General features: G+C 43.6%; 1 protein-coding gene and 1 long non-coding RNA gene across 3 annotated transcripts in view; both read right to left on the bottom strand.

Moving 5' to 3' along the window:
- Positions 1-29,144: 29,144 nt before the first annotated feature.
- SMARCAD1 (SWI/SNF-related, matrix-associated actin-dependent regulator of chromatin, subfamily a, containing DEAD/H box 1) lies at positions 29,145-129,983 on the bottom strand. Of its 2 annotated transcripts, none has more exons than XM_040418162.1 (24): positions 129,876-129,983; positions 107,058-107,223; positions 106,464-106,626; positions 104,957-105,122; positions 99,446-99,512; positions 87,391-87,491; positions 85,109-85,207; positions 79,489-79,573; positions 72,131-72,438; positions 61,890-62,092; positions 61,388-61,478; positions 60,102-60,201; positions 59,529-59,588; positions 59,366-59,441; positions 57,089-57,224; positions 54,317-54,454; positions 42,711-42,806; positions 41,739-41,856; positions 41,533-41,654; positions 40,667-40,855; positions 34,432-34,550; positions 33,290-33,472; positions 32,404-32,513; positions 29,145-29,642 (listed from the first exon to the last, which is right to left on the bottom strand). In XM_040418162.1, the coding sequence occupies exons 2-24, from the start codon at positions 107,179-107,181 to the stop codon at positions 29,581-29,583; spliced, it is 2,916 nt and encodes a 971-aa protein (XP_040274096.1). In that variant the 5' UTR covers positions 107,182-107,223; positions 129,876-129,983; the 3' UTR covers positions 29,145-29,580. The 2 variants fall into 2 exon arrangements, with proteins under 2 accessions (XP_040274096.1, XP_040274097.1); XM_040418163.1 differs by having other exon boundaries at positions 29,146-29,642; positions 106,464-106,536.
- A 12,696-nt stretch (positions 129,984-142,679) lies between these two features.
- Positions 142,680-144,179, bottom strand: part of LOC120991687 — a 3,649-nt gene continuing 2,149 nt past the window's right edge. The window contains exons 2-4 of the long non-coding RNA XR_005776762.1: positions 143,781-143,867; positions 143,182-143,247; positions 142,680-142,875 (exon numbers count right to left, since the gene is read on the bottom strand). This is a non-coding gene — a long non-coding RNA (uncharacterized LOC120991687). The remainder of the gene's footprint in view (positions 142,876-143,181; positions 143,248-143,780; positions 143,868-144,179) is intronic.

The raw sequence follows: 144,179 nt of genomic DNA, 5'->3' as shown, positions 1-144,179 counted from the left end.
CCTTTTTATTTGGTCTGTGGTTTGTACTATGAAAGTCCCTTAAAGTGGCTTCAGAACTGAATTGGTCCTTCAAAATAACGGTTTTGAAAATTTTCTTAAAAAATGTTTAAAAGCATTGCTTCCAAAATTCTTAGCTGCCTTGAAACGTCCTAAAAAAATAAAATTACATTTAAAAGGTGATGTCAACATGAAGTAGACATATGGTGAATGTTAACTATGTTGCAAGGAATCACTGTCTTAAAAACAGAGAAACTCAAATTTGCAAATTTTTTAAAATTTTCTGTAAATTTTGCATTTTTTTTATATATAAAGGTAAAACTTATCGACTCAAATTCACCACTAACATGAAGTATGAAATGTCATGAGAAAGCAATCTCAGAATCGCTTAGATAAGTAAAATCGTTTCAATGTTATTACCATAGCAACTTCCGGCACTCCAGCTGTTGTGAAACTACAATTCCAGCAAGCTCAATTTGTTTCTATGTGAGTTCTTAGAAGAGCAGAGCAAGTATGCATGCTGGGGTTGTTGCTTCACAACAGCTGGAGTGTCATATAAAGTGACACGTCAGATTTGATTTGAAAAATGGGGCTTGAGCATTTGGTTCAAACTAGCTTTTGATGGAAGGGGTTTAAACATGCCTGGGAATAAACATATCTATCCTAAGATAACTAAGAAATAATATAAGAGCAGACTAGATGGACCATGTGGTCTATTTGTGCCACCCATCTTTTCTAGTATGGTTCTAAGACTAATTAGCTTTTTCTGCTTCAGCCTCCATGGCAGCACCTGGCCATGTGATCTAATCAGCGGCGGACTGACCGGTCGGACACTTTGGACATGGTCCGAGGGCCCGGCCGGGATGGGGGCCAGCCGCAGAATAACAATGTGTTATGCTGGCCTGGTTAATGGTGGTAAATGGCAGCGGGGCCCGGTGCACTCACTGTATTCTATCGAAAATTAGTATTACAGTGAGCGGGGCCCGGTGCGATAGAATACAGTGAGTGCACCGGCCCCGCTCACTGTAATACTAATTTTCATATGTGAACAAGAAGAGAAATCCTCTGCGATCTCTCCCTCTCTGTACTCACAAACTCAGTAGCAGGCAGGCCGGGCCGGCAGAGTAACTCACTGACGTCACGCGCCTGCTTCATTCATATCTTATGGGGGATATCTGTGGAGGGCACTTATGGGGGATATCTGTGGAGGGCACTTATGGGGGATATCTGTGGAGGACACTTATGGGGGATATCTGTGGAGGGCACTTATGAGGGATATCTGTGGAGGGCACTTATGAGGGATATCTGTGGAGGGCACTTATGAGGGATATCTGTAGAGGGCACTTATGGGGGATATCTGTGGAGGGCACTTATGGGGGATATCTGTGGAGGGCCACTTATGGGGGATATCTGTGGAGGGAACTTATGGGGGATATCTGTGGAGGGAACTTATGGGGGATATCTGTGGAGGGAACTTATGGGGGATATCTGTGGAGGGCACATATATAGCATCTTATGCTATATACAGTGGGATGCGAAAGTTGGGCAACCTTGTTAAAGGTTTCTATCACTTCATATCACATATTTAGGTGTCAGACACTAGCGATCCGCTAGTGTCTGCTCTAACAAACCATCCTAATATAATAGGTTTTGGGGCAGCCGTTTTGCTAAAATAACAACTTATATCTATATGCTAATGAGCCTCTAGGTGCTATGGGGGCGTCATTAGCACCTAGAGGCTCCGTCTACCTTCCTAAACTGTCGCACCCAGCGCGTCCCTCCAGCCCGCCCATCTCCTGCTGAATGCGATCCTCTCCCGTGCGCGTCTCTGTTCTGCGCATGCGCAGTGAATGTCTGACCGCTTCCCTGCTCAGAACATCTCCACTGCGCCTGCGCGATGACATCATAGTGCTCCGAGGAACAGGCGCAGTGGAGATGTCTGAGCAGGAAAGCGGTCAGACATTCACTGCGCATGCGCAGAACAGAGACGCGCACGGAGAGGATCGCATTCAGCAGGAGATGGGCGGGCTGGAGGGATGCGCTGGGCGGCGACAGTTTAGGAAGGTAGACGGAGCCTCTAGGTGCTAATGACGCCCCCATAGCACCTAGAGGCTCATTAGCATATAGATATAAGTTGTTATTTTAGCAAAACGGCTGCCCCAAAACCTATTATATTAGGATGGTTTGTTAGAGCAGACACTAGCGGATCGCTAGTGTCTGACACCTAAATATGTGATATGAAGTGATAGAACCCCTTTAATCGTCGTGATTTTCCTGTATAAATCGTTGGTTGTTACGATAAAAAATGTCAGTTAAATATATCATATAGGAGACACACACAGTGATATCTGAGAAGTGAAATGAAGTTTATTGGATTTAACAGAAAGTGTGCTATAATTGTTTAAACAAAATTAGGCAGGTGCATAAATTTGGCACTGTTGTCATTTTATTGATTCCAAAACCTTTAGAACTAATTATTGGAACGCAGATTGGCTTGGTAAGCTCAGTGACCCCTGACCTACATACACAGGTGAATCCAAATATGAGAAAGAGTATTTAAGGGGGACAATTGTAAGTTTCCCTCCTCTTTTAATTTTCTCTGAAGAGTAGCAAACATGGGGGTCTCAAAACAACACTCAAATGACCTGAAGACAAAGATTGTTCACCGTCATGGTTTAGGGGAAGGATACAGAAAGCTGTCTCAGAGATTTCAGCTGTCTGTTTCCACAGTTAGGAACATATTGAGGAAATGGAAGACCACAGGCTTAGTTCAAGTTAAGGCTCCAAGTGGCAGACCAAGAAAAATCTCAGATAGACAGAAGCGACGAATGGTGAGAACAGTCAGAGTCAACCCACAGACCAGCACCAAGACCTACAACATCATCTTGCTGCAGATGGAGTCACTGTGCATCATTCAACCATTCAGCGCACTTTACACAAGGAGATGCTGTATGCGAGAGTGATGCAGAGGAAGCCTTTTCTCCACCATCAGCACAAAAAGTGCCGCTTGAAGTGGGCTAAAGCACATTTGGACAAGCCAGCTTCATTTTGGAATAAGGTGCTGTGGACTGATAAAACTAAAATGAAGTTATTTGGCCATAACAAGGGGCGTTATGCATGGAGGAAAAAGAACACAGCATTCCAAGAAAAACACCTGCTGCCTACAGTAAAATATGGTGGTGGTTCCATCATGCTGTGGGCTGTGTGGCCAGTGCAGGGACTGGGAATCTTGTCAAAGTTGAGGGACGCATAGATTCCATTCAGTATCAGCAGATTCTGGAGACCAATGTCCAGGAATCAGTGACAAAGCTGAAGCTGCGCCGGGGCTGGATCTTTCAACAAGACAAACGACCCTAAACACAGCTCAAAATCCACTAAGGCATTTATGCAGAGGAACAAGCACAAAGTTCTGGAATGGCCATCTAGGTCCCCAGACCTGAATATAATTGAAAATCTGTGGTGTGATTTAAAGAGAGCTGTCATGCTCGGAAGCCATTAAACCTGAATGAACTAAAGATGTTTTGTTAAAGAGAAATGGTCCTAAATACCTTCAACCAGAATCCAGACTCTCATTGGAAGCCTACAGGAAGCGTTTTAGAGGCTGGAATTTCTGCAAAAGGAGGATCTACTAAATATTGATTTCATTTCTTTTTTGTGGTGCCCAAATTTATGCACCTGCCTAATTTTGTTTAAACAATTATAGCACACTTTCTGTAAATCCAATAAACTTAATTTCACTTCTCAAATATCACTGTGTGTGTCTCCTATATGATATATTTAACTGACATTTTTTATCGTAACAACCAACGATTTATACAGGAAAATCATGACGATTAACAAGGTTGCCCAAACTTTCGCATCCCACTGTATGTGTCATCCACAAAATCCCCCATAAGTGCATCATCCACAGATATCCCCCATAAGTGCGTCATCCACAGATATCCCCCATAAGTGCGTCATCCACAGATATCCCCCAAAAGTGCGTCATCCACAGATATCCCCCATTAGTGCGTCATCCACAGAAAAATGAATTCCCAAGTTTATTAAGACATTTTGCAGGAGAACTTAAGGCCATCTGTCCACCAGCTGAAGCTCAACAGAAGATGAGTGTTGCAACAGGACAACGATCCAAAGCATAGAAGTAAATCAACAACAGAATGGCTTAAACAGAAGAAAATACGCCTTCTGGAGAGGCCCAGTCAGAGTCCTGACCTCAACCCGATTGAGATGTGTGGCATGACCTCAAGAAAGCGATTCACACCAGACATCCCAAGAATATTGCTGACTGAAACAGTTCTGTAAAGAGGAAGGGTCAAGAATTACTCCTGAACGTTGTGCACGTCTGATCTGCAAAGACAGGAAACGTTTGGTTGAAGTTATTGCTGCCAAAATAGGTTCAACCAGTTATTAAATCCAAGGGTTCACATACTTTTTCCATCTGCACTGTGAATATTTACTTCTGTATTCAATAAAAACATGGTAACATTTAATTCTTTGTGTGTTATTAGTTTAAGCAGACTGTGATTGTCTATTGTTGTGACTTAGATGAAGATCAGATCACATTTTATGACCAATTTGTGCAGAAATCCATATCATTCCAAAGGGTTCACATACTTTTTCTTGCAACTGTATCCCCCATAAGTGCGTCATCAGCATTAGATCCACATCTGCAGACAAGTTTAATAAAAGTTAAAAATGATAAAGATAAAATGAAATAATAATCAAGATCAAAATAAAAGAAAGTACATATAAAAGTATTCAAAAACACACTCTGGGCTCATGCCCACGAATGTAAGGGCACCGTGCCTGTGCTGCGGACCGCAAATAGCGGTCCGCAATGCACGGACACAGACCATGGGGCAGCTGCATGAGGATCGCGGACCCATTCACTTGAATGGGGTTCGCGATCCGCAACCGACTGCCCGCACCGCAAAAAAGTTGCGCATGCTGAAGTGAATGGGTCCATGATGCGGGCTGCACACGGCCGTGTGCAGCCCGCATCATGGACCCATTCACTTCAATGGGTCCAGGATCCGGGATATGAGTGCTACAGTGTGCTTTCATGGTGCTTCTGGCTGTGCCTCCGCACCGCAAAAAAGTAGTGCATGTGCTACCTTTTTGCGGTGCGGAGGCACAGCCAGAAGCACCACGGAAGCACTCTGTAGCACTCATATCCCGGATCCTGGACCCATTGAAGTGAATGGGTCCTTGATGAGGGCTGCACACGGCCAGTGCCCGTGTATTGCTGACCCGCCGTATGCGGCCTGCAATATGGCAAAGCGGGCACGCGGTCGTGTGCATGAGACTAATAGTCCTCCACTGGTACTGTTGACGCAATATTTTAGGTTTTAAAAATGTGGCTCTCAAAAGAAATTTCAATTGTGGTTTTGGCGATATTTGACTCAGTTGACAAAAAAGTTTGCCCACCACTGGTCTAGGGTAGGACTACTAATAGATGATAGTCTAGGGTAGGACTACTGCTTGGAGGGCTGTCCTACCAAAAACTAAATCTTGTTTTGAATTAACATCCACTCTGCGATGTTTCACAAAAGTGTGAGGGCTAACCCAAGCTGCTGGGCTACAAATTTGTTCAATAGAGGTTAATTCCTTTTGTCCCCCAAGAAGTGAACAAAGCGCTAGTTGAGTGGGATTTTAGTTTCTAAGGTGGCTCATTGCCCAGAGCTTTGTAGGATTCACAAAGGCCATTCAAATCTAGCTGGCGATTGAATCCTTGGAAGCTTTCATCCCCTTCCTATTCCCTTGAAAAGACAATTAGACATCCAGGATTTTGTAGCCGTCAGGTACTTAAAGCGGTTGTCACACAAAAAATATTCTATATTTTTCAAATCAGAACCTGTATCTGAATACTTTTTTAACCTCGTGTAATTAAAAATTGGTATAGCCACTGAGTTATTGAATAAAATGTATCTGTACTGTGCCACCTGCTGCTGTTTTATCTATCTTGCAAGTGAGGAAAATGTCACACCAACTTCCCTATATTATTGCCAAAGGTGTATATTTACAGTGACAGATTCACAATTCTTGAATTTGCTGCATATCAATGGCAAACCCATATTTTATTTATCTATTAGGCTACTTTCACACATGCGGCAGAGAGATCCGGCAAGCAGTTCAGTCGCTGGAACTGCCTGCGGATCAGGCAAAATGTAATGCTAACTGATGGCATTAATAAGACTGATCAGGATCCTGATCAGTCTTAAAAATGCCTGATCAGTCTAAAAATGCATTGAAATGCAAAACGGATCCGGCATTTATTTTTTTCTCTTTTTTTTCAGTCTGCGCATGCGCATACCGGAAGGACGGATCCGGTATTCCGGTATTCTGATGCCGGATCTGGCACTAATGCATTCCTATGGCATTCAGGCAAGTCTTCAGTTTTTTTAGCCGGAGATAAAACCGTAGCATGCTACGGTTTTCTCTTTTGCCTGATCAGTCAAAACGACTGAACTGAAGACATCCTGATGCAAACTGAACGGATTACTCTCCATTCAGAATGCATGGGGACATACCTGATCAGCTTCTTTTCCGGTATAGAGCCCCTGTGACGGAACTCTATGCCAGAAAAGAAAACGCAAGTGTGAAAGTACCCATATACAGGCCTTTATATCAAATCCAACATTCAAACCCATCAGGGTACAAAGTCCCAATTTATAGATCCATTCTACTTCTTTTCTATTTATTCTATTCAATGGATCACCCCCTCTCCAGTTATTATGGACCTGTTCAAGTCTAATAAACCTCAAACCTTCTGGGTTTTTGTTATGTATTTTTTTAAAATATGCAGAGACACTGTGTTATCTAATCCCTTTTTTTATATTTGTATATGTCTTGAATTCTGACTTTTTAGTTTCCTAGTAGTCCGTCCTACATAGTGGAGGCCACATGGACACTCCAGCATATAGACAACACCCATATGTTCACACAAAATGTCTCCCATTATTTTATGAGTGGTTCCGTTGCTCCTAGAAACCAATGTCTCTTTTTTGCACTATTTATTTTCTTTCAGAGGATTCTTACATGGTAAGCAAAAACCGTACCATGTGAAACAATGTTTATTAGTTTTACCAGATTGTATGATATAAAACTATGTACACGTTTATTCTTTAGATTAGGTGCTTTTTTTTAAAAAATAACTGTAGGATTTTTGGGGATAATATCTCCTAATATGGGGTACTTTTTAAGGACAGCCCAATTCTTTCTCACAGCTTCCTTTACTTGCCATGCATTACTGTTGAATTGTGTAATAAAACTCAAGCGAAAGTCTTTTTCTTTCTTCTATTCATTTGCTGCATCTTACCCTGTTCCAAATTAACACTTTCCTCAACCACCTTCTGTGAAACTCTCTCTAGTTCTTCCTTCTTATAGCCTTCTTCCAAAAACCTATTTTTTTATCATGCTACTGCTCCTCATAGTCATGAAAATTAATGCAGTTTCTATATACTCTCTTAAACTGTCCCTTAGGGATATTCTTAATCAGGGTTTGTAATGACAACTGGTCGTAGGAAATATATGCATTTGTATCTGTTTAAAATATTTTTTTGTTTTTAATCTCCCTCATCATTCAAAAATGCATAAACATTTTTATGAACTTTGGGCAGATAGTAGATACTGGCATAACGGGGTATTTAGTCTGAGAAATTCAAACTCTTTTACATTTAAAATACCCATTTCCTTACCCTTCATCAATAATATATCCATTTGTTTTTTTATAATTCCAAGGTAGGGACACTTCCTTAATCTCTTATACATGGTTTCATCCTGCAGTAGTTTATACATGACATCCTCGTATCTTGTTTTATTGAGGATCACTATCCCCCCCCTCCCTTATCAGCCGGCTTGATCACGATATGTTCATTTTTCTCTAGTGATTTTTAACGCCTTCCTTTCTTCATGGGTTAGATTATAATGAACAGGTTGAGAATCTATTTTCCTAGTTCTTTCAAAGGCCCCTTTTTAAAGGCTTCAATACACTCATTATTTTTGGGCTGAGGGAAAAAAAATTAGATTTATCTCGCAAGTGGTATATATAATATCTCCAATACGTGCATCGATACTTATTGTTGACATTTAAATGCGGATGCCCTGTACAATATTGGTTCCATCTGGCATAGATGACACAGTGTTGTTATTTATCTGATATGACTTATACTGTGTTGGTTTATCTGGATATTTGTCTTTCACTTTTCATGTATATTGTAACCCATGTGTTTAAAATAGAGTTGCATGTGTATATACATGATACATTTTTGATCCATCTGACATGCATCATTTTGGCATGCTGATATGTCATCAGTCCTTTGACTGGTAATAGAGAATCCCTGCGATTGCTGTTACGTATATTTATCTGTCCAATTCCCCTGCTGATACCTTGGTTTTTGTTAGGGATTCCCTGCCTATTTGATTCCTTATTTACTCATCTTTGGTTTTGGAAGGTGGGCGACTTACCATGTGGGGCTGTTGGTATACTGGCAACTGAACGAGCGGATAGTCCCGCCTCGCCAGGCTTCCATTGGCCGCACTTCTGCCCAGCCTCCCGGGTGTGTGAGTATACCGGCACTTCATGCGGCCACCTTACGGCCTTCATAGCAACGGTTACGCTGTCACACACCATCAGTGTAGCAGCGTTCGCTACAATTCACCATGTGCACTGTAATGTCGCTCCTGATGATTCTTATTGATGAAATGCGTCAAGCCTTTGTTTAAATGCTATATGTGGGAGTTTTAGCCTAGCGTGGGCAGGTAGTTAGGTTTTGGGGTGTTGGTTTCCCGGGTTGGTTACTAGTAACATGTGACTGTTAACCCTGGTGAGACTGGTCTACATTGAACATCAGTTCCCTTATAGCTGGATATACCCCAGCCAGGGCTGTATACTGACCACCTCCTTTTTCCCATACCTTTAGTATACTATACTACCTACACAGCTGTTTGTTGTGTCCGCACAGGGCAACCAATTTATTGTGACAATCAACCAGTCACAATCTGTTTATCAGGCAATACTGAATTAATGTGCAGTGTTTTTGACACTTGTTTTGGGCTCTATATTTATAGAGTGAATTTTTTAGGAAAGATTTGACCTATATGTTACAGTCCTCTGTCTTTCCTTTACACTCTTCAGCCAACAAGTGTCATTTTGTTTATTATAAATTACTTGTTACATTTTGTGGATTGTGATAATTACAAATGGGGGGAAAAGTAATATTTAATAAAGTACACTGAGCAAAAATATAAATGCAACACTTTCGGTTTTGCTCCCATTTTGCATGAGCTGAACTTAAAGATCTGAAACATTTTCTACATACACAAAAGACCCATTACTCTCAAATATTGTTCACAAATCTGTCTAAATCTGTGTTAGTGAGCACTTCTCCTTTGCCGAGATAATCCATCCCACCTCACAGGTGTGGCATATCAAAGTACTGATTAGACAGCATGAATCTTGCACAGGTGTGCCTTAGACTGCCCACAATAAAAGGCCACTCTGAAATGTGCAGTTTAATCACAGAGCACAATGCCACAGATGTCGCAACATTTGAAGAAGCATGCAATTGGCATGCTGACTGCAGGAATGTCTACCAGAGTTGTTGCCCATGCAATGAATATTCATTTCAATACCATAAGCCATCTCTAAAGGCATTTCAGAGAATTTGGCAGTACATCCAACCGGCCTCACAACCGCAGACCACGTGTAACCACACTAGCACAGGACCTCCACATCCAGCATGTTCACCTCCATAACCGTCTGAGACCAGAACGTTGACGTCAGCAAACCGCTCACCCACACAACGCCACACACGCTGTCTGCCATCTGCCCTGAACAGTGAAAACCGGGACTCATCCTTGAACAGAACGCTTTTCCAACGTGCCAGACATCATAGAATGTGAGCATTTGCCCACTCAAGTCGGTTACGATGATAAACTGCAGTCAGGTCCTGACCTCAATGAGGACGATGAGCATGTAGATGAGCTTCCCTGAGACGGGTTCTGACTGTGCAGAAAATCTTTGGTTATGCAAACCGATTATTGCTGCAGCTGTCTGGGTGGCTGGTCTCAGACAATCATGGTGGTGAACATGTGGAGGTCCTGGGCTGGTGTGGTTACACGTGGTCTGCAGTTCTGAGGCCGGTTGGATGTACTGCCAAATTCTCTGAAACGCCTTTGGAGATGGTTTATGGTAGAGAAATGAACATTCATTGCACGGGCAACAGCTCTGGTAGACATTCCTGCAGTCAGCATGCCAATTGCACGCTCCCTCAAACGTTGCTACATCTGTGGCATTGTGCTGTGTGATAAAACTGCACATTTCAGAATGCACTTTTATTGTGGGCAGTCTAAGGCACACCTGTGCAATATTCATGCTGTCTAATCAGTACCTTGATATGCCACATCTGTGAGGTGGGATGGATTATCTCGGCAAAGGAGAAGTGCTCACTAACACAGATTTAGACAGATTTGTGAACAATATTTGAGAGTAATGGGTCTTTTGTGTATGTAGGAAATGTTTCAGATCTTTAAGTTCAGCTCATGCAAAATGGGAGCAAAACTGAAAGTGTTGCGTTTATATTTTTGTTCAGTGTAAATAATTTTTAGCGCCTCTTTTCAAACCGTGGGAATATTAGTTAATTGAAACATATACCTTTTCATATCGTTCTACTAGCAGTGAAATAGAAACATAGCCTGGATCCAGAAGACTTCTAAGGATGTGATACCCAAGGATCAGAACCCCAGGGGGAAAAAAAAAAAAACTAGAGTCATCAACAGTCACAACATGGCCTGAGAAGAAGAAAAAAAAAAAAAGGGGGGGGGGGGATTATACGAAATCTGGTAATAGGCAGCGTGTGAAGCAGCAGTGCAAAAAGAAACCACTCTGTGGAATACTGATTGGAAGACGACGAACTGAAAATGGTATCTGGATATCAAGGGCCAGAAAACTGCAGATATGACAAAGCTTGCCCCCTATGGGGAAGAAGTGGGGGTGCCAGAAGGCAAAATCCCAAAACTCCATACCAGGCCGCCAGAAGTGAAAAACATTCCAACAGGATCATCACAAACAAGTCTGGGCTAGAGAATCTGGATGTCAGGCATGACAATGGCCCACAAGAAAAAAATCTTGAGAAAGTGAAGAAACCTAATGGAAACAAGGCAGTGGAACCGACCCAAAACCCACAAAAAATTGGGGAGTAACCTGGTAGGAAAAGAGTGTCCTCCGGGATCAAAAAACATCCCCTTCAGACCTATGGCCAAGAGGTTTGCTTCAAAAGAGTGTTCCCCAAGGAGAATGACAATGTGGTAAGCAGATGCATGTAGAGGAGGACCTTAAATTCCATAACAAGAAGGGAGAGAAGCCGTCTGATACTTCATGGAAGGCTGCCTGAACTGGCAGACCTAACCGGAAGCTGAAGAAAAAAAACACATCAGACACTATCGTCCACCACTGCGGAACAACCCTGCCTAAAGAAGAAGAGAATGGGGTTATCAGAGGAATGCACAAAACGGCCAGACAGGACCCACAGATGGTATAAATACTGCGCCAGGAAGGGAGTGTGGATGCCGAATGCCACAAAGTCCCAGAAAAAAACTGGTAACAGAACAAATACCACCCGCGCAGGCACTCCACAGCAGAAAGGGGGCATACAAGAACCCAATGGCTATGGAAACTGGCCGAGTAGGCAGAAAGTGCAACTACTCGTCCTGCGGAAGGGGAGAAGTAGAAAGGGCTCATGGGCTCAGTAGAGAACCAGGGGTGACAACAAGGACAGTACGACTACTCTGCCTGGTGAGGGGAGCAATGCAGACAACTCACATATGCAAACTGAATATGTGCATACCCAAACTCCACAAGGAGGTAACGCTGATGCTGTCACCATAGCAGATTTTAGAGGCAATGCACTACATGCGAAGGGAACAATGCGCTAAGCCAGCGCCATAGAAATCGGTAGGTTACACCAGGTACAGATAACCGTACTAATGCCCACTAGAAGTGAGCAAACCCATCAGCTGCAGCATGCCATGGTATGAGCAGTTGACCAGCGCCATAAGGAATAAGTGTATCTGTCAGTCAGCGCATCAAGTACCCCCATACCTACAATGAATGGTGGATCTACCGCACCCAGTGATGGCAGAAGATGAGCACAGTGCCACCTGTGGGAGAAGGAAATGTAGGCACAATCAGAACTACAACTAGCGAGAAGGTTCCACCCCTAGAAGGAGAAATGCTTTGTAGATATCGCACAAAATGCCAGGGCTGATACTCCACATGGAGGAAGGGGATGCAGTAAAAACCATCGATGCAGTGCTCCCCGCGAATGCGTCATGTAATCCATAAACGCAGTGAATGTCGCCATTTGAAGGATGAACGCAAATACTCCCCTGGGAAGGGGTCACACAGTAGTAGGCACGGAACAGGAGTAGCCATAATATCTATGGCCAGCGCAAAGACTGCCTCATAGGGGGAAACCATAACGGCAACAATTACCTCTAGGGCCAGAGAGACTCCACCTGAAAATGAGGTCAAACAGCAGTAGCCACTATGAACTGGTGCTAGTACAATACTCCTTCTGGGAAGGAAGAAAACTGGCAATCAGTGCAGACGTTCCACCTACTGAAGGAGTGTGGATGCTGAGCGTGCCAATGACAAGCAACAAAATTAGAATGCTCCTCACAGGGACTTAAGGCACGAGGAAAGGTATGTGGAGTGCCAACACCCTGTTATTTCTTGTCCATTAGTCGGTATTGACCCCTAGGATACTGCATGAGAGTCAGACACCCCATCAGTTAGCTAAAGGCCTACCTGGAAGACCGAGGCTGCCACGTAGGTGCCCGACACCAATCCATACAATGACTACCTGAGGAAGGGTATAGTGTCAAGTAGTCACAGTATCTAGTATTAGTGCCAAAATACCACCTATGACGGGGGATAAGGAGATTGTAGGTACCGTGTCTAGCAAATAGGCCACCCATGGAACGGGATGCAATGCGACAAGGAAGAAATGGGAGTAGTCGTGTTAGTCAATGTTCAAGCAATTACTCCAACTTAGAAAAAACAGATAATGCAATAGAATGGAGAGTTGCCAGTGGTAGTGGAACTACTCCGCCTACGAAAAGAGGGGAACCTGACAAGATGTACAGGGTCCACAGGTAGTTCAAGTACTACTGGTTGTGCAACTACTCCGCCAATAGAAGGAGGGTAATGCTACAGGATCTACAGTATGCAATTGTGGTGCAACTAATCCACCTATGGAAGGGGGAAATTCTGACAGGACAGATGATATCCAGTATTAGTGCAATTACTCCACCTGTGGAGGGGGTAATGCGATAGGACATATGGTATCCGGTGGAAATGCAATTACTCCGCCTAAGGAAGGAGGGTAATGTGATAGTCTGTACAGGATCCAGTGGTAGTGCACTTACTCTATGGAAGGAGAATAATGCTACAGAATGTACAGTACCCGGAAGGAGGGCTATGCTATCGGAAGTATGGGATCCAGTGGTAGTGCAACTACCACTCGCCTATGGAAGGAGGGTAACTGCTACAGGATGTACAGTATCCAGTGGTGTAAAAATTTCGCCTATGGAAAGAGGGCAATGCTACCGGATATATAGGATCTGAAAGGGTTCTGCTTCTATATGCACCCTGATTCCTCCTTTATCCCCAATGACACACACACACACACAGTATGGTCTCTGAAACAGCTCTGATTTTATCTTGAGAATACGCTTCTTATACACACATCCATATAGGAAACAGATGTGGTTCACATACACAATGGTGCTGAGTAGAAACATTCCTTATATGGAAAAAAGCCTAATGTAAATACATTCACCTTCTAGTATGATGTCACCCAACATCCTGTCATCATTCAGCTTATTCGATGTAAACCTTCAATCCCCTCTTAAGTCATGAATAGGACCTTATCTTCTTTCTCTAATAGAAAGGTAAGTAGCATATGATTGTCCAGGATCTGTGGGTTTTGGACACATTACACAAAAAATATGTATCAGGGAAGGGATACATTGTATACAACAACATATGATAAACAAGGAAGGAATTATAATTATAATACTGATAAATAAAATTCTTAACAACTCAAATCCGGCAGCCAGCTCAATAACCAGTCCCACAAGAGGATGAATCAACATCCTTCTTGATATTACAGGGGAGTGCAGAATTATTAGGCAAATGAGTATTTTGACCACATCATCCTCTTTATGCATGTTGTCTTACTCCAAGCTGTATAGGCTCGAAAAGCCTACTACCAATTAAGCATATTAGGTGATGTGCATCTCTGTAATGAGAAGGGGTGTGGTCTAATGACATCAACACCCTATATTAGGTGTGCATATTATTAGGCAACTTCCTTTCCTTTGGCAAAATGGGTCAAAAGAAGGACTTGACAGGTTTAGAAAAGTCAAAAATAGTGAGATATCTTGCAGAGGGATGCAGCACTCTTAAAAATTGCAAGCTTCTGAAGCGTGATCATCGAACAATCAAGCGTTTCATTCAAAATAGTCAACAGGGTCGCAAGAAGCGTGTGGAAAACACCAAGGCGCAAAATAACTGCCCATGAACTGTGAAAAGTCAAGCGTGCAGGCTGCCAAGATGCCACTTGCCACCAGTTTGGCCATATTTCAGAGCTGCAACATCACTGGAGTGCCCAAAAGCACAAGGTGTACAATACTCAGAGACATGGCCAAGGTAAGAAAGGCTGAAAGATGACCACCACTGAACAAGACACACAAGCTGAAATGTCAAGACTGGGCCAAGAAATATCTCAAGACTGATTTTTCTAAGGTGTTATGGACTGATGAAATGAGGAGTGAGTCTTGATGGGCAGATGATGGGCCGTGGCTGGATTGGTAAAAGGGCAGAGAGCTCCAGTCCGACTCAGACGCCAGCAAGGTGGAGGTGGAGTACTGGTTTGGTCGGTATCATCAAAGATGAGCTTGTGGGGCCTTTTCGGGTTGAGGATGGAGTCAAGCTCAACTCCCAGTCCTAACTGCCAGTTTTCTGGAAGACACCTTCTTCAAGCAGTGGTACAGGAAAAGTCTGCATCCTTCAAGAAAAACATGATTTTCATGCAGGACAATGCTCCATCACACGCGTCCAAGTACTCCACAGCGTGGCTGGCAAGAAAGGGTATAAAAGAAGAAAATCTAATGACATGGCCTCCTTGTTCACCTGATCTGAACCCCATTGAGAACCCTGTGGTCCATCATCAAATGTTGATTTACAAGGAAGGAAAACAGTACACCTCTCTGAACAGTGTCTGGGAGGCTGTGGTTTTGCTGCTGCACGCAATGTTGATGGTGAACAGATCAAAACACTGACAGAATCCATGGATGGCAGGCTTTTGAGTGTCTTGCAAAGAAAGGTGGCTATATTGGTCACTGATTTGTTTTTTTGTTTTTGAATGTCAGAAATGTATATTTGTGAATGTTGAGATGTTATATTGGTTCACTGGTAAAAATAAATAATTAAAATGGGTATATATTTGTTTTTTGTTAAGTTGCCTAATAATTATGCACAGTAATAGTCACCTGCACACACAGATATCCCCCTAAAATAGCTAAAACTAAAAACAAACTAAAAAACTACTTCCAAAAATATTCAGCTTTGATATTAATGAGTTTTTTGGGTTCATTGAGAACATGGTTGTTGTTCAATAATAAAATTAATCCTCAAAAATACAACTTGCCTAATAATTCTGCACTCCCTGTATTGGCAATTTCATGTAATGCTTGAATATGGGACTGAATTGATCTGGAATGGTCAGATAAATTAAAGCAACACATTCCTTTAAAATCTTGACATCCTATATTATGTTTAAGTAACAGATAATCCACAGCCAAATCTAGTTTCTAGCACTGCTCCTCTTACGCCTTGTAGATCTAAAACCATGTCTGATAAGGCGATAGAGGTATGATTCAGAGATTTTGCCAAGTCACATGCAATAGAATTTATAGTACGAGTATTATATATAGCCAGTCCAGGCACTCCTAATATAGAGGCACCCAAACTTGTATATTCTGCACGACTGAGAAGGGGGTAAAGTAGAGTCACAATTTTCTGATAAAGTCTTGGTAACCGATCTGTAAGCTCTCCTGATAGGGGGTTGACTGGGAAGGGACAAAGTCAGCCTGGATAACGCACAGGGACCTCCAATAACATTAGCAGGAATGTAATTGTAAGTGCTGTTACCACAAGACAAAAACCATTCCTTAGGGAGCATTATATTATATATAAAACTGGGAGTCACAATGGTCTTATTACAGCTCATGGAATTATTCAGGGAGCTAGCAAGCCTACTATTCTTTTTACAGGTGTCGTCAATATAATCATATACACTATTCTTAGGTAATCCACTTTTTCTGTCTCTACTATCACAATATAAAGTCATATCCTGGGAAAAGGTAAAACAAGTCTCTGCTGGAGTCACATTAATAGTAATTATTCTAATATTATCCCTGTTATTTCCTAATTTCTGACACTCCCCACAGAAGTCATACAAGGGAATAAAAGATTGTGTATTATTAGCCATCGACCAGACTTCAAGGAGGGATTCATCGGGTGTAGGCACAGAAATAACACATGTTTGTATAAGATCCTGTGGAGTCTGTAAGTCTTTAAGGCACAATGAACTAACAATTAGGGCATTTGCCATCCTGACTATACTATTCTGTTCAGAATAAAAGGGGACGGGAGCAAAGGGATTTTGCTCCTGAGCACTTTTATATACTGACTGAATATTTGGTGCACCGCAGAAGAAACTCATCTCCTCTGGGTGATAAATACATGTAGTAATAAGCCAGACTGGCAAGAAAACACAAAGATTAATAATTATCAGCAGACAAACAAATCTCCCAGAATATTGTGGGGGTCATCTTCAGGCACTTTTCAGGGAACTTCTTCTGAGCTCCCCTCTTTGTTCAGGGATTTCACACCTGCTTCACCCTCTTGGTCTTTCTGTACTTGTGGATTAAGAATTTATTTTTTTCCGGGGGGGGGGGGGGGGGGGGGGGGCTCATACTAGTGCTATTAACATGACCTTTACTTCTTCCCAAAAGAAGGAAATGTACACGTTTGCTGGAATTTCCATTGTAATGTCAGCATATCTATCCCTGAACTCATGTTGACTCTAAAGTGTACAGAAAAGTATCTTTGAAGCTTCAAATTCTTTTGAGACGCAAGTAGGTCTATTTATGAAGATTATTTTGTTCCCTGACAGATAAGAGAAAATCTTATCCTTCAGAGAAAGTAATTTGCTCCTAATGATTTATGTACAATACCATAATGTGTGAGCATATCTGAACATTTTGCCGATAAAATTTGGAGTAAATTATTTCAAAGCCTCCTACTGTAGATAGCTCTCAGCTCTCCTTCTGTCAGATGACATTCTGCTTGGACTCTGACTCAAGGCCCCTTGGGAAGACTGACAGAAGTGTGCTCCCCATTCCCAAAAACTCAGTACTCTCCATTCACTTCTGATTAAAGAATGTAAGTTTTTATGTATTGGAAACACTTTTTTCTTTTCCTAACTAAGACCACCCAAAAATTTCATCATGTACAGTGTTTTGGACCTTTACATTCTGAATGTCCACATTTGCTCGTACACAGCCTTTAACATCTCATTAATATCTTCAGACAAAAATATTTCTTATATTCCGAGTTGTCATCCAATGAGTTCTATAAAGATACCGTTAATGTATTTTTAGTTTTTTTGGTTAATTAAATACCTTTGCTTGTGGGATTTGCTCCACTGATGCTGCCATCATTGTTCTTTTTTCAAATACCCCTCGCTTGCCCCGCTGCTTCCCCCTGCAGTTTTCGCACCCAGTATGTTAATCAGTCAACCGCAGCGGAGAGCATTAGATCCAGGGAGAAAATAAAAAAGCTCAAATTCTCCTTGGCTGTGACCTAGTCCACAGGCAGGGAGAAGCCCACTGAGAAACCCTGGTGTCTCCTCCTCCCTGTACCGATGCTCAGTATTAACATACTGGGCGTGAAAACTGCAGGGGGGGGGCACAGCGGGGCAAGCGAGGGATATTTGAAAAAATATGATTTTTTTGTTCTTACCTGTAAAATCCTTTTCTCGCTGAGTTCATTGGGGGACACAGAAGACCATGGGTATAGCTGCTGCCACTAGGAGGCGAAACTAAGCAAAAAAGTGTTAGCTCCTCCTCTCATCCTTACCCCTCCTGCAGACACTGAAAGAATCAGTTTGTATGAAAGCAGTAGGAGCAGCCAGGAGAAGCCAACAGAAAACAATAAAAAAGGAAGTAAGACAGAGATGGGTCAGAATCAAGAACCGGAGGGACCCATCAAGGAGAGCCAGCAATGTAATTACGGGGTGGGAACTGTGCCCCCCAATGAACTCCTATTTTCTCGCTCGTATCATTGGGGGACACAGAAGACCATAGGACGTTAAAGAGCAGTACCATGGTGAGGTAACAAGAACAAAACGAATCCAGGGCCGGTCATAAGGCCTGCACAGAAATGCGGGGGAAAAAGTATCATGAATCCACAAAATGTAATAAGTAATTTATAATTGAAAATAAGCGGGGAAAAAAACGTCAAAAATTCGATTTGGCCGGTTTGCCGAATTTTTTTATTTTAATACGAATTTATTCTCGGCGAAACGCATTAAAAAACAGAGAGTCTTTATAGTGGTGTAGAACACTGTGCATTGCAGGAACACGCATAGGGAGTCTGCTGTGGTAGTGAAATAATACTGTGAGTCAGTATGACATGCAGATGACAGGCGTCACTCTTAAAATCACTGCACACTTCACTTATTTGGGCAGTCACGGGGCCAAAACTGACCAAATAACTCAAGTATAAACTCAGCCTTACAGGTCGATGTTAGCGTAAAAAAGAAGCACACTCCTTTTACACCGTCGCCAGCTGATTCCACATAGATGTCTACAGAACCTGTTCTATTAAACGCTTATACAAGTAGAGCCCCCCCCCCCCCCGACAGAGTGGAGAGGGTGTCAGCAGTAAGTTTGTGTTGACGTCACTGATTATTTTGCCCTTCCTCTGATCCGTCAGAATAATAACCCACAAAAAACTGATCCTGTTTAATCACGATTGGAGCCTCTTCTGTGAGAATCGCTGTTCTGGTGACTGCTACCACTAGGGTGGGTGGTCCAAACGGGAACTCAGTCTGTTTTCGTCCTTTTGCCAGGCGCTGGACTATCATCACGTCTCCTGATTGGAAAGGATGCGTAGGTTCCTGTGGAGAGAAAGGAGAGGCACGAGCAACATCTCGTTCAATTTGATCAAAAGTTTCTACAAGTTTCCTCACATATTCTGCCTGTACTACTTCTAGATCCCCTTTTCCTATCACGGGGGTGGGAAATGGTCTTCCCATTAGGACCTCAAATGGTGAGTAACCAGTATTCTTATTAGGCTGCATCCTAATTTCTGCTAGGGCTATAGGCAAGAACTTTTTCCAATTAGTGAACGTTCCTCCAGTAATTTTCCTTATTTTTTTTCTTTAATTGTCCTATTCATCCTTTCTACTACCCCGGAACTCTGTGGGTGATAAGGGAGGTGGAACTTCCAGTCAATCCTAAGGGCTTTGGAATGCTCCTTACATACCCTGGACGCAAAAGCTGGGCCATTATCGGAGTTAATTTGAACAGGACACCCCGATCTGGGGATGATCTCTTGTAACAAAATTTTTAACACAATTTGTGTGGTTTCATTGGTAGTAGGAAAAACCTCCGGCCATCTAGAGAACATATTCACAATTACAAGGGCATACTCCTGCTTTCTTCCTGTCTTTGGGATATGGATGAAGTCAATTTGTAAGTGAGTGAATGGTGAAGTCGGGTAATTCAGATACTGGTGTTGGGCCTTCTTTGAATTATTTGGGTTGTTTCTGAGACATATAAGACACCGTGAAACATAAGATTGTACCTTTGATCTAAGACTTGGTGTAAAAAAATCTCTCCGAATGAGGTCAGTTGTTTCCTGTGCTCCCCTATGGCCAAGACCATGATATTGTGCAATTCAAATCGGGGTGCTTGCAACTGGAATACATGGTTGCCCCTCCTTGCAGATAAGACCCGTATCAGGGTCTTGTACTGCACCTACCGACTGCCATTCTATTTTGTTACTACTGGTAGCCAAATCCTGGAGGCTGAGCAATAGATTGTCAGTAAGGGTAATGTCTGGAACTAGGGAGGGCATTTGAACTTTTGCTGCCGTTCTAATAGCAGCCTCTTTTGCTGCCTGATCAGCTAGGGCATTCCCTTTAGCTATGTGCATTTGGAGACCAGTATGTGCCTTGCAATGGATAATAGCAACTTTGCTTGGTAATTGGATGGCGGCCAGGAGATCATGTACTAGGGTGGAATGTGAGATTTGCCTCCCATCTGCAGCTATGAAGCCTCGCCTCTCCTCTGCCAGATTACCCCATGATCATGTACAACCCCAAAGGCATATTTGGAATCAGTGTATACATTTACATCTCTCCCCTCAAAAAGACAACAAGCTCTAGTGAGGGCAATTAGTTCAGCTGCTTGGGCTGACTGAAAAGGTATAGGATTTGATTGCAGAATAACATCAGTGAGTTGAACCACAGCATATCCTGCATAATAAGTGTTGTCATTAGGGCGGGAACAGGATCCATCCACAAAAATATCAGGTGCTCCTTCAATGGGTGTGGACTGTAAATCAGCCTAGGTGAGGTATGTTCATGTATAGGTTCAGTACATGCATGGGGAGGAGGCAAATCATCCTGCTCTCCCTTGTAGACAAGTAGGGCATTCAGTATAGCCATTGGACCGAATGTGGGTGCTGAGTATTTGATATGAAGTTGAGGATTAGATAGCAACAAAACTTCATATCCACTCAGTCTTTGTGCTGACATATGTTGTGTATGTATGTTCTTCAATAGGGCCTGAACATTGTGTGAGGTATGCAGAGTGGTGGGATAACCTAGGGTGATAGGCATGGCCATCTCAGCGACCATAGCACAGGCTGCCAAACTCCTGAGACACACAGGCATGTCCTGAACCTGTACGGAAACCACTTTTGAGAAAAAAAAAAAAAAAGCAACAGGGCGGAATTTGCCTCCATGTTCTTGCGCCACATTTCCCGCCATGGTTTTACAATTGTCCCTGGCAAATAAGTGAAACATCACGCCATAGTCGGGTAGGCCCAAACCAGGACTTTAATATTTCCAAGTGATCCACTGGACCCAGGAGGTCAAGAAGTACGGTTTCAATAGTCTTAAGACTATAATTCCTGTTTCTGGCCGTTTCTCTATTTTTTTAAAATATAACTTTTATTTCTCTTTTAATAAACAATATAGCCACAAAAACATATAAATTTAAAACAGCATATGGAGGGCGAAATGCTGTTAGGGGACTATAGGTTTAGCAACCACTGCTTATCTATAGGTGGGCTGAGATTGTTATTTATCTCTTTCAATAGAGTGCGAAGTGTGTGTCTGTAATGTCAGCCGACATCAGACACCTTGCAACTGACGCTCTTAGGATTGTTACCCTACCTACAGTGCTATATTTGTCCGTGTCCGATATTTTATCAGGCACTTATAGCAGCTTCTACCGCCCGCACTTTTACCTATTATCTGCCCCTATAATATGCATATATATGCGGCGTCTGCAGATCGCCGTTCGATTAGTCATTCATTTGCCCTGCCATATTCATTAAAAACTACTGGTGCAGCTCCCCCGACATGTTTCACCGCGAGATGCGGCTTCTTCGGGGGGGGTAAGGAGCTACTGACAACACAAGTGTTTCGTTTGTGAGATCTTATATATCCATGGGGCGGGTTTCCACTCCATGATGTCCAGTAAGGTTATATCTCATGTTGATGAGCATACAAACGGGCCAATCCAGATGCGGTTTAATTAGTCACAATGGTCTGGTTATCAACTAATCACATTGTTTCTTATGCGCTTGCGTTCGGCACTTAGTATCTTTTTGTTGTAACTATTATGTGCGCTTGCGTCGGGACTTCAGGTTTCTACTCAGTTTCAGTGGCGTCAGTGCGCATGCATAACCACTTAGAATTTTTTCTATGTCGATGTTTTAATGCGCATGTATAAAGACTTTTTTTACCCCTTATTTTCCCCTCTACTTTAGGGATCTGCTTGCACTTAGGTGAGTAACATGGAGTTTTCTCCCGATCCACAAGGTATAAATCGCATATGTCAGGACTTAGATTTTTAGCCATTCTGTCTTAATAATATCATTCCTTGAATTTCCTACTAAGCTCTTAATCTGGTTAGTAGGTTCATCATGTCGATTACACTACTGTGAGTCATCATGACAATTACACTACCACTTAGAGTGTTTCTATTTATATTTATACTAAAGGAATATTCTTGGTATTATCAAGAAGGTTGCATGCATTACACACTTATATCATTGCAATCCAGGCTGTATAGATACAGAATGATTGAAGTGTCGTGCCCATGTCTCAAATATATTCTGTACTTCCTACCATACTCAATTACCTCAAATATGATTAAGACACATATACATACAGACTCTGACTCCCCTAACAGCATTTCGCCCTCCATATGCTGTTTTAAATTTATATGTCTATTAAAAGAGAAATAAAAGTAACGGACAGAAACAGGAGTTATAGTCTTAAGACTATTGAAACCGTACAAACCAGGACTTGAAACCATTGCACATTTCAAATGACTAAAAGCTTGTAACATTTCATCAGACCATTTAATGAAGTCAGGCATATCAGTATTAGTGGCTTGTCTCAGAATATTATCATAGTAGGAACAATCACCAATCCATTGGCGGCAGTAACCAATCATGCCAAGAAAGGTCAACATGTCTTTCTTGGTTTGTGGGCGGGGCAGACCCAGTACGGTGGTAATTCTGGCATGGCTGATTTTCCGCTCACCTTTACCGAGAACAAAGTCCAAATACTCAACACTTTCCATACACCATTGTAATTTCTTCCTAGAAACTTTGTGACCACATTCACATATCCACAGTAATAAACTAACAGTCTGCCTGGCAGGCCTCCCAAGTAGAACTACATATGAGGAGATCGTCCACATATTGTAGAAGGACAGAACCATGAGGGGCAGTCCAAGGGCGCAGTGTAACTTGGAGGACAATGGGGTCGACTACTGGGGAGTCTACATAACCCTGAGGCATTCTACACCAAGTATACTAACAAAATTTTAATGTGAAGGCAAAGAGTGGCCGTGTCTCCTTGTCCACTGGGACAGAAAAAAATGCATTCTTTTAATAAATAACAGAGAAAAACTCTGCATGGGCAGGAATAGCCGATAGCAGAGATGGTACATCTGGAACCACAGGGGCTATAGGTATGATCTGTGCATTTACTGCTCTAAGATCCTGGATAAACCTAAAGGTATTATCTGCCTTTCTCACTAGGTTGATAGGTGTATTATAGGGGGAAATAATTTCCTCAATAACCCCTGCCTCTAGGAATTCAATCAACATAGACTCAATCCCAGTTTTTTTTTCTGGGGAAAGGGGGTATTGTTTAATATAAACAGGTGCAGTGGCCGGCTTGAGCATTGCCTTATATGTATTATGTGTACAAGAGATAAGGCCAACATCTTGGTCAGTATTTGCCCAAACCTCAGGAGGAACCGGATCAAGTAGCAGATCCTGAAATTGGCATTCCAAATATAAAAAAAACAATTACCCTTTGGTACATGAATGGGCATAACTGAGGATATGACATGTAGGTGTCCCGTCTTGCTAACGCCCAACTGCAACCTTAACAGAACAAACAAATCTCTTCCTAATAAATTCACAGGACAATTTGGAATGATCCTAAAACTGTGTGTGAACATTGACTTGTGCTTGTATAGATGTTGGATCGAGAGGGGAGGAGTTTTATAAGATCTGGTCAGTATCCCATTAATTCCCACAGAGGGCTCAGCATTCTCTCTTGAACCACTATAATAATCCTCACATATAGTACTACTAGTAGCACCAGAATCCACAAGAAAAGGGAGAGGACGTCACTCTATGGTTAACACAATCAGTGGTGATTCCTTATAGTGGTTTGTGATGAGAGTGAATGCTGGGATACTGTCTCCGGGCATCCTCATTATGATGTCTGCTGCCCCCAGGCTACGGGAAAACGAGGGGTATTATTCTGGGGCTGTGGCAGTGGTGGGGGGAAGATCTCGGATCTGAGCTTTTGGATATGGTTGGGTGCCTTGAGCTTGGGTATCATTTAGAGCATGTTGCCTGAGTGGGTAAGGGCATCGAATGATCCAGTGGTCAGTCTTACCACAATTAAAGCAACCTGCAGGACGATTTCTATTATCCCCCCCCTCCCAGAGCATGGCCCTCTACCCCTTCTTCTGCCACTTCCCCTATTGGGTTGATTCGAGGGACAATTCCTATCCTGAGTTTGGTAATGGGCCTCTTTAGGTCTTACTATTTCAAAACAACCCGCCGCATCTTTCTCCATTAACCTATTTTGGAATTAATCTTTATTAAGACTAGGCCATTCGGAGATCATTTGTTTAACAGTAAGCTGGAGATGTGGCTGAAGATTGGTAAGGAAAGTCTGAATGAGCATAGAATGCATATTATCCTGAATACTCATTCCTGCCTTCAGAGTCCAAACTTCATTAAACCTCTTCCAAAAGTCTATAATAGACTCTCTAGATTTTTAGACCTAGCCTGAAACCACCTCTCCATTTCACACTTAATTTCTTCCCACATTGTGTCTATGCCTGCCTTAGTATTTAATTTATAATTTCCAGCCGGCATATTCGGGGGCTCTACAGTGCTTATAGAGGGGACCTTACTCCATTCCCAGGGGGGAATTGTGCCCAACTATCCCACCTATTATAAGGCATATATCCTCCTGACTCAGACATCTCCCTTTACAAGCTCTCTTCAAATAATGAAATGTCCCAGATGAAGAGGGTTTAGGGCAGTGTTTAACAATCTTATTAATATCATCTACTTCAATAGGTTTCTTTAACAAGGTGTCCCCTACAGTCATAAAAGGGAACTGTTCCTCAAGGTCACTGTCCTCATCAGGATGAGGCACATGTTCAGGTTTTGAAAAAGACTTTTGTGATCTAAGGCGCCTGGGAGATATGACATCCCCATCACCAACAGCACCAGCCGCTGGATCCTGACCACTCTGCTTAGGAATAGGTTGGGGCAACTGCGGAGGTGACTGCGGGAGCTGTAGGTGGTTGGATGTTGGTAGCAGTATATCCAGCCAGTAAATCTAAGTAATCTTTTGAAAAGGATGGATATATCTGTGGGATATTTCCTAAATAGGGAGGAGGGGACTTCTGACGTGAACCCCTTGTTAATTCTTTTTATATCCCTCCTGGTTCTCTGCCTTCTGTTTCTTAACCTTTTTATTTGGTCTGTCATACCAATATGGTGCATAAGTAAGCCAATTTTCCCCTCCCATCTTCATATACTGCATGTCCCACTGGGGGTCTGGACCATAATATGAGTAAGCTTCAGTGTCACCCAAACATAACCCTTTTACCACGTCCATATGGAAGGTGTCATTAGCCCCTTCCCGAGGGAACGAATTTATACTCTTCATCCCCTCTGTCCATCCTGCCATATTATCCACCCAGGGAGTAACTAAATAATAATCATTACCACAGACCCGGGCTACATAATCCTTACATGTTTCTCCTACATACGGAGGGGTGGAGAGACCTTTCCTTGCTTTGCACCCATTTCTTATAACTTAATTGAGACGGAGGCAGAGCAGAACTCTCCCCAGGACTGGCTGTACTGAACCGTAAAGGATCCGGCAATTCCTGTCAACTGGGTAGAGAGGACTTATGTCTATGCTCAACCTCCTTCTCAACTGTCTGTTAGTATTATCCCTTAAAACCATCACTTGCATTCACCAGTTTCTGGGTTAGTGGGTTTCCCATCGCCAGAGTGGTGGGGCGTCTTACGGTTCTCCAGGACACACACAATAAAGTTAGTACAGTTTTCACAGTATCATTTGCTGCTTACCTTCAACATAAAATAAAATTACTTAATGCTTCATAACATCATAACATAAAAGAAAGCGACAGATAAGAAGCGATAGAAATTGGCTGACAAGAGAAACCAGGGTGCAGACAATATTTGAATTCTTCCCAAAATAATTCCTCTTTTAAATCCTTCCCTAAAATTTTTTATCTTTTAGACTTGGCCATTAGTCAATTTAAAGTCTATCTTGCCTAAAGATAGATACTGTTCCTTTCAGTGTGTCTGAAGTGGATTCAAGATAGAAACAACAGAGTTTTCGGGAAAGCATCGGAATCTCCCCAGTCCTAAAGGCAGGGAGTTTCCGTACTTACCAAATTCCTGTGTGTTCTATCCCGGACGAAGCCCCCAGCTGAAAGGGTTCTGCTTCTGTATGCACCCTGATTCCACCTTCATCCCCAATGACAGGCGCCTGCAGAGCTATGTCTCAATGACACACACACACACAGTATGGTCTCTGAAACAGCTCTGATTTTATCTTGAGAATACGCTTCTTATACATACATCCATATAGGAAACAGATGTGGTTCACATATACAATGGTCCTGAGTAGAAACAATTCCTTATATGGAAATAAGGCTAATGTAATGTAAATACATTCATCCTCTAGTATGATGTCACCCAACATCCTGTCATTCATACAGATCATATAGCTTATTCTATTTAACCCTTCAGGATCCAACAGAAAGTGCAAATACCCTGTTTATGAAGAGAGTAATGATACAGAATGAATAGGATTGACTGGTAAGTGCAAACATTCCGCCAATGGAAGGAGGGTAATGCTACAGGATGTACAGTACCCAGAGGATGTGCAATTACTCCTACAGAGGGAGGGCAATTCTACAGACTGTACAGTACCCAGTGGCAGTGCCATTACTCAGCCTATGGAAGGAGGATAATGCTACAGACTGTACAGTATAAAGTGGTAAAGTACTCTGCCTATGAAAGAAGGGTAATGCTACAGGCTGTACAGTATCCAGTGCAAGTACTCCACCTAAGGAAGGAGGGTAATGCTTCAGGATGTACAAGGTCCAGTGGTAAGCGCACATATATTCAGCCTAAGGAAGAGAATGTGACATGACTTACGGAATCCAGTGTAACTACTCTGCCTATGGAAGGAGGGTAAGGCTACAGGGAGTGTGGTATGCAGCAGTAGTTCAAGTATTACGCTTATGGAAGGAGAGTAATGCTATAGGACGTATATATCCAGAGGTAGTGCGGGAACTCTGCCTATGGAAGGAGGGTAGTGCTACAGGACGTATGTATCCAGCTGTAGTGGCAAAGAAACTGTGCCTACAGAATGGCGGTGGGAACTAGGCCCACAATAGGACCAGATAGCTCCGAGGGTTAATAATTAATTATATATATATATATATATATATATATATATATATAAATATAATTTTCTTTTTTTGAATTACATACAGCTCCAATCCTATCAAAACAGAACTAGGGGATCTGAACCCACAGCCATCTGCTCTAATGACAGTATTCTAACCACTCAGCATAGAGCCCAGAAATTTTCGTGCTCTGAAAGTACAGTTCCCGCCCCCCAAACACTCTGGAAGATGCAGCCTAGTAGGCCGTAGAGCTGGAGCCTCGTGTATAGGCGGGGCCGACCGGAAGAACTTCTGGTTGGGACGGCAATGCAGGGAGGGAGCGGGAGTGCCAACGGGGAACGGGCGTACCGATGCCCAGAGGAGAAAAGCAGCAACTGCCCAAGGAGACATGCGACCACCGGGAATGCACCGTAGGGCCTGGAGGAAGTGAGAAGGCTAGGGACCGGAAGTGGGACAAAAGGGCTGGAGAGTCACCGGTTACAGGGAAAAGGCCAGGGTTTTGGAGAAAAAAAAACGTATATTCCTGTGTTCACTTAGAGAACACAGAAGAATGGGGGGGGGGGGGGGATTAGGCACAGGGGGGCCAGGCAATGTACTTACCTAGACAGTTTCTGCCCAGCAGTGTCCCCTTCCTCAGTATGCTGGCACTGTAGCTGGCGGGTAACAGTGGATTTGAGATCCACTGTTCCTTCTGGTCTTCCAGTGGTGGGGAACGAGCAGCGGCCTTGAGGGCCCAGTGGTCTCCCCCCTCAAGTGTGGGAAAACAGGTGGTTAGAGCCCGCCTGTAGCCCAAACCTGAAAAATAAAAAAAAGGAAAGATCTTTGGCAGGCCTGCAGAAAAAAAAATGTCTGCCTCCTACGGACACTAAGCTAAAGCTGATTAGCTCAGTGTCTGCAAGGAGGGTATAGCTGAAAGGAGGAGCTAACACTTTTTTGCTTAGTGTCGCCTCCTAAAGGCAGCAGCTATACCCATGGTCTTCTGTGTCCCACAATGATACGAGCAAGAAAAGAACAATGATGGCAGTATTAAATGTAGTGTATCCCACAAGTAAAGGTACTTAATGAAACAAAACAAAAAAATACATGAAAGGTCCTCTTTAAAAATAATTTTCAGAAAGAGGAGGAGGAGGTAGGAGTCCATCTTCTTTCTCTGTGTTTAGAGGTGGATGGAGAAAATGCAGATTAGAACTCCACCATAACAGAGTGAATTTCCTGGCAAAAAGGTCTGTCATTTCCTCTTCTAAAGTCTGACAGTGTCCTCCATGCACTTTTCACAATTTTTTTTTGTAATTTAATGGATCAAAAAGCGCATCTATGAGTATGCAGCCTTTGCGCCCATTTAAATGTACTTGTTGCATTTTTATCACTCTAAACCAGGGATCAGCAACCTCTGACACACACCAGCTATTGTGAAACTACAACTCCTAGCATGCTTAATTCACATTTGGGGGCATTCCGAGAAAAGCTCAGCAAGCCTGAATGCTAGGAGTTGTAGTTCCACAACAGCTGGAGTGCCGGAGGTTGCTGACCCATTCTGTAATCAATTGCCAAGAGAGTGTCAGTAAGGGAACGTGTACAAAAAGAATTGTCCATTAATCGGGAACAAATATAAATATGTGGCTTTTTTTGGGGGTGTTTTTTCAGAAGTGGGTGTTGTAGCAAAAAAATAAATAATAAAAAATAACTTAAGGAATCCTAAATAAAGCCTATGAGTATTAAATTTGCAACAACATAACAAAAGCAAAAAAAGTTGCACATGCAACATAACGGGAATCTGCAAATATTTTATTTTCTGCAGTATAAAAAAAAAAAAATGTATTCAGTTAATGGCATAGAAATAAAACTGAAGATACATTTAACAATGAGACAAAATAACAAAAATATACACATACGTCAGTATACAGCATTAAGGAGGTAGGGAAATGATATTGTACAAAAATACTGACATCTAAAGAACTAATGAATATTCATCGTTACAAACATCAAATTCGCATATCAAGAATGTTTTTTTTTTTCCTTTCAAAAAGTTTATTCAGCTGCCACAGGTAGGAAATAGTACAGTTTGTCAACTTCAGTTCAAATGTACTAAAGTCATGTAAATTAATAGCAGTTATTCTTATAGCAAATTGGAGCAAAGCTGTACAGGGTCCAAAGTTCTTAAAACCAATGGCTTTATACTGCATTTCCAGAATCACGCGTGCAGTGAAAGTCTTGTTAAAGACCTAGTGATGTTTTTAGAAGTGTTGCCATGTCAAGGGGTATGTTACCTTCATCACCTAGACAAAGAAATGAATAGGTTATCATTCATTCACATTGAATACAAAAAGCAAAAACATAACAAAACTTCTGTTTCTCTGGTGCCTGGTAGTTCAGGAAACCAAATAATGATCCTTTTAACACCTTAGTGATCACCCATACGCCTTTTTACGGCGGTCACTAAGGGCCCTTAGGCTGGGCTGAAGCTTTTTTTTACGGCAGCCCAGTCTAAGCGCTGCATGGGTCCTCCTGCTCTGACAGCCCGGACCGGCAGGAGAGCTTATCTGGGCTGTTTAACGCTTTACATGCCGCAGGTGCGCCCCATGTAAAGTGCTGACAGAGGGAGCGAACTCCCTCTGTCTCCCATCGGCACTCCGCAAATGTGATCGCGGGATGCCAATGTGTGTAAAGGATGGCAGGAGTCCGATATAGGTCCCAAACCAGCCTTCAGTAGTTTCCAGAAAGCTGTGCCTCTCTGGCGCAGCCTGCCGGTCAATGTTAGTAAAGCACGGACATTAAAATGCAATGCACTATAGGGATAGTGCATTGCATTTTAAAATCAATCAAAATGTTGTCTGCTATAGTCCCCTTGTGGGACTATTAAATGGTGAAAATAAAATAAAAATTAAAAATTTATTAGGGTGGGTTCACATTACATTTAAAAAAAACGTATACGGTAAACGGATGCCTCAGACTGCGTTTTTGTCAGGGCTGTGGAGTCGGTAGATAAATGTTCCGACTCCGACTCCTCAGTTTTATGTACTTCCGACTCCGACTCCTCTGTATTAATATGCAAATGTATTTTATACATTCCATGAGGGAAAGAAACGCAACCTACCATTTATTCTAAAACATGATTTTCCTAGGAGAATCCCATAGTCATGTTTAAAGTTTAAGCTAACAATCGGAGTTTACAAGTTTTTATAGCCTTAGCTAAATGACAGCAGTTTTTCCAATGGTTTACAGCTTCAGTCTTGAACTATTGGCCCTCCATTCCCTTCACTTATACAAGTGTCTCACTCTCTAGTCCTGCAAAAAACATATTTATTTAATCCCTTATCAGTGAGAGGCTAGGTTACACATGGACGCTGCGTTCCCTGTAAAAGCAGAATACAACACTATGGAAAGTATAAGTATTGCAGCTCCTAATTGTGCGTTGCGTGCCATATAGTGAAGCACATGAAAAGCATGTTTCTTCACGGTCACTTAACGTGTTCGTTTTGCGGTTACGTGAGGCACTGCATGCATTGGTCTTTATTCTTACAGTAGAGAAGTCATTAATTATAACTTTGTGAATTGGGACATTTAAACTTGCTTTTTTTTTTATTCCAATCTAAATTTAGTAGGAGTCGGAGTCGGAGCATTGTTTGCCGACTCAGACTCCAGGTACCCAAAATTTCCCCCGACTCCGAAGCCCTGGTTTTTGTGCATCCTTTTCATCAAACGGAGGCATAAAAGGTGATGTGAACCAACCCTTAAATAAAAAAACTAATTCCAGTAAAAACAAAAAAAAACTTTTTTTCATTAAAAATACGATTGAAAAAAAATTGCAAAACAAATTAATAAAATCTCCCCCATATGTTTGGTATTGCTACACCCGTAACGAACCGCACTACATAAATATGTTAATTATCCCCTACAGTGAACGCTGTAAAAAAATAAAATAAAAAAATTCAAAAAAAAATAAATGACAGAATTGCTCATTGTTACCACTGAAAAAACATAACGCATGATCAAAAAACTTAATTTACTCCAAAATGATACCAATGAAAACTACAAGTCATCCTGCAAAACAAATCAATCCCACACACATCTCCACAGAAAGAAAAATCGAAAAGTTGGGGAGCGGCAATGCCTAATTTTTTTTTCCTTTATAAAAAAAAAAAGCGTTAAGGTTTTTTTTATTGAACAAAAGTAGTAAAATATGTATTTGGTATCGCTGTAATCGTACTAACCCAGAGAATAAAGATATTATGTTATTTATACCGAAAAATGAACATCGTAGAGTTTAGAACGTAAAAACTCCATGGCAGTATTGCTGTTTTTCCATCTCCCTCCCAGAAAGAGTAAATAAGAGTCAATTAGAAAGTTATGTTTAGCGCAAAATGGCGCCATTAAAACTACAACTTGTCCCGCAAAAAACAAGCCTTCATACAGCTATATAGACGGAAAAATAAATAAGTTATAGCTCTTGGAAGGCGACGATGAAAAAATTAAGAAAAACTCTTAGTCAGTAAGGCCCAAAACAGGCTGGTCACTAAGGGGTTAAACAAAACTAGCCCTGTGTCAGATTAGTGGGTAAGTCACCCGATACCCTACAATGGTCAGGTATCTTCCAGGGTACAAAGTCTCAACATACTGTATGTATGCATCCATAACCTGACGTGGAGTCTACAGACACACACAATAATATGCAGCACTGGAAGACGGAGGACTTACCAGTAAGAACACATAACTGTGTGTCTATGTACCTTCGTGATTCTGAAGACACAAAATTATTAGAACCTTGCTGTAGAAAATGCAGAAAAAAGCCCTAGCAGATGGCGATTCATGTTTGGTCTGGCCACCTCTCTATATATTTGTAGTGCTGCAGCCAGATCTCTGCCGGTCCCCATTATAGTGAATGGGGCCCGGCGGACCTCAGGCAGCGCAGGCTGTACACGGTAGTTACGGATCCGGAGGCTGTCCCCCTGCCGAAACAGCCTGCTGGAACGAGTGACTCCAGTGTGAAACACGCCCAAGATGGGGCATTGCAGCATTAAACGGAAATCTGATGCATACCTGTATCTGTTGTAGTCATATCTTGTTCCAGTCTTAACTTCTGTTGACTAATTTTTAACATGGACTCCTCAATTGTTCCTTTGCCGATCAATCGGGTAACAGTAACTTCCCTTGGGGGAGGGGAGGGGGAAAATAAAATAGGTAAATTACTGCTAACAATACTTTTTGTACAAACTAAGAGGGAGTTTATCACTTCCTGCAAACGAGGTTCAGAGTGTGAAAAAAGGCACACATTTTGGCAAATCCAATTATCGCACAAAAATTTGAGATTTTGAAACGACATCACTCACACAGCAGTGGAAGTGGATGCAGTTTATCAGTTTTATCATAATTTACGCCAGTAAAGTGTTGTCAATTATGGGTGAAATCTACACCATCTAATGGCTGTTGTGCTGTAGATCTCAGTTTGCTGCTTCAGTGCCTCTGAATAAACTCTGAACATCTTATTCCAATGAACTATGACTGGCATATTAAACGTAACTGTTCTGTTCTATAGTATCACATGAACTAACCGCCCGCCAATATGTTCAGTCTGCTCCCCAGACAATCACCAAACCAGCAGAAATGAGCATGTATATTTCATTAGAAGTGGGCCCTACTGACAGCTACTTTTATTCCTGAGGGAACACAGAATCCAACATGTCTGATCCTTCTTTTCTCCCACATCTGTTGTCAGCGGACAGTCTAAATGCCCCATTTTCGAAAGTATGTACATGGGGGAAAGTATACCAAGAGAAGACTGAAACATTTGTATTACTGTACTACCTTCCGCTCACTGCTTTGTTTCTTTTACTAACCAAAGGGTTAATTTACTGGTGATAATGATACAATAATGCATGAAATTGCTAATGATAGAAGTAACGATACCAAAAGAGTAAGTCCTTACTTTGTCTGCCCAACTCTGTGGCAACGATCTTCTGCCTGCTTGTCATTGTAAGGATTACAGTCGATGTCATGAAGGATTACAACGTTTGCTGAAGTAAGATTGATCCCAAGTCCACCCGCTTTAGTAGACAGAAGGAATATGAATATATCCATGTCGGTATTGAACTGATCTATAAGATGTATCCTGTGATAAAAGAAAATCTTTGTTAAAAATCTTGGTAACACGAGATTTGACAAAACACTCCAACGATGATTTAAAGGGGTTGTCCACCTTTGAGGTCGTATCTCAGGCTGTAGAGCAGCTAGCACTGTGATCTCGGTCTTGTTTTAAAGGGACTAAGCTCATACCTCTAACTGCTATACAGCAGCATATGGAGACTGAAGTACTCCCTCCCTCCTTTCAGACTGCTCTAACCTGAGCCAGTATGGAGGAAAAGGAACACTGATTGCCACCATAACCCAGGCGTTAAAAAAAAATGACACTATAAAAAAAGCAGTCTTTTGGTGCTTTCAGATGGGTATAAAACATTTGGACGCTCCCACAGTACATAAGAATCAGTTATGTGCAGTCACTCCAGTACTGATGAACTGCAGGAGGTTCAGGTTCTCCTAATATGGGAGCAATAGAACATTACGCCCATCTAAAAGCAGCGTTAGTACATTATGTTAGGTTTCTGGATTTACAATTATTAATGAGGGCTACAGTTTGAATAGGAGAATGGAAAATGATATACCTATAATTATATACCTAATATTTGCATGCAAGAATTGGTAAACGTGTTCCTGCAATTCTGGCATTTCTTTAACGTGTAGACGTGTGGTATGTAAGAACGCCTCAAATCTTCTCACATCAGTTTTTTGAAGAATGCATTTTCTTTGCACTTTAGGGCAATGTTTGGTTAGAATGACTGCAAAGTTGCATGAAGGTGGTTGCATGCATTAAGTTGTCTTCTGAATACATGGCATGCTGTGCGCTCTTACAAAATGTAGCACCTGTCTGCAATGTACACTATATATTTTTAACACATTTGTAAATGACCACCAAATACTGCATGACCCTTGGCAGTGAAAGTGTTAATTCACTGCTGTACACAGTAAGGATAAACGGTAAAAATCAATGCATAATACACAATTTCTATGTACCTTTCAGAGATTTGAGTTTTCCCATCCAGCCGAATATATCTATGCTGGTGATGTTTCAGGAAAACTTCTAGAATATCCAACATCATGGTGAACTGGCTGAACAGTACCACTCTGTTGCCCTGCAACAACAAAAAAAAATAATTAGCAAATCCCATTAAAAGCGCAATATTCCTTTTAATATCTTAGCTGCACGTGTGTAGGCAAGTAAGGGCTTGTTCACACGAACGTGTGCTGCCCGTTGCCGTATTGCGGACCCGCAATACACGGGCACCGTTCCATGGCCATTCCGCATCACAGATGCGGACCCATTCATTTCAATGGGTCTGCAAATCTGGAGATGCGGAACGGAAGAACGGAACACTACAGAGTGCTTTCTGGGGTTCCGTTCTGTGCTTCCGCACCGCAAAAAGATAGAACTTGCTCTATCTTTTTGCGAAACGGAAGGATCGCAGACCGATTGCGCCTGCAATTTGTGGTCCACAGCACAGGCTTCACACGTTCATGTGAACGAGCCCTAAGGCCTCATGCACACGACCGTTGTTTTGGTCCGCATCTGAGGCGCAGTTTTTGCGGCTCGGATGCGGACCCATTCACTTCAATGGGTCCGCAAAAGATGCGGATAGCACTCCGTGTGCTGTCCGCATCCGTTGCTCCGTTCTCCGCAAAAAAAATATAACCTGTCCTATTCTTGTCCGCAAAACGGACAAGAATAGGCAGTTATATCAATGGCTGTCCGTGCCGTTCCGCAAAACACACAACGGTCATGTGCATGTAGCCTAAATCTGAGAAAATTCTCAAGGTTTGCTGGCCTCTCTTGGTCTGGTTAATACAACTGCAACAACTGTAGAGAAAAAGACCATGGATCACACATCCATATGCCATGCATTGATCTATTCATGCTAAGCACAATTTATAAGGTTCTTTGTATAAGTCTTCTCCCCTTTCTTGGGGGTTCCTACACTAATTCAGCATACCACCACATGGCGACCGATGCTGCCAGAATGCACGGTACTGCAGGTGGCAAAGTCTGACAGCACCACTGCTGCTATGTGGTTTTAAATGGCAAAAACTATGTTTGATGACACATTCCATTTATCTGGGGTTTTTATTCCGATATCATATTCTCAGGATAGGTCATCAATATGAGATCAATGGGGTCTGACTCCCGGGACCCCCCACTGATCAGCAGTTTAAAGCCATAGTGCTCACTAGTGCTACCGTGAGCAAGGCGGTGTTCTCACAGTTTACCAAGTACAGCGCCGTCCATCTGTGTTTCAACTTTATATCAGCCTGTAATTCTGCAATGCCTTTTGGTAGCCTCCCAGACCAGTTTTCTTCTCGTCTTTTCATCAATTTTGGAGGGACGTCCAGTTCTTGGTAATGTCACTGTTGTGCCATATCTTCTCCACTTGATGATGACTGTCTTCACTGTGTTCCATGGTATATCTAATGCCTTGGAAATTCTTTTGTACCCTTCTCCTGACTGATACCTTTTAACAATGAGATCCCTCTGATGCTTTGGAAGCTCTCTGTGGACCATGGCTTTTGCTGTGGGATGCAACTAAGAACATTTCAGGAAAGACCAACTAGAGCAGCTGAACTTTATTTGGGGTTAATCAGAGGCACATTAAATGATGGCAGGTGTATGCTGACTCCTATTTAACATGATTCTGAACACCGCTACATCCCCAGTTATAAGAGGGTGTGCACACTTATGCAACCACATTATTTTAGTTTTTTGTTTTCTTCGTTCCATCTAAAAGATTTCAGTTTGTTTTTCAATTGAGTGGTACAGTTTATAGGTCACATTAAAGGTGGAAAAAGTTCTGAAATGATTTATCTTTGTCTCATTTTTTCACAGCACAGAAACCTGACATTTTAACAGGGGTGTGTAGACTTTTTATATCCACTGTATGTGCCAAATTTCAAGAAGATTGGATAATATTTAGAGGTTGCACACTTTGATCAGTTTTGTAAAAGTAGGCAAAAAATTTAATTTTTCAATGTTGATTACTTTTATTGGGAAAACTAGAAATCACAAACTTAAAATATTAAAATTAGACACTAAGATTAATAGGTAGTATAATTGGAAAAACAGGTGTTATATTAATCAACTTTGAACGATGCAATCCCTTCTTTTGTTAGCTTGGTGACGGCTTTTCTGTGATGCTCGACTGCCCTCAACAAGAATTGTTTTTGTTCGTCCCTGACCGATTCGTTAAACATTTTTAATCAGAGCAATTCCTCTTTCTGCGGCATCATTGACCATCTTAAGAGCGTTCAGATGGCTTCTAAGAGAATCACTGCAGTATTCTGTCACGTTGTGGATCCCAAACTATTCAAAGAACATCTTTGTTTTATTAGTAACGAAATGGCTCAGGTCTTTTCCTTCAAAAACTAGGTTATTACCCTCTAATCTTTTCATTTCCTTTCTATATTTTTAGCCATATTTTCCTTAACAGCCCGAGTAATACGTTCGTCCAAAAAAGCCAATCCTACGTTTGTTTCTGACAGATACCAAAAGGTGTATCTTAGCAACTGTGAGAGCACTTTTTCTGACGTCTGCATCTGGGTAAGTGCTCAGAAGCTGTAGCATATCCAAATCATTCTTTGGAGCACATCGACTTATAATTGCCTCGTGCAAAAAGCAAACATATATGAGGCTGACAAAATCTGCAACCAATTTCATTCCTCATTGAGGAATATTCAACTGTTTAGTGAAGGACAATTTTAAGTGCATATATTTACATACATACATTACATACATAGAATTCAATTTTAGTTAGGTAGTGTTAGAGTAGATTTTTGCATGCACGCAACATTTGTGCGTGCATCCTGCAAATTATATATTTTTTTTAAACTTTTTTTCTCTACTCCTTTTCTCTATATTTCAAATTTATTACAAGTGCCTTTACGTGTGAAAACACAACATACACACCCCTAACACTAAATAAAAGTTTACACATTTCACACATCACACCCCAATAAAATAAAAATGTCCCATCCATCCCAACAAGTATACTCAGCTGAAGAGGCATACGCCATGCTTTCCTCCGATACGGAGTATGCCAGTGAGGGAGAAGAGGATGCCACTTTCCTTTACCCCCTCATCATAATCATCATCTGCTGAGGAGGGACCCTCTAGAAGGCACCCTAGAACAACAGCTGAGGCAGCCCCTCAGAGTGAGCCCATATGGACCCCACCCCCTGAAGATTATCAGCCCCAAATTCCGGATCTTGAGGGCAGGTCCGGAATACAGATAGATTATGCGGGCTTCACTGAACTAGATTTTTTTCTAAATTGAAGATTTTGTAAATTTAATGGTGTCCCAAACAAATTAATACATCCAACAATTCATTTATCAGAACCCTACATTGGGATACGCTAGACCCCTAGGTTGGACCCCAGTAAGTGCTGCACAGATAATGAAGTTTTGGGGACTTGTGCTGCATATGGGCGTTATAAAGAAGCCAAACGTTAAGCAATATTGGAGTTCGGACATTTTATACCAGACTCCAATTACAAGCAAGACCCTTAAACGATTTGAGTCAATTCAGAAATTCCTACACTATGACGACAATACACAGTGCCCACCCCAAAACGACTCGACATTTGACCGTCTGTTCAAGGTTAGGCCTGTCATTGACCACTTTAACACCAAGTTTGCTGAGGTTTACAACCCTGATAAAAATGTCAGTGTAGATGAATCCCTATTACTTTTCAAAGGGAGGATTAGATTACGCGGGTACCTGCCTAGCAAAATCGGCAAGGTATGGCATATAAAAAAATACAAACTGTGAGAGTACGGTAGCTCCGAGTACACCCACAAGTTCTGCATTTACAAAGGGAAAGATTCCCAAATAGAACCCCCAGAATGCCCCCCCAATCCTAGGAGTTAGTGGTAAGATCGTGTGGGACTTACTGTACCCACTCCTGGATAAGGGTTACCACATCTATGTGGATAAATATTATACCAGCATACCCCTATTCATGTCCCTAACTTCCAGAGGTACTGTGGCACAGTGGGCAAAAATCAGAGAGGCTTCCCTAGATCCCTGAGAATAAGTGAAAGTATGGGCTCTCCTCCATGAAAACTTGCTGGTGGTCAAGTACAAGGACAAGAGGGACGTCCTTGTACTGACCATCATTCACACTAAAACCAGCTCCCCTGCTCCTGTACGAGGACCCACTTTTCACCAACTACTACATATACTACATATTCATTTCTGTGAAACACCTGTTAGGTTAAATGTGCCCTTTTCACCCCTTAAAATGCTCGTACGGGGGTGCTCTTTCCATAGTGGGGGTCATTTCTTGTTTTTTTTATTTATTTCTGAGGACCTCACTACCCCCAAACCAGTTTGTATCCTGGTCTACAACAGGCACATGGGAGGGGTGGATCTTTCAGATCAACTTCTGAAGCCCTACAGATGGCAATGTGCAATGCGTACGTGCTATTTCAATCTGCAGGACACACAGGAACTTTCCTTCAGTTCCACGATCTGATTGGTTAGTCTGCCACGATCCGATTGGTTAGTCTGTGCAGACTAACCAATCGGATCGATTGCCTTCAAGGGACCACTCTGATTGGTCCCTTGCCGGCATTACTGCACTGTATGCTGTCCGTGACATAAGCAGTGCAGGGGCAGAAGCTTTAATCCAAGCGTTTTGCAGCGCTTGGATTAAAGAGCTGGCTTGACGTTTATACACGTGCTAGCTGCATGGGGCATGTGCAAATAGCATGTATATAAACGGATTGCAGTCGTGAAGGGGCTAAGGTGAAAAATGGCAGGGTCCTGAAGGGGTTAACTTTTTCTACATGATACATGCAACTTGCTGAAGTGAGACAACCCCTTTAAGATTCACAGCTACACTGCTGCATAATACAGACTCCATGCTGACTCTTCTGAAGGCGAGCTACAGAAAGCAGATCTCCTCTTCTCTGCATAGCTTGGGAGACATAATAGCAGCTAATATCTACCCATTAGGTCAGGAAAAACTGACAATTACAGATAGAGATTGCAGAGGGGAACACTGGAGAAAATTGCAGAATACAAGGTCCATAACCGGCAGATATATTTGCTATTCCTCGCGTACACAGTCACCGGAAATTTGTTTCATTCACTTGTTCTAGCACCCTCTCTTACATATATGTATTGCTGATCTTTATACAGAACACACTCTCTTATTACATGGTTTAATGCATACAAAGTACCACCATACCATATCTGTGCGATGCATGTGACAGAAACACTGTAAATAGGGAGGAGCGCCGCTCGCGCGGGGAGGGTGGAGCGGACTGTCTGGCCCCGCGCTTGCGCGGTTCGCACAGGTGAACACCGGCTACATGCGGATACACTGAACCACTGATGGTATGCTGGTTTTAATATATGTAATTGTGAAATATAGGTCAGCTGTGTATTAACTAGCTAGACTAGATTTTTTAACCCTTCACTAGCAAAATGCACTTACACTTTATTATTATGATAGCTATTCACATCACAATTTTTTGGAGTATGTGTCCTTTTTAGATCTTTATGTTCAAAGTTTCATTTGTCCTTTTAGTAATTATTGATAATCATGCACTTATTTTGTATTTTTTGATTCTGTGTATCGATCATGTGACCAATTGTTTTGATGTATCATGTACTCATTCACTTATGTATCATGTGATCAATTTTGGGTATATATACTCATTTGTGACACTATTGCCTTGCTTGACAAATGCCTCATTGAGTGGGCTGAAATGTTGCCTGGAAATAAATTGGGTCATCACCTTTCACTTTTATCTGGAGTGCTGCCTCATTTTTTGGAAATATTGTACAGTGGAACGGTCGCCTACCTTCCCTGAGGATTTGCACCCCGTTTACTTTTTTATTTGTAACTGTGCTGCTGTTGTATTTTTGTTAAAATTATAATAGAGATATATAGATATATAGATAGAGAGATAGAGATATATATATATATATATATATATATATATATATATATATATATATATATATATATCTCTATCTCTCTATCTCCACGGCACCTCTATATGGTGAAAGAAATGTGTCCTTTATTCACCCATGCAATGTTTCAGTCCACTTGCTATTGCTTGAAAAATACGTCCACTAGACGTATTGCTTGAAAAAAGTCCCAGCAAGTGGACTGAAACGTTGCATGGGTAGCTATATAATATATATATAGCAACTACAATGATTTACAACAAACCAGTACAAATGAAATTACCTTTTTCTTCACATCAGACAATAGTTGGTCAAGAACCTCAAATTTTCCAGAATCTAATATCAGCTCCTTTTCAAGCTTATACTGAGAGAGGCTGCAAAATTCGGAGCACAGTCTGTGGAGCTCAAAGTCTGTCATGACTTCCATGTCCTCGAAGATTAGATCAGGATTAGCTTCACAATGGGTTGGTTCCTGAATAAATAAATGAAACATTTGATATACAGTGTGTACCAGGAGAGTCCGAAATATTCTTTCTGCTATAGGGCACAGTGTTCTATAATCTCCATATATAATGCACTGAATGGGGCTGCTTAAAAGTTTGTCTAACTTCAAATAGCATTTATCATGTACATTTATCTGCCTGCTTCGCCCAGCTAAGAGAACTGCATGTCAGATGTCTTAGCTGAGCAGGCAGAAGCAGTAGCCCGCTCCGCTCAGCTAATCCTGGCATAGTACATGGGTACAGGGTACCCATGTGCTATGCCAGCAGTTAGTAATAGTCCAGGGAGCACAGGCAAGAGCAGCAATGAGAGCTTCTGCCCGTACTCCCTGCGCTGCTGCGGCCCCATTCATAAAATGAGTACTCTGTACACTCAGCGGTGTAGCAAGAGTTTTAGCACCCCAGTGAATGGTGCACTTTAGGGGTGAAAAAGTAAGGTAAAAATAGAAAACTTATAAATAAAGTATATTAGAAAAATATTTTTTAGGGGGTTAGGGACAACATATTAAAAGTTAGTATAAAAGTTTAGTTACTCTTAAAATGTATGGAAAAAAACGTGATGTGAGCAGCAATTATACCATTATAAGAATATTACTAATATCTGTGGATCATAGTCTCATATGTTATAGCTGGGTGAGGATATATTTACCTTCAGCATTAGCTTGGACATGGAGCGTAATTTTTCTGCTGTATAATATTGACGGTGTAGCAAGGGGTGATTGGCCATTTTTCTTAAGTGCATCATTACATTACAAAGCTCAGAAGATTTTTCTAAAAGAAAACATAATTACTTGAATCTACAGTTGTTAAGAAAAACTAACAAACCACTGCAGAAGAGTTGGTAAATGGGTTTACCTTGTCCCTCAATGGACCTCTTCAGTTTAGCCATTAAACTGTCATACAGATGCTGCTGCTTTTTGGACATTTGGCAAAACTTAATGTGATCTTGCTTAGGAGGCAATTGCTTGAGAACCTAATGAAACAGAAACAAGGAGATTACTTGGAACTGAACCCGCATTCGGTAATAGGTTTTTTACAGTAGAAATAAAAATTTTGAAGTTATTACCCAAAGTCTCACGAGACTTAGTGAAGTAATAACTTCGGCTCATCTGAGCCCATACATTCTAATACTGTACGGAGCTCCCGCACCGTACAGTGTTCTAACAAAGTTTTATGCAAGTCGACTTTGGATGCTTCATCCGAAGTCGATTCGCTAATCCCTAAAAATGAACACAACAAAATTTATAAGGTAAAAGGTCATCGGCAGTATTGCTGTATTTTCTCAGCCACCCAATAAAGAGTTAATAAAAGTTAATCAGTAAGTTATGTGTACCCCTAAATAATCTAATTAAAAACTAGTTTGTCCTACAAAAAAAATGCCCTCATATAGCTACAGCTACTAAGGAAATATAAAGTTATAGCTCTTGGAAGGGGACAATGATAAAAATGTCTTGGTCGCTAAGGTCCAAAATGCATACAAGAGGAAGGGTTTAACACAGGATGAAGGCAGATTTGCACACGAAAGACCAAGTGATGGCACCAACTACCCCAAGCTTTGATGCTCCTTCCTCACAGGGTCTCTGTGTTACTTCATTTTCATGTATTCTCAGGGGCAGATAGTCTCCACGACATGCATAAATGCAAATCTGAGGCAGAACTCGAGGATCAGCTTTGGATGTCTGCCCAGGATTCCACAGAGGATCTGCCGTGTGAACACAGCCCAACAATCAGAAGTAGCGTTTCATTTCTTTTTATCACCGATTTCCTCTTGAGAACTTTCCAACAAGACACCATGGCCATCTTTAGATCCTGCCGTGCATCTCTTACCTCAGTTTTTACTCTTTTGAGTATAAATGGCTTCATGATCAGTTTTGCATGGGCGATTCTGTCCTTTTCAAAAGTGCTTTGCTCGTCAGTAGATTTCTAAAAGAACAGATCATTAGACATTACTGGAAAGGTTACTGGTACCCACAGCGCCATCTGCTGTCCTGAAAACAAATATACAATTGGTGAAAGAAAACCTGCTTGTTTTCTAGAAAAGAAAAAAACTGTTAGTAATTATTTGGGTCCATAGAAGGTGAAAGGGCATGTTCAGTGTACAAGCTGGAAGCACACATGCCGGGCCCAACAGAAAGACATGTAGCCTTAAACTGGTCAGACACACGTCAAAGAGAACTGTTGGCATGTATCTGGTTCACAGAAGCCTATGGAGACATTTGAGAATACACCTGGATACCTGTGAGACATAAACATACTGTCGAAGGTGACATGAACAAAGCCTATGGGAACCTGCACACGGGTGCGGTAGAATGCGCAGAAGATCCGGAACCCATATCCTCCAAAAAACGCAATTTCTAACTGTTTTTTCGTGCAAATTTGAAGTAGTTTTGCCACAGATCTCACCCTTTATTTGAAAAGGGTGAAATCTGCAAGTAAAACCACAAATAAACTGCAATGGTCATACTGCGGATTTGAAAATCCACATGGCGGGCTAAGTGTACATGAGGTTCGCAGTATAATAGCCGTTGCAGACAACCGTTTAAAAAGGTGCTTCATAGCAGTCAGGCTTTTAAAGGGATTCTGCAGCCTCTGAATTATAAGGAACCAGGTCTGTGATCTGTACACATGCGCTGCACATCTGGATTTATGATTATGCTCACGGTACTCCTTGGAGACTATTCTAATATACAGTAGAGTAGGTTTATAGTGGGGTGGCAATAAGCAACAGTCCGCAGACCCCGATTTTACCTAACAGGGAAGTAACAAGGCATTTGTGTGATTCTGGAGAACATAGCCCCAACTGAAAAGTGATAGACCTGACCATAAAATCATACAATCACTTTATTCTAATCAGCTCATAACTACCACTAGATGGCAATCATGCCCCTTTAATTATCCAGTGGGAACTGATCTAGGCCAGACAGGCAATCCATTAAACATTAGCAGGTGCATGAATGATACTGTCCCAGTATAACATCACATTATAACAAAGCTACCGCTGGAATAAAGTGAACCACAACTATGTTTATGGAATTATTCTAGCAGTGCAGTATTCATTGCTAGTTGGATAGCTTAGGACAAGTATAAAACAAATTGATGCTAATTTTCAGGATACGTGACAGCAAACTATCCTTTCCAGAATATGTTTTGTTGTTTTCTACTTTACCATTACATGCTGAATGTAAAAGGGGTTGTCCGGGTTCAGAGCTGAACCCGGACATACCCCTATTTTCACCCAGGCAGCCCCCCTGATCAGGGGATCGGAGCATCTCATGATCGCGCAGGGCAGTTTTTTTTGTTTACAATAACACACCGTCGGGCGTAAGCTTCCGCCTGGCAGTGTGTTCGGTGACATCACCGGCTCTGATGGGCAGGCTGGCAGCCCCATGGAGAGCCCGGTATGTCACTGGAACTCTTAAAAACAAGATTTTTGTGAAACTCACCTGTAAAATCTCTTTCTCGCGTAGTTCATTGGGGGACACAGGACCGTGGGTATAGCTTGCTGCTGCCACTAGGAGGCGACACTAGGCGGAAAAAAGACTTAGCTCCTCCCCTGCAGGCTATACCCCCTCCAGCCTGGAGAGAGCATGTCAGTTTGTGCTCAAGCAGTAGGAGCAGTAGAAACATGTGCCAAGTAAGGAGAATACAACAAACACCGGTGGAAGCGAACCCGCTAAACACCCGACCGGCAACCAGACATCCCTATCAACACTAATAAATACTGGGTGGGTGCTGTGTCCCCCAATGAACTACACGAGAAAGAGATTTTACAGGTGAGTTTCACAAAAATCTTGTTTTCTCGCTGGTATCATTGGTGGACACAGGACCGTGGGACGTCCTAAAGCAGTCCACGGGGAGGGAAAAAAGTCCACGCCCATGGAGTAACACCCTCGAGAATGCTTAATGCACTACTGCCTGCGAGACCCGGCGGGCCGGAGAAGGGAAAACAATGTCCTGTCGACATGGAAGGCAGCGACTACAGTCAGCAAAAAAGAAGGTAATGGGCGGAGCACTGTCTCATGCAAGTACCTGATAAGAAAAAAAATGTACGTACAAGAATAGGCACTCCCAACTTCCCAAATTCTTTGGATGGAAAAACCTGCCCCTAGGAATGCCACCTTCCCAGAAATAAAAGAGAGGGGAAGAAGATTTACAGAGAGGTGTCATGTTTCTCACTGAAGGCCACCAAACGACCCATCGGTCGCCTGGATGAAACCAGTTAGCTGGCCCTAACTCCAGATGCAGAACCAAAAACCCAGCCCCCGGGATACACCCCTGCTAAAGAGAGACGCTCCACAGAAGTGGTCGATTGGCAGACCGATGCCCCAGAGCCGAAGAGGGTTGCGGGGAGACTGAAAAGTTGGTTGATAACCCACAGAGAAAAAACACCTGAATCAGACACGGCCCACCGCAGGCCAAGGAACCAATACATGTGAGATAGGTAGAGTAAATCTGGTGCGAGAACCACCGACGGCGAGGATCTCCGTCAGTGACCATATATTGACAGCGAATATTTTGACTAGACCAAGATAAGAGAAATACCCCTGCTGGATAGAGTGCGATGACACCGCCCCACCCGTACCAGGGAACACTGGTCTGATAGGAAAAAAAATTATGGCTACTGGTCAGGGAGATAAAGGGAAGATACAAGCAACCAGCGGTTCGAGGAGGAAGAAGAAATAGAAGGCTCCCAGAACGAAAAGTCCATCAGCGGTGGTAATGCATGACAGGAGCCCCTGCTCCGCCTGGTGTGGCGAGTCTCAGTCTACCCACGGAATGGGCAGAAAAAAGGTATGATCACCATCGGACTGATCTGACAGACATTACTCATATCGTAAAAGAGATAATTGTAGATACAGGTAGCACACCCAGGATCAATAGGAAGAATTCACCTGTAGAAGGAGGATGTGAAGGCGTCACAGTCCACCAGCCGGGACCGGAAACAATACCCCATGCAAATGCAGATGAGGGAAAAGTAGGGACGTAGGAGCCACCAAGGCTTGCAGGGTGGCCGTGAACCCGGAGCCAGAGAAGGAAAAAGATGGAAGGAGAGAAGCTCATTCCACATCTGGGACTGGCATTATACAGAAGAAGCCACGGGATGATAGTGGCGGTGCCATACTCCGCCTAAGAAGGAACCCATACAAGGGGAACCACAAGACTATGGCTAGCATCATATTCCAGCTGAGGAGGGGGCCACACAGCAGAGGCCACCGAATGCGGCGCTAGAAAAAACCGCCACCAAATGAAGGAGCTGTAGATGAAGAACCCTAGTATGTCGAGACAACGCAAAGACCCCTTCGTATCATTGTAGTCACAGTATATTCTGTCAATGCTGAGGGGAAGGTCTGAGGACTTGCAGTATAAGTTATGGAACCCTACTGCCCCAGGTAAGAAGAGCTAGCCTAAAGCACCCCACCAGACAAGGGCGCCGAACAGGAGCAATTGCCAAGCTAGCGTCAGGGAAGAACCCCTACTTGAGGGGGGACGCCCACTGCAATGGCTACGACCCTTAGCACTAGCGTAAAAGGTGCACATGCGGAGGAGAACATGTAAAACTTAAACCAGAGTGTCAGCATAACCACTTTCCCCGATAAGGAGGAGTGGGGCTAGAAAATACAGAGTCAGTACGACCCTCGACTCGTCGGAGCGCTTTACATTGTAGAGGACAAATACCATGACCAAATGAGATGTGGTCTCTAGGATACTGACGAGTTGCCGGGTAACACCCTGAGAGGACAGAGGGTGATATATTCAAGCCCAAATCAGTATCTGCAAGAAAAAAGTTGGAGCCCGGCATGTGCCAAAGAAAAAGTGGGGTGAAGAGGGAGCCCGGTACTTGTCCAGAGAGGGAGGGAGGCAGGGAGAGGGTTAACCTACTTACCTAGTCCCGTGTACTCACCCCATCTTCCTCCTCTTCTCTTCACCCTCCCTAGTGGACCGGCAGGTCAGCTTTTCCAGCAGGGTCACCTCCTCAGCTGCTGGCACCGGAGTGGCAGGAGTCTGGCATGGCGGGAGGGTCTTCTTTGGTGGACCTAGGTGACCTCTTGGCTGGCGGGAAGCAGGGGAGCGAGGCTGCCCTGGTCCTCCTTTTTCTTCTGTGGGGAGGTAAGCGGTGGATTTTCTCACCGGTCTTGCTCCCTGGGATAACGGAGAGGCTGAGCAACGCTGTTTCCCGACCTAAAAGGAAAAATATAAAATAAAAAAAAGAATCAAATAAGAAAGCAACCCTGCATAAAGCAGGGAGGTCTGCCTCCTACGACACTAAGCTAAAAACTGACATGCTCTTTCCAGGCTGGAGGGGGTATAGCCTGCAGGGGAGGAGCCAAGTCTTTTTTCAGTCTAGTGTCACCTCCTAGTGGCAGAAGCAAGCTATATCCACGGTCCTGTGTCCCCCAATGATACCAGCGAGAAAATGCCTTTTCCCTGCGCGATTCAGTGCAGGGCAAAGGAGAGCATCGGAGCATGAACTGCTCCGATGCTCAAGTCAGGGGGGCTGCCTGGGTGAAAATGGGGGTATGTCCGGGTTCAGCTCTGAACCCAGACAACCCCTTTAACCACCTCCGGACCGCCTAACGCAGATTCGCGTTCCGGAGGTGGCAGCGCTGCGCACAATCACGCATATACGCGTCATCTCGCGAGACGCGAGATTTCGCTCTAAGCCGGCCCGCGCATGCGCATCGCGGGCCGGCAAAATTAAAAGAACAAGTTCGTCACCAGCCTGCCAGCAACGATCATTGGTTGGCAGGCTGGCGATTTTCAAAAAATCCAATCAAAAGTCATATAACAGATCATATTAGTAAATATGATCTGTTATATGGCTTCTCTGCTCCGCTGCTGGTCCTTTTCGTCGGTTGGATCCAGCAGAGGAGCAGACTGAACTGTGAGAGTACACCAAACACTACACCTCAGCCCCAGATCACCCCCATGCACCCCAATTAACCCTTTGATCACCCCTTTGATCGCCCCTGTCAATCACTATTGAAAGGAAAAAAAGTGATCAGTGTAAACTGTCACTTTTTTTTTTTTCACTAGTATTGGCTGTTAGGGATAGTTTAGGCCCCTTGGTTAGGTAGTTTAGCGTGAGTTAGCGCCCAGCCCACCGCACCGCAGTCACTTATTCGCTGTTTAGCGTATCGCTAATCAGCATTTGTACTTTTATAGTATCTGTAAGTGATCAAAACTGATCACGGTCAGATCTATAATAGTATTAGTGTCACCTTAGCTCGCCCTCCACCCAAAACGCAGTGTTTGCCCGATCAGGCCTGATCGGTTGCCCACACGTGCGTTCACACACGCCCGCCCCACCGCAGTGCCAAAAAATATATATTTTTTGATCACTGCACATTCATTTTACACGCACTGCGGCGATAAAAAAAATCAGTTTTGATATTTTTTATCAACCGCAGCGGCCTCCGGTACTTTGCTAGCCTCCCCTTTGTAAGACAGGCTTGCTTTTTTTCTTGGGTAGTCTCAGGGAATACCCCTAAATTTAGTAGTCCAAAATGTCAAACAGGGGGTATTCTTCTGAACAGGCCTACAGGATTCTGACCCAGTCGGATGAGGAGTGGGAACCCTCATCTGACGAATCTAGCGGGTCAGAATATGAACCTGTAGAAAGCAGTGGCTCTCTGACCCAAAGTTCGGACGAGGAGGTTGAGGTCCCTGGCAGCACCAGGCGTACCCGGCCCCGTGTCGCTAGACCACAGGTTATGCAGGATCCGCTTCAAGAGCAGCAGAGTGGGGCTGTCGCTGCCGGATCACGTGGCGAGGCATACACCAGCAGCGCAGCCCTCCCTGGACCTAGTACCAGCACTGCCGTACAACATGGTGACGTGGCGAGCACCAGAAGGGCAGTTGAAGCTGGTACGGTGGCGCGTGCAGTAGTTACCCCGTCTCAGCCACCGCACAGACAGGCCCGTAGAGTCCCTAGAATCCCTGAGGTGCTGGCAAACCCTGATTGGCAGTCACCAACTTCAGCCGCACCATTAGTTCCCCCTTTCACCGCCCAGTCTGGAGTTCGGGTTGAGACGGCTCAAATCGGTTCGGCCCTGGGATTTTTTGAGCTGTTCTTGACTGCGGAGCTCTTGGACTTAGTCGTGGCAGAGACAAACCGGTATGCCACACAATTTATATCCGCCAACCCGGGAAGCTTTTTTGCCCAGCCTTTCCGGTGGAAACCAGTCCAAGTTTCCGAACTTAAAATTTTTTTGGGCCTTCTCCTCAACATGGGCCTGACAAAAAAGCATGAATTGCGATCATATTGGTCCACCGAACTCGATTCATCACATGCCCATGTTCTCTGCTGCTATGTCCAGGGCACGATTTGAGGCCACCCTCCGTTTCCTGCATTTTAGCGACACCACCTCCCGTCCCAGAGGCCACCCAGCTTTTGACCGGCTCCACAAAATTCGGCCCCTCAGACCATTTCAACCAGAAATTTGCAGATTTGTATACCCCTGAGCAAAACTTCTGCGTAGACGAGTCCCTAATACATTTTACCGGGCGCCTTGGCTTCAAACAATACATCCCAAGCAAGCGTGCCCGGTATGGGGTCAAATTGTATAAGCTCTGTGAAAGGGCCACAGGCTATACCCACAAATTTCGGATCTATGAGGGAAAAGATCAGACCCTGGAGCCGGTCGGTTGCCCTGACTACCTGGGGAGCAGTGGGAAGACAGTCTGGGACTTGGTGTCACCCTTATTCGGCAAGGGGTACCATCTTTATGTGGACAATTTTTACACAAGTGTGGCCCTCTTTAGGCATTTGTTTCTAGAACGGATTTGCGCCTGTGGCACCGCGCGAACTAGTCGCGTGGGCTTCCCCCAACGGCTTGTAACCACCCGTCTTGCAAGGGGGGAGAGGGCTGCCTTGTGTAACGAAGAACTGCTCGCGGTGAAATGGAGAGACAAGCGTGACGTTTACATGCTCTCCTCCATTCACGCAGACACAACAATCCAAATTGAGCGAGCAACCCGTGTCATTGAAAAGCCCCTCTGTGTCCACGACTATAATGCGCTCATGGGAGTGGTGGACTTCAATGACCAGATGTTGTCTCCGTATTTAGTTTCCCGCAGAAACAGACGCTGGTATAAGAAGGTGTCTGTATATTTAATTCAATTGGCGCTGTATAATAGTTTTGTTCTCTACAGTAAGGCTGGGAGAACAGGATCCTTCCTCAAATTCCAGGAAGAGATCATCGAGAACCTCCTTTACCCAGGAGGTTCCGTGGCCCCATCCACCAGTGTAGTTAGCCGTCTACACGAGCGACATTTCCCCAGTGTCGTTCCTGGTACCTCAACCCAACCGTCACCCCGAAAAAGATGTCGTGTCTGTAGCAGGAGTGGAATAAGGCGTGACACCCGCTATTTCTGTCCTGACTGTCCTGACCACCCTGCCCTATGCTTTGGTGAGTGTTTCCGGAAGTACCACACACAGGTACACCTAGCATAGGGATTGCATCTCACAGGACAGGCACACAGGGCTATTAGGGCCCTTTTACTCACAGCTGCTGCAAACCTCTCCTTTCACCTGGGATAAAGTGCATAACGTACTTTGCCACATCTTTGGGCGATTTGCGCTTTGCACATTGTCCCATGGGGAAGGAGAGGTTTGTTCTATAAAGGTAAAAAAACTAAACAAAAAAAAAATTACCAGTAAGTAAAAAAGTAAAAAAAAAGTTAATATGTTCTGTTCTAAAGTTAATAAAGTTATTGCGTTGCGGCCTGGTTTTTTCTTTTTTTTTTTTTTTACCTTTCAGGTGGACCAACCGATCGACTAGCTGCAGCACTGATGTGCATTCGGACAGAAGCATTGCGCTGCTGTCAGATTACACGCAAGTCGGTGTATGCGGCGCTGCAAGACGAGATTTCTCCTCTGCAGTAAAAGATACGTTTGCCGAGGCATATGAGCTGAGGAGGTGGCGGTGTTCATATACTTTGGCAAACACTTTGTATATATATAAAAAAAAAATCCCGGCAATGATTTTTTCATCCACATCGATTGATGTGAATGGAGAAATCGGGTTTGCCAGGGCATACGAGCTAAGTGGGTATGGATGTTGGGCGGAGCTCCTATGTCCTGGCAGACGCCTTTCCCCTCCTTTTTCTTTTTTTGGCAGAGATTTTTTCATCCACATTGATCGATGCGAATGAAGAAATCTGTGCCGTTCATTTTTTTCTTTCAGCCCAGAGGCTGAACGGAAAAAAAAAATCTCATTACCTGTATGCTCAATATAAGGAGAATAGCAGAAACTCCTAATGCTGGGCATACATGTAATGATTGCGGAGACCCTCAAATGCCAGGGCAGTACAAACACCCCACAAATAACACCATTTTGGAAAGAAGACACCCCAAGGTATTCGCTGAGGGGCATATTGAGTCCATGAAAGATTGAAATTTTTGTCCCAAGTTAGCGGAAAGGGAGACTTTGTGAGAACAAAATCAAAAAAATCTATTTCCGCTAACTTGTGCCAAAAAATTTTTTTTTCTATGAACTCGCCATGCCCCTCATTGAATACCTTGGGGTGTCTTCTTTCCAAAATGGGGTCACATGTGGGGTATTTATACTGTCCTGGCATTTTAGGGGCCCCAAAGCGAGAAGAAGTCTGGTATCCAAATGTCTAAAAATGCCCTCCTAAAAGGAATTTGGGCACCTTTGCCCACCTAGGCTGCAAAAAAGTGTCACACATGTGGTATCTCCGTATTCAGGAGAAGTTGGGGAATATGTTTTGTGGTGTCATTTTACATATACCCATGCTGGGTGTGATAAATATCTTGGTCAAATGCCAACTTTGTATAAAAAAATGGGAAAAGTTGTCTTTTGCCAAGATATTTCTCTCACCCAGCATGGGTATATGTAAAATGACACCACAAAACACATTTCCCAACTGCTCCTGAATACGGCGATACCACATGTGTGACACTTTTTTGCAGCCTAGGTGGGCAAAGGGGCCCACATTCCAAAGAGCACCTTTCGGATTTCACAGGTCATTTACCTACTTACCACACATTAGGGCCCCTGGAAAATGCCAGGGCAGTATAACTACCCCACAAGTGACCCCATTTTGGAAAGAAGACACCCCAAGGTATTCCGTGAGGGGCATGGCAAGTTCCTAGAATTTTTTATTTTTTGTCACAAGTTAGTGGAAAATGATGATTTTTTTTTTTTCATACAAAGTCTCATATTCCACTAACTTGTGACAAAAAATAAAAACTATCATGAACTCACTATGCCCATCAGCGAATACCTTGGGGTCTCTTCTTTCCAAAATGGGGTCACTTGTGGGGTAGTTATACTGCCCTGGCATTCTAGGGGCCCAAATGTGTGGTAAGGAGTTTGAAATCAAATTCTGTAAAAAATGGCCTGTGAAATCCGAAAGGTGCTCTTTGGAATATGGGCCCCTTTGCCCACCTAGGCTGCAAAAAAGTGTCACACATCTGGTATCTCTGTATTCAGGAGAAGTTGAGGAATGTGTTTTGGGGTGTCTTTTTACATATACCCATGCTGGGTGAGATAAATATCTTGGTCAAATGCCAACTTTGTATAAAAAAAATGGGAAAAGTTGTCTTTTGCCAAGATATTTCTCTCACCCAGCATGGGTATATGTAAAATGACACCCCAAAACACATTCCCCAACTTCTCCTGAGTACGGAGATACCAGATGTGTGACACTTTATTGCAGCCTAGGTGGGCAAAGGGGCCCATATTACAAAGAGCACCTTTCGGATTTCACTGGTCAGTTTTTACAGAATTTGATTTCAAACTCCTTACCACACATTTGGGCCCCTAGAATGCCAGGGCAGTATAACTACCCCACAAGTGACCCCATTTTGGAAAGAAGAGACCCCAAGGTATTTCGTGATGGGCATAGTGAGTTCATAGAACTTTTTATTTTTTGTCACAAGTTAGTGGAATATGAGACTTTGTAAGAAAAAAAAAAAATAAAAAATAAAAAAAAAAAATCAGCATTTTCCGCTAACTTGTGACAAAAAATAAAAAGTTCTATGAACTCACTATGCCCATCAGCGAATACCTTAGGGTGTGTACTTTCCGAAATGGGGTCATTTGTGGGGTGTTTGTACTGTCTGGGTATTGTAGAACCTCAGGAAACATGACAGGTGCTCAGAAAGTCAGAGCTGCTTCAAAAAGCGGAAATTCACATTTTTGTACCATAGTTTGTAAACGCTATAACTTTTACCCAAACCATTTTTTTTTTACCCAAACATTTTTTTTTTATCAAAGACATGTAGAACAATAAATTTAGAGCAAAATTTATATATGGATCTCGTTTTTTTTGCAAAATTTTACAACTGAAAGTGAAAAATGTCATTTTTTTGCAAAAAAATCGTTAAATTTCGATTAATAACAAAAAAAGTAAAAATGTCAGCAGCAATGAAATACCACCAAATGAAAGCTTTATTAGTGAGAAGAAAAGAAGGCAAAATTCATTTGGGTGGTAAGTTGCATGACCGAGCAATAAACGGTGAAAGTAGTGTAGGTCAGAAGTGTAAAAAGTGGCCTGGTCTTTCAGGGTGTTTAAGCACTGGGGGCTGAGGTGGTTAATGTGGTACTGAAACATTTCCATTTTTTTTTTAGTTTTATACAGGAAAGAATAGCAAGTGGTAAAATATGCAAACTTTCTTTTAGGTTTAATATTTAATGACCTAACATAATCCCCTTGCGTGTTATCAACACTAATTATGTGCATTTTGGCCAACATACATAGTTGCTATAAACTACTTATTGTAGCCTGTGCCCCACCACTAGCTGATATTTAGTTATGTGAATTTGGAGTAACATTTTGCATGATACGGACACATTATCACAAGTGTAATGTGCCCATGTCACAGGATTCTCCTGATGATAAAGGTGGGTTAGGGTGATAGATTTTAACGTTAAGGGTTGATTATTCATTGTCCTAATTTATTGTTTACTTTTTTTTATTAATTTTTTTTTTTGCACATTGCCCTAGGGCTTGAGAAAGCTGGGAGGATAAGGGTGATGGCACACAGTGCAGTTCTGACAAGCGGAAATTACTTAAATCATTCCCACAATGTAGAACACCAGGGTTTAATGAGGTTAGTAAACTGGCTAAATTGAAAAATGCATCCTGAATGCATGTCAGAACTGCACTGTGTGCCAGCACCCCAAGACTGGCTTCCTTCCAGCATTCCTATGTATGGAGATCACTGATCCGCTGGGCTTTACATCCCTATTAGCACTGATCTGAAAAGTGGAGAAATTTTTTTTGGGGGGATAAAGTGAGAAATTAGCAAATAACGGACACATAACTTCAGGAAGGAGAATAAACAGCATAAACCGGCAAGGATTGCATTGAGGGATAGGGATGTGTGTGCCTGTACCAGTATCACATACAGCTTGCCGCTACCGATGAGCGATCAGCTTTTTACACTATTATTTTGCAATTACCGCTTTGGAAGAGAACATCCTCTTGAGCTCACTGGTACTGCTGCTGAACATGTGTGGCATCACAAAATTCAGGAGAGACATGAGTTCCAGCAGGTTATTTTGGACTGGAGTTCCAGTTAGCAGCAGACGATTCCTGGCCTGTTTGGACAAAAGATGTTGAAAGCTGTAAGTGGCTTTATTTGTGGAAAGAGGCAACTATGCCCGAAACACACAGTCACAGAGTAAGGCCTCATGCACATGGCCGTGGTCCGTGGTCTGTCCGCACCGGAAAAAAAATATCACGTCATATTTATTTGCGGTGCGGAACAACAGAAAGAAACACCATGGAAGTACTCCGTAGTGCTTCCGGTGTTCCGTATCTCCGGAATTGCGGACTTATTCAAGTGAATGGGTCCACATCCGTGATGCGGGGTGCACATGGCCGGGGGCCATGGATTGCCGACCCGCCGTTTGCGTTGCAACGGCCGTGTGCATGAGGCCTAATTGGTCTATTGCTGTAGAAACTATTGGGGTCATTTATCAAACTGGAGTAAAGTAGAACTGGCTTAGTTGCCCATAGCAACTAGTCAGATTGCACCTTTCGTGTTGAATAGCTCCTTTGCAAAATAAAATGTGGAATCTGATTGGTTGCTATGGGCAACTAAGCCAGTTCTACTTTACATCAGTTTGATAAATGACCCCCTATATGAATCCATTAACTCCATTTCCATACATCAGCCTCAGCTTGATCAGAGTGCAAACAACTGGTAGGCTGGCTCCACACGTTACTGATTAGCTGTCGAAGAAGGGCTCCTAATGATCCTTTAAACTCCCATTCAAGAAGATCAATGGGCACCCGCTGAGCAAAGTTTCAGGAGGCATTTCGGTACCCTGGTGTCTAGGCTGTTGCCCCAGCTTCCGCATGGCTTCAAATCTGCAAGGCTGGGGGCTGTAGATAAGTGTTCAGCTAATGGCCTCGCAGATCATCAAGATTGAGACGCCCCAAAAACAAAATGGGAAACCGTGCGCACAGAGTCAATAAAAAGTAAACTGGTGCAGTGCTAGGATAGCCCAGCTCTTTTCCTGCACTGTTGGTTTTACCATTTTTGTTCTTTTTGTGTGCAAGTCATTTGCTGTTTTTTCTATGGAGCCACTTCAGACTACGGAGAGGCTGACTGTAAGATTGTTAATGTAGCTTTCCACACAGTCCAGTAATAGTTCTGCCCTCATGATCACTACTCTGAAATTACCACTACATGAGCTTTGTAACTTATTAATCATATCATTATGAACATTTCTAGACAGTGGCACAAAAGTACCGAAATAAAAAAGTAATAAAATGTCTGGGCAGATCACCAGCGTGTGTGTGCATTTGTTTGGTTGGAGCACAGAGGGCTTCATTCCCAATTCAAGCATTGAAAGGTAAATCAGATATCTGCACACACTGAGTGGCTCTCAAGTGCCCCAAAAAGTGGCCAAAATAATTGAAAACAGTACAATATTTATTGCTAAAAATAAATAAAAAAAATCATTGTAATATAAAAAAAAAAAAACTGAAATAAAATACAGGTGCAGTGGTTAGAAGTACAGTATGGGCTACTAGTTGGCAGCATCAATACTGGTTCAGTGGTTAGCACTGGTGCTATGCAGCGTTTGGTTCTTGGGTTCGAATCCGACCAGGGATAGCATGGAGTTTGTTCTCCCTGTGTTTGTGTGGGTTTCCTCCAGGTACTCAAAAAAATAAAAAATTATGCAAAATTGGCTTCCTTTGAAATTGAACCTAGTGTGCATTGGGGTCGAGCGCTTATATGGTGTGTGCTTCTCACCCGCTCTGGCCACCTTTGCATTTCTCGGTCTTGCAGATTGTGATAAACAAAGTTCTAGTCTGTGATGGTATTCTCCTCTGTGATACAGGAGGAAATAAGCGATAGCTTGCTTCAAGCCTACCCTCTGAACACTGAGGTTGAGCTGAAATGTGCATCTGCACCATTGTACTCTCCACTATGGTTGTCTATAGACTTTTACAACAATCTGACCCCCTAAAATACACCCTAGCCAGGTTATTAACTACTGAATGTTTAGTTGTCTTGAGCACAATGCCCTGTGGCAGAACACAGATTGTCTCATGGAGCAGGATTGTGCAGATGTATACTGTACACTTACTAATAGCCACTATTGGTGCTGCCAACTAGTAGCCTATACGTATTTAGTGATCTGTTTTACTTTGTTACCATAACCGATTTTATTCTACCCAAAAAAATATTGGTCCGTTTTCAATTTGAGAGCCAGTCAAAGTGTAAAAGTAAAACATAAAATAGCTGCGCTCTAAGCAGCATCAACAGGAACTGATACTTGAAGACGAGAGCCAAGAAACTTTAATAAGGAGCCTGCGACTGCTTTGAACAGAACTGGAGATCTCATATTTCAGAGTCTTTAGTAAAAGCCATTAGCAATCAAATAGATCAATGCTAAATCCCAGTGTAAATAGAATGCTGTACATGTGCTAATGTGTATAAAGCAGCTTGCAAGTGTTTCAAGTTAAGGCAGCATCTTTCTTTGACATTGATGTATTATAGAACAGAATCTGAACTTGGCAACTGAAAACCCTGCTTGTCGAAGAGGTGTAATTTATTGCAGACATGAACACTTACTGTGCGTTCAAGTTTGGATTTGCTCCTCTAAAGTGAAATAAATCAGCTGAATGGCCTTGCATGTTTAATGGTGGGACTCGGGAGGCTGCAAGGGCATTGCACAAGTTCTCCTGACAAATGATGCATGCCGAGTGACACTTACATTTAAGGTCATAAGGTGCTGATAGCGAATGGAACTCATGTTTTTCAGCATGTGTCCTTCATCGAACACTGCGTAATTCAGCTTCAAGCGGCGAAACAATCCGCGATCCTCAGTGCTGCTGATTGCACAATTGTATCTGCAAATAAACAAGCATTTTATAGCTAGAACAGCTCAGTATAAAGTGCTTTGAACAGCGGTTTATGCTGCTACTATATACAGTTAAGGCTACTTTCACACACGGTTTTGGCTTTCCGTTTGTGAGATCCATTCAGGGCTCCCACAGGCGGTCCAAAACGGATCAGTTTGCATTCTAATGCATTCTGAATTGAAAAGAATCCGCTCAGAATGCATCAGTTTACCTCTGATCTGTCACCATTCCGCTATGGAGGCGGACACCAAAATGTCGACGAAGCAGAGCTAAACGGATCCGTCCTGGCACACAATGTAAGTCAATGGGGACGGATCGGTTTTCTCTGACTGATCCGTCCCCTATTACTTTCAATGGTGTTCAAGACGGATCCGTCATGGCTATATAAGACATAATACAACTGGATCCGTTCATGACGGATGCATGCGGTTGTATTATTGTAACGAAAGCATTGCAGATCTATGACGGATCCGCACCAAACGCGAGTGTGAAAGTAGCTTAAGTATTTTATACTGCAATCTTTTACATTTATTAAAGCTAGGAGAAAGTCCCATTTATTACAAAGAACCGCTATGCACAAGAGGTCTATCTCTGTGTATCTATCTACACAGTGGTGCTTAAGAGTTACTAAACCCTTCAGAATGTTCTAGATTTCTGCAAAAATTTGACCTAAAACTACATCACATTTTCAGAAAAGTCCTAACAGTAGATAAAGAAAACCAAATCAAATATTAGACTTGATCACCTATTCGTTGATCCAATAACACGTCTGTCGGTGGCAAAAGTATGAGAACCTTTAGGCTAGACTTTTTGTAGCGCGACTGATTTTAACTATTGAACTACATTGCACTCCAATAAAAAAACATTGCTGCTTATCTGTCCAGAAAACTATAGGAAACAATGTTTCATGGATGGATGAGACCAGAACTTTTTTGTTTAAATGAAAAGTATTATGTTTGGAAAAAAGAAAAAGCATCATTCTAGCATAAAAATCTCTTCTCATCTATGAAACGCAGTGGTGGTAGTATCATGGTTTGGCCCAGCTTTGCTGCATCTGTGCCAAAATGTCTTGCCATCATTGAATGAACAATTCTGCCCCGACCTGAAGCGAGTGGTTCATGGGAGGAAACCCACCAACATAACAGAGTTAAAGCTTCTTTGTATAAAGGAATTGGCTAAAAATTCCTCCAACCCATAGTGCAGGAGTAATCAACAATTACTGGAAAAGTTTAGCTGCAGTTATTGCTGCATTAGGCTACTCTCACACTTACGTTAAACTTTTCCGGTATTGAGTTCCGTCCTAGGGGCTCAATACCGGGAAAAAACGCTTGAGTTTTGTCCTAATGCATTCTGAATGGAAAGCATTCAGTTCAGTATGCATCAGGATGTCTTCAGTCACTGTTACGGTATTTGGCCGGAGAAAATACCGCAGCATTTTCTCCGGCCAAAATTCCGGAACACTTTCCGGAATGCCGGATCCGGCATTAATTTCCATTGAAACGTATTAATGCCGGATCCGGTACAAAGTGTTCTGGAAAACTGATCCGGGTTCCCGCATTCGCACACCTTTAAAAATGTGAAAAAAAGATACTGGATCTGTTTTTCCGTATGACACCGGACAGAGGGATCCGGTATCGCAATGCATTTATCAGACGGATCCACATCCGGATCCGGAAACAAATGGTATCCGTTTGCACACAGATTTCTGGATCCGGCAGGCAGTTCCGGCAACGGAACTGCCTGCCGGATTCCTCTAACGCTAGTGTGAAAGTAACCTAAGGGGGTCACACCAGGTACTGAAAGCAAAAGTTCACATACTTTTCCCACTCACAGATGTAATTTTTGACTCATTTGTATGATTTGGTTACTTTTAGGACTGTGAAAACCTGAGCTACAGGTCAAATTTTAAAAAAAATTTAAAAAAATTTCTGAAGGCTCCACAAACTTTCACGCACGTCTGTGTAATATTACATAATAGATATATATATATCTCTCGATATTCTAAGGATGTTTTATTTTATATAAGAATAAGAGCCATATTGGTTTCAGAAGGCTGTACTGTAGCATATTCACCACAAGAGGTCACCCTATATCTATGTCAAATAAAATTAAAACTTAGTAAAACTTACGTTGTGACGATAACATTAAATTCTACAATCTTATTCAAGATGTCATATCGTAAATGTCTTCGTTCGTCCTGAGAGCCTAAGAGAAAAAGAATAACATCAGTGCTTAAAATGAAAACACAAATTTGTAAAGTAGTATGTCTAAAAAGAAAAAAACTATACATACCATAATATAGCAAAATATTCAGATCTGGACACCAGTGGTTGAACTCTCGGACCCAGTTATCTTTGGGGGAAAAAAAAAAACTTCAGCAATGTAAGAACTATAATATGAAATTCGTTCTCGCAAAATAGCTGAATAAATAGACCATTGAACACTTAGTTTTCCAGTGGATGTCACCATGTAAAATTAAAATCTGCAGCAAACATGCTGTGTATGACGACCTCTTGAAATTTCAAATGACAAAGTAGAGAGAATGCAGGAGTTCACAGGTTATTTTTCGTTTCGTTTTTATTTTGGGCTAAGAAATTCCAAAACATAACACTGGCAATGCAGGTGAATAGGTATTTTAGACCCACTTGCATCCAGGAAAAACTATGCACCAAGTAGTGACGAGCCTTGGAGCTGGAAATGGAGGGGAATGTGCCACTGATGCCTGATTAAGGGATTTTACATGAAAAGAACATAGGCGAGCTTTATATACAGTACTATCTTACCAGTACTGTATGTCAATTCTCAGGTTTTAGGAGGATAACCCTGCCACAATATATTTCAGAAACAATGATATACTCGACTTACCTAGTGTGGATGCTGGAACCACCACAAGATGTGGGCCGTTGTCTCCGTTCATGTAAAGATGTGCAAGGAATGCTATGGCTTGGACCGTTTTTCCCAAACCCTGAGAAGTAATAGACAAGCGGTCAGACCTTAACCACCATCTGAAGACATGATGTGCAGTCTACTGAAGGTAAGAACAACATTTAGGCCACCTGCACACATTTCGGATACGTGCAGTTTTTCAGCGTACACTTTGTGGTTGTTTTTGTGTGGATATTGGCCTGCTCTGCCGATTTCCAAATCCGCAGCATGTCAATTATGGTTTTAGCTGTTGATTTCACTCTCTTCCAATGAAGGGTGAAATCTGTGGCAAAACAGCATCAAAAACTGCTGTTAGAAATCGTGGTTTTTGGTGCGGATATGGTGCAGAAACACAAATCTGCATGGGAATCCATGTAGATCTTAGATGTGTTCACCTGAACTCGTGTGCTTTGAAATCATTTTGGGCAGCTTCACCCGCTCCTCAACGTGAAGGGAAGCACACTTATTCTGCCACCATCACTGGGAGACCAGAGTGTGGTGGGCCAAAGATGCCGAAGGTCTGCCCAAAGATTGTTTTAAAGCTGGAAACCCCCTTTAAAGAGGTAGTGGAGGTTTATACACATGTGGCTTTATTCCAGAAAAAGTGTGACATCTGTCCATGGGTTGTATCGGGTATTGCAGCTCAGCTACATTAAAGTGAGCTGTACTGTGGAGAGGCGTGGCACTGCTTTTGGAAGAAGGCAGCCATGTTTTATAGAAAATGGACAACCCCCTTTAAGATGCTATTCGCCTTCAATAGCTGTCAGATGACCGCTCAGTTGGATGATAATTATCTTGCCCGACTCCCCCATACATGAGAGTATGAGTTTTTAATGGGGAAAGAAGAGAGAAAAAAAGGATCAATGTTCAAATTTCACACACCAGATCCTTCTCTCCCCAGACATCATCTGTCGGTGGAGAGTTGGGGCTCCCCATACACATTTGATTGTATGCCAGTCCCAGGTTTGACAGACAATACTCTAATGTGTAATAGCGTTTGAGCCATATTACTCCACTGAACACAAGCCAGAAGTTTAAAATGTTCCTCTAATTTCCTCTCCTGCCTGAACTGAAATAATTCATGGAAAAACGCAAGAGGACATTTGCAGGACAGTCGCTGACGCATGCACAGATCCTATTCTAATAAATGGGAGCCATGCACGATAATCACTGGAAGGGAAACTGGGTGGACAATAATTACTTAGAAGGCGAGAAATAATACCAACCATCTCATCGGCCAAAATTCCGTTCACTTTGTGTTTGTGAAGGAGGGCTAGCCAATTTAAGCCAATCTTTTGGTAAGGCTTGAGCACCAGGCTGCAAAAAAAAAAAATGGTAAAAGGTCAACAAGTCATTTTTTGGCATCTTATGTGCAAGTAATCCCAGCAGGCGTATGTCATTCAACACAGTGTATTCTTTATTACAGCCAGTACATTTTCTAAGACGCGTTTCGGCCCGTCCAGCCTTTCTCAACTGATAACACAAACTGATACATAGTGACATTTTATAGGTGAAGGGGTTGGATCACGTGACAGTGACATCATGAATTCATTATCCAAACAGGAAGTGATGCATCAGGATTTAGCCATAGTGACACAACACACTAACATTTTATATCTCATTCACATGTTCATAGAAAACTAAAATATCTGTGCAGAATAATGAATGCGCTAGACTTCAAGGTAATCATCCTAATGATAGCATCCTAGACATAACCAGTGCGTATACCTCTTGCTGAGGATAGAAGGTTGCTGTATATTCCATCCACTTTCCCCGTCTTCGGTGATATGAGTGACCTGCGTCATTAATTTCCTTGAAATGTCCTCACATTTGTTCATAAGTTTCAAAACCACCTCTCTTTCTTTGATCAATATTTTGCAGTCCCAAACCAGGTCTATGGAAAGTGTATTCACCGTGTTCACTTTATTAAGCTGCAGAGAAAATAAAAACCATTCATTTAGCATTGATCTAATGTTTCATACCACTATTAGACTGCAGGGGGCGCTCTCGACAAGCCACAATTACCAAGAACTGGTTGAAGAAAAGGCATCGTGTCTGTGGGAATTTTCAGATTTCTGTGCTTTTATTCAGCGTACATAAGGGTTTGCAAAACGTAGATATCGTACTGGCCATATAGTCTGAGGGTAAATATACCTAGTTTATGCCCTACGTCAAAAACAGAAGTATTCTCTTTGCAGACTAGGTGCCTTGCTCTACAATGGATACCAGATAAAAGTTACCCTGAACAGACAAATTAACTAGCACAAATTAAAGGGTTTTCCAGGCTCTTGATATTGATGACCCATTATTAGGAGGTGAGAGTCGGACATTTGCACATCCATCGATCAGCAGCTCCCTGCCCCTTATAGCGCTTTGAACTCGCACTGTGAATAGTACAGGAAGCGTAGTGGCTGTGCCACTGTTCATCCTTGCCTGCCACCCGCAGCTCCAGTCCTGCACACTGACTCCCGTCTGTATCTTTTGGTCTGCGGCTTGTCCTCTCCGGCACGGGGATGATCATCTGCTCCATTGCAGCCAATGCCTGGATTCAAAGGTGACAGGTCCACAAGAGACACATCACCTCTGAACCTAGTGATTGGCTGCCGCGAAGCAGATGATCATGCCTGTGCAAAGGACAAACTTAAGCCACGGACTGGAAGATGGACACACAGGAGCCAGCATGACGGACAAGAGCGACAAGTATAATTCTTTCCTTAGCCGGGGCAGGCTGCGGGCTCCTGTGAAATGTTCCCTTTCATGCTAAGAGGAGTGCAGCCATGCCCAGTTGTGAGCTTCCTCCTCTGGTCTTCACTACAGCACAGTTACAGGCATGGTAACTTAGGACCTTGGAGTAGCATGAAGATACCTAGTATAAGACTGGAGGAGAGGTGAGAACTGATTATCTATCACCACTAGAACACCCTGCTCATCATTCTTCTGGATAAATAGAACATAAAATATATTTATGATTAACATTTCAAAAGTGATCAATTAGTAAGTTAATTATTAATATATAATATTTAAGCTGCAGTAGGTAAATTTTTACTGACTCCACCCAAAACGAGCTTCGAATCCGACTTCAAAGCCCTGCCGTCAATTCCTGTTAATATGTTACATTCATTTTCTGATGCAGTTTCGGTCATTAAAGGGGTTGTCCGCTTTTTTCTATATTGATGACCTTTCCTCAGGATCGGTCATCAGTATCAGATCTGCAGAGCAACGACTCCCGCCAATCAGCTTTTTGAAGAGAAGGCAGTCCCCTATACGAGCACAGCCTTCTCTTCAAACAGCTGATCGGGGTGAGAAGGTTTATTTACAACTATGTTGTCCCTATTCACTTCTAGGGGACAGCTCCGTTCTATTCACTTGAACAGATGGGAGCCGTCCCATTGAAGTGAATGGAGACGCCATAGTTGTAATTACACACGCTCACTGTTGTAGCTGTGACAGCAAGCGGGTAAACCGAGAAGAGAAGGTAGTGCTCGTACCAGCACTGATTTCTCTTCAAACAGCTGATCAGGGGCAGCTGGCAGTCGGCTCCCCGCTGATCTAATATTGATGTGAAATTGCGGCAATTATGGATAATTTATTGGTACAATGACGTACAAAGTTCAAGTTACATAATTGAAAATAATCAAAAATGGATAACCACTCTTGGTATTTACGATGACCAAACGTTTGGGTCCTCACGGACCTTCTTCAGAGGTCTATTTATCTATCTATGATAAAATAGCATAAGATCCATATTCTAATAATGGAGTAACCAGATAAGCATATCAAAAGAATGAGAAGAAAAATAATCAAGAAGGTAAATTGTAGATAGAAGGCAAATTAGTAGAGTCATGGCAATAGTAGTGATATACAGAAGTGGGAATATGAGGGGAGTATATAATCCCTAATGAAAAGAAGTCACAAGAGGGAAAATGATGTAAAAGGGTTGCCACAGGAAGGAAAAGACAAAGCAGAAAACATGAAGAGGGCACAAGTTCAATGAAGAGAAATGCAGGCAGTCTTGTTGTATATGTAAAGAGGTTACTGGTCTTTGGTGGTATGAGTTGGGAAAGCTGGATCACGAGGCACTAGCCTGAAAACGCTACTTTTTATATTGTGCGGGCTGCTATGAGCGCCGGTGACATGATCGGAGCGTCCCGTGACGTGGGTGGTGTTGAACGCATGCTCCACCATAGCGTCACGTGACCCCGGAAGCTGTAATATGCGTTTCAAGGGCTGTCTTAACGAAGGACAAAGGGGGGGAATTTTGTAACAACTGACAAAATTGTGGAAAGCCCACTGCATTTTTAGGATAATCAGCAAAAAAAAAAAAAAAAAAAGGAACATAATTGGTACATTTCAATGCAGCCTTACTCAACTGCCGCCTCATCCGCGTGAGAGATAAATGTGCACACATTACCGCTTCATTCAGCACTGCAGGCTGTGATTCAATGTATGCAGGCGCTAAACTTTATACTTCTGCAGTGTGACCAATTTTCTCTGCCATCACAGGCAAAAATTGCTAACATGCTGGGAAGCGCTAAGAAATGGCACCAGACTGATAAAGATCAATTTGTGGTTATGTCACATTGCTGTTTGCCACCCCAGTGATCTCCCACACCTGTGTGTGTCTTTATGTACATTGTTTTTATTGTATAGGTCCTTGCACAATGGACAAGCATAAATGGGGGTGCTTGTATGTGTGTTTGCACAAACGGTTCCACTTTTTCTCGCTCACTAGACCCATATGCACAGATTTACTAATCCTGTAGATGGTGTAAGCTTAGACAGGTTGTCTGGTCCTGCCCCAGATTTATCACAAGGAGTCAGGCTGGATGGTAATTGCGGTGCTTGATCAGACACTTTTCTCTGACTATACCAGATTTTGGTGGGATAACTTTGAGTCGGATTTTTACGCTAGAATTGTGGCGCAAAATGGTGCATCTTAGGCACTGCCCTCTTTGCCTGCAAATCTCCACCCCTGGGAGAGCATATAAAAAAAAAAAATAAAAAAAAATAGATGCGTCAATTTTTAGACACATTTTTGGAGCAGACACATTTGTAAACCTAGGCGCGGTGTTTTGCAAACTGTGTATTTCTGCGAGCATACGGTGAGGGGGTGAATTGCACTGTACATTTTGTGTCCGGTGTCGTAGGTTGGTGTATGTATGGTACCGCATGTAACGGCTGTAGAGAGATATGTGGGACATAGCCCTGACCATCCCAAAATATAGAGCCTAAAAAAATCCTAATGGTTGCCCTGGGTATGATATTCAAGACAGACTTCGGCACTGCACATATCGGAAGGCGAACATCTATCTTACAGCCTCATCTATTGACAAATGCTCAGAGATCTTCCACCTGCCCTTTAGACATAGCTGAGAGATCACATAAGGCAGAAGTATGGGCATAGCTGGTGCCATAGATGAACATGACGAGACTGACAGGATACTTGAGGACGTTGCCGTCTATGTAAGACATGCAGATGGAGAACAGGTTTGGAGTTTTTAGTTGGAAGCTGGAATTTTCATGTTTATTCCTCAGATATTCAGTAGTGGAGGCAGGTAGAAAAGTCATGCGGCTTAAGGATTTAACATAAATCCGAATGTTCAGAGAATAAGCTTCAGGTTGTTTCTGTTATTCCTAGGTAGTAGAAGATTTGTACAAGACCGAAAAATGCGATTACAGATAGCGAAGCACAAAACAAGCATGGTCCGAACACTGCAAATAGTTACTGTATCACTCTATAGGGACGGGTGTGAGGAAGAGCAGGTATGCTACAGATGCACTATATCGGTTACGGACGCAAGCACAGAAATAAACAAATCACAATAAATCTGTATTTTTAGGTTGTTTTCTATGATGCTTTCACTACAGGATGGGAAATTGTGCACACTGCCACCACTTGCATGCTGTCTCCAAGGTCAGATTTTAACCCTACTGGGTTGGTATTCAAACCCCCTTGTTACTATTTTTTTAAAGGCACTATTAAAGGGGTTGGCCGCTTTCTGGTTAGCGTTGACCAATGTGTTTGTAAGAGGACTATATGACACTTACTAATACAGCCTTTGTTGATATTGTGCGCCATTTTCTATATTTCTTGAGGTGTGGCCCCTTCTTGGCCAAGTCTTTTGTGCTGTCCACAAAAAGGCTGCTGATGGAGGGTATCAAAAAATATCCCCATGCAATGTCTCCTCCATTTAAATACACTGCCCGTGCACTTTTGGGAGATTAGTGCAGGTGCAGCGCATTTAAATGGAGACATCACATGGAGGAGATCTGCCTGGTCACATGACTCTTTCAGCAGCCATCTTACGGACAGGACATCTGTGTGGACAGCACAGAAGATTTGCCCAGCAAGGGGACATTGCTTATGAAACAAAAGCTATATTAGTAAGTGCCATACAGTCATCTTACACACTGGATGCAAGTAGCTAGAAAGTGGCCAACCCCTTTAATTTTATCATATCTTGTACTGAAAAACAGATTTATTTATTTTTTTTATTGCATTCACTGTGCATAAGACTAAATCTATATAGCTTTTATTATGTCTTATATTAAAAAAATATATAATCTCCTTGCATTGCCATATTCTGACACCCATAACATTTTTCCTGAAGGCTGGTTTCTTGCAGGGCACTATTTGGGGGTACATATAACTTTTTGATCACCTATGACATCCTGCACTAAGAACAACATAACCTTATTCTGCGGTTCAGTACAAATACAGAGGTACCAAATTTATATAGCTTTTATAATGTTTTACTGGTTTTAACTACTTGCCGACCATCTGCTGACTATATACATCCAATGGTCGGCCCTTAATTCTGCAAGGACGTATCTGAACATCACTGCAGAGTTATGTGGTCAGGTATAGGAGAGATCCTCATAGAGAAGGCAGGGGGCATTTCTTTACCATCCCTGCCTTCCCCATCGCTCAATGAGTGCTGTGAAGAGAGATCGGGGGCTTCCTGCTCCAATCCGGACAATTACGTGTTCGCCAGGGGTCGGGTGCCTGCATGAAATGCTGGGTCTTAGCCAAACCCAGAACAGCTCTGAAGTGATGTTGCACTGCCCTTTACAACCTCTAGAACTGGGGCTAACATGTCAGCCTAAATGACAAACGAAATAGTAAAAATTAAAGCCAAAACTACGAGTGAATAAAAAAAATAAAAGAGAACCTGTCATTAATACTTTATGCATCCAAAAAACTCGAACATGCGCCAACACACTAAGGCCTCTTGCACACGAACGTTGTGCATCCGTCCGTGCAGCGGCCGGGACAGATCGAGACCCATTCAACTTGAATGGGTCTGTGATCTGTCCACACCGCAAAAAAAAACAGAACAAGTTCTAATTTTTTGCGGTGCGGAGGCACGGACAGAAACACCATGGAAGCACTCTGTAGTGCTTTCGATCAGTGGTTAAGTTTCGCATCGCCGCGATTGCGGACCCATTCAAGTGAATAGGTCTGCATCCGTGATGTGGAGTGCACACAGGTCTGTGCCTGTGTATTGCGGACCCGAGGTATGCAGGTCACAATACGGCCACAGGCACATAGCGTTCGTGTGCAAGAGGCCTAAGGCTACCTGCACACGAGTGCGGGCTGTCTTGCAGAGATTTCGCATGCAAGGAAATGGTGCCTTAGGGCATTAGCCCAACTGCATCTATCTAGCCCACCTACAAAGCGCTGTTTGGGGCGATTAACCCTTCGCAACTACTTCTTCCTCAGGGCTCCAGCCCATTTTCTCTTCTCTACCCTGTGCGGCTCATCCAGTTCTCAGAAGAAGGCAACTAGCCGAAAACGTTCAGTAACCTTAAACTGGATATCCGCTTGTCTAATAAACCTAAAACTTGAAGCAATTCGGTGGAGTCCAGGAGTTTTATTTTAACCCTTGCTACTTGGCCTGGGAACCGTCTCCGACTACCCAAGGTACCCAATTGGAGTGTCTCCTAACCTTCTATAAAAAGACCACGGGGGTGGCACAGGCCAGGGTGTAGTGAGGAATGCCTAAGCACTTGCTAGGCTCAGGACTGCCCGCTGGGCACATGCAAATGTATTATATTGCATCAATTTTCTCAGCAATTAGACTATGTCCGGAAACAAAAAAGGTATGCAGATAGAACTTGAATTGGGCTCATGCGCAGCAGTTTTCGGCCGGTCAATTCTCGGCATGTTTGCTGGGTTGCGGTCGGATCCCCACAGCTCCCCATTACTGTATAGTTTAATGGGGCCAGATGGGAACACAGTGGCTTCTGGTAATGCCAGATCCAGAGAGATCTGCCAAGCCTGCCGGATCTCACAACGTTAGTGTGAAACAGGGTGAAGGGAACTGGCAGCCTCCCTTTAAAAGCTAAATACAAAGTCTCAGAACAAGAAAGAAAGAAAGAAAGAAAGAAAGAAAGAAAGAAAGAAAGAAAGAAAGAAAGAAAGAAAGAAAGAAAGAAAGAAAGAAAGAAAGAAAGAAAGAAAGAAAGAAAGGAGGGAGAAAAAAAACTAAAAAAAAAAAACTGGACGTTTAGTTTCTCCTCAAGAATAATTATTTTGGGCATGTTCTAAACTTGCAAACGTATGTTATTCACAGATAAGCAGATGGCAAACATTCTTAACTGTAATGACTTGCAGAAATCAAAACCAATTTAAAGGGTCATTGAGCTTTCCAAAATCTTAACATGACCGCGCCAAATCAAAGGTCTTGAACAGCGGAGGTCTGAGTGTTGAGACCTCCACCGATCGCTCACATAGTGCTCTCTCTCCTTGCTGCAAGAGAGGGAACTGAGATGGGCTCCTAGGCTTCTAAACAGCTCAACTCCTGGGGCCACAGCACTCAGACCCCCGCTGATCAAAACCTTTGATATGTCGCTATGACATAAAAAGTTTTTGGAAAGCACAGTGACCCTTTAACTTGGATAGAAAATGATCTCTTTCATGAAACAAACAATGCCTAGACACTGTAAGCCATGTCTAATATGCACAGACATAAGGTGTATACTACGAGGTACAGGACTAACTTACTGATGACCTCTACCTATATCAGACTAGCGGGAGTTTGACTACCGGTACCCCCGCTGATCAGCTATTTTGGCACCAGAATTACACAGCTCTGTGTATTGAGGGGCCCGATTATAGCAGCACTGCTCCCATTCGAGTGAGTGTATGGAGCTGTAGTTCCATTGCCTGGTTCCAGCACCAAAACAGCCGATCGGCGAGAGTGCTGGGAGTCAAATACTGAGGACCTGTCCTACAATATACATACCTAGAGGTCAGCAATGAGGTAGGTTTCCCCTCTCCCGATACATTTTTAAAACAATGACAGGAAACATCATTGTCTCCATGAACACATCTCTTAGGAGAAGTAAATGGCTTTGTTTAGAGGGCCTAAAATGTTGAGTTATAAAGGGAGCTCCTAGTCCAAAACCGTGGATCCTGGAACAGAAAAATCACCTTGACTAATAAACGCAGAATAAAAGGGTAAAGCCAGGATAACATCATAGTGCTGAAGATGGTGTACAGGCGGACAGGGTGTAACAGGATCACATAAGAGACATACTGGGAGACATCTATCAAAACTGGTGCCAAGGAAAACTGTCTTAGCTGCCCAAAGCAACCAATTGGATTCCACCTTTCATTTTTCAGGGCTCCTTTGGAAAATGAAATTTTCAATCCGACTGGTTGCTATGGGCAACTACGCTAGTTTTCTTTTGCACCAGTTTTGATAAATCTCCACCACTATGTAACGGTTAGCACTGGTGCCTTGCAGCGCTGGGGTCCCAGGTTCAAACCCTACCCAGGACAAGATCTGCATGTTCTCCCTGTGTTTGTGTGGGTTTCCTCCCATATATGTATATATTTCAAAGAAAAAGAAAACATGTACATGTATTAACAGATATCTATACTAGAAACCACATGGATGGAAAAAAAGAGCCATGTATGAAAACTAGATAACTTTCCAAAAGATGACAAGAAGCATTAGTCTAAACCTCATGTAAAAATAAGCCCAGTGATACTTTATCCATGAGCTTAAGCATTGATACATGACCCGACAGTGCAGGTAATGAGATGGATGACGTCCTAGCACCTAATGCATTATGTGGGACACCTGGCGATATCCGTAAAAGCTGCGCCGAGCTCCTAGATGACAATGGGATAAGTGCATGGATTTGAAGGCATCACCATATTGCCTGGTTGCACGATATCCCAGAAAATCTTGCACACCTGGCACAACGTACGGCTGAATGGACAGGGGGCCACAAATATAGAATGAGGTATATCATAGAGGATTTTACGGGTCCACACAATCACTGCAGACTGAGGGGGAGGAAATGTTTATCTACTTACGCCTCATCCGTCCAAGAGGGATACCTAGGAATCCCTATGGAAGGATGAGCCCTGTGTATGGCAGTGACAAATACAAAGAAATCAAAGTGTCTCTTGTCCTCCTTTTTCAGCTTTATTTATGGACTGCAACGTATGTAATCTTTACTATCCTGACACAATATAGATACAGAAAGAACTTGGTAAAAATGTATTTCCAGAGGTACACACTAGTCCCCAGTACATTCATTCCTTGGCAGCCTCACATCTGCTGGAAGCCTGCTTTCTCCAACATGATTTTGGGCATGTAGTTACAGCAACCACTGAATATTTGGGCGTAGATGCTAATAAACAAGTTTAATCAAATAAAAGAAAAAAAAAAAAATCTTTCAATTCACTGCAGGTCAACACAGCATTTACAATATTATCTTTTCGCCAAAGGGGAGAGAGAAAAAAAAAAAAGAAGACAGACATCTGTGGGAATGGCAGCCCTTTAGCAAATACTTTAAGGAAGAATTAGCCGAGGCGAAGCCCAACAAGTCGGGCTGGGAGCTGTCTAGGAGACAGATGTTGTCAGCCCGGCCAAGAGCTGGAGGCTAAACGACGGTGTGTGCAGAGAGCAGCTCGTGGCCCCGCGCTGCAGCTCCAGCAATTACAGCTCTGTGTACCCTTTCTGTCCCTATTTCTAAAGCAGAAAAAAAAATGCTCCAATCCTTCTGTGACAGCAGTCAAATCCGTCTGGTTACCCAGAATACCTAGGAAAGCGTGTCCACTTGACAACTCCTTCCACCTCGATCTCTCCGTATAATCTAATAATGCCTCCAAACCACAATGTGCTCATTTCTAAAGAAATTCGACGTATACAGCACAAGGCGTACACCACAAGGCCTCCGACACTTCATGTTAAGCCATACGCGAACGTCCACACACAGAAAAAGCAACCACCACAGTCACACACAGGTTTAGATTTTGAAAAAAATATATAAAAAATAAAAAATTGAACAACATCAAAGTACTTACCACATGCAGGTAAATCCACCCTTTAACAAAGTTTATTTTTTTTTCCCTGTGCTCTCTGGTTCAAGATAAAGTCTGACAATGTCCCATAAAATGGCAGCAAAGTGTAGCCGGAGGAAACATGTAGAAAAATTCACTTATACAGCCCATAGTAAAAAGAAATGGGGGGGAAGAAAAAGCAGTTTTAGTAAAAAAGGACCACGGTGCTCGCTGGCATCTGGAGGCATGGAGCTGCCCTTGCAGCTGTTTCTTCAAGCAGTCACAGTGGAAGGAGAAATCCTGCTGCCACATTCTTTCCTCCTGCTTGACTTTTCTGCAAAAATCCCTCAGAAGAGACTGGCAAAGTGCTCCTTCTCCCAGGAAAGCTCTAATGTCTGCTCAGCAGAGCTCTGAACCAAGTTTCTAGGCTGCTGAATGAGTGACAGCCTTGCCAGCCAATCAGCTTGGATGTTGCAGGAAAATCACCCCTTAATTTATTCAAAATTAGGTCATATGACACTATATCATCTGCTATTGGCTAAGGATGAATCTAGTGTTAGCCTGCTGAGGAAAAGGCCACCCATTTATGCCTCCTTAGATTGTAGACACCTCTTGCCTATAAGCATAAAAGGAGTATAAAAAAAAATACTGTACACTGAAAACTTACCAGAGAATCCCAAGAATGGAAGGGCCGGAGCTCAGTGATCCTCTGAGCTTTCTTTAGAGAGCACTGGGGGATGAGAGAGAGCTCATCCAGGGAGGCATCTTGCAAGAAGCTGACTATTCTAGCTTTGTATTTCTCCTCCATTGTTTCATCCCCACTGCTGTAGTCTTCATCCAGAACGCTGCCTTCATCCGAAGCTGAATCCTCACTTTCTTCTAAGTCGCTTTGGACGCTGCTATCGTTATTTTTGCCTTTTGATTTTTTCTTTAGGCCATTAGACACTTCATTTGTGGAAGCATTCCTCAAGTCATCTGTTCATGTAACACAAATACAGTTTTAATACAACGTATGCAGTCTAAACCTTCCTGTGATGCTGCGACTAATACCGCGCTCAAGAAACAATACATTCATATTCATAGAGTGATATTTGCACTGTACATTTATTTCTCTTGGCCTTTACACTAGTAGCAAAAGGCCCCCCGAGACAGTCGCTATGAGAGGGTGCTACAGCTTCAAGTACATTGCGGTCGGTCACATGAGGCTGTCCCTAAAACGACAAGCTAATACATTGTTCCCTCCTTTGGGTGGATCTATTAAGGATGCTCCAACCTTAGCCAATCACTGCAGGAGATTACTCCTGTCCCATTGGTCTGTACAGCTGAAGGAAGTCTCCACCTGAACACAAGCCACCGTCTCTTCTGCTTACAAATGCCCATTTGCCGGGAAAGGGTTAAAATTAAGCATGGAAGGAAGGAGAGAGGATTTTTATTGCATAAGAAAATGACCAATGACTTTTGATTTGCTGGTGGACATGTGAATACTAACATACAAAAAAGATACATATATCTTTAACCATTAATGAGCATAAAACTTCCAGGAAGGTTCTACTTTCGCAAGGCTGAATCGGATTCAGTTTTTTACATAAAATCTGCATTTTGCACTGAGCCGTATTACCGAGGGGTAAAAAACAAAACCTGTGTAATCTATTATTGAGGGGTGTTCTACATGTGCAGAAATAAAGAGTGATCATCCTATAGATATGCTTCTAAATATGACGTATGGCTGTTCTAAGGTGCCTTTAAATGGGCGTATTATACCCGTGTACACCCGACCAAGAATACAAAACGCCAAATCTAGGATGTCTTTATGGGCTGAAAGCTTGCCGTTCTACTTAGTCTAGCTGGACAAAGTTACCCGGCTCACACTACATATCATTGTAGGAATTTAACAACATATCATTGTAGAAGGAACATTTTGGCAACCAATACAAAGTGTGTGCAGCTAACAAAATATATCTTTCAGTAACTCAACATTGTCAGGATCTCTTCTCGTCATCAGCAAACAAAACGTTTTCTCCCAAATCCAAAGGCTGAAACCCTAATACATAAGATTTTTCCTAGCTGAGGGTTTGTTACAGTTGGCTGCAGTCTAGGCAATCCTCTGTGAGCCTAACAGAAGTCTGGTTGGTACACTGTAGCAAGCTGCCAGGACTTTAAACCAGCACAATCCCAATCACTGAACATGGTGGATAACTGAAAGTGTATTAGAAAGGTTAATAACGGTTCATTAGGCATAGATCAATGTTTGACATAGAATTTGGAATAGCCCTTAAAGCAGAATTCCCTCTGGTATAGCCACATCGGCACTCATCAAACTACAGCATTAATATTCGTAAAATATCAGGGTATGTATTTTTGTAATTCCTGGTAAAAAACCCTGATTGTGCTTCAGGCTCTGTATTATCATCATGACGGATCCGTCTTGGCTATGTTAAAGATAATACAACCGGATCCGTTCAGAACGGATGCAGACGGTTGTATTATCAGGAACGGAAGCGTTTTTGCTGAGCCATGCCGGATCCAGCAAGAATTCACTGCTATAATTGTTTGTTTCCTTCTCCACTCATATTGATCTGCTTTACATCATTTCTCATCTACCTCATTCTTAAGTAGATCTTTCAATACGGTCTTAAAAGATGCCTGAAGAGGAGGCCTAAGTAGCCTCGAAAGCTTGAAATTGTGCCATCATCTTTTCAGTCAACCACCTAGGAATCTCAATCTGTACAAATATATTTTTTATTTTAAGATATTAATCCATAAAACTTGGATCACGTTGTGGTGAACCAGCCTTAGGGTTGTTGTCCGGCGAGTATTTCTTTTTAAAGTCTCAGAATAATTTTAAAGAAATAAAAGTAGTAATATTCACCTCGCCAATCCGCTCCCGATGGTATCTGTCGACACGTGACCACAGTCGTCACCAGCAACATCCAGTGATTAAGTATCCCTATTTCTATCAGAACAGGTCATGAGGGGTATCATTTAGGTTAATAAATTCCACCCGATTCTCACTACGCCATTCTACATGGGCGAGTTGGCAAGACTGCACAAAGTGCCTGGCGAGCCCACTCACATGATGGTCAGAATGCAGGCTTGTGAACAGAAGTGACAGGGGATTTACTACAGATAGCATGTGTAAAGACAATCGTAGGCCCTGTTTTCATGCTGAGGATTTACACACCCCATTTACATGCTCTGGAGATATCTGCTGTCCTAGTGTCTCCACCAGCACAGCCCCTGCAGAGATCATTGTATCAGATGGGGATCTTCTTGAAAATACAGAGTCAAATCTTGAACACATTTAAAACACAGACTAAAATGAAAAACTACATTGTATGATTGTCAAGCTGCAGTTCCCTCATCTCTGCAGGTAGCATGGAGCTAATGCAACTACAAGTGTCAGGAGCCTGGCAACTTAATACAAACACCTAAACTTCCCTACCTGTGCTCCCTCCGATCCAGCGCACCCATTTTGTCCTCTATCCCTACCTGCACCCAATCAATGGCCTCACCCTTATACAGACGTCACCGCTGCAGCCACAATAATACATCACTGGCTGCAGGATAGGGAAAAGGATGGAGCAGCGATGATGGATTGGAGGGAACGCAGGAAGATAAGTGACTGCTTGAAGACATTGGCTGGAGTGGCGTACATGACCCCATCTGGCTGATGTTGACTAGGACGAGAAGTGTAGTGCAAGTAGACAACAAAGACAACCCCTAGAGGTTTTTTTTTTTGTTGTTTTTTTTAAACAGTGTAAACCAGGGGTGCACAACCTTTTCTGGTTGGGGCCACATTGTCAGACTGCAGGAATCCCATGGGAAAATAAAAGTTAAAAGGGGATTTCCAACTGAAATACTATATTTATGGTGTATTGTACATACAGTATATACTATAAATGTTTGGTTACACCTCCAGGATTACCTTATGGAAGAAAACATGAAAAATGTGTGTAAGCAGCCACAAGACATAGACATACATGTCTGTCACTAGATGGTTGGGGGCCACACAGAATTATATCAAGGGCCACATGCGGCCCCTGGTGTAAACTAAGAAATAATTACGACTGTTCACCCATATATATTGCTCTCACCCTTACACAATGACTTTGTCTGGTCGGTATCGTTAACGGGGTTCTCCAGGAATTAAAAAAATTAGAATACTTAAATATTTTTTTTATAATAAATATATTCACAAATACCTTCCATTACTTAGAATGGCTTGTTTAGTCTAGGGAGCAATGATTAGGAAAAATAAAATGGCCGCCGTCCTATCAGTACACACAAAACCTGTCCTAAATCACACAGGAGGACAAGTTACTTCACCACAATGAGGCATAGTGCTGCCTCATCCTCCTCTCTGCTCCGCTTGTCAGGAATCATGATCCTGAATACAGGTGAATCTCTGAGGGAATGGAGAAGATGAGGAGACATGAGAGGAGGGTGAGGTGTGCCTGATGAGCAGCAGCACTTGTTTACAGTCTCCATTACCACAGCCCCACATTACCACAGCCTGTCCTGTCCATCCTCTCTGTACTTCATGTCTCCTCATGAACTAAATTCCCCAGAGATTCAGCTAAAGTTCTTATCATCTGTATTCAGAATCATAATCCCTGACAAGTAGAGAGGAGGAGGAGGCAGCTCTTTACCTCAGTGTTGTAAAGTAACTTGTCCTCATGTGTGATCAGGACAGGTTGTGTGTGAACTAATGGGACAGCGGCCATTTTGTTTCCCCTGATTGCTCCCCAGACAAAACGAGCCATTATAAATAATGAAAAGGTATTTGAGAATATATTTATAATAAAGTAATATTTAAGTATTTTCATTTTCTTAATTCCCAGAGGACCCCTTTAATGCATATATGGAACTTGAATTTTATATATGTAGTTGACATTAAGGTTCCATCCACACGTCTGTATGTGTTTTACGGATTCGCAAATTGCGAATCCGCAAAACACAGACACCGGCAACGTGCGTTCCGCATTTTGCGGACCGTACATAGCCGGCACTCTCATAAAAAATGCCTTTTCTTGTCCGCAATTGCGGACAAGAATAGGACATGTTCTTTTTGTTGCGTAACGGAAGTGCGGATCCGCAAATGCGGACAGCACATTCTGGCCCCGCTGAAAATGAATGGGTCCGCACCTGTTCCACAAAATTGCGTAACAGATGCAGACCCATTTTGCGGACGTGTGAATGGACCCTAAAGGGGTTTTCCGAGATTTCATTACTGATCACCTATTCTCAGGGTAGGTCATCAGTGTCTGTTCGGTGGGGGTCCGACAGTCGGGACCCCCGCCGATCAGCTGTTTGAGAAGGCACCAGCACTCCTGTGAGTGCAGCGGCCTTCTCACAACTTTTCCTAGGCCAGTGACGACACGTTCAAACACATGGCCTAAGTGCAGGTCAGGACCATTGAAGTGAATGGGACTGAGCTGCAAGACCAAACACAGCCACTATACAAAGTACGGAGCTGTGCTTGGTAAGCCGAGAGAAGGCCGGTGCCTTTTAAAAATCTGTCTATCTATTCAACATTAGTTTTAACACTGCATTTTGTATATAATATTGTACTATTATTAAAATATGATTGTGTTGTATATAGCACTTGCACTTTATTATTTACGGTAATTATATACAGTATATAAAGATCTGTGTTATATATCATATATAGCATTTTATAATTGGTTCCGCCATTATGCTTTATCATTGATTTTAATAGTTTTGGGCAATTGCGTCTGTAATCATCAATAAAGACATTAAAAGAAAATAGTATGTGTGTATGTTATTGTCGCCATGGTAAAGAGATACTAAGAATTATATAGGTGTCTGCGCAAAAAAAGTGTAGTCAACTATGCTTTTTGCTACATATATTGCCATGTACCAGTCTGACAAAGGACTGACTGTTTTCACATCCGTTGTGTGAATTGAGTACTATGGATTTGGTTGACATACACTGGTACATGGCAAACATAAGATGTAACGTGATATGAACAGGGTCTAAAAATTTGATATTTTGTATGTTCTATCTATTAAAACTGATTTAAAACAAGGCTGAGTTAACATCACATTTTTCCCATCCTTTTAAAAGGTATATAGAAAATGTATACCTTAAACGGATGGCTCAGACTGATGCCATACAGTGGCATCTGTTCACCATAGACTTCCACCGAACTCTGCAGCATACAAGAATGTGGAGTGCAGCGGTTTTCATCCTTTTTTTGCTAACACATACGTCAAACAGAGGCATAAAACGTGATGTGAACCCACCCTTACCTGCCCAAATTACCAGTAGGCAGATGGTACCCACAAAACTGTGTGGCCATTAAAAATTAAGACTGAAAAACAATACAGTTCTAATTAGTTAATTTGATCACACTGCAGCTTGTACGGCCAAATGGTACTTTGCCACAGAGTCACAACTGCAGCATTCGCTCTCAGTGTGGCGGTACCCTAAGGCCTCATGCAAATGGCCGTGGCTGTATTGCGGCCCGCAAACGGCGGGTCGGCAATACACGGCCGCCGGCCGTGTGCACCCCACATCATGGATGCGGACCTATTCACTTGAATGGGTCAGCAATTCCGGAGACGCAGAACAGAGCACCGGAAGCACTACGTGGTGTTTCATTCCGTGGTTCCGCACCACAAAAAAATATGACATGTGTGGACATACCATGGAACCATTCAAGTTGAACGGGTCCAGCCAGCTGCACGGATGTTGCCCGTGCATTGGGGACCGCAATTGCGGTCCCCAATGCACGGAACGCCTGCACAACGGCCGTGTGCATGAGGCCTAAGGCAGTGTTTCTTGACTTTTCACACCAAGTACCCCCTAGTGACAAGCAGTAAACAAGTACAGAATACCCCCAAGGAAGCAGTGATAAAGGTTAACAAAATAAGGATATTCTTACGCCGCTGTCATACATTCTGTTGTAAGCCTGTCAGCAGTTACTTCAAAATTCATCCTGAGCTGCTTGGAAGCCGGATCAGGGGGTTGAGATGATTATGACATCATTGCACCCCCTGCACAGTCCCCGACAGACTTCAGGCCGAGTGCCTGTGGCCTACGAGTGTGAATGGAAGGAAACCAGCTCCAGTATTCACCTGTATTGCAGTCCTGAAGATGGAGATACAGATGAATTTGGAAAGGCCTAAACAACCAGCAATTAAACATTGCTGAATGCTAGGACCGCGCTGCATACCAATACACCCTGCGGCACATACCCCCTGGGGTACGCATAGGGCGTTGTTTCTCAACCTGCAGTAAGGGAATTGTCCAGCAAGTGAGGATCCCATAAAATGCACCAATGCAAATGGTTGAGTGAAAATCTGCACCAAATCAGTGGCCCTGGTATTACTAATGGAGGATCCCCCTATATTACCTCTAATCTGTCTAACAAGGAATTTTGCAAAGGGATTCTCCAAATTAAATAACCCCATTGACAACATCTAATAATACCCTTCAAAGCAACAAGGTATAAAAGTGCCCTGCAGACACCACCTGCTTTTTACTGTCACACCTGAAAGGATTCTTCACATTAAGTGGGTAAAACCCACACTAGATTACATTTATCACATTAAAGGGGTATTTTCATATAGGGATAATTATCAGATTGGTAGGGGTCCTACCACTGAGCCCCCCACCGATCACGAGAAGTGGGGGTCCCGTACACCCTGCTGCTCTCCTGAAATGATTGAGGCGGCCGGTGGCACATGCGCATGGCTGCTCCATTCATTTCTATGGGAGTACAAAAGAACATGAGATGTAATGTTGTGGTCTGGCTTGTGTGGTTAGCAGGATTTGTGAAGCACTCTCATTCTAGACCAGCATGTCAATATGGGAAGCTCCCCGGTAGCTCACGTCTATCTTTCTGGGAGCTCTTGTTTATTGACTTCCCTTATATGGAGCACATATTGTTAAAGCAAAGATGTCCTGCTGTAAAGAAAATGGTTTCAAAACCCCTCAATGGTCAGCAAAAAGTCTGATCACTACATGCTTTAGCTTTACGGTTACATGATTTTGGCTACCTTGTTCATCTTCTGCAAACAGCTTTAGAGCCTCAAGTGCTTCATGAAAGGACCAGTCGTGCTCCTGGAGTACCTCTCTAAGCTCCTGCACAAAAGCAAACATTACATAATCAAAGAAAGTACTTCTCCAATTAGTTACAGGTCTGGAAACAATTCTCATTAACAGACACATTTATAAAAAAGAAAAGAAATGTTCATGTTATGGTGAAAGCTGAGGATGACAAATGCTTTTTTTTTGTAACTACGTTTTGTGGATTAGACAATTTACAGCACAGATACAATGAATAGGGTTTTGAAAGCCAAATCAACACAAAAAAAAATGTGTGAAAATTTCCGGGGACACAACCTTTCCCCAATATGAAATCATTTGATTTGACGCCTATGTACAGACTTTGCACTGTTTGCTTTATAAATACATCCTATACTTCTATAGGAGTCACCTAACCAGCAGAGCCCACTTACTTGGCTCTTTCTGTGACTCCATAGAAGTGAATGGAGAAAGCTGTGCACATGCATGGCCATCTTCAAATGGCTGCCTCACAAGATAAGAAGAGGAAGGGGTATTCTCCGGACAGTTGCAGGTCTCAGACATCAGGATATACCATAAGTTTTTAACGCATACTTCTACACTGAAAATGGCGCTCTATCTGCTGCTTGCATGTTACAGAGCAGAACATGCTGAGCAAATTTCTATATACTTTTGAATGAATGTGTATACAACTATAGCTGCCCATCAATGAGGAGGAACGCCCAGTAAAAAGAATGAAATACATTGGTCTGTCAGGTCACTTGCTTCATCTGACTTATTTATCTGCTTATTTTTCTTAAATCTAACATTTTTGGGCTTTGGAACCAATTACTAGTCCTCCACAGACTTATGGACTCCAGTTACAATAGTTACATCGTACAAAAGGTGCTTCAGATCCAAGCACATCATCACAAGATGGCCTTTCCTCTGGTAAAATATCTTTATTGGTTGCCTAGTAGCCCCTCTTTACAGTACAATGTGGTACTACATATCCTGTATAAAATGTTATCACTAGAATACCCCTTTAGTTGGCACCGGGACTCGCACTGTAGGTTGAAATCACTGTAACTAGAGTACATAACTGTACAGAAAACTAGTAATTGGTTCCAAAGCCTCAAAATGGCACCCCAGGATAACAAAAAAGGAAGATTTAAGAAAAATAAGCAGATGACTAAGAAAGATGAAGCAAGTCTTTACATCTGACAGTCAGAATTAGGCCTCATGCAAACGACAGTGCCGTTTTTTGCGGTCCGCAAACCGTGGATTCGCAAAAACCGGAAGCCGCCCGTGTGCCTTCCGCAATTTGCGGAACGGAACGGGCGGCTCATTGTAGAAATGCCTCAAAATGCCAAAATGCGGCTCGGATGAGGACCACAAAAACTTACATGCAGCAAAATCCATGCTATGTATCCATGAAGAAGACCTGTCTTATGGTTGAAACGCGTTAATGTTATGCAGGAGGATTACTGGTTTGTACATAAAAAAAAAAAATTAAGAAAGAAAGAATCATTGATTTTACTCGCTGGATCCATTTGGACTTTTTTGCTGCAGCTACGATGGGTGTGAACACAGCCCAGATCCGTGCAGAGCAGGTCAGAGCACCTTTACCACTTGAGAGCTGGACGTTGTTCTATCTACAAAGTCAGAATTACATGCTGGAAGCTGTTATCGCTTATTATGATGAGGACAGGATGATGACAGGAGCTTCTTTAGGGTCTTTTATAGCACACGGTGTACCAGAAAATAAAATGGAGCCACCCTCACCGGAGGTGCTCATTAGGGATCGACCGATATTGATTTTTTTAGGGCAGATACCGATACTTTGTGAACTTTCAGGCCGATAGCCGATAATTTATACCGATACTCTGTGAAATTTCATTTTTGGAAAAAAAAAAAATCCTACACAAATCTGCTGAAAATGAATATTTTTATTGTTAATGTGTAGTAGTTTTTTTTTGTAAATCTTTCTTTTTCATTTATACTTAATATTTTGGTGTTTTGTTTTTTTTTTTACTAACTTTTAGTCCCCTTAGGGACTAGAACCCTTGTCCTATTCACCCTGATAGATCTCTATCAGGGTGAATAGGATCTCACACTGTCCCTGCTGCCCTGTGCTTTGTGCACACAGCAGCATGGAGCTTACCATGGCAGCCAGGGCTTCAATAGCGTCCTGGCTGCCATGGTAACTGATCGGAGCCCCAGGCTTACATTGCTGGGGCTCCGATCGGAGGAGGAGGGGAGAGGGGATCCTGTGGCCACTGCCACCAATGATTAAAACTGGGGGGGGGGGGAAGGGGCGCACTGCGCCACCAATGTTTTTAATACTGGGGTGGGGGTCGGGGGACACTGCGCCACCAATGAAGATAAATCTCTCATTTCATATACAGGAGGCTGGAGCTGGCTGCAGAATCACATAGCCGGCTCCTGACCTCTATGAGCGGTATCTGCGATCCACGGCACCTGAGGGGTTAACTACCGCGGATCGCAGCTACCGCTCATAGAGGTCGGGAGCCGGCTATGTGATTCTGCAGCCAGCTCCCGCCTCCTGTATATGAATTAATGAGAGATTTCTCTTCATTGGTGGTGCAGCTGCCACAGCCCCTCCCCTCCTCTTGTCTTCTCTCCTCTCATTGGCGGCAGCAGCAGCACAGCGGGAGGGAGACACTGCTTCCTTCTCCCCTGTGCTGCTGAGGGAACACGGAGAGCGCTGACAGCAGCGCGATCTGTGTTCCCCATACTTTATCGGAATATCGTCAAAATAGATGCAGATACCGATAACGGTCAAAATCCTGAATATCGGGCGATAATATCGGTAAAACCGATAATCGGTCAATCCCTAGTGCTCACCCTGGCACAAGACATTTAGTACCAGATTGTACTGTAAAATAGAGCTACTAGACAACCAATAAAGGTGTTTTTCTCAAAGGTGTTTTCTGCAGCGCAACCCCACTCATTTGACTAAAAGGGTCTTTACAAGGGGCCAAAGATTATGTAATTATCAGCATTTGTACAAAAGCCTATTCTTGATAAAACTGTAATATCTAAAGTGCAGATTGTAAGCCCTCACAGGTAGGGCCCTCTCTCCTCTCGCACCAATTTGTAACTGCTTTGGCCTCTTGCACACGACCGTATGCCCTCCGAGATATAAAGTCCATGAGCGGGCCATATTTCCCGAAGAGGCATTGATCGTGCGTACAGGAGCACACAGAATCTTAGATTACAATGATGCTGTGCACGTCGGGCAACCCGCGGGGTTATTTTCCCGCACTCATATGATCTTATGAGTGCGGGACAATAGTACTAGCGATCACTTGTCCCAATACAGAGGAGAAGAATACTGTAAGGCCTCTTTCACACGGGCGTTGCAGGAAAAGGTGCGGGTGCGTTGCGAGAACATGCACGATTTTTCCGCGCGAGTGCAAAACAGAAGTTCGGGCTTGGGATCGGTGTTCTGTAGATTGCGATTATTTTCCCTTATAACCATGTTATAAGGAAAAATAATACATTCTTAATACAGAATGCATAGTACAATAGGGCTGGAGAGGTTAAAAAAAATAAAATAATAATTAAACTCACCTTAATCCACTTGATCACGCAGCCCGGCTTCTCTTCTGTCGTCTTCTTTGCTGTGTGCAGGAAAAGGACCTGTGGTGACGTCACTCCGGTCATCACATGATCTTTTACCATGGTGATGGATCATATGATGACCGGAGTGATGTCACCACAGGTCCTTTTCCTGCACACAGCAAAGAGGAAGACAGAAGAGATGCCGGGCTGCGCGAGCAAGTGGATTAAGGCGAGTTTAATTATTATAATTTTTTTTTTTAACCCCTCCAGCGCTATTTTACTATGCATTCTGTATTCAGAATGCTATTATTTTCCCTTATAACCATGTTATAAGGGAAAATAATAATGATCGAGTCCCCATGCCGATAGTCACCTAGCAACCGTGCGTGAAAATCGCACCGCATCCGCACTTGCTTGCGGATGCTTGCGATTTTCACGCAACCCCATTCATTTCTATGGGGCCTGCGTTACGTGAAAAACGCACAAAGAGGAGCATGCTGCGATTTCCACGCAAAGCACAAGTGATGCGTGAAAATCACCGCTCGTGTGCACAGCCCCATAGAAATGAATGGGTACCAATTCAGTGCGGGTGCAATGCGTTTACCTCACGCATTGCACCCGCACGGAAAACTCGCCCGTGTGAAAGGGGCCTAAACGTAGCTATCGTCTGCACTCAATGCCTATGCATTGGCCCATGTAAAATGAGCCTTAAAGGGGGTTGTCCCTACAGTTTTCAAACCAGCTCCTGGATATGAATACTGGGTAATTAAAAATTTAGCATAACCACTGAGTTATTCAATAAAATGTATCTGTATAGCGCCACCTGTTTGTTAATTTTCTTATTTCTTTGTCCTGCTCACCGAGAAGGCCGCACATGCTCAGTTTTATCCTTCAACCGCCTCCTGAGCTGTGATAGGGAGAGCACGAACACCCCCCCTGAGCTGCAGCAGTAAAGACACTCCTCTTCAGCTGTCAGCTTGAAATAAATCTAGCAGAGCAATGACTAGGGAGATCTCTGGATCCATGTGATGTACAGGGCTGGTTCATGTACTATATGTCTGATTTTCATTTTTTACAATAATGGTAGGATATCCCCTTTAAGACAATACTACAGTTCCTTGCACAGACAGTGTTCAGAATGAAAGAAATAGCTAAAAAAAAATGCAATGCTATTTAGAATGTATATCTAAGAGTTGTGTGTTTATTTTAGCGCTCTTCAACCTCCTTGCTGTAAAGCTGCAGTATCGTAGCAGGACCGCAAGATGCCTGCCACATAAAATAAACAATAAGTAAAAGAATCTTGATGCCGTGCTCTGTCAGTTTTAGCTGCAATGTGAATAAGCCCCCCTCACACCCTCCGTACGGACTAAGCTGTGGGATGTCACAAATCTGAGTTACCTTTAGTCTAGATGTTTTTCTCCCAAGTTCTAGGTCCTTTTGGGATGTTTGGAGCTTTTTTGAGGGCACAGGTCAGGTCAGAGTGTCTTGAACCTGGAGACGCGCCCCGGCCGGCAGCGCGGCTCTTTTAGCTTAATCTCGTGGTTCAAGCTCGTACAGAGCAGGAGTGACGTCACTACTGTGACTACGGGTAAAATCTATCCGAAACGCGTTAAGGCTTAGTGGTATCTGTGACTACCCGTAGTCACAGTAGTGACGTCACTCCAGCTCTGTACGAGCGTGAACCACAAGATTGAACTAAAGGAGCCGCGCTGTTGGCGGGGGCACGTCTCCAGGTTCAAGACACTCTGGCCTGACCTGTGCCTACAATAAAGCTCCAAACACATCCCAAAAGGACCTAGGACTTGGGAGAAAAACATCTAGAGTAAAAGGTAACTCAAATTTGTGACAACCCACAGCTTAGTCCGTACGGAGGGTGTGAGGGGGGCTTATTCACATTGCAGCTAAAACTGACAGAGCACGGCATCAAGATTCTTTTACTTATATAATGTATTTCTATTGTACCTTCTTTAGGATGACAGAATTGAAAAATACATATACACAAGCACACCTGTACAACTTGCTCACCTCCTTATCCAAATCAGGAAAATGTTTCTGCAGCTTTCTTACGCTGGCTTCTTGTTTTTCAAGTTCATCATCAGAACCAGAACTGTCATCTATAGCAAACTGCCAGTAAAAAAGGAAAATAAGTCATTTATATGGCCACAGGTAGTGAACGCTGCTGAACGCCACAGTAACCTCAGTCATACATCATGGTGGATGGCACGGATTACAGGAACTGAAAAACTATCCAGTGTGGAAACAAATGGCTACAATGAAATCAAATTCCTAACCCAGATCATGTAGGATATTACAAGAGTGCTTCTATAATACACATGATAGCATTAACGCAATAATATTGCCTGCATTATTGTATCACACTAATCTCACAACACTATTCAATAGTCTATAGTGTAAAGTAAACTGCAGTAAGTTATGTATGTATCAGAATATCAAATGATTTGTAAGGCTATGTTTAACACATACATTTTTTTACTGGACCCCCAGCTGGAAAATCACAGTATACAATACATTTCCATCCTATTTCTCCCGAGTGATCTCAGCAGATTATGGTTGGCCCAGGAAGATGAACTACATGCGAGTGTCCACAATTACTTAGCTGCATGTTTAAGACCAACTTATTTCTGCTGAGGGCACTGGAGCGTGCAAGATGCAAGAGAGAGTAAAGGCTCTTTTATGGGTGACAGAATGGCTGCTGTCAAGGTTTTATCAAGTTGCCATTTTTTAAGCTTCTTAAGGCCACCTGCACATGTTGGGGAATACGAACAGTTTCTCCGCTTGAATTCCTGTGCAGAAAAACCACAGTGTAGTACAGTACCAGCAAATTGTATGAGATTACACAGATCTCATGTACACTTTGCGGATTTATGGAAATCCGCTGCGCGGATTTCTAAGTCCGCAGCTTGTCAATTAGGTTTGCGGTTTTAGCTGCGTATTTCACCCTTTTCAATGGTAGGGTGAGGTCTGCTGCAAATCTGCATCTAATCTGGTGCAGAAACACACATAAACCCGCACAAAATGTGTGCGGATCTTATGTGCGTTCACCTGCACTAATGTACAGGTGGCCTAAGATTTGCATTATCGATAGAAATTTTAAAAGGGTTGACTGACTTAAAAAAAAAAATAATAATAAAAATTGTAAAAAAGGCAAAGGAGGTGTAATAATAATAATAATAATAATAATAATAAATGTTCTAAGTACCCTTAAAACTGGGCTACATATCTCTATTGCCAGCCCTACACCTCTCAAGTCCTGACGTAACCCACTTTTCACTTCAGTATGGCACAGTTTTAAACAACTTTTATTTATAACTGAACGTACAGAAGGCCAGCTAAAGCAAACAAAATAATTGCCTCTTCAAACCAATATGAATTCTGAGAGCTCCAGTCAGTATAAACAAAGTCAGTGGGGGTATAACACCCCTTACCGCGGTTCAGAGGTATGCAGGGGACTCTTGCCAGTTGCAGATATCCCTATTCTTTAACCTACTTTGCCCTTCTTGAGAAAGAGAGATATAACCCTAATATTACTCTTCTTATGCCCTGTCCTCCCATACATGTATCTTTCTGGGGTGTGCCAGATATCCCTAGCTAATCGCCTAGGTAATCTGGCGTCACATACCTGAGCAAAACATATGGTGAATCTGAGCTCTCTCCACAGATTTATCTTGCAGAGGCTAAAAGTTAAAGGGGTTGTCTGGCTGATTTTTTTTTTTTTTTTATATATACTTTAAAAAATAAAATAAATCATAAAGGCATGACAAAATTGGGAGAGAAAAAAAAAGGAATACCTCACCCCTCGCTGCTCCTGTTCCACACTGGTCCCTGGCTGCCCAGTCGGAAACTGCATTTCAAGAGTGCCCGGAAGCAAAGAGCAGTAGCCACCCAGTAAGCGTCAGAACAGGAGCATTCTGCCCAATTTTGGTCATACAACCCTTTTTAGGTTAACAGTATATTCCCATGAGGGTCAGAAACGCTGTGGATTTCCCTACGAAGCAGGCAGAAAATCCACAGAATTTACACTAGCAGCAAAGTGGATGACATCTCATTCACAGGCTGCACAAAATATCTATGCAAACAATGATCTGGAGTGCAGATTTTAAATTGGCAGGCTTGTCAGTTTACATTACAGATTTCCTCCAACCTTTACGATATACAAGGCGAAATCTGCAACAAATCAGGTAACTAAAGCAGATTTTGCCACGGATCTGTTCACTCTTGCCACTTGGGGCTGTAGGCATCTGTTGCAGATCACTACCCACAATGTCATGTAACTTGCCGCCACTTACTGAATCAGATTTTTTCTTCTTCGCAACTTGTCTCTCATTCCCTTCTTCCTCTGGAGACTTTCTTTTAGGACTGTCTTCCAGCTTCCTTTTCCGAGAGGAACCTTAAAAAACAATAATGGCACTTTATGATCACTGAAATTATGCTATACATTACCAAGGCTTGAAAATATATTTGCATTCAGGGTTAATCCTTACAGCAAAACACCCAATTTGTCACTGTGTGGCTTCCGGTAAGGGAGGATATTAGCAGTTCAGGGCATGACTGTCTTTAGTTCACATTACCAGCTCTGGACTGCAGCACTTGTACTTGACCAATTCTAAATTTCCACCTATTAGTAGATAGCGGTCACAAGAAGACTAACTCAGAAGGCGTTACCCGACTTGTACTTGTATGTAATACTGTATTAGAGGTCATCGTCTCAGACTTCAGGATGTAAAGTTGGACCAGACACACGTAAAATACTGGATCTTAAAGCGCAGTATTATTGTCAATCAATATATCCAATACACAACAATGAAGCCATGAATGACTAAGGCCTCGTGAACATCTTTGTCTGAAGGCACACAGTAGTCTGCTGGATCCCCATTGCATGCAACGGTTTTCTGTCCCGCCGGATCTCCAAAACGGAGATGTGAACGTAGCCTAACTTTGAAAAAGGGATTTGGGATATAGTCACAATCTCATTGCAGGTACATGGAAACTCATGGAAGTGAATAAATCCTTAGGGGTCCCAAACGGTTTTGGACCACTAATACCAGGTACACTGAATGGACCACAAAGATACCATAGACGGAACATGCGTCCACAGTTTCCATAGAGAATAGTATGTAACTGGACCCCTTAACATATTACATGGGGAAAGAAAATACAGGAAAAAAGCTTGGAGGGGGTTGTAATCAATGAGCAGGTAAATATAAAAGCACTCAAATTCACTGATTAGGCTTAATTAAAAGAGTTTGATGGTAAAAAAAAAAATGCCATGGGGAAGGAAAACTGGCTTAGTTGCCCATAGCAACCAATCAGAGTAAACATTTTACTTTCCACAGGAGCTTTGAAAAATTAAAGACGGCATCTAATTATCTAACCAGTTTTGATAAAAACATGCAGCGGGTTTGTGTCCGGCCGGTTCTCCACTTGTCTGTCGGAATGTGTACGGATCTCCGCTGGATCCTATTGTACTTAATGGAGCCAACGAACGATCAGTGCGGGATCCGGAGAACTCCGGCAGGCGCTCTCAGGTTCTCTGCCAAGCCTTACTGTAAACTTTTATACAGCTGTTTTTTTTTTTTTTTTTTAACTCCCATAGAGATACCTAAGGAAAAACAGCTGGAAAAACTCCATGCCGAGGTTGCCTTTTGACAAAAATGTCGAAACATTTCAAAATGATCAAACAATGCAAAAAAAGCCATACAAAAAAACACTTTATAGTGAATTTCATAATTAAACTGGTTTCCCATGTTAAACCCTCGGCGACCCCGAAATGTGGTAAAATAACAAATGCATCAATATTCAACCTATTTCCTCCCCACTTCTTCTAGTGCTGAGCTCTGGTCCTCCCTGTCGATGACATCTTCCTGGCTGCATCAGTAATGTTCTGCTCACACAGGTTACCACTGTACTCAGTGGCCTTGGGAGTATATGGGACAGTTACTGCTGAGGCCAGTGACAGGCTGCAGAGGTGACCAGTGTATATAAAATGTTTTTCTGGCTGCAACAGTGACAAACCGTGGTGAAGAGAAATGGAGCTGAGCGCTGGAAAAATTAGGGGAGAAAAGGGTAAGGATTGATTCTTTTGTTATTTCACCACATGTACAGGGGTTGCCCAAGTCTTTATTGCCCCTTTAAATATAGACTTTAAAACTAACATCTGGAGGCATAGAACAAAAATAAAGCATAAAACAGAGCAAAAAAACTATGACAAATGTAAAAAACAAATAGTGTATTTGAAACCAGCCTTACACTGGAAACAACCCCTTCATATTTTCTAAAACTGAAACTTGTCTACTCAAAACTACTAACAGGCTTCCACTAAAGTCAATAGAGAAGACATAACTAACTTTAGCGCAGTAGCAGTTACTGGAGCATTGCGTTACTCTGTAAGTACATTTGAAATCGCCATGTACTGCATTTGAGCCTTTCATCAAAAGGTATATACATGGAGCCATTCATTTCCATGGGGCCACAAAAAATGTGGAGAGCACACGGATACCATCCATGCCACAAATGATAAAATATGTTCTTATTCCTGTCCGTTTTGTGGACAACAGCCATTTTGACAATGGGGCTAGCGGTAAGTGCGGCATGCACAGGGCCTGTATTGTGCAGATCCGCAATTTGCGTATATAGCAAATACAGAATTTGTGAATAGGTCTGATGTATACGCCACAAGTGTTTCCTGGTGCGCACTTCAAACATGGGGCTCTTATGCATCTCCATAGAACCTAAATTATGTTAGACACTAGTAACTTGAGGAACAGAAAGAAAAAAAAAGGTCGAAATTATGCCAAAGATGTCCGTCATGACATACCAGTAACGTAAAGACATGTCAAATCAACTCATGTCCAACAAGGGATTTTTCATGTGACAAGATAATGATGGAGACAGAAGAAAATGATGAGAAGTGAGGGCACATTCTTTCATTGCTTTGATCACTAACTAAACTTGAGGACATACCCGGGGCAGAGTTTTGCAACAACTAATGGACAGAAAATAGTTTGCACATTAATATGCTGAGGGTTCATTTTGACAAAAAATTCAATAAAAATGAAAGCGGTAAAAGACGGGAGCCTTCTGGAGAACTAACTAGTCTCAGCACATTACTTCAACATACTTGCTCGTTCCCCATGCTTAGATTGCACGGAGAATCCTGTGATAAAGCACACAGCATTTATGATGCAAATGATCTAAAAGCAGATGTTAAGCAAGGTCTCGACTCCTCGCAGGAAGAAGAAAGTGCCTGAAGTGAAAATCACTTGTTATTAATGGCGAACGTGTCTCCTCCTGTTGTAAACCTTTAAAATGTGGGCAGCAGCTGCCAGATGAACTGGCAAGGAGCCCCCACAGGCTTACTGGCATAAGGCACTGGGAGTAACATTTCTATTATATGGATCAGGTAACAAGATCAAATACCTGGAGGTAGTATCTGGTACACCAAGGTAATCTGGACGTCAAAGGATTAAGTGTGATCGGCGTCATTATCACACCGCAAAACCACATTGTAGTAGTTCTTAATCCGGATCTTCTATCCTTCTCGTCCGTGGAGAAAACCTCAGCACAATCCGCTCACTGGCAGCTAAAAGGCAGCACGTCCTAAAGACCGTCATAAAATTGGATACACCACGCTGTACGGTCCTGTTACAGTAAATCAGCAGCAGTGTAAAAATCATGCCATGTGTGAACGCAGACTGACATTTATTCCTATCTCACAGCTTCAAGGGGAAAATAGAAGGCAGTACACAAAGCACAATGTGCACGAGGCTTTATCTTGAGTTTACACGCTGCAGATTCACTGTAGATTTTTCCTGCAGACGGTGGATTACAGCAACAAGGCAAGTCCATGCGATTTTACAAATCTCATCATCCGCATTTTCTGTGCAGATGTTGGTGAAATGCTCAGGATTTTTACAGTAGATGCCACCACTTTCAAAATAGCAGGAGCGAAATTTGCACGAAACACGTGCATGACGCTGCGAATTCATTGGAAGAGTCGACGAAAAAAAAAAAAACATTCCACCACATGTGGGCTTACCCTTAGGGTCTATTCACACACATTTTTTGCAGAAATTTCTGTCCCAATCATCTGAAAGCATGCACATGCTGCAAAAACAGCCCCATTCATATGTGCGGGGCTGATTTCCAGTTGTAGAAATTCTGCATCCAGCCTTCCATGCGTGAATACACCACCAGTCCAGGGGTTAATGCAGCTATATCCGGAGAGGAAAATTCTCAGTCAATACATCAGCAGGTCTGGTGGTGTGAAAACGTTTCAAAGCTGACGCATATCGGTCTGAAGTCCAGGCTGTTGAGCCCACAGGGGATTCCTGGGCACCTCTGTGAGGCTTTAGTGTCCTCCATTTTGGAGGCTCTACTACAAAGGACACAGCGCTCTTGTTCTGGAAAAAATAATGGCCATCGCGACAGAAACCGATGGACCCCATTAAAAGTCAATGAAGTCCATCCGCTCCATTCGTGCCCATCATTTGATGGATCAGTCACATCTCAAAGCTATCCTGTAATGAAATTTCTGCTGCCCTATCTTATAGAGGAGAGAAGCAGAGAGGACACATATGAAAGAGTAGCTGGGCTCTATGATACATGGATTTATAGGATTAGTAGCAGATTGCTAAGTAAAAAGCAGAGTAAATCCTGACAGGACTGCTAAGGGTGAGAGTCCTACTTACCCCGGACACAATGACGGACAGCTCGCCCTGTATTAGTGTACACACAGAACGCTGCCAGTCATCTTGTGTGAGCAGGGAAACCAAGACTCTCTCCTGGGAGTCCTGTCAGAATATACTCTAGATAACAGATATCACAGAGCTTGGAAATTAGCAAATGTCGTGCCCATTCACAAGAAAGGTAGTAGGGAGGAATAGGGCAACTATAGGCCAGTAAGCCTGACATCAATAGTGGGGAAATTAATGGAAACCATACTTAAGGAGAGGATTGTGGAACATCTAAAATCCCATGGATTGAAAGATGAAAAACAGCATGGGTTTACTTCAGGGAGATCATGTCAAACTAATCTTATTGATTTTTTTGATTGGGTGACTAAAATAATAGATGGCGGAGGTGCAGTAGACATCGCTTATCTAGACTTTAGTAAGGCTTTTGATACTGTCCCACATAGAAGGCTTATCAATAAATTGCAGTCTTTGGGCTTGGACTCCAATATTGTTGAATGGATTAGGCAGTGGCTGAGGGACAGGCAACAGAGGGTTGTAGTCAATGGAGTATATTCAGACCAAGGTCTTGTTACCAGAGGGGTACCTTAGGGATCTGTTCTGGGACCCATATTGTTTAATATCTTTATCTGCGAAATTGCAGAAGGTCTCGATGGTAAGGTGTGTATTTTTGCTGATGACACAAAGATTTGTAACAGGGTTGATGTTCCTGGAGGGATACACCAAATGGAAAAGGATTTAGGAAAACTAGAGGAATGGTCAAACATCTGGCCATCGCGAGAGAAAACGATGGACCCCATCGTAACCTTTCGGGAAGTTATCTTTTATGTTGATAAGTGCAAGATAATGCACCTGGGGCATAAAAACCCAAGAGCAGAATATAAAATCAGTGATACAGTCCTAACCTCAGTATCTGAGGAAAGGGATTTAGGGGTCATTATTTCAGAAGACTTAAAGGTAGGCAGACAATGTCATAGAGCAGCAGGAAATGCTAGCAGAATGCTTGGGTGTATAGGGAGAGGCATTGCCAGTAGAAAGAGGGAGGTGCTCATGCCGCACTACAGACCACTAGTGAGACCTCATTTGGAGTATTGTGCTTAGTACTGGAGACCATATCTCCAGAAGGATATTGATACTTTGGAGAGAGTTCAGAGAAGAGCTACTAAACTGGTACATGGATTGCAGGATAAAACTTACCAGGAAAGATTAAAGGACCTTAACATGTACAGCTTGGAAGAAAGACGAGACAGAGGGGATATGATAGAAACTTTTAAATACATAAAGGGAATCAACAAGGTAAAAGAGGAGAGAATATTTAAAAGAAGCAAAACTGCTACAAGAGGACATAGTTTGAAATTAGAGGGGCAAAGGTTTAAAAGTAATATCAGGAAGTATTACTTTACTGAGAGAGTAGTGGATGCATGGAATAGCCTTCCTGCAGAACTGGTAGCTGCAAATACAGTGGAGGAGTTTAAGCATGCATGGGATAGGCATAAGGCCATCCTTCATATAAGATAAGGGCCGGGGGCTATCCATAGTATTCAGTATATTGGGCAGACTAGATGGGCCAAAAAGTTCTTATCTGCCGGCACATTCTATGTTTCTCTCCCTCCATCATATTCTGCTCCCAGAATGGACAGTGTAAAAAATAAAAAAAAATTTAAATCACATGACAGATCCACTTTACCTCTTGAGTACAGGTGCTGAACACTTATGGCACCGCAAACACAACGTTCTCACAATGGAGCACTACGAAAACTGGTCACCGCACCTTATTGCACGGTAACCAGGCTAAGATGGTGGCTATCCACGACAACCAGCTATCTTAGTCAAGGACAGAGGGAGGTTGTACCTCCACCTGCAGACCCAATCGCAGCTCCCTGACTGTAAAAGCTAGTGAGGGGGATGCAGGGGGCCAAAAATGGAGACGATTGGTGCTGTACAGGACACCACTAATCTCCTCTAAATGCTCACAGGGGACATCAGCCAATCGCAGCACTAGAGGGGCATGGAATATAGTGAGAACCTCTCTGTAGGAAGCCATTACAGTTGGTGACTGCATACAGAGAGGTTCTGTGCCCCTGTGTGTTGGCAGGCTGGGACTTGTGGTGTACCACCACTATCTACTGTGCTCCTGTAAAAAAAATGAATTTCTGGAACCTCTGCACTGACCAGTTATCCTATTGTTCATTTGCAGCAGTTCCAGATCCTTGATCATTGCTCCTTAAGTCCCAATCTCTATCCCTCTAAACTCAGCCAAAAGCACCCCCCCCCCCCCCCCCCCGCTCCCCTTTCTCTTTCGGCAGACACCAAGCTACCTGTGATCACTTTTTTGTAATTGTCTGGTTTTTCAATGTTCGAGCTGTGACCACCAAGTGCTGATCAGTGCCTACATCACCAATCAACAACTGTGCTCTGTTTTCTTTTTCTCACAAGTTTTTATTTTTCTCATCTGTACTCATTTTTTGGTACAACTTTTTTTGTTAAAAAAATAAATAAAATAAAAAAAATATATATATATATATATATATATATATATATCTGATGGCTGATCGCACAGTGGGGAACAAAGGGTGTTGGGGATTAATGGCAGGGGGTCTGATGAGTTTTTATAAAGGAAAACAGTATTATTTTTTTCTTATTAGATTACTCGATTAATCGTAAAAAATAAATCGATAGAATACTCGATTACTAAAATAATCGTTTACTGCAGCCCTATGGTGGTGTATAGAGCCAAAAATGTTACAATTGTGTCGATGGCCCAATATTTATGGGCCTGACTGTACAATCAGTAAGGCCTCTTTCACACGAGCGTGACGGATTTGGTCCGGATGCGTTCAGGGTGCGTTCAGTGAAACTCGCACCATTTTGCAAGCAAGTTCAGTCAGTTTTGTCTGCGATTGCGTTCAGTTGTGCAGTTTTTTCCGCGCGGGTGCAATGCGTTTTGATGCGTTTTTCACGCGCGTGATAAAAAAACTGAAGGTTTACAAACAACATCTCTTAGCAACCATCAGTGATAAACGCATCGCACCCGTACTTGCTTGCGGATGCAATGCGTTTTTCACGCAGCCCCATTCACTTCTATGGAGCCAGGGCTGCGTGAAAAACGCAGAATATAGAACATGCTGCGATTTTCACGCAACGCAGAACTGATGCGTGAAAAACAACGCTCATGTACACAGACCCATTGAAATTAATGGGTCAGGATTCAGTGCGGGTGCTATGCGTTCACGTCACGCATTGCACCCGAGCGGAAAACTCGCTCGTGTGAAAGGGGCCTAAAACGTGCAGATATTTTTGCCTGCAAACGTTGAGCGCAGGTCAGTACTGAACATTTTGGTGATCGTATTTGTGCTCGGTTTCTAGTGCAGGCTTTTTTTGGGTGAAAAAATAAATACAAGACATTGGGGTAGATCGTTTCATATACATGTTAATTTCAGGTAGTGTTAGTTTAGATTTTTGCATGCACGCAACATCTTCTTGTGTGCATCCTGCAACCGCTGAGCGAAGATCAGTACCATGTTATCACTGACTGTACCGGTGCACAGTTTTTGGCACAGAACTTTTTGTTAGTTTCTGTTTACTGGAGGAAAGCCATTTTTTTTTTTTAGGAAGCTATTCCTCTTGTCCTCTCGCTTCTCCTCATCATCCAACGATGAGGAAACCTCAACAAGGCCCTCTAGGACAACAGCAGCAGTGATTCCATATGGACCCCACCCACTGAGGATTATCAGACTAAGGGCTTGTTCACACGAACGTATGGGTTCCGTTGCCGTATTGCGGACCGCATATGTGGATCCACAATAAACCGACACCGTTCCGTGTGCATTCCGCATCACGGATGCGGACCTATTCACTTGAATGGGTCCGCAAATCCGGAGCGGTGTGGAACGGAAATCCACAGAAGCACTACGGAGTGCTTCTGTGGGGTTCCGTTCCGTACTTCCGTCCCGCACAAAGATAAAACTTGTCCTATCTTTTTGCGGAACGGAGGGATATGGACCTATTCAGCTGGATCCGTCCCGGAGGCCTCACGTTCTCCGTGCATTGCAGACCGTAATGCACGGAACCCATATGTTCGTGTGAACAAGCTTTAAGGGCTCATGCACACTAACGTATTTTCTTTGTGTCTGTTCTGTTTTTTATGCGGACCGTATGCGAACCATTCATTTCAATGGGTCCGCAAAAAAACTGAAGGTACTCAGTGTGCATTTTGTTTCCGTATGTCCGTATTTCCGTTCCGCAAAAAAATAGAACATGTCCTATTATTGTCCGCATTACAGACAAGGATAGTACTGTTCTATTAGTGGGCAGCTGTTCCGTAAAATACAGAATGCACACCGACGTGAGCTGTATTTTTTGCAGACCGCAAAATACATACGGTCATGTGCATGAGCTCTCAGGGTTCATACACACAAAAGTATTTTTGGTCCACATCCAATCCTTATTTGCGGTCAGTTGCGGACCCATTCACTTCAATGGGGCAACAAAAGATGTGGACAGAACACTGTGTGCTGTCCGCACCTGTATGTCCATTCCACGTCCCCGCAAAAGAATAGAACATGTCCTATTCTTGTTCGTTTTACGGAAAAGTATAGCACAGTTCTATAGAGGGCAACGAGGGCAATGCAATTGCACCTAGAGGCTTTGTTCACTCTCTTGCATGCTGCCCCCCACCACTTTGCCTGACCAGGCCAGGCAATGAAAACTTAATCACACCTGGCTTCAAAGTCTCCTGAAGTCTCGCACCTGCACGCTGGCTGCAGGCGCAGTACAGAGCCTATTGGCCGAGTCGTTTCTGTACTGTGCCAAACACTAAAGCCAATGTGCATGCACAAGACTTCAGGGCTAGTAGTGATTACGTCTTTACTGCCTGGCCCTGTCAAAGTGGTGGGGGTGCAGCATGCAAGACAGTGAGTGGAACCTCTGGGTGCAACTAGGTGCAATGGCACTACTTTACTACTTTTGCGTGAGGGCTTGATTTTTGTGGGACGACTTATAGTTTTCATTTGTAACGTTTTGGGGTATATAAAGTTTCTAATCGCATTTTATTCCGTTTTTTTTTCACAGTGAAAGCAAAAAAAACAAAAACAATTCTGACTCAGTTTAATATTTTTTTTCGGCGATATCACAACTATGCCACCTATTAAAGGGGAGGCAGATACATGGTTAACTCTAAAACTGCATAGGTTTACCTGATTAAGGGGGCGCAAGTAATAACTGCAGTGTGTACAATCACAAGCTGTGGACTGTCCCCTCGGGGTCCATGGCCATGGTGGAGAGGCTGGAGTCTAGAAGAGACCTTTGTGCAACCCAAGTCCGTCGCACCAGCATAAAATGAAGCAGGGTCTACAACAGGCATCCTCAAACTGCAGCCCTCCTGCTGTTGTAAAACTACAACTCAACCACAATGCCCTGCTGTAGGCTGATACCTGTAGGCTGTTCAGGCATGCTGGGAGTTGTAGTTTTGCAACAGCTGGAGGGCCGCAGTTTGAGGATGCCTGGTCTATAAAGTACCCACCTGGACTTGTGAAGTCTTGGCAGAGAAAACAGCAGCCAAAGGGACCACTGGACAATCAGCCTGCTATGCTGCAAAAGCAGCAGCCTCGATTAGTTCACAAGGCCAGGGAGAGTCAGTGTGGACCGGACTTCCGATGTGAACCTGGTACAAGGGAAGGGGCTGGCGGAATCCAAGGAAGAGGCTGCAAAACTCACAGCTTTGTAAGTTTAAAGGGGTTTTCCAAATGTTTGACATAGATTCTTTTTTTTATACTTAAGAACTATCCGCAGGATAGGTCATCAGTATGTGGTTGGCACCGCAATCTCTTCCAGGGCCAGTAATGTTAGATTTATCAGTTACATTGCGTCGGCACAGCTCAGTCCTGTTCAAATGGATGGGGCCGAGCTGCAAAACCCAGTACAGCTGCTATCCAGTGGACAATGCTTGATAAGCTGCAAGGAGGCCACAGTACTCACCTAAGCACCGCAGCCTCTTCAAACAGCTGATCAGCGGGGGTACCCTTCAAAGTACTCCGCCCTAAATCCAGCCAGGTCACTCTATTCAGTGTTTTGCCCCATGATGAGGGAAGATGAACAGGAATAAAGACTACTTTAAGGCCAAGTACACCTTTGGGGGCAATATTTATTATTGCATTGTTCTTATTTTGAACTAAAAATATTTTTTTTAAATATGAAGTCCTCTTTTCTGTACAGAGCTGACATGCTCTAGTAGCACCCTTTGAAGTGTTTATGACCTCTCAGTAGCCTAGAGAGAAGGTTTATTAGATGACCTGCAGAAAGTGAAAGTACCAGTCACACAGCTAAAAGAACAGCTAATGATTTTTAGCCAAAAATAAGTAACATGCAATCATAAAACAATAAATAAAAATTGCCTCCGAAGGTGTACATAGCCTTTAAAAGGAAGGTGACGCGTTCACTGGTGGGTTACAGCAGATTCTGTTGTCTGCCATACCTCCTTATCTTCTGAAGGTAGGGAATGAGCAGAGGTTTTGATGACCAACTGGTTTCCCTCCTCACTAACAGGTAGCTTCTGCTTCCTGTGTTCCCAGAAACAAAATAAAAAATGTGCCCTGTCAATGAGGTCGGGTGTCAGCTGTGTGACACAGCCGGCAGCTGCCGTGTACATTTGTATTATGGGTTAAGGGGTTAATTATATTCATTGGCGGCGCAGTGGCCAACAGCCCCTCCCCTCCTCCTCAGTGCCATTTTCATTGGTGGCAGTGGCAGGTTCACAGCCCCTCCCCTCTCTTTTCATTGGTGGCAGCCGCGTCAACGTGGGGAGGGACTCTCTCCTTCTCCACTGTGCCGGCTCAGGAGAACAGTGTGCACAGAGGGCGGCGCATGCCATGTTCTCTAAAAGATACTAGGCTGCGCAATAGCACAGCCTAGTATCGGAAAATAGTAAATCCCTGTATCTGATCAATCCGGGTGCAAAAAAAAAATTTCATCAAATTGGGTATCAAAGGTTCAATAACCCGGTGCAACCCTACTACAATACAGCCTTTAACCCTTGATCACACACTAAAAATCATTTCAGTATGAGCAGCCCCTTCATATTTATGGCCAGAGCACTGGCACACTTGCCCTCAATGCTGAAAAATACAGGCAGATACTTATCAATTATCCAATACCATCAGGGAGGTGTCTGATCAGCTCCAAAACTATTCTGCAGCAGGACTATGACCCCAAACATACAGCCAATGTCATTAATATCTTCAGTGTAAAGATCAACAAGGAATCCTGGAAATGATATGGCTCCACGGAGCCCTGATCTGAACATCAATGAGAATGTCTAGGATTACATAAAGAGAGAGAAGGATTTGAGCAAGCCTACATCCATAGAAGATCTGAGGTTAGTTCTCCAAGAGGTTTGGAAGACCCTCCCTGCCAAGTTCCTTCAAAAACTCTGTGCAAGTGTACCTAGAAGTGAAGGCAAAGGGTGGTCACACCAGATATGGATCTGAATGAGAGTTCTCTTTTGTCCATTCACTTTGCATTTTGCTAACTGATATAGGTCTGCAGCATTTTTTCCCTACTTGCCTAAAACCATTGCTCACTACTGTAACATAACCACCTGGCAATCAAAGAAATACAGCATAACAGATATGGCGACTGATGTTCTAAAACATACCTTTCTCATCAAACTGAACCATGCCAGCAGCAACTGCATCCTCCAGCGTGTCCGCGGATTCAAGCAGCTAAAAGGGTGGAAAAATAAGTTAGTCTACAGATTGACTTAGGTCTTATATGCTTTTCATATACACATTCTGCAATATGAAATCACATTTCAGCAGAGTTAGGCTGGTTTCGCTCAGGTTTTTCTTCATTTTACATTTTTGGCAGTTTTAGCATTTCCTCTGGCTGTTTTGGTGTTTCTTATGATCCGAGAGGTTACTTCAAAGTGAAGCAAGGATTTTCACGGCATCAGAATACATTATAGTCCTGACTGTAAATACTAAACCTCCCAGAATGTCGAACCCCAGAAAAAGGATTGAGCAGCAATGAATGATGGGAGATATCATCTAAGCCGTGAGAATTGTGAATTAAGCTCAGAACTGTGATAAAAGTTGTAATAAAAGGAATTATACGCTTCAGCAGAATCTTGGCCTACAATTATAATACTTTCCGTAGGCAATAAATAGGAGTTTGATATTGTGTATGTCTTAGACTCAGGTGGTATCTCAGTAAATAGTTGCTAAAATTTCCTCTGAAAGTACTAAGGGGTATTCCAGTTAGATTAAGTAGTCCCCTTATCCTCTGTGCCTCATTAGATCGGTGGGGTCCTACTGCTGGGGTCCTACTGCTGGGGCCCCCCATCGATCACGAACCTATTCCCCCTTCAAGCCCCCTGAAATGAACGGCGTGGCCCCCCCCATGGTAGGACCCACACCAATCTAATAGTTATCCTCTCTCCAGTAAATTTCCCTTTAAAGGAAACCGGTCATCACTTTCTAATTCTATATATCCACTTACTCTTCTATAAATACTTTTTAATACATTGATATTTAAATCAATTCTGAATGAACTATCAGTTCAGAGAAAAACCTAAAAGAAATGTTCAAGCCATATATGTAAATGAACCTTAGATGAGTCCTGTCTCCTCCATGCTTCAGAGAGGAGTCCAGCGTTTTCTGACTCGTAGTGTAGCCACGCCCACAAACGGATAAGACACACCCTCTACATTGCTCATCTCCACCCCTTCTCTTCCAAGTCTCGCAGCTGCGCAGTACACATTATATGATCAGTGTGAGATGAGTAGTGTTGATCGCGAATATTCTAATCGCAAATTTTTATCTCAAATATCGGCACTTTGAGAATTCGCGAAGATCTAGAATATAGTGCTATATCTTTATAATCGTGAATATTCTAGACTTTCTTTTCCATCAGTGAGTGAGGTGACTGATTCTGCACATGCGCAGGATTTGGGACCCGAGTTCGGGAGGAGGGTAGGATCTTTAGATTCTGTCACTCTTACAACGGGAGGTGGGGTTAGGAATGGGAAGTGATGAGGTAAGCATTTAATTTACATAACTTGAAAAAAGCAAAAGTGGACTGTAAAAGAAGTAGTTGGTGGCGTTTACAAAAAAACACAAAAAACCCTAGGACGATTAGGGTGGGGAAGAACCATCTCAGGATGCCGATGATTCTTATGGTTAAAAACCGGTGACAGGTTCCCTTTAAGTCAGATGGAAGATTAATTTTCTGGTTGGAAAATGTTCTGTTCTTTGGCTTTCGTGATCGTATCTTATTAGCTAAATCTGAATTATTAGGGGCCCGGTGATCAGGCATCCATCACCTATCTGTGGGTCAAGCCATTAAAGAGGGTTGGCCAGCTTTTTAAGGCCCCTTTCACACGAGCGAGTTTTCCACGCGGGTGCAATGAGTGACGTGAACGCATAGCACCCGCACTGAATCCTGACCCATTCATTTCAATGGGTCTGTGTACATGAGCGTTGTTTTTCACGCATCAGTTCTGCGTTGCGTTAAAATCGCAGCATGTTCTATATTCAGCGTTTTTCACGCAGCCCTGGCCCCATAGAAGTGAATGGGGCTGCGTGAAAAACGCATTGCATCCGCAAGCAGGTGCGATGCGTTTTTCACTGATGGTTGCTAAGAGATGTTGTTTGTAAACCTTCAGTTTTTTTATCATGCGTGTGAAAAACGCATCAAAACGCATTGCACCCGCGCGAAAAAACTGAACTGAACGCAATCGCAGACAAAACTGACTGAACTTGCTTGCAAAATAGTGCGAGTTTCACTGAACATACCCTGAACGCATCCGGACCTAATCCGTCACGCTCGTGTGAAAGGGGCCTAAAAGTGATGGCATATCCATCACTATATGATCGACTGGAGTCCAACACCCTGCACCCCTGCCAATCAACTGTTTCATTGTAGTTCTACACAGCTCTACTGACTGCAGTGCACAGGGCTGGTTACAGCAGCACTGCTCCAATTCAATTCAATGGGAGCAGGGCTGCAGTAACACTGAAAAAGCTGATCGGCCGGGGATGTGGGGCGGCCATCCCTCATTGATCACATAGAAATTGCCTAACTTGTTCAAAAGGCAGTCTGTCATTAGATTCACGCTGCCCAAAGAGCCAGCATAAAATACAGCAGGGTCTTTCTTGACAGAGAGAGGTTTTACTCTAAAACCTTGTGCTTTTCAGAGAAAATATAGGCCTGTATTAACTAATGTTGTCCAATAGGAAGACAGATTGATCTTATACTACATATACCACACTTACAAGGCCAAAGCCCTGGCAAGTATCGTGAACGAACTGAATATTCTTGATATTTGTCTGACTGAGTGGGGGCGAGAGCTCCATTTACATGCAGCAATCATCAACCTTGTATGGGAACGACTGATCACTACAGCAATCGGTCATTCTCATAGAGCCTTTGTTTCTCTGCAGCAGATGACTGTTTACACAGGGAGAGCTGAGGATGGCTGGCAGAGGATGATTTTATGTGCCATTTGGTCATCGGGTGATCAGTGCCACATTTACGTCAGCCAAATATTGGGAACGAGCATTCGTATGAATATTTGTTCCTAATAATTGGTCCGATAACCTGCCGAGCAAAATTGCCTTTAGATCACAGTGGCACAGGCTGTATGAACGATGTGGTGCTTCTTGATAGAACACTGCTAGCCCGACTTTTACGTGACTTCTTTTAGTCCCCCATTTTGAGCAAGAAAATGCTATATTTTTTTTTTCGGCCTCAAATTACAACTTCACTACAGCACTCCCAGTCGTGAGCAAATAAAAAACAGAATTGGGCAGCAAAAAGTCATATTTTTGGCATAAATACATAAGTATGTCAAGGGCAAAAAAACTAAAGCACACACTAGAATTCTGGCAGACTTCCTTTATTTAAACGTGGGCCATAATTTTCGATCATTTTCTCCCTGCCCCGTCTCTCCCTGTTGAAGTACAAGTTGAGCAGGCTGCACCGCAGACACCTCTCCCCATTTCTGGCTAGAATGTAAACTACGATTTCTCTGGAACACTGTAGCTCTGTCAAGAGGGTTTGGGCGGTGAGAAACTGATGGGATTCCCTTTAATCACCACGTTTTCATGTACTCATTTTGCACATGTAAACACTTACAAGATTGTGTAGTTAATGAAAATTAAGGCACAGGGTAAAGGGGTCTTAAAGAGGACTTTTACAAATGAAAAGTGGTCTCTACCACTCTCTCTCACAAGACCACCATGAGCCAAGTTAGGCCTCATTCACACAACCGTTGTGTGTTTTGCGGTCCGAAAAATTGCGGATCCGCAGAACACGGATGGCGTCCGTGTGCGTTCCGCAATTTGCAGAACGGCACGGACAGCCATTGATTTAACTGCCTATTATTGTCCGCAAAACAGACAAGAATAGGACAGGTTATATTTTTTTTGCGGACCACGGAACGGAGCAACGGATGCGGACAGCAATGGGGAGTGGGGTTGTAGGGGATGGGCGGCGAGCCATCAAAAATAAAAAATGGAATGGGCTAGCGACTCATTTCAATGGCTGGTCTTCTATAACCAATAAAATGTCTACAGTGAGTAAATTACAGCTTTTCATGTGGCTAAAGCAATGATTTTGACCATATTCTCATCAAGAGTTACAGCTCATGCATCCGCAGTGAAAACTGACCCATTAAAATCAATGTGTTTATGGGCGGGCGCTTTTTTTCTCATCCAAGATGGCTCTGCCCATTCAAGCCAATAGGTCAGTGGGGGGGAGGGAAAACAACCACAATGAAGCAAAAAGAAAGAAGATCCGTTGTCACTAGTGGTTTATAGGAGATGACGTGTCTTCAGGGAGGTTTTTTTCACATGCGTGAAAAATGCATGAAAACCAGTGACATCAGTGCGTAAAAAACATGACTGATTTGAAGCAAGCACTGATGCAAACAGAAGCAAAACCAAGAGAAAAACATTTGAGATCTGCAATGCGCAAGTGCCGATGTTTTCATTGGTACTCGTGCAGTGCAGATCTCAGCAGGTCTCCCGAGATCAATTGTGCAAGCTCTGATGAAGTTTCGCTGGTGCAAGGGCGAGATTTCAGGCCATAAGGGGGACTAGTGACGGGAGAGAGGAGAAGTTGTGCTCTAAGGGGCTAGGCCAGCGCCTTGGTGCTCCGATACGGTCATTTTTACGCAAATGATGTAATACTTATGCTGCAAAGAAGCATCTATTTGTAGCTATGTAGGGCCTGGTTAATAGCATTATGGTGTAATATATTTTGGCAACTTAAAATCTGTTCTATACATCTATGCTGAATGGTTTTTTTTTTTTTACTGCAGTGTGTGCATGGATTTTTACAACCCTACTGAGGTGCATGCAACAGTAGCTGGTATTTCTGCAACAAATCTATCACTTTCAAACATACCGTAAAATGTTGCAGAGACTTGGAATAGAAAAACCTACAGTAGAGCCCGCTCTGCACAACCCGTTACAGGCATCGTGCAAGGCTGCTCTTTTCAGAAAATGACCTACACTCGCTCACTGGTTAAGGCTACTTTCACACTGGCGTTTCTGGGTCCGCTTGTGAGATCCATTTCAGGGCTCTCACAAGCGGCCCAAAACGGATCAGTATAGCCCCAATGCATTCTGAATGGATAAGGATCCGTTCAGAATGCATGAATTTGGCTGTGTTTGGTCTCCGTTGCGTTTTTTAGACGGTCACTTAAACTCAGCTTGTAGCATTTTGGTGACCGTCTGACTATGCGGAGCCAAACGGATCCGTCTAGACTTACAATGTTAGTCAATAGGGACGGATCCGTTTTTCACTGACAATATGGTGCAATTGAAAACGGATCCGTCCACCATTGACTTTCAATGTAAGTCAAGACGGATCCATTTTGAGTTAGACTTTTTTTTTTTTTTATGAATAATGCAAACGAATCCGTTATTAAAGGATACAAGCGTTTGCATTATTGGTGCGGATCCGTTTATGCAGATACAAGACGGATCCGCACAAAACGCGAGTGTGAAAGTAGCCTAAGCCTGTTGCTGCAGCTCATCTCAACTGAAGTGAATGGGGCTGAGCTGCAATACAACAAATACCCGTGCACAGGGGTGGCACATGTTCTGAACGGAAACAGCAACATTGTAATTGTCAATTAATATGCATTTTGGATACAATTTACTTGTAATAACTCTTCACTGGTCCGCTGAGGGAAGATTTCCTTAAGTCTTTGCATTTTTTCATCTTTGGTTTCATTCATTTTATGAGCTACATTTCTTGAAGAAGTCATTTTTGAAGGGGGATACTCGTCTTCAGAATCATCCGTGGGAGATTCAGAAAAACCATTCCTTAAAGAGAAAGCAACACATGAAATAATCTAGCATCCATATGTTAGTCTAGTAGATCGCACCGTACATCAAGATACTGTAAGTAACTGTCCTATGCTGCGGCTTTCCATCATGTATCCTGAAAGTTTGAAGTATATGTCAAGCTGTGCACTTCATATAAATACCTATGGTTAGCTCCTGCCTGCTACTTGGCAGGTTTTATACTCTCCCTATTAAAGGGTTTAGACATGTTATCATTATTTTCACAAATGTACTGGGACAACACTATAAGCGACTTACTAATATATTGTTCTTAGCATATCAGCGTCACCTCCATGTGTATTAGTCTTCTCCACAACTATACGGTGCTCCGAGCTTAAACATGGCCACTGATGGGGGAGCACATATCCCAACACATCCTTCAGCATACTCCACAGAAAATTAGTGCACAGCAATGGGCATACACAAGTTTCCCTTGCTATTCAACGTGTCAGGTCACATCGGCAGCCATGTTTCGGATGGGAGTGCAGTATTTCAGTGGAAAAGACTGCTAAATGAGAGTGAGGCATTCCTTATATTAGCACATCAGCACCGCTGTCCTCTTCTATGTAGAAGTAGCTTATAGTGCAGTTTCCAGCACATTTTCTTATGGTATTCGGCTGGTTTCACACATACAAGCAGATTTACGAAGACATGCATTTTAGACGTCAGAGTCCAGTGGTGTAAGATGCACCAAATTTTTGCGTTTCATGCCTCCTAATAAACTTGGAGAATCGTCAACTGTCTATGCTGTCCTGGGCTTGCGCAAAAATTTGAGTTGCATTTGAAATGTCAAAATCACACAGCTTGCGACTTTTTAAAGCCATTTTTCTGGCGCAAGGGAGACTATATGTATGTGTAGAAGAACCCTCGTGCCAGGGCTACATGGAGACTTATGTGGAAAGTTTCCTGAAACCTGTTGATGATTTACACTACTATACCATATTCACTGGGAATACCAATGCAGAAAATCGGCAGCACTTCTGCCACATGAGCCATGTGGCCAAAGTGCATTTGGATATGAACTACAGCAGATTTCATGCTCCCCCTTGCCGCTGCATCGCGCAGGGCAAGGGCTGTTTTGTTCACATTGACACAGTGATAGGTGGAGGTTTAAAAGGTTATCCAGGTTGTGCCGGTTTTATGATCCAAGCCTGGGGTTAGAACTCACAACGTATGGCTCTGTCGCGAGAGATTCATACTCACAGGCTAGGATAACTTGCCCAATGTACAGCATATGATCCCGGAATAAGGATAACCCCTCTAACATTTAAAATTCATTAAAAAAAAAATTAGAGGAATAAGCAGTGTTGAGTTTCTTACTCTTGTCGTGGGTGGACTTTCCTGTCCAAGGAACTGAAGCTTGGCTTGTTTTCTTGGTCTTCGTTTTCGGAATCTGAATCAAGGAAACTAATACCTTTATTTTCCTTAAACAAGGACACATTGTTTAGTCTCTTATATTCTGGGGTCTCTGGGATGCTGGTAACTGCAAAAGATATACATCACATTCGTTATTGTAAGGCTATGTTCAGATCTGTGTTTGGAGCCTCCGCAGCAGAATCTGCTAAAAATGTCGGACAACATGCACCATGCTACGCTATTTTGTATCCGCAAAATGCCAACCTCCCTAACAGAAAGCCAAAAGGATCACATTAGAGTCAATGGGTTTCATCGGGCACCAATTGTCTCCATCATCTAACAGAAGCAGCACCCGTTATTTTCCTAGTTCGTATCACAAGACAGAACAGTGGAAATATATAGTGACAAAGTAACCAGAGCCTTGGAGAAAGTTTCTTGCAAAACACACTGGCCCATTTCCTAAGTGTCAATGGTGGTAGACAATGATCTTATACGGTCTGTGTTAAAATTCTTCAACATGGAAACGAGCTAAAATCAAGAAGTAGTCAAACATTTCACCTGCTTTGCCATCTAACTCAGACTTTGGAGTACTGGGTCGGCTTGAGCCTGCATTTTCATTTGAGACTTGGTCCACTGTTTTATTCTTGTCAAAACGGAAGCGGTCGAGGTTAAAGGTGCTCATATCTTCACAGCAGACATACACAACTGAACGATCTAGAAGAAACTAAAATATAAAGAGCAAGGTGAGTTCTGTTAAAATACAAACCATTTATTTCAATTCATTTAACCCCTTAAACCCTAACACGATAACGCAGATCCTGGCAGTTTAACCTCTCAGATAAGGTCAATAGCAACTGCAATATCTATGTGGTTAAACAGAAGGTGAGGGGGGGGGGGCTCCATAGTCACATCTGCCCTCCCGGAATCCAATCGCCCAACAATGGCCACCAGGTCTGATATATAAAAAAAAACTTTGAAAGAAAAAAAATGAATATAAACAATTTTTGTGTTTGTAAACTTTTTTAAACTGTAAAATTTTATGATAAACAAATTCAATAAAAAAAATAAAAGAATATTCCTCTCAATGCACCATTATGACACATATGGATGATGGTAAGGTGCTCCAGCCTTAAAGGGGTATTCCAGTACAATAATTTTAAACAAAAGTAGGGTCAGAGGGGGCAAAAATAACTAATAGTGATAAGTGATTACTGACCTTCCTGATCCCCCCGGCTGCGGTCCTCACGCCTTGGAGTGCCTGCTCAGCCAATCACAGGCTGAGGAGGGTCACCATGTGGCAAGTTATCAGATGAGCCACTGGTGTGTCAAGCACAAGAACAGAAAATGGAGGAGTGGGGTTCAGAGCTGCAGTGGTTGGGGGAATCGGTAAGGTATGTCAAGTTGAGCTCTCTCAGAGCTCATTTTAATTTACAATTATTGCACCAGAATAGCCCTTTAATGAGCAGAGCAAAATGTAATTTTTTGGAATGCACAAAATCTGTTCCATTCACGTGACAGGCAAAAGACGGAACGCACACAGAGTCATTTCATTTTTTGTGGCCCCGTTGAAGTGAACAGTACCGAATACAGGCAGCAATAACAGAACGGACACGTAAAAAAAACGTTTGTGTGCATAAGCCCTTAGTCTCCGAAAATGGATAATAATCACCCAAAGAACGTTCAAGAAAGGAGCAAAACTAGAAAGGGATTATTTTTAGTGTGGCGTAACATGTATTTTCCCAACAAGAATGTATTAATACATGAGCACCTGACACCCATGCAAAACCCCTTCAGGTCATGGAGATTTTCTAAAATAGTGCATATGGGTTCAGAGAGGTGTGCACATGGTTTTGGAAGGGAAGCGGTTTTTCATATTTTTAATTTATTAAATAATACAATAATTTATTTTTCCTATGGAGGCCAAGGTTAGCAAAGAATACATTTTCATAGTATGTGCTCCCTGCTGTCCCCATATAGAGGTAACCGAAACAGTGACCTAAGGCTACATGCACACAAACGTTGTTTGTTTCCGTGTCCATTCTGTTTTTTTTTGCGGATAGGATGCGGACCCATTCATTTCAATGGGTCCACAAAAATTGCGGACAGCACACCGTCTGCTGCCACATTCGTATGTCCGTTCCGTAGCCCCGCCCAAAAATAGAACATGTCCTATTCTTGTCCGTTTTAGGCATTGTTACAATGAATCTGCACAAAAAAACGGATGGCATACGTTTTTTTTGCGGACCGCAAAACACATACGGTCGTGTGCATGTAGCCTAATAGTAATTCACAGACATGCAGTGAAGTCACAGTTCATGTCTCCTCCACATGCCTCTAAGCCGTCTCTGCACAGGGAATCTCTGTGATGTCATTACTGATGTCATAGGTTTCCCTAGCACTGCTTCTGGGAACACCGCATGCAATATGACCGCTGTGTTCAGGGGGTTTCTAAGTTCCCTGTCGGTCTGTCGCACCCAGAGCTAAAGTCTGCCGTTGACACGGTGTGCAGGAGCCCTTCAATGCAATCAATCCAACTATGAAAATGAACAGGCTGCAGGCACATGGACCATTCTATTAGCCCATTAATTTAAGTAGTGCAGTCAGGATGGGGTTACTACAATAATGCCAAAGACAACGTAGGCTACCCTAAACATACACAGCCAGTGCCAGCTCTGTAATACAGATGAAACCCGGCCTCAACGATCATGATCGGAGAGAACGCCAAATCCAATCAATGAATCCCTTGGACGTTGCAGTCAATAGCAATCACGGCATTTGAAAGAAACAGGGATGGTGCGCCCCCTGTGGCAAAATTGCAGGGTTCCAATCAGTTGCTATGACAACCTGTAGGCTTGTGAAGGTTCCCAGGCCCGCTATGGTAATGTGGTGTTTAAACGGATGCCTGTAAAAAATACCATCAACTACAATACTATTCTAGTGCAGTCTATGGTACACGCGATCAGAGGATTATGTGCTCAAGTCCCTTAAAAGACTAAAAATTACAGTAAAAGGAAATATATAAAAAATTCTAATTACTCCCCAAATCCAATTTTACATATAAGAATAAACATAATTGGTACCAGCATTTCCAAAAATGTCTGAAATATTAAAATATTTTGCATGGGAAACACCATAACAGAAAAAGTGGGGGGAAAAAATAATTATTATATAATCTGATTTGCCACAACTGGCACATGCACCAGGAGGTACGTGCTTCAGAAGGTGCAGGAATACAGATGTAGTAGGGTTATGCAGGCGTTAAAGGGGTTATACAAAGCTGTAAACCCCCCACCTCCTACAATGCCCGGGCCCCTCATACAGAAAATACTTACCTGGATCCCTCCACAGCCATTGCTGCATCTCCCCTTCGTGCAGATCACAACAACAGGCGAAGGGGAGATGCAGCAACGGCCATGGAGTGATCTGAGGACCAGGTAAGTATTGTCTGTATGAGGGGCCCAGGCAAAGGGGGGAATTAAATCTTTGGATAACCCCTTTAACTAAACAAGTTGTGTTAAGCCAACACCTTCAATTGCTTGTTATGTCACCTACATAACATGTTTTAAACTGATGATATAGCTCTGTAGGAGGCAGATCCATAACACTGATGGTACCCACAGGCTCTGGATTATGAATGGAGACGAAAATGACCCAGCAAGGATACAGGGCTGGCCGGACGATACAGAGGAGAGGAGTCAGGAGCAAGTAAGGCGGGGAGCACTGGGCACTTGCAGCACACTCTCTGCCCCTGGGCACTTGCAATAGGTAATTTTCATATTTTTAAAACTTCATTTTAGGTACTTTGGAGGCTCTGAAAAACTAAACATGGGTACCATCAGTGTTATGGATCTGCCTCCTACAGAGCTATATCATCAGTTTAAAACGTTATGTAGGTGACAGACTCCCTTTAAGAGTATGAGTAAATGAAGGGGGTTCCAGTGTGTGACACAACGCAGGGTAAAAGTATTTAAAAAAACAAACAATGATTTGCACTTTAGAACAGGCACAGCGTTGTGAAGCCCGTCCAGGAGGCTGCTCCCCTTCTATACTGAGGGTGGTGGAAGGCTGACGATTTTTAGACTTGGAAGGGAGAGTTCACATCATCATTATTTTTCAGTTCTTCTGATCAGTCAGAAAAAAAACAAAAATAAAGATAAGAAAGGATCCTGTACACCTGTTATGCACATTTGACATTTGTTTGAGCCATTTCCGTCTGAAATCAGTTTTTTAGATGGAAAAAAAAGTACTGCACACAACAGATCTTAGGCGGAAATGGCTCAAACAGATGCCAAATGTGCATAAGGCCCCTTGCAGACGAGCGTGTCCGGATTAGGTCCAGACGAGTCCCGGTGCTTTGCGGCAAACCCGCGCGAGTAGGTACGCAATTGCAGTCAGTTTTGCCTGAGATTGCGTTCCGTTCTTCAGTTTTTATCGCGCGTGATAAAAAACTGACTGTGGTACCCAGACCTGAACTTCTTCACAGAAGTTCAGGTTTGGGTTAGTTGTAGTGTAGATTGTATTATTTCCCCTTATATCATGGCTAGAAGGGAAAATAATAGCATTCTGAATACAGAATGCATAGTACAATAGGGCTGGAGGGGTTAAAAAAAATAAAATAAAAATTAACTCACCTTAATCCACTTGTTTGCACAGCCCGGCTTCTCTTCTGTCTTCTTTTGTGAGGTAAAGGACGTTTGATGGCGTCACTACGTTCATCACATGGTCCGTCACATGATCATCACCATGGTGATGGATCATGTGACGGACCATGTGATGAAAGTAGTGACGTCATCAAAGGTCCTATCCTCACAGAACAAGACAAAAGAGAAGCCAGCTGCGCGAACAAGTGGATTAAGGTGAGTAAATTTTTATTTTATTTTTTTAACCCCTCCAGCCCTATTGTACTATGCATTCTGTATTCAGAATGCTATTATTTTCCCTTATAACCATGTTATAAAGGGAAAATAATAATGATCGGGTCCCCATCCCGATCGTCTCCTAGCAACTGTGCGAGAAAATCGCACCGCATCCGCACTTGCTTGCGATTTTCACGCAGCCCTATTCATTTCTATGGTGCCTGCGTTGCGTGGAAAACGCACAAAGAGGAGCATGCTGCGATTTTCACGCAACGCACAAGTGATGCGTGAAAATCACTGCTCATGTGCACAGCCCCATAAAAATGAATGGGTCCGGATTTAATGCGTTCAACTCACGCATTGCACCCGCGCGGAAAACTCGCCCGTGTGAAAGGGGCCTAACCGATGCACAGGATCCAATTTTCTACAGGATCCTTTTTTTTCCCCCTCTTTATTTTAGATGGATCAGAAAAATGAAAAAATAACGGTGATGTGAACCCTCCCCTAGGGCCCATTCACACGACCATATGGTCGCTGTGCCTGTGTTGCGGACCACAAAACATGGGCACCGGCCGTGTGAACTCTGCATATTGGATGCGGACCCATTGACTTGAATGGGTCTGCAATCCGCAAGATACAGCAAAAGATAGGACATGTCCTATCTTTTGGGGTGAGGAGGCATGGACCCGAAAGCCCACGGAAGGGCTTCCGTGTGTTTCCGTGGGCTTCCAAACCGTGCCTCTGCCTATCTTTTGGCAAATCTTGTGAATTGCGGACCCATTCAGGTCAATGGATCTGCATCCGTGAAGCGGAGTTCACACAGCCAGTGCCCGCATAATGCGATCAGCAACACAGGCACAGCGACCATAAGGTCGTGTAAATTGGCCCTTATCGGTACTTCGCATGGTGGGCAGATCGTTGCTAGCCAACTCATATTTTCTGCGATTGCTTGGTGCCATCAGTGACTCACAGGAAGCAGTGCAGGATCATTCAGGTCAGGATAATGCCTTATCAGTCACTGATTTTGAGCCCAAACCAGGTGCGGCTCTAAGCACAAAACAGGTTCAGATCTTTCCCTTAGGGCTCATTCACACAAACGTTTTTTGCGTTCCGTATACGGAACCATTCATTTCAATAGTTCCGCAAAAAAAACCGAACGTACTCCGTAGGCATTCCATTTCCATATTTCCGTTCCGTTAAAAGATAGAACATGTCCTATTATTGCCCGCAAATCACGTTCCGTGGCTCCATTCAGGTCAATGGGTCCGCAAAAAAAAACTGAACACATACGGAATGTACTCAGTATGTCTTCCGTATCCGTTTATGCGGAACCATCTATTCAAAATCTCTGCACCTACACAACAATTCCTTGGCCTGCCCAGTCACCAGATTTATTGCCAGTCGGGCATTTATGGAACAAGCTGAGGCGCCATCTTGTGCAACATACAAATGTGCTGTATCTACAGGCCCAGCTGTAACATCTGTGGGCAAACGTGCCTCAGGATACCATACCGAACCTCTATGCCTCCATGCCCAACTGTATCCAGGCTAGAGGCGGCACAGGTGGTACTAGAGTCTCCTCTCAATTGTACAGTTTTCCCCAATGCATTAATACTATTGCGGTAATATTGTAATCACTTACGGTACATATATCACTACGTATGTATGCAACACAAGATTATTATCTATACACACACAGTGATCCCTCAGGATACAATATGTTCAGCATACAGTGGTCTTTTCTGACCCATCGTAAGTTGAAACCAGACTAAACATACAATGCCTCAGACTCAGATCCAACCAATCAAGGCCTCTACTCTGGTAAAATCGCTGGATTAGTTGCTAGTTACCAGCTATTCCTGACTGCTATACAGTGGATATAAAAAGTCTACACACCCCTATTAAAATGTCAGGTTTCTGTGCTGAAAAAAATGAGACAAAGATAAATCATTTCAGAACTTTTTCCACCTTTAATGTGACCTATAAGCTGTACCACTCAATTGAAAAACAAACTGAAATCTTTTAGGTAGAGGGAAGAAAAAAATATAAAAATAATGTGGCTGCATAAGTGTGCACACTCTCTTATAACTGGAGATGTAGCTGTGTTCAGAATTAAGCAATCACATTCAGAATCATGTTAAATAGGAGTCAGCATACACCTGCCATCATTTAAAGTGCCTCTGATTAACCCCAAATAAAGTTCAGCTGCTCTAGTTGGTCTTTCCTGAAATGTTCTTAGTTGCATCCCACAGCAAAAGCCATGGTCCACAGAGAGCTTACAAAGCATCAGAGGGATCTCATTGTTAAAAGGTATCAGTCAGGAGAAGGGTACAAAAGAATTTCCAAGACATTAGATATACCATGGAACACAGTGAAGACGGTCATCAGCAAGTGGAGAAAATATGGCACAACAGTGACATTACCAAGAACGGACGTCCCTCCAAAATTGATGAAAAGACGAGAAGAAAACTGGTCTGGGAGGCTGCAAAGAGGCCTACAGCAACATTAAAGAAGCTGCAGGAATATCTGGAAAGTACTGGCTGTGTGGTACATGTGACAACTAGGGGTGCACCGAAATGAAAATTCTGGTCTGAAACCGAAACCGAAAATTCAGGATGCCCTTGACCAAAAACCGAAACCGAAACTGCCTTTTTGCCCAAATACTTTTAAAATACTTTTTTTTTAATGATTGGCGCTGTTATGGAGAGGGGGATCTGTGGGTGGCTCTGTTATGGAGAGGGGGATCTGTGGGTGGCGCTGTTATGGAGAGGGGGATCTGTGGGTGGCGCTGTTATGGAGAGGGGGATCTGTGGGTGGCGCTGTTATGGAGAGGGGGATCTGTGGGTGGCGCTGTTATGGAGAGGGGGATCTGTGGGTGGCGCTGTTATGGAGAGGGGGATCTGTGGGTGGCGCTGTTATGGAGAGGGGGATCTGTGGGTGGCGCTGTTATGGAGAGGGGGATCTGTGGGTGGCGCTGTTATGGAGAGGGGGATCTGTGGGTGGCGCTGTTATGGAGAGGGGGATCTGTGGGTGGCGCTGTTATGGAGAGGGGGATCTGTGGGTGGCGCTGTTATGGAGAGGGGGATCTGTGGGTGGCGCTGTTATGGAGAGGGGGATCTGTGGGTGGCGCTGTTATGGAGGGGGGGGATATGTGCACTGTTATGGGCATAACAGTGCACAGATCCCTTTCCCCATAACAGTGCACAGATCCCTTTCCCCATAACAGTGCACAGATCCCTTTCCCCATAACAGTGCACAGATCCCTTTCCCCATAACAGTGCACAGATCCCTTTCCCCATAACAGTGCACAGATCCCTTTCCCCATAACGGTGCACAGATCCCTTTCCCCATAACAGTGCACAGATCCCTTTCCCCATAACAGTGCACAGATCCCTTTCCCCATAACAGTGCACAGATCCCTTTCCCCATAACAGTGCACAGATCCCTTTCCCCATAACAGTGCACAGATCCCTTTCCCCATAACAGTGCACAGATCCCTTTCCCCATAACAGTGCACAGATCCCTTTCCCCATAACAGTGCACAGATCCCTTTCCCCATAACAGTGCACAGATCCCTTTCCCCATAACAGTGCACAGATCCCTTTCCCCATAACAGTGCACAGATCCCTTTCCCCATAACAGTGCACAGATCCCTTTCCCCATAACAGTGCACAGATCCCTTTCCCCATAACAGTGCACAGATCCCTTTCCCCATAACAGTGCACAGATCCCTTTCCCCATAACAGTGCACAGATCCCTTTCCCCATAACAGTGCACAGATCCCTTTCCCCATAACAGTGCACAGATCCCTTTCCCCATAACAGTGCACAGATCCCTTTCCCCATAACAGTGCACAGATCCCTTTCCCCATAACAGTGCACAGATCCCTTTCCCCATAACAGTGCACAGATCCCTTTCCCCATAACAGTGCACAGATCCCTTTCCCCATAACAGTGCACAGATCCCTTTCCCCATAACAGTGCACAGATCCCTTTCCCCATAACAGTGCACAGATCCCTTTCCCCATAACAGTGCACAGATCCCTTTCCCCATAACAGTGCACAGATCCCTTTCCCCATAACAGTGCACAGATCCCTTTCCCCATAACAGTGCACAGATCCCTTTCCCCATAACAGTGCACAGATCCCTTTCCCCATAACAGTGCACAGATCCCTTTCCCCATAACAGTGCACAGATCCCTTTCCCCATAACAGTGCACAGATCCCTTTCCCCATAACAGTGCACAGATCCCTTTCCCCATAACAGTGCACAGATCCCTTTCCCCATAACAGTGCACAGATCCCTTTCCCCATAACAGTGCACAGATCCCTTTCCCCATAACAGTGCACAGATCCCTTTCCCCATAACAGTGCACAGATCCCTTTCCCCATAACAGTGCACAGATCCCTTTCCCCATAACAGTGCACAGATCCCTTTCCCCATAACAGTGCACAGATCCCTTTCCCCATAACAGTGCACAGATCCCTTTCCCCATAACAGTGCACAGATCCCTTTCCCCATAACAGTGCACAGATCCCTTTCCCCATAACAGTGCACAGATCCCTTTCCCCATAACAGTGCACAGATCCCTTTCCCCATAACAGTGCACAGATCCCTTTCCCCATAACAGTGCACAGATCCCTTTCCCCATAACAGTGCACAGATCCCTTTCCCCATAACAGTGCACAGATCCCTTTCCCCATAACAGTGCACAGATCCCTTTCCCCATAACAGTGCACAGATCCCTTTCCCCATAACAGTGCACAGATCCCTTTCCCCATAACAGTGCACAGATCCCTTTCCCCATAACAGTGCACAGATCCCTTTCCCCATAACAGTGCACAGATCCCTTTCCCCATAACAGTGCACAGATCCCTTTCCCCATAACAGTGCACAGATCCCTTTCCCCATAACAGTGCACAGATCCCTTTCCCCATAACAGTGCACAGATCCCTTTCCCCATAACAGTGCACAGATCCCTTTCCCCATAACAGTGCACAGATCCCTTTCCCCATAACAGTGCACAGATCCCTTTCCCCATAACAGTGCACAGATCCCTTTCCCCATAACAGTGCACAGATCCCTTTCCCCATAACAGTGCACAGATCCCTTTCCCCATAACAGTGCACAGATCCCTTTCCCCATAACAGTGCACAGATCCCTTTCCCCATAACAGTGCACAGATCCCTTTCCCCATAACAGTGCACAGATCCCTTTCCCCATAACAGTGCACAGATCCCCCCTCCCCATAGCAGTGCCATAGACCGATCCCCCTAACCATAACAGCCCCGGCCCTGCTGCTCACAGCATCACTCACTGCATCTTTATTTTACCTTACAATCGTCACGCTCCAGTAAGAACTCTGCAGGCAGAGCGGAGGGCGGCGTAACGTCACTTACTCACGTGACGCACCTGCTCCGCCCACTTTATGAATGAAGGAGGCGGAGCAGGCGCGTCACGTGAGTAAGTGACGTTATGCCGCCCTCCGCTCTGCCTGCAGAGTTCTTACTGGAGCGTCACGATTGTAAGGTAAAATAAAGATGCAGTAAACCGCCCGCCCGCAGATGGTGGGTGACAAATCCCACACCCCATATTTTCGGCCGATATGTAACAATAATCGGCCGAAATGGATTAGGTACATTTTCGGCCGCCGAAATTTCGGTGCACCCCTAGTGACAACAATCTCCCGTATTCTTCATATGTCTGGGCTATGGGGTAGAGTGGCAAGACGAAAGCCTTTTCTTACAAAGAAAAACATCCAAGCCAGGCTACATTTTGCAAAAACACATCTGAAGTCTCCCAAAAGCATGTGGGAAAAGGTGTTATGGTCTCATGAAACCAAGATTGAACTTTTTGGCCATAATTCCAAAAGATATGTTTGGCGCAAAAACAACACTGCACATCACCAAAAGAACACTATACCCACAGTGAAGCTTTGTGGTGGCAGCATCATGCTTTGGGCCTGTTTTTCTTCAGCTGGATTTGGGGCCTTAGTTAAGCTAGAGGGATTTATGAACAGCTCCAAATACCAGTCAATATTGGCACAAAACCTTCAGGCTTCTGCTAGAAAGCTGAACATGAAGAGGAATTTCATATTTCAGCATGGCAACGAACCAAAGCATACATCCAAATCAACAAAGGAACGGCTTCACCAGAAGAAGATTAAAGTTTTGGAATGGCCCAGCATGAGCCCAGACCTGAATCCGATTGAAAATCTGTGGGGTGATCTGAAGAGGGCTGTGCACAGGAGATGTCCTCGCAATCTGACAGATTTGGAGTGTTTTTGCAAAGAAGAGTGGCAAATCTTGCCAAGTCAAAATGTGCCATGCTGATAGACTCATACCCAAAAAGACTGAGTGCTGTAATAAAATCAAAAGGTGCTTCAACAAAGTATTAGTTTAAGGGTGTGCACACTTATGCAACCATATTATTTTATTTTTATATTTTTTCTTCCCTCTACCTAAAAGATTTCAGTTTGTTTTTCAATTGAGTTGTACAGTTTATAGGTCACATTAAGGCCCCATTCACACATCCGCAATTTCGTTCCGCAGAATTGCGGACCCATTCATTTCTATGGGGCCAGATACAGAAATGCGAACCCGCACTTCCGTTCCAGAAAAAAATATAACATGTCCTATTCTATTAGTGTCGGCAATGTGCGGTCCGCAAAGCACTTACGGACGTCTGAATGGAGCCTAAAGGTGGAAAAAGTTCGGAAATTGTTTATCTTTGTCTCATTTTTTTTACATCACAAAAACCTTACATTTTAACAGGGGTGTGTAGACTTTTTATATCCACTGTATGTGAGGACTTGTTTTATCTGTCATAGTTATCTGCTTATTTTTCTTAAATCTTCATTTTTTTTCTTATCTTAGATGACATTTTGGGGCTTTGGAACAGATTACTCTACTTACACTGGTTTCCACATACAATGGTCCTCCTGGAACCAATTAATATTGTATCTTGAGGTGTGTGTGTGTGTGTGTGTGTGTGTGTGTGTGTGTGTGTGTGTGTGTGTGTGTGTAATGCACATGGGGAGTACATGGAATTGCTGCTCTCAAGAGTCTTACTACATCTTTTTTATTTTCAAAAGGTAATTCTCAGTTGGCCCTTCTTGTTACTAAGGAGGACTCTGCATAGTTGAGAAACAGATCGAAGGGGCCTTTTGTACCATCATAAATATCTTGAAAGAAAGAAAATAACACAACTAAGCCAGTTCTACTTTACACCAGTTTGATAAATGACCCCCTATATCCATATTTTACGGATCCAGGGTTTGCAAACCACAAAACAGATGTGGTTATGTTCATGAGGCTTTCAAGGCCCATTTCATAGAAGCCATACAGATTGTGTCAGGATCTGTTCAGGGAAAAAACGGATGGTTTTGCATGCAACTTGAATCCGTTTTGCCTGTAACTATGTTCAATGTTGACGTTTTTTCCATGCGGATGCAATCAGTTTATGCAGGGGTGTGGAAATCGTATCGCCCAGGACATGCAGTTCCGGGCGCCGGGCAGGTAGTTTGTTCAGTAGCTTAGCCCTGCTGCAGGCAAGTAGCAAGGCTGAGATGGCTTTGTTTACCGGAGAAGTGAACATAGTGGATCGGCGACGAGCTGGGGGCGTGGAGCGGCGGTGACCGAGCAGTGGGTATAGAGCAGTGACACAGCGGGTGGGGGCGTGGTGTAGTGACAGCGTGGGAAAGAAGAAATGACAGAGCTGGAGGGGTGGAGCAATGAAAGGTTCTGGGGGAGGAGCAGCGACAGAGCCGTTACAGAGCCAGGGGCATTGATAGAACGCTCTACTCTGCCAGCATCCCTCAGAGGACCTCATTTCTGCAGGTGTTGTCAAACTAGGAAGGTGAGGGGGGACCTTTCCATGCCACATCACCAGCTAATTTGCCTAAACCACCTAGAGGTACGGGTAGAAATGTGCTAAGAGCAAGAGTGTGCACTAAACTAATTGCTGTGATCCCATTAAGGCCTCGTTCACACCAGGCAGTGCGTTACGGCCTGATTCTGTCCAGAATGCACTGCACCGCATTGCGGCCGGCTAACTATATTGTGGGGCAGGGGGGGCGTAGTGGTCTGTTGAAGTGATTGGCACCATAACCATGCCCAACGGCTGCAATGCGATCGGCTGCACAGGATCGCAAGGCACATTATGCCTGCAGTCCAGTCCAAGAAGCATTTTGACCAGACCTCAGGCATAATTGTGCATCAGATCGACTGCGGCTGTGGCTACGGTGCCATTCACTTCAATGGATCGTCACACCCCCTCCTGCCCCACAACATAGTGAGCCGGTCGCGATGTAGTGCATTCTGGACAGAATCATCTGGTGTGAACGAGGACTAAACTTAGAGTCATTTCACACCACAAAGACAGGAACGCAAGCCAGCCACCTCCCTGCATAAGGAAGCGTGGCGGTGCATTGAAATATGGTTTGGATTTAAAATTATTTTTTGTACCAGGACAAGTAGATTGTCATGAGGGACAAGTAGATCGAGCCCCCGCTTTAGTCCTTCGACAATAATTGAGATATACACTCAATATCTCCTAGCAACCATCAGTGAAAAAAGCATGGCATCCAGATGGCGTCCATTTTCATGCGAGCCCCTTTCACTTCTATGGGGCCAGGGCTGCATGAAAAGCTCACAATATAGAAATGATGCCAGAAAAACGTGCGCACAGACCAGGGTGGATAAAAATCAATGATTTTTTTTTTTTTTTATATGAAATGCTTTTTGAGGAAAATATATAGATTTAGGAAAAACTAGAGAAATGGTCAAAAATCTGGCAACTAAAATTTAATGTTGATAAGTGCAAGATAATGCACCTGGGGCATAAAAACCCAAGAGCAGAATATAAAATCAGTGATACAGTCCTAACCTCAGTATCTGAGGAAAGGGATTTAGGGGTCATTATTTCAGAAGACTTAAAGGTAGGCAGACAATGTCACAGAGCAGCAGGAAATGCTAGCAGAATGCTTGGGTGTATAGGGAGAGGAATTACCAGTAGAAAGAGGGAGGTGCTCATGCCGCTCTACAGAGCACTAGTGAGACCTCATTTGGAGTATTGTGCTCAGTACTGGAGACCATATCTCCAGAAGGATATTGATACTTTGGAGAGAGTTCAGAGAAGAGCTACTAAACTGGTACATGGATTGCAGGATAAAACTTACCAGGAAAGATTAAGGCTGGGTTCACACTTGAGCGCATTTTATATGCGCGTTTTTGTCGCACGTTTTTTGCAATAGTAAACGCGCGTTTGACGCGCGTTTGTGTGATTGACTGCAGTGTCCTATGGCCACAAACGCGCGTGAAAACGCCCCAAAGAAGCTCAAGAACTTGTTTGAGCGTAGGGCGTTTTTCAGCGCGTTCAAACGCGCTGTAAAACGCTCAAGTGAGAACCAGGGCCATAGGGAAGCATTGGTTTTCATGTGTTGAGCGTTTTACAGCGCGTTTGAACGCGCTGTAAACCGCTCAAGTGTGAACGCAGCCTAAAGGACCTTAACATGTATAGCTTGGAAGAAAGACGAGACAGAGGGGATATGATAGAAACTTTTAAATACATAAAGGGAATCAACAAGGTAAAAGAGGAGAGAATATTTAAAAGGAGAAAGACTGCTACAAGAGGACATAGTTTTAAATTAGAGGGGCAAAGGTTTAAAAGTAATATCAGGAAGTATTACTTTACTGAGAGAGTAGTGGATCCATGGAATAGCCTTCCTGCAGAAGTGGTAGCTGCAAATACAGTGGAGGAGTTTAAGCATGCATGGGATAGGCATAAGGCTTTCCTTCATATAAGATAGGGCCGGGGGCTATCCATAGTATTCAGTATATTGGGCAGACTGGATGGGCCGAATGGTTCTTATCTGCCGACACATTCTATGTTTCTAAGGGCTCTTTCACACCTGCGTTCTTTTCTTCCGGCATAGAGTTTCGTCGTCGGGGCTCTATGCCGGAAGAATCCTGATCAGTTTTATCCTAATGCATTCTGAATGGAGAGAAATCCGTTCAGGATGCCTTCAGTTCCGGAACGGAACGTTTTTTTGGCCGGAGAAAATATTGCAGCATGCTGCGCTTTTTGCTCCGGCCAAAAATCCTGAACACTTGCCATTGAAAGGCATTAATCCGGATCCGGCCTTAAGCTAAACGTCGTTTCGGCGCATTACCGGATCCGACGTTTAGCTTTTTCTGAATGGTTACCATGGCTTCCAGGACGCTAAAGTCCTGTTTGCCATGGTAAAGTGTAGTGGGGAGCAGTATACTTACCGTCCGTGCGGCTCCCGGGGCGCTTCAGTGACGTCAGGGCGCCCCACGCGCATGGATCACGTCATCCATACGCATGGGGCGCTCTGACGTCATTCTGGAGCGCCCCGGGAGCCGCACGGACTGTAAGTATACTGCTCCCCCGCTCCCCAATACTACTATGGCAGCCAGGACTTTAATAACGTCCTGGGTGCCATAGTAACACTGAACGCATTTTGAAGACGGATCAGTCTTCAAATACTTTCAGTTCACTTGCGTTGTTACGGATCCGGCGGGCACCTCCAGCAAATGGAGTGCACTACGGATCCGGACAACGCAAGTGTGAAAGAGTCCTAATGTGTAATTTTTTTGGTAAATAAATTCCATTAATCCATTCACAATGTCATTCTCTTCCAGAGGTTTTTGTAAGATTATTGGGCAGTTTCTCTGCCTACAAAATATTATCACAGATGCTTAGTTTACTTTTGCAGTTCTGAAAACTGAATTTGACTCAGCAGAGATCACATGCCTCTTCTTCACAGCAAAAATGTTATAACATGAACAGAGTTGAGAAAAAGACCTTAATCCTAACGTCTACAAACCTATGAATACAGAATCAACCTAATCAAACTAATATGAAAAGTTGTTATTCTAAAAATCTCCATCTACTTGCATATTATAAGTTATACCAGCAAGAATTAGTCTTTATGTAGAAAACTATGATTTAAATCAAGCCTTACTGACTAGTGATTTAAATCAAATCCACCCTGGCACAGACCCATGGAAACAAATGGGTTCACTACACATCGCATCCAGACTGAAAACTCGTTCATGTGCAACACTGGCACAGCAGACCCACTGTCGTGTGAATGTGGCCATAAGGCGGCACTGCGCCTCTACCAACATTACGCATGACCCGGGCATGCCCAGAAGTAACTAAGACACCAGGACGGTAGAAAGCATGAGCGGCAGAGTAACAGACTGTCCTCATCTCCATTGTTTTATCTAAGAGACTGCGCTCTATGATAAACTGCAGCATCAAATGGAGGATAAATGACATTATTTGATAAGTGAGTACAATACTCGTGCCGATGTATTGATACTATCAGAGGTTGCAATAGGTCATAGAGGCCTTTTTTTCAATTGGACCATGCTGCTCTACGGAACAGAAAATTCCTCACTCAGGTTTCATTCAGATGGTGGATATAGGAAAGTACTCGGGCCACAGGAAGCCACCTTCTACCAAAAAGTAGCAACAATAGTGACGCACCGTCACATAGGTCATAGACGCCTGTACAGGCAATTTTACGCTTTGAAACAAGCATAATGCCTATGGCACAGACTTTCCCTGACCTTGTTGAGTGCACTGCGCTGTGAACGGCATGGGCACAACAGTTCTAGTGCCCGAAACTAAGGATCGACCGATTCGGAGTTACCAAAATTATCAGCCGATATTCATGATTTTCAAAGTTATCGGTGTCTAACTTTGCCGATAACACCGATAATGCTGCTGTCAGCGCGCCATGTTCCCTCAGCAGCACAGGGAAGAAGGAGTCACTCTCCCCTCCCCTGTGTCACGCTGCCAATGAGAAGAGACGGGAGGAGGAGGGGCGGGCGCACTGCGCCGCCAATGATAATTAACGTCTAATACAATTACAGGAGGCGGTGCCTATATGACAGGAAGCTGTGATCAGCGGCAGTTATAACCCCTCAGGTGTCAGAGGCAGGGTGCTGGCTATGTAATTCTGCGCCGACACACCCACCCCAGTATTAAAATCATTGGTGGCTCCATGCTTCTTCTGTCTGCAGCAGGTCTTGGCTCTCATTCACGCAGCGGATGTCACACACAGCATCCGCTCGTGTGAAACAGCGCTAAGGAGCTTTGTTATTGATAAGGACTAAGGAGGCTGCTGATTGGTTGATTTCGGTCCTCGCTGCTCCATCTTCTAAAGACCGGTTATTTATCACTGATGTCGCTGTCCCTTATAGCACCAGGGGGCGGCTGCTAACCCGTTTTGCTGTTGATATGCCCCGCTTCCAGCTGACCAGGCTTGGAAATCACGGGTTGGAGCCTCAGACTGGTCGCCATGTTCTGTGGGCTCTCTACCCCGTCCGTTACACTGTAAGTGTCTTGGACATCTCAGGACATTAGACTTGGTGTATAGGGAGTGGCCCAGGCTATGTCAGACCCACAGCCAACAGCCCATCCTCCCTGCGTATTGACCCTACAGATGCAATGCCCCGTAAACCCATATACTGTGCCACCCTAAACCTAAATAGCATTACTGTGTCACCCTGACCCTGCAGAGCACTCTGTGCTACCCTAAGACTACCACCCTGACCCTGCAGAGCCCTCTGTGCCACCCTGATCTGCAGTGCCCTCTGTCCTGCCCTAAGCCTACATAGCAGCATACTGTGCCACCCTAAGCCTACATAGCATCACACTGTGCCACTCTGATCTGCAGTGCCCTCTGTGCTACCCAACATCTACACAGCACCACACTCTGCCACCCTGACCCTGCAGCCTCCTCTGTGCTACCCTACGTCTACACAGCATCACACTATGCCACCCTGACCCTGCAGCCTCCTCTGTGCTACCCTACGTCTACACAGCATCACACTGTGCCACCCTGCCCCTGCAGCCTCCTCTGTGCTACCCTAAGCCTACATGGCACCATACTGTGCCACCCTGCCCCTGCAGCCTCCTCTGTGCTACCCTAAGCCTACATAGCACCATACTGTGCCACCATTACCCTGCAGCCTCCTCTGTGCTACCCTAAGCCTACATAGCACCTCTGTGCCACCCTTAACCTACATAGCATCCAATCTGAGAGTGCTGAGGAGGCAGGGGCTGTCATGTGCGCGGTGCTGGTGCTCAGACCTTCGTATCCAGTTGCAAAATGGATCTGCACCTGAACTGCATTCCCGCTGAGTGTAACGGGGTCTCCAGCTTTCGGTGTTGGAGGAATGACTGTGATAAGGAGTCTACTGTTCACATCTATACAGGCAAGGTGGCACTGTTGTGGTGGCACTGGTCTTATGTTTAGTATATAATGGCAGATACATTCTAAGTGGTCTAAATTTGCTATTTCTGCATTAAAGACAGTTTTAGAGAAGACTAGTAATGGTTTCCCATTGCATTGCATTAAATAGCAACCCCTTAATGTTATGTAGGGGGCAGAGGTCGCGCTACATTTTTTCTGGAAGAGTAAAAATACTCCTCTTACCATTTTTGAGGAGTATTTTTAGCCGATGAGGAGTACGAAAGTCACAGTAATTCAAATAGTTAATACGAAGGCCTACATAACATTAAGGGCAGGGCTCCAGATGGCGACCAAAATGGTCGCCAATGCGACTTAAAATTTGCAGATGGCGACAAGACTTTTTAGTCTTGTCGCCATTTGCGACTGTACCGCCGCGCTCCTGCGCAGCCTAAGTTCTCTTCAGTAGCACAGTGGAGAAGGAAGGAGTCCCTCCCTCTCCACTGTGACGCGGCCGCCACTACCACCAATGGGGAAATAGCAGGGGAGGAGCTGTCGCCACTGCGCCACCAATGAATGTAAAACATAAGTATAGGCAGCGGTATCACAGACCCGGCACCCGGCCTCAATAACAGGGCATGCGATACGCGGCAATTAACCCCTCAGGTGCCACAGATCGCATGCCCTGTTATTGAGGCCGGGTGCCGGGTCTGTGATACCGCTGCAGACAATTGTATAAAGGAGTTAGAGAGGACCTTTCATAGGTCCAAAGAATATGAACTTAGTAGCAGGCTGCATAGAGCGGCACCCAGGGATCTAAGTGCACTTACTATTATTCCTGGGCGCCGCTCCGTTCACCCGCTGTGGCCCCCAGTAATTTCTCAACATTCGGTGCAAGTAGGAGGAGACGCCAGTGTCTCTCCTTCTCCCTGACAGCAGAGCTGTCCAATCAGAGCTCAGAGCGAGGGAGGTTTTTTTTCTCCCTGGCTCTGAGCTCTGTGCTGTGATTGGACAGCGCTGCTGTCAGGGAGAAGGAGATCAGGCTAGTAGTGTGAACTGGTGTATAAAGGGTATTTATAAATACTTCCTCCTCAACTCACTCTGGTGTGAGTTGAGGAGGAAGTATTTATAAATACCCTTTATACACCAGTTCACACTACTAGCCTGATCGCCAGATTTGGTGGAGAACACAATAAAGTTGTTTTTAACGTACCTTATTCAGGCAGTTAATAGTGGTCTCAGATTGGATGCTACGTAGTCTTAGGGTGGCACAGAGCTCTGCAGGGTCAGGTTAGCACAGTATGAGGCTATGTAGGCTTAGGGTGGCACAGAGAGCTCTGCAGGGTCAGGTTTGCACAGTATGAGGCTATGTAGTCTTAGGGTGGCACAGAGCTCTGCAGGGTCAGGTTGGCACAGTATGAGGCTATGTAGGCTTAAGGTAGCACAGGGCTCTGCAGGGTCAGGGTGGTAGGCTTAGGGTAGCACAGTGTGATAATGTACTGTAGTGCACATAGTGGGATGTAGTGTGATTGTGTACTGTATATACTGTTATAGTGTACATAGTGATACAGGATACGGTATATAGTGTGATAGTGTCATGGACTATAGTGCACATTGTTTAATAGTGTACGGTATATAGTAGACAGTGATGTTTTTCCTTGGCCACTACTGTCTGTGTGTGAACCCGACACTAACGCTCATGCAGCCTCCTGTTCCATGGTGCTTGCAGCCTCCTCTCTTCTCCCCTGTTATCTCCAGGACTTGCATTGGCAATGAGAGTAGGGGTATCTGTAAGTCAGTCATGCTGTGACATCTGTGTATCAGCCAGGAGGCATGTGCTGGGCCCCACAACGGGTACACAGGCACATCACAGTCTGCTGCACCTATAAGCTGCTTCTCCTTTATTTTTATGACCTGCCCTGAGGGTCTCCCTCCCGTGTCCTCGGTGTCTTGCAGCTGGCGTCTGAGGTTGGTGTTACTTGCTGCTGGTCTCCTGTTGGCGTGTCCAGCGCTGAGACCCTCGCTGACTTCTATAAGCAGGAGTCTGAAGTGCTCAGCCACTTTTCCTCACTGCTGAGCGCGGTAGTGAAGACGGTCCCCTAGACCTTCTATTGAGGCCGTCTTCAGTACCGCACTCAGCAGGGAGGAGAGACGGCGCTCAGCTGAGCGCTGCAGACTCATCACTATAGGGAAAAACCAGGCGCTCAGATCCGGGACCCCCACTAAATTTCACTACACAGCAAGGCCACTTACCCCGCCAGTGAGGATCGTTCGCCTGCTTCCTTACTTCAGAGCGGTGTGGCATAAGCTCCGGCAGCCTGCTCAAACTGACCAATCACTAAGCTCCTTACTGTAAGGAGCTTTGTTATTGGTTGTTTCAAGCAGCAGCATCGGTGCGCTGCCATTGCCGTTCACAGCGCTCACTGCGCTGATGAATGGCAGGGAAAAGTCTAAGGTGTATCGGTACGCCTTAGACTTTTTACAGGGAGTAAAATGGCCTGAACAGGCATCTATGACGCTTGTACAGGCGTTATTGCGACCTCTGGTAGGGGGTAAGTATGACCAGTATGAGGGGCCTGGGCTTTTTGGGGGGCATTATAGGGGTTGGATAACCCCTTTAATTCTAACACATTATGCATGTCAGTTATAAGCTGTGGCAAGGCTCCTGGCTGCCATAGAAACCACTGGCACCCCATGATCGCATCACGGTTAACAGATGTGGTGAGGGAGCCCCCTCCCCATGTAAACATCCGGCATCAGAGTAATCTCCGACGCTGGCAGTTACAGCTTCTGTGCCGTACATGTATGGTGCTTTGTAGGAACTCCTTGCCCACTGCACCATACACGAACAGCATATGTCGGGATGCACCACCAGTCAATTACATTGTGTACAAAATACCCACAGCATACATTAGATTTGGGAAATCTCTACCTCAGCTTTTACTGTATTACACTGTGGATTCTCCACACAAAAATCCCTCGCGTCGGGGGCGCACACACACTAAGGTCCAGTCTCAGAGTTGCTACTGATTTAGGCCTCATGCACACGGCCGTTTGGCGGCCATGGCCGTATTGCGGCCCCCAAACGGCGGGTCGGCAATCCACGACCACCAGCCGTGTGCACCACACATCACGGATGCGGACCCTTTCACTTGAATGGGTCCACAATTCCGGAGATGCGGAACGGAACACCGGAAGCACTGCGGAGTGCTTCCGTGGTGTTTCTTTCCATTGTTCTGCATCGCAAATAAATATGGCATGTTATATTTTTTTTGCAGCGCGGACAGACCACGTACTTATTCAAGTTGAATGGGTCCAGCCCACTGCACGGATGTTGCCCGTGCATTGGGGACCGCAAAACGGCCGTGTGCATGAAGCCTTAACCCTTTGAAATCGATAGCAAAAGACGTAGAAAAGCTCCACCCTAATCTTTTCTTAAAGAAAACACAGGCGCCTCAACTGAGGCCAATGGGGAGAGTAGTCTGATTCTCAGGCAACCACTAAAGGGGGTGAGACACTGGTGATCTATCACTAGGATAGGCCACCAACGCCCGTACCTATCTCCAGTAAGGGGTCACCACGGTGGACGAGAGTTAAACAGGGGCCACCCTCCATTCACTTCTATGAAGGCTCAGCTATTTCCAGAACTCCCATAGAGGTGAATGGGGAGGTGGCCGTGCACGAGCTCTCCATTTACTCCTATGGGAGTTTCATGCACATGACTGTTCCGTTTTTTGCGGTCCGCGAATTGCGGATCAACAAAACACGGAAGCCGCCCGTGTGCCTTCCGCAATTTGCGGAATGGAACAGGTGGCCCATTGTAGAAATGCCTGTTCTTGTCCGCAAAACGGACAAGATTAGGACATGTTATATTTTTTTTGCGGGGCTACGTAACAGAGCAACGGATGCGGAAAGCACACTGAGTGCTGTCCGCATCTTTTGCGGCCCCATTCAAGTGAATGGGTCCGCACCCAAACTGTAAAAACTGCGGCTCGGATGTGGACCAGAACAACGGCCGTGTGCATGAGGCCTACAGGGAGTCTTTCACCTAAAATCACCATTATAGAACACTAACATCAGGATCCCCGTATTAGAACGCTACCTTCCATATTGCTGTCCATCGACGATTTTCTCAGAAAAACACTTTTATTCAATGTTAATTAGCTTCTGAAGGTGCCCGGGGGCGGCGTTCCTGCGGCCGGTGCCTAGGCCCCTTGTAGCTTTTCATACGAAATCCCTTCCCTTTCACCCCTCCGGCCCACCCTAGGTTCTTCTGATTACGTCCTCCTCATAGTGAGAAACACAGAGCCAGCGCCGTTCAACATATTTGCCGCGCCTGCGCACTTCATTCCCCATTATGGGCAGAGGCACAAGGCCGGCTAGATCGGGATGTACGGGCCGGCATATGCGCATCTGTCCATAATAGAGAATGAAGTGCGCAGGCGCGGCAAATCTGTTCAACGGCGCTGGCGCTGTATTTCTCATTAAGAGGAGGACGTAATCAGAAGAACCTAGGGCAGGCCAAGGGGTGAAAGGGAAGGGGTTTCGTACGAAAAGCGACGAGGGGCCTGGGCACCGGCCGCATGAACGCCGCCCCTGGGCACCTTCAGAAGCTAATTAACATTGAATAAAAGTGTTTTTCTGAGAAAGTCGATGGACAGCAATATGGAAGGTAGCGTTCTAATACGGGGATCCTGATGTTAGTGTTCTATAATGGTGATTTTAGGTGAAAGACTAACTCCCATAGGAGTGAATAGAGAGCGCAGCGCTCGCGCACGGCCACCTCCCCATTCACCACTATGGCCTTCATAGAAGTGAATGGAGAGCACGCCGCGCACCTTCGCTTTGCGGGCCCCGTTCCTGAGACAGGTGTGGGTGCCAGAGGCAGGACGTCTACTGTCTCAGGTGACAATACCCCCTGAGGTGTGAGATCCTCCTGCCCTGCTGTCACCACCACAGGCAGTGCGAATACACAAGAGCAGAAAGCACACCTAGGACCCACACAGGAAGGAATCATTATGGCCGGTCTCATGACGTCACTTTATTCACAGAAGTAGCGGTTTCTGACAATAGGATCAGTCAGAGCCCCCCACCACATCAGCTTCGGTGGGAGCGGGGGCGGCGGAGCCGAATCCCACCTCCCACTGCTCCTAACAAAGGCACCGGCCGGCTTCTCCTCACACACTTCCTGTCAGACGAGCAGGCCGGCGCCTCAGGACCGTGACTGGCGGTTTCCCCCATCGCCCCTAGGGCTCTGCTCATGTCTCAACACATGCAGCCCTCGCGCCTCACCTCCTCCTCCTCAGCGTCCCGCGGCCTCGCAGTGCTCCCGTAAGGCGCTGCTTGATGACGACACCACTGAAGCCGGGACCACAGCGATGCGTGGCTGACGTTCCAGGCGCGCCAGAACGCGGGATGTGGTGACGTCACTGCTTCATCCGCCGAGCTCCCTGGTTACTATAGCAACAGCAGAGCTTGCTGGCTCTGACACTGGGACTGTCTGGGTGTAAAGGGTCTTTTTTTTTTTTTTTTTTATTGGAACAAGCACCAAATAAATCCGCATAGTTTTATGAGAATGTAGTTCAAGCGTTAGGGAAAGCTGACTGAAACCTGAGACGTCACAAGTTACAATGACATAGCAAATGGCAGGGTCCTGTTTTGCAAAAACGCCTCTCCTGCCTGGAGAAGTATTGCCTGGCAGTCCGGTTTCAAGCATACGATCGTATCCATATGTATTTTGGGGTCCGCAATTTTTTTTTTTACGGATGACATCCGTATTGCATGCATTTGTTTTGCGGATCCATTGTAAAAATGCCTGTCCTTGTCCTCACAATGGACAAGAATAGGACATGTTCTATTTTTTTGCGGAACGGACTTGCGTACCTATGGAAACGGAATGCACACAGAGTCATTTCCGTATTTTTTTTTTGCCCATTGAAGTAAATGGTTTCGCATACGGGCTGGAAAAAAAAACGGAACGGGCACGGAAAGAAAATATGGTCATGTGCATGAGCCCTAAACTGTATAAGGCGCTGTTCACACTGTGGATGGCGAAATCCAGTGTGCGGTTTGCAGCCGAAACCCCGGGTCTACTGCCACTTTTCCTGCTCATAAGTTTATCCCCATTGAATGGAGCCAAACAGCGAACAGACGCGTCCTTTCTTGGCACAGGCGCTGGAATCCACACAAAAATTCTGCTACCCAGAACCTAAATGTAAAAGTGTTGAACGTAAAGGTATTTTCACACAGTGGGGTCGATTTATCAAAACTGGTGTAAAGGAAAACTGGTTTAGTTGCTCATAGCAACCAATCAGATTCCACCTTTCATTTTTCAGAGCTCCTGAAAATGGGAACCTACGACCACCAATAACCACAGATACCACTGACTGGGCGTCGGGATAACTAATAATACCGGATCTCTGGAACAACCGAAATATCTGATGTAAGATAAGTGTTCTCAGTTCTGGTTGACGCCTGAGATGGAATCCACACCTTAATTCACACCATATCTTGCTTCCTTTTCCGTAACAACAGGTCACCGGAAATACTGATCCTTTGTGTTATGGTCCTAGTACAAAACCGTAGCACGAATGGTGAAGGTCCACCAACACAGATTGCGCAAAATAGACATTTATATACTTACAAGATGGCAGCTTCCAAATCGCGTATAAAACTCCAGTTAAAAACAGGGGCTGGGATCTTCACCATAGACATCACTCTGTAAACTAAGTCGAGGCTCAACCTTATTACCTAAGGCATGCTGCCTGTGCCCGGGGCACCAAATAATCGGGGATACCCATATAGATCTATATGTATGAGGAGGAAATTGTGACTGCAGGACACAGTTTAAAGCCATTGTCATAGGACAACTGGTAATGGTTGCCTGCTGATTCACTACCACAGGGCAGACGTGGGTTATTCATTGTAACACTATTAAGGTGAATTACTCGTTCAGATATGTCCTGACATTATAAGAACATGTAAGCTTGGCCAGAACCCACCTTAAGAAATGTATATGCAGCGTCCCACTAGTGTACGTGGGCACTGCAAAAGCTTATTATGTCATATGTTGTATCATGCTGTATTTCATTCTTATGTGAAATTCCTGTTACCAGGCTGTCAGGCCCACTACATACATTCCACCACTAGATGGGGATAGCACCGCAGTATATATAGCACAGTTCAGGCCTAGTTTAGTGAGTGTTCAGAGTGTGGGAGTTGAAGAAGGAGATGGAGTGAGGAGCAAGGGGGAAGGAGAGGTCCCCTCTCTTCTCAGCTCTCTCTTGGGCTCCACGGCCCAGAGGAGCCAATTTATATCTCAGTTTTTTAAGCCAGGAAAATAGGCAGAGGTGAAGTCTGTATTCTACCATCTACTCTTCTGGAGTGTCAAGTAGATTTTGTTAAGTTGACTGTGGAAAAGACAAAGGAAGGACAAAGCCATTGCTCTAGGCGCCTTTGTATCTACGTGAAGGATTTATTAGCTTCCGGCAGCCTCACCGTTATTTTAAGGACAGTTAAGATTTCTGTTGCATCACTTGTGTGTAGAAGAAAAAGACTTGAACTACCTCTACTGAGACTGAAGAAAGGCAAAGAGCTGAATATCAGTGAGTACACAACTACCTACGATAGCCTGAGACATAACTACATGTACAGCCTGTTACTGGGATTCAACATATCCAACCTGCATGTGTATCCTGGTTACAGTAAAGTTCTCAGTTGGGTTCAAACCTGCCTAATTCTTCTATTTCCATAGGATTATAAATCATATGAATGTACCATAAGATTACTTACACATCTCCAACTCTATAAATAATAATAAAACACGTGGACACAAATATTTTTGGTGGAATAAATTAGGCCACGCCCGGCTTTATTAAAGATTAACTTAATCCAAAATTCAACTGTATCAATATATACCAATAACTTCATAAACAATAATTAGACCAGCCATAAGCTCGGCCTAAACTTCAGACTTAACTCGTCAGCTCACCATTTCAGTGAGCGACTTTACACCCTCCTTCTAATAAAGCAGCCGTGACAAACAAAACAAACTTTCAACAGGGAAGGGCGGGCAGGGGCAGCACCTCCTCCAGACGCTGATGAGATGACAGCCTAACACTGCCCGCTACCGCTACTATATAGCTGTCACGAGGGTGTCAAGAGCCACGTCTGACTCCGTTATACCCGGGGTCAGGAAGTCGCAACGGGTGGCTGCGCGCTCTATGTATAAAGATAGTGCTGTTTCTTTATGGTAGCTTTCTGGGTTTGCCTTGCAACCCTTTTTGGCTCAATCAGGGATCCGTAGCTCCTTCTCCTCAGCTGTTTCTTGTCCAGCACTCCCAACCTCCTTATATTCCCCTCTCCCACTTCTCTGGTTGCCAGATATAGAGCTTCCTGCCTGGACTTCTATACTGACCCACTGGAGCTGTGTAGCTGTGTTCCCTGGTTGTTGTTCCAGAGTGTTACCCTCCGGATCCCTGTTGGGGCTTGGTGGTCTGCTGTTGTAGCCCACCTGGGATTATATGTTTGTCTGTATTGTCTGTCCTCTCCTTGGTGTTTTCCTTTAGTGTCAGTGGTGCGGACTAGTGATCCCACCGCCCTGTTCACTACGTAGGGCTCATCTTAGGGAAAGCCAGGGTTTAGGCACGTGATCGGCGTACGGGTGAGGAACCCGTCTAGGGACATCAGGGCAGTCAGGTGCCAGCCTCAAGGTGAGTCAGGGGTCACCACCTTTCCCTCTCCCTTGGACAGGGCCTTCCCATTTCCCTCCCTTCGCGTGACGCCGGTCATGACTTTATATCTGGCCCTTATTTTGTGTAGGTAGAAAAAAAAAAAAATAATAATACTTTTTTTCTTTTTCTGCCTATTTAGAATCCAGTATGGATCCAATTGCTGCTTTGACAAAGCAACTTCAAGGCCTGTCTTTGGAGGTGGCAGGATTGAAGGTGTCGGTCCTCCAGCAACAGCAGCAATTGCAACAGACCGCAAGCCCAGCGGTTGCTACGGGTAACCAGGTTGTTGCGGAACCCGAGGTTGTTCTTCCTGACAGATTTTCTGGGGGAAGGGACAAATTTGGGACGTTCCGTGAGGCCTGTAAATTATATTTTAAGCTGCGCTCTTTCTCCTCTGGTAATGAAGAACAGCGGGTGGGCATTGCTATTTCCCTGCTTCAGGGGGACCCGCAATCCTGGGCGTTCTCTTTACCCACTGATTCCCAGGCTCTCCGGTCAGTGGAGGAATTTTTTGGGGCTTTGGGTCTCATATATGATGACCCTGACCGAGTCGCTCTGGCTGAATCAAAATTACGGAGACTCCTACAGGGAGAGCGGCCAGCAGAGGAGTATTGCTCAGAGTTCCGTAGGTGGGCTACGGATACCCAGTGGAACGACTCGGCTCTCAGGAGTCAGTTCTGCTCTGGGTTATTCGAAAGGATTAAGGATGCGCTTGCTCTGTATGAGACTCCCTTTTCCCTTGATGCTGTTATGTCCCTTTCTATCAGAATAGATAGACGTCTGAGGGACAGATTGAAAAATCCTGAGCAATTGGTAACCCCTCCCAAGCAGCAGTTAGTCTGTACGGACTTAGACGAGCCTATGCAGCTAGGAAAAACTACTCGTCAGGTCCGTCCCCGAGGCTCGCCGTAGGCATGGGGTTTGTTTTATCTGTGGGGGGAGGGGTCATTTCATTAATGTCTGTCCTTCCTTTCTCAAAAACAAGAGACCGTCGGAAAACTACTAACCCCAGGCTGTGTGGAGGATGTCAGCCGGGGGGTATACGTTTCCTCCATACGAACATCTCAATTTGTGTTGCCAGCGGTTGTTGTTTTTGGTGTTAAGACAGAGACTATTTATTTATTTCTAGACAGTGGAGCAGGAGTAAATTTGATAGATGCCCATTTTGCCCACACTATGGGTTTGTCTCTCTGTACACTACAGAGACCTATTCCCATATTCGCTATTGATTCTGCTCCTCTGTCTCAGAGAAACCTCACTCACATTGTCCATAACTTACACCTTCGGTAGGGGACCACCATAACGAGTGTCTTTCATGTTATGTTCTGGAGGGGCTTCCCACTCCTGTGGTATTGGGTCTTCCCTGGTTGGTAGCGCACAATCCAGTGGTGGATTGGCAGGCCAGGGAGATATTGGAGTGGAGTGAGCATTGCAGAGAAAATTGCTTAAATAGCAATTGCTTAGTCGCCTCCATAGCTACTCTACCTAAATTTGTTTCGGACTTTGAGGACGTTTTTTCTGAAAAGGGTTGCCAGAAGTTACCACCTCACCGTCCTTATGATTGCCCGGTTAATCTGATTCCCGGTGCGAAATTACCCAAGACCAGGTTATATAATCTTTCGGGTCCGGAGAGACAAGCCATGAAACATTATATCTTCGAGAGTCTGGCTAAGGGACACATCAGACCCTCTTCTTCATCCGTGGCTGCAGGGTTTTTCTTCGTTAAAAAGAAAGATGGGGGCCTGCGTCCTTGCCTAGATTTCCGCGAACTAAACCGGATAACCATCCAAGACCCTTACCCTCTTCCTCTCATTCCTGACCTGTTTAATCAGATTGCGGGTGCTAGGTGGTTCTCCAAACTTAATCTTAGGGGGGCCTACAATCTGATTCGTATCAAGGAAGGGGATGAGTGGAAGACAGCTTTTAACACCCCTGAGGGGCATTATGAAAATCTAGTCATGCCTTTCGGTCTGACCAATGCTCCTGCTGTCTTCCAACATTTCGTTAATGACATTTTTTGTCATCTTTTCGGCAGGTTTGTGGTGATATACCTAGATGATATTTTAATTTATTCGTCTGATCTGAAAACACATGAGGTGCATGTCAGACAGGTACTGCAGGTCCTACGGACGAATAAATTATATGCGAAAATTGAAAAGTGTGTCTTCGCCGTTCAGGAAATACAGTTTCTAGGTTATTTATTATCTGCTTCAGGTTTCCGTATGGATCCTAGGAAGGTCCAGGCAATTTTAGATTGGGATCTTCCTGAGAACCTCAAAGCACTGCAACGGTTCTTGGGCTTCGCAAATTTCTACAGAAAGTTCATTAAAAATTATTCAGTGATTGTCAAACCCCTTACTGACATGACTAAGAAGGGGACTGATTTTTCTAAATGGTCTGACGCCGCTAAAATTGCTTTTTCCTCTCTAAAAGAGAGGTTTACCTCGGCACCTGTACTAATCCAACCTGATGTCTCCCAGCCTTTTATTGCTGAAGTAGATGCGTCAGAGGTGGGAGTGGGGGCTGTACTATCTCAGGGTCCGTCTCCTGGCAAATGGCGTTCTTGTGCTTTCTTTTCTAAAAAACTATCTGCAGCGGAGAAGAACTATGATATTGGCAATAGGGAACTATTAGCTATTAAACTAGCGTTTGAAGAATGGCGTCACTTTTTAGAGGGGGCAATCCACCCCGTAACGGTGATTACAGACCACAAAAACCTTCTGTACCTCGAATCAGCTAAGCGTCTCACCCCTAGACAAGCTAGGTGGTCGCTATTTTTTACCAGGTTTAACTTTGTTATTACCTATCGTCCTGGGGCAAAAAATACCAAGGCAGATGCATTATCTCTAGAATAAATAAGGGTGAGCACTCAACAAATGGCGTATTTGGAAATTAAAAGTTTAATTAAACACTAAAATGGTTAAAATACTAAAATACTGAATAAAGGATAAATATATATATACAATTTCATGCATTGACAATTCGCATACATTCATAATTCGCATAGATATGCATTAGTCCCATTCAATATACGCAGTCTCTTTATAGGACAATATAGTTATATAGTTGTTGGATGTTTGTATATAATAAATGTCCTGGATAGATATCCTACAGACCCGCCTCTTATAACAGTCATATGCTGGTAAATAATGGATAGTTGGTTAATACGTCTCCGGTATTGTCACTCAATGTCATATGGGTTTGTATAGCTTTCCCCTTGCTATTTCCGATTTTATGATGCCGGTCGTGCCGGTATTGGGGCCAGTTACGGAGGTAACTGAATCTTACCTTCCTCGTGTCTGTCCCAAACTTTCCTCTCATTCAACGAGGGTAACGCAGGACACAGTTGGCGTGACTCTGCGCGCTGCTCCGTACACTCACCAACTTCTCGCGGGAGTTGAAGCTTTCTTCCGGCTTAGTTCGTTCACGTGACTTGTATCCAGCGCTACAAGCGCAACAAAGAAACAGTCTTTTCCAGGTTATTAAGTTTCTCGCATGGCCATGCAAATTATTGCGGAGATATTATCTTCTTTATTGCAGCGATCCAGCCCAGACGCGTTTCGGGAACTCTCCTTCCCTTCATCAGTGGTATCGCATCTGTAGCAATCTCCGCCTTTTATACCCACAGTCTGAATCAAAGCTGTGGATACCTGGATTTTACTGGACCATAATTACCTTGTTGCGTTTTATATGCGTTTTGTATGCGGTTTTTTTCCCCTTATGCGTTTTTTGCAATATAGATTCCATTCCTCATTGTAAAGCTGTTGCTTAAAGGAAAAGATTGTCCAAGATTGCATGAATGAGTTATTTGCAATCTAAATTTTCTTTTTCTTTCTCAGTAATCAAAATGTATATATGACCAATGGAATTATATAAATTAGTGTAAAAATCACTTGATTCTAATATAATATATCCCTTAATATGTAACACTGAATCATAGAAAATATACAATATACAATATGTAAATAACTTCATAAAACTTTATAAAACTTTAAGATCAGAAATATTTATATCTGTGTGGATTTTCGCTGAGACATATATTAGGTGAGACATATATTAGGTGCTACTATTTGCCAATTCATGTGACCTAATTCTCTACAAAATATAGAACATGATGACATACTTTGGTAAAAATGGCATAAAAATGACCCTACAGGAAATTTTCACATAATTACTTCCATAAAACATCTCCCATAAAGGCCCTTCACAAGGAATTTCTCCTAAACATTGTTTTCTTTCCTTTTTCACTATATTGTTTTTTCTTTTTACTTTAAGTTTTTAGTTGGGGCTAATGGATAAATGGAATAAACCTGTAGGGATTAGGGACCCGAATCAGAGTCCATGACACAGTGCCTTGCGGCCTTGCGTCCACTAAAAACAAGACTGTCTGAGCACATAGCCAATATAAAGAAGGGCTATGAAAAACACTGTCTATCAAAACATTACATGGAAGTACATAATAAAGATCCAACTAACTTAATATTTATGGCATTGGAGAGGGTGGATAAACACTGGCGAGGGGGCAATTACATCAAGCAGATGTCAAAAATTGAGTCGCGTCGTATTTATGAATTTGGATCCATGCTACCTGTTGGCTTGAATGCCGAGCTGGAGCTATTTGGATTTCTGTAGGGAGGTAGCCCGATATCCGACCTTCATGCCACAGTCAGGCCGCAAGGCACTGTGTCATGGACTCTGATTCGAGTCCCTAATCCCTACAGGTTTATTCCATTTATCCATTAGCCCCAACTAAAAACTTAAAGTAAAAAGAAAAAACAATATAGTGAAAAAGGAAAGAAAACAATGTTTAGGAGAAATTTCTTGTGAAGGGCCTTTATGGGAGATGTTTTATGGAAGTAATTATGTGAAAATTTCCTGTAGGGTCATTTTTATGCCATTTTTACCAAAGTATGTCATCATGTTCTATATTTTGTAGAGAATTAGGTCACATGAATTGGCAAATAGTAGCACCTAATATATGTCTCAGCGAAAATCCACACAGATATGTTTCTGATCTTAAAGTTTTATAAAGTTTTATGAAGTTATTTACATATTGTATATTGTATATTTTCTATGATTCAGTGTTACATATTAAGGGATATATTATATTAGAATCAAGTGATTTTTACACTAATTTATATAATTCCATTGGTCGTATATACATTTTGATTATTGAGAAAGAAAAAGAAAATTTAGATTGCAAATAACTCATTCATGCAATCTTGGACAATCTTTTCCTTTAAGCAACAGCTTTACAATGAGGAATGGAATCTATATTGCAAAAAACGCATAAGGGGAAAAAAACCGCATACAAAACGCATATAAAACGCAACAAGGTAATTATGGTCCAGTAAAATCCAGGTATCCACAGCTTTGATTCAGACTGTGGGTATAAAAGGCGGAGATTGCTACAGATGCGATACCACTGATGAAGGGAAGGAGAGTTCCCGAAACGCGTCTGGGCTGGATCGCTGCAATAAAGAAGATAATATCTCCGCAATAATTTGCATGGCCATGCGAGAAACTTAATAACCTGGAAAAGACTGTTTCTTTGTTGCGCTTGTAGCGCTGGATACAAGTCACGTGAACGAACTAAGCCGGAAGAAAGCTTCAACTCCCGCGAGAAGTTGGTGAGTGTACGGAGCAGCGCGCAGAGTCACGCCAACTGTGTCCTGCGTTACCCTCGTTGAATGAGAGGAAAGTTTGGGACAGACACGAGGAAGGTAAGATTCAGTTACCTCCGTAACTGGCCCCAATACCGGCACGACCGGCATCATAAAATCGGAAATAGCAAGGGGAAAGCTATACAAACCCATATGACATTGAGTGACAATACCGGAGACGTATTAACCAACTATCGATTATTTACCAGCATATGACTGTTATAAGAGGCGGGTCTGTAGGATATCTATCCAGGACATTTATTATATACAAACATCCAACAACTATATAACTATATTGTCCTATAAAGAGACTGCGTATATTGAATGGGACTAATGCATATCTATGCGAATTATGAATGTATGCGAATTGTCAATGCATGAAATTGTATATATATATTTATCCTTTATTCAGTATTTTAGTATTTTACTATTTTAACCATTTTAGTGTTTAATTAAACTTTTAATTTCCAAATACTCCATTTGTTGAGTGCTCACCCTTATTTATTCTATAGTTACTGCTTTTTGACCAGAGGGTGGGTGTCCCTCTTGCGGGTTAGTAGCACCAATTCTTTGATTACGTCTTGAGTGAGCCACCATCCTTGATTATTAGATGCATTATCTCGTTGTTTCCCTGGAGGGTTTAATGTGAGTGATCCGGTACCCATTCTACAAAGAGGAGTGGTTGTCTCTGCGGTACACTCTGTTCTGGAGGGGAAGGTGTTAGAGGCCCAGGGGGACGCCCCATTCTCTTGCCCCTCAGAGAAATTGTTTGTACCGTTAAACCTGCGTCTCGAATTATTAAAGGAACATCATAATTCGTCACTTGCTGGGCACCCGGGTAGTAAAGCAACCTTGGAACTATTGTCTCGTCGTTTTTGGTGGCCAAGGTTGCGTCAGGATGTAATGGATTTTGTGTCTACTTGTTCTACTTGTGCGCGAGCGAAAGTCTCTCATACACGTCCTGCAGGGTCTTTATTGCCTCTTGTCATTCCCAATAGGCCATGGACACATCTGTCAATGGATTTTATTACTGACTTACCTTTGTCTGCGGGTAAAACAGTTATCTTGGTAGTAGTAGACAGGTTTAGCAAGATGGTACACTTCATTGCGTTACCCGCACTACCTAATGCTAAGACTCTTGCTCAGGTATTTATCAGTGAAATCGTGAAGCTTCATGGGGTCCCTTCCGATGTTGTTTCGGATCGGGGAACCCAGTTTATTTCTAAGTTTTGGAAAGCTTTTTGTTCCCGTTTGGGGGTACACTTGTCCTTTTCCTCAGCTTTCCATCCTCAGTCGAATGGACAGACTGAGCGTACCAACCAAAACCTTGAGACATATCTAAGGTGTTTTGTGTCTGAAAACCAAGAGGTGTGGTCATCATATTTACCGTTAGCCGAGTTTGCCATAAATAATCGCCGTCAGGAATCCACTGGCAAGTCACCATTTCTTGGTGCATATGGTTTTCATCCCCAATTCTGTACTTTCAAAGAGGGGGGGTCTTCTGGGGTTCCCGAAGAGGAACGGTTTTCGTCATCTCTTTCATCTGTATGGCAGAAAGTGCAAGTTAATTTGAAAAATATGGGAGGTAAATATAAATGCATGGCTGATAAGAAACGGTTGCTAGGCCCAGACCTAGGTGTGAATGACTATGTGTGGTTATCTACTAGGAATATTAAATTAAAGGTTCCCTCTTGGAAACTGGGTCCTAGGTTTATTGGTCCTTACAAAATAGTAGCCATCATTAACCCCGTGGCTTTTAGCCTGGTGCTACCTCAGACTTTTAAAATTCATAACGTCTTCCATAAGTCGTTACTCAAAAAGTATGTTCCACCTCTAGAACCATCACCGCTGCCACCCCCTCCTGTTATTGTGGATGGTAATCTAGAGTTTCAAATATCCAAAATTGTTGATTCTCGTCGGGTCCGCCGCTCTCTTCAATATCTGGTGCATTGGATGGGTTACGGTCCCGAGGAAAGAATGTGGGTTCCAGCGTCTGAGGTAAACGCCGACAGGTTAGTTCAGGCTTTTCATGCCTCTCATCCTGAGAGACCTAGTCCTGAGTGTCCGGAGGCCCCTCGTGGAAAGGGGGGTACTGTCACGAGGGTGTCAAGAGCCACGTCTGACTCCGTTATACCCGGGGTCAGGAAGTCGCAGCGGGTGGCTGCGCGCTCTATGTATAAAGATAGTGCTGTTTCTTTATGGTAGCTTTCTGGGTTTGCCTTGCAACCCTTTTTGGCTCACTCAGGGATCCGTAGCTTCTTCTCCTCAGCTGTTTCTTGTCCAGCACTCCCAACCTCCTTATATTCCCCTCTCCCACTTCTCTGGTTGCCAGATATAGAGCTTCCTGCCTGGACTTCTATACTGACCCACTGGAGCTGAGTAACTGTGATCCCTGGTTGTTGTTCCAGAGCGTTACCCTCCGGATCCCTGTTGGGCTTTTGTTGTCTGCTGTTGTAGCCCACCTGGGATTATATGTTTTGTCTGTATTGTCTGTCCTCTCCTTGGTGTTTTCCTTTAGTGTCAGTGGTGCAGACTAGTGATCCCACCGCCCTGTTCACTACGTAGGGCTCATCTTAGAGAAAGCCAGGGTTTAGGCACGTGATCGGCGTACGGGTGAGGAACTCGTCTAGGGACATCAGGGCAGTCAGGTGCCAGCCTCAAGGTGAGTCAGGGGTCACCACCTTTCCCTCTCCCTTGGACAGGGCCTTCCCATTTCCCTCCCTTCGCTTGACGCCGGTCATGACAATAGCCCTAACCAAGGGGGGCCCTGAAACTGTCCCACCAATGAACTAACTGTTGCTGGGCATCCCAGGCTACCCTGCCCAGCAACACTACCCCATAGGTCACCTAATGACCCAATGATTTACCTCTGCCCCAAACCCCCTAGCAACCAACTATACTTAGCTCACCTAAACACACTTTTAGGTGGGAAATTTTCCCGCCACAAACTAAGTACAAGCTAATGGGATGATTATAATCCCATGCGGATCCCTCTATATAATTTCGGGATCCATACATGGGATTATAAATCATATGAATGTACCATAAGATTACTTACACATCTCCAACTCTATAAATAATAATAAAACACGTGGACACAAATATTTTTTGGTGGAATAAATTAGGCCATGGCCGGCTTCATTAAAGATTAACTTAATCCAAAATTCAACTGTATCAATATATACCAATAACTTCATAAACAATAATTAGACCAGCCATAAGCTCGGCCTAAACTTCAGACTTAACTCGTCCGCTCACTATTTCAGTGAGCGACTTTACACCCACCGGACCATGCCGGCTAACCAGGCGGCGTGGGCCCCACCCCACCCATAACTATCTCAATTATAGCTTGCATGTCCAAATTGAAAATTTCCAAACCGATCTCTGACAAATTAATCTTGTCCGAAAAATAATGGCCGGGCAAACCACCTTCAAGGTCCACGTGTCGAAAAGAAAACCCCCAGATTAATGGCATAAAACGAGCCATAATTCTATTCAAACGTATCCTAATCTTATCCAAATATTTAAATTTAGAACAGGATAACCAAAGTAAACGTGGAATCATCTCAGAAAAAACTAAACGGGCATCAGGGAACAATCGCCTAGCCCTTACCATAGTGCGTTTCATACAAAAGGCCAACTCAATGGTACCAAATTTGCCCACATCATTGGCCCCCGCATGAAAAATGATTATATCAGGATCAGGGTATAAATCACACATTTCCAACAGTACATCCATCAAACCTTCCCAACGAAGACCCCTGACTCCATTCCAGTATATTCGAACCGTATCTGTGGACCAAGAGAGGTTATCACCGTACGATCTTTTTACAGCTCTGCGATGGGCCCAATATACGAAAGAATGGCCGATAATCCATACGGTGAGACCTGTGAAAACTATAATATAAAGAAACATCAGATCACAGAAACATCAGGACGAACATACATTTTAAAATAATTAGACGACCATCTTCCAATCTGTTTAATCACCGACGCACTCAAACCGGACCGAGCCGCCGCAGTGGCGGCTCCAATCCGGAAAGAATGCGACGTAATCCGGACACCATCTAAACCCAATTCCTTTAAACATTTTTTTAGCACGGACCTAAATTGATATTGCGTAAAAGGAGAAGCATTTGCATACACAAAGAAAGCATTACCACCCCTTGGTCTGCGAAGCCAATACTGAGAAATCATACTCACCGGACAAATACCACCCGACCCAACTCTGTTCACACGGATCCAGGTACCCTTACCTGACTGATCCATCTTTGACGTCGGAAGAAAGAACATCACATAATTAACATGAACATGGACATGCTTCAAGGCCAAACCCAAACCTGCCTCACTATTTCTTGGAAACAACTCACTAATTCTAAAAGCACCAAAAGACATACAACAAAACGCGGTGGAAAATAGCAACTCTTCAAAACTATAAAAACAAACTAAAGAAGTAGCATGACATAATGATAATAACAGCGTGGGAGAAATAGGACATCTATTGTCAGGAGAACAATTACCACGTTTGTAACCTTTTAACATCTGCTTAATCAAGAAATAATCTAACAAAGAAGGAGAGCCTAAAACCCGAAGAAAAAAGGAAACACCTGACAAAACCCTTAAAACAGTAGAGTAAGCCAGACCCTTCCTAAACAATGCCACACAAAATGCTAAAGCAGCAACCTCGCCACTACCATGAGAAGACCAACCTCTATCAGCTGTAAAACTGCACCACCTAAGCCACGAACGGCTATAATCCGACCATGTTGCCGGAGCCACAGAAGACTGTAAGTAAGACATACCTAGGACCAAATCAGATTCCACAGGTACGCAGGGCACGATTCCCCTTTCAGATCGGCCCCTTCCGCCAACTGTCGGAATGTCTGAAACTGAAAACGGGAAAGCGAATCAGCAATTGAATTATCTATCCCAGGGATATGGCTAGCTTTCAACCAAATATTTAATCTTAAACAGAGAAGCACCAGATGACGTAACAATTTAACTACTAACGGACATTTTGATGATAAACAATTAACTGCAAATAAAACACCCTTATTGTCAGTATGCAAAATATTTCTCTTATTGGAAAAACAACTCCCCCATAAAACTAGCGAAACCACAACAGGAAACAGCTCTAACAAAACAATATTCTTAGTCACCCCATTCAAAATCCAAGCAGGATGCCATTCTGATGCACACCA

This window comes from Bufo bufo, chromosome 2 (assembly GCF_905171765.1).
Source record: "Bufo bufo chromosome 2, aBufBuf1.1, whole genome shotgun sequence".
Taxonomy (NCBI): domain Eukaryota; kingdom Metazoa; phylum Chordata; class Amphibia; order Anura; family Bufonidae; genus Bufo; species Bufo bufo.
This window is presented reverse-complemented; position numbering and strand designations above follow the sequence as displayed.

Bases quoted from the DNA above. Each gene is read 5' to 3' on its own strand.
- SMARCAD1 (XM_040418162.1), bottom strand. From the start codon at position 107,181: ATGAGCACCTTTAACCTCGACCGCTTCCGTTTTGACAAGAATAAAACA. The intron at 106,627-107,057 runs GTGAAATGTTTG...TATCTTTTGCAG, and splicing joins TGAGTTAGATGGCAAAGCAG to TTACCAGCATCCCAGAGACC. The intron at 41,655-41,738 runs GTAAACCCATTT...GTTTTCTTTTAG, and splicing joins GAGGTCCATTGAGGGACAAG to AAAAATCTTCTGAGCTTTGT.